Raw genomic sequence first — 144,179 nt, 5'->3', positions numbered from 1 at the left:
CTGGTGGGCTGCCTTCACCCAGGAGTGGTGGATCCAGGTGTTCAGTCCTGCAACCTTAAGAGCTGTGCGGGTGGTTAATATGACTGGATAGGGTCCCTTCCAGATAGGTGTGAGGGGCTCCTTTTTCTAGTCCTTTACCCAAACCTGGTCTCCAGGTTTATAAGGATGTACGACTGTTCCTAGAGAGATGGGTAGTCAGTCAGTAACCCATCTGTGTACCTCAAAGACAGTTTTTCCAAGTCCTTGTAGTTGCTTCTGGATTTCTAAGTTCCCTATTTCTCCCAAATCTCCCTTTGGCTGAATTAAGGGAGGGGTCTGCCATATAGAATTTCAAAGGGAGAGAAACCTACCCTGGTCCTCGGGGCACAGCATACCTGCCGGAGTACAAGAGGCAAGATATCTGTCCAGGGTAAGGTTGTCTCTTGGCATAGCTTAGCCATAGTCTGCTTTAGAGTCCGGTTCATGTGTTCTACTTTCCCTGAACTCTGAGGCCTGTAGGCTGTATGTAGGTTCCATTTAATTCCTAAAGCTTTAGCTACATGTTGTACTATTTCTGCTACAAAGGCTGGGCTATTATCGGACCCTACGGTCAGAGGCATTCCATACCGTGGAATTATATCCTTCAGCAATGCCTTAGTGACTTCTCTCGCCTTTTCGGTGCGAGTGGGATATGCCTCGACCCAGCCTGAAAAGGTACAAACAAAGACTAGTAGGTATTTATTTCCTCTGCTAAGCCCTATTTCAGTAAAATCTACTTCTAAGTACTCAAAGGGAGCTTGCCCACAGCGCTGAACTCCTATCGGTCCCACAGGACCCTGTTTGGCATTGTTCTGTGCACAGAGGAGGCAACGCTGAGAGACTGAGGCACACAAGGAGGGAAGACGGGCAATTAGGTAGTATCTGCCTAACAAAGCTTCTAGGGCAGTCTTCCCTAAATGAGTAAGTTCATGCTGCTGGAGGACTACCTTATGGGCTAACTGTTCTGGGACATAGACTCTATGATCTGGGAGTATCCACCAGCCTTCCTTCATTCTCTTGCCCCCTTCTTTCTGGGCCCATTCCTCCTCCTGAGGAGTGTACTTTGGAGGTTCAGGTAATTCGGGGGCCAACATGATCCGTGAAGGTGCCACTTGTTCTTTAGCAGCCAGCTTGGCTGTGGCATCAGCACGTTGGTTTCATTCTGATACTGAGTCTTTTCCTTTCTGGTGACCTTTGCAATGGATGACTGCTATTTCCTTGGGCTCCCAGACTGCTTCTAGTAACTTTAAAATCTCATTCTGATTTCTGATTCCTTTTCCTCCAGCCGTCAAGAGCCCCCTTTCCTTATACTGTATATGGCCCCATGGATATGCAGGGTTATAACAGCCTCATTAACAGCCCATAGATCCTGTACAGGGTGGTAGTCATTAGTCCCAGGCTTTTTGACAGGCAATAATGGCGTGTTCCATGGATACCTGCATCATTTAACAAGTCCCCACTGAAGCAGCAGGTCTAAGTGGCGGATTTTGACAGGCTGTGCCCCAGGTTTTAAGTCAATCAGCACCGGGGCGTGGTCCTTAGCCAGACCTGGAGAACAGCCCAGACCAGCAGGAATTCTTTCTCTAATTCAGTTTCTAATGGTGAGGCCTTTGACTGGGAGGTATAAAGTCTCCATTCTTCCTCCCTTCGCACTGCTAGGGACAGGATCATTGGGGAGGTCTCACTTAGATGAAGTTGTGCTGAGCCATCTGGAGCAAAAGTGATTTCTGCCCCCATTTTGGCTAAAGGTCTCTACCCATTATAGGCACTGGACAGTCTGGCAAGTATAGGAATTCATGAATTACTTGATGACCACCAAGTTGGCATCGGCGAGGGCGCCAGAATGGTCTACGGGTCTGGTTCCCAGTAGTTCCAATAATGGTGACCTCCTTTCCTGAGAGAGGCACTATTTTCTGTGTGACTACTGAGTGCTCTGCTCCTGTATCAACCATAAAGTCCACAGTCTGGCCCCCAATTTTCATTCTGACCATGGGCTCGTGGGGGCCTAGCTGAAAAAAGCCTGGTCTGTCCTAGTCGGAATCAGCCATTGCTAGCCCAATGAGATCTGCTTCAGGTGGCTCTGGTTGATAGCGACTCGGCGGAAAAGGGGGTTCAGTTTTCTTACTTTGTCATTTGGGACATTCATTCTTTCAGTGTCCTATTTCCTTACAATAGGCACACTGGTCTCATCTCAGGCTCGCTCTTCCTTTTCCCCCTGATCTGTATTCTTGCTTCCCTTTCTGATCTGTCTGGGAGCCTGAGCCTCTAAAAGCCACTGCTATTATATTGGCCCTTCTTTGTATTTTCTTTTCTTCCTCCCTCCTTGCCACACTGTCTCGGTTGATGAAAATCTTGTTGGCTATCTCTAGCAGTTCGGTGGCATTTTTTCCTGGAAACCCTTCCAACTTCTGTAATTTTCTCCTGATATCAGGCTAGGCTTGGCCTACAAAAGCAGCATTTACCATGGTGTGATTTTCCAGGGCCTCAGGGTTAAAGGGAGTATAGATTTGGTATGACTCACATAGTCTCTCATAGAAAGCTGCTGGACTTTCATCAGGCTTCTGGAAAACCTCAGAGATTTTAGCCATATTGGTGGGCTTCTTGGCTCCGGTCCTGATCCCCTGGAGGAAGGCCAGCAGATATCTTTCTAGCCTGGCCCTTCCATCTTCTGAGTTCGGGTTCCAATCAGGTTCCTCATCTGGAAAGGCCTCCCTGGCCCATCGGTCTGTATCTAATATTACTGCCAGGGCCTGGGTCTGGAGCCACTTCCGAGCCTCTGATACTATTCTCATGCGCTCCTCAGTGTTAAAGAACATGAAAAGGAGCTGCTTGCAGTCCACCCAAGTGGGCTCCTGGGTCTGGAAAATCATTTCTAGCAGTTCTATCATGGCCTGAGGTTTTTCAGAATAAGCTGGGGTGTGATGTTTCCAATTCGGGATGTCACTTGTGGTAAAGGGTTGATAATAATAGACTGGCTTTCCCTCCCACAAGGTCCCATCTTCACCAAGCACTTGGGCACCCCGAATCTCCCTGAGAGGCATCTGATGTGCCTGTTGTGGCTTGGGCCCTTGATCAGCTGAACGCAAACGCTGCCCAAAACTGGCTCAGTAGAGCCCAGTTGAGGAGAAACAGAGGGGGTGGTGTTTCCAGACTTTCTGGACCTTAAGGGGGGAGAACTTGGTGCTGCCTGTGGCACATATGGAGGTGGTAAAACTGGCGGGACTTCCTCAGGGGGTCCTGACAGAACAGGGGATTGGGTTCCCTTCTGAGAGACCTGTTTCTTTTCTCCTGCCTGCTTCTCTTCTGCTTGCTCCTGCCCTGCTTTTCCTTAGCCTTCACCTGCCCTGCCTGCCTCTTCACTCCTGCTATTAAAACCTTACTCTGTCCCTTGTTACACACGCAGAACTGGACCCAAGGTGGCAAGGTTTGAGCAATTTCTAACCAGCTGTCTATGTAGAGAAACTTATCTGAGTGTCCAGGATCTTTCATGACTACATTCCAGACTGCCCTGACCAGTCCTTTATCTAAGGAGCCTTCCGAGGGCCAGCCAACCCAGAAGGCTGGCCATTCTAATTCACAGAATTTCCTCAGTGTTTTGAGGTTCATTTTAATACCATAGTCTCCATTGAAACCCTTTTAAAAATTTTTCAACATGCAATTGAGAACAGTGGGTTTACTTTGTCCCGACCCCATGATGATCGGTGGTGAGAGACAGACAAGGGAGGGGGTGACCTGTTTTCACAGATCCTCACTCAGATGACCACCTGGTGGCCATGTCCCTTGGGAGCTTAGATTTGTCTTAGCTAAGGTGCACCCATATAAACCCCTGGCCTGGTCACCTCCACGTGGGGGTGAGTCAGCGTTATGCCATATGACAAATTGCGGAACCGCAGGTTGGGGTCCACTCAGACTCTGTAACCAAGGTCATGGAGCCACACAAAGGATAGGAGAGGGCATGCCCTCTCCCTCCACACTCACACACTTTCACCAGACATTCACTCAGAGTTTAAAAAAAACAGTCCACCTGATTCCTGATTCCTGACCAATTTAACTGATGAAGTCCTATGACTTCAGGGGAGGTGATCAAGCTCCCCATTCCACTCATTTGGAGTGGGCCTGACTGACAGGGGCCCCTAGGTTACCGATTCTGTCGACAGGTCCAGAAGTGTCTGTCCACTTTCTCCAGATGCCGGCCGGGTCCTAGGCTGAGGTCTGGGAGCTCCAGGAGTCTCCCAGTTCAATTCTGCTAAAATCAGCAGGGCGCGCCTTCCGGAGGCCTATCTTGCGCCCCCAGGGCCCAAGCCCTGTCTCCTCACTGGAGGCCAAACAAGCCAAGCGCGGTTGGTTTCCCGGTCAGGGAACCAGTTGTTGCAGAAGACCAAAGAAAACCAAGGATGCTTCAAAGAAAAGGAGGGACACTGTTTAATATGCAGGAGGACTCAGGGAACAGCCTTCCAAATCTGAGTTAAGGAACACGTATGGGGCTTTCCTTTATATCTCCCTCCCTGTGGTCTTTGTCCCGCAAATATGGATTATGCTTCCAGTCCTTTTTGCGGGCCTTGCAAGAAGGCCCCCAGGTGTTTGGGGCTCTCCAGGCCATATTTGATGGTCTGGCCTGGTGCCAGCATTACTAACCCTTCCTCTGGGGCAGTGCACTGTCCACAGCCCCATGGCTGCTCCACCTGTATCTGGGAAGAAGGTAGTGACTTAATTATAGGTTATCAAGAATGTACACTGAGCTTGCTGGCATGGATTCAGATCACTATCCCCCAAATATCAGGGTTACATTGGAATTAGCCCTTTTTAGCCTTCTCATCACTACCCCTTCGGTCTCTATGGCTTCAGAGAAACAGACCACAAAGCACTACTGCACTTTAGAGGCTGAGGGTGAAATTAAGAGCAACTTGCTCTTCATTTATAATTTATGCATAACACACCCCATGCTCCTGAGGAGCTCTCACTAACATCATCTCAAAACCACTCACAGCGACAGGAAAACATGTGTTCAGAGAATCCCTAATGGCACAGGAACTGTCCAACCTAAAATGAGAAGACAGGACACTATCTAACTAATAAAGAGGGAATATGCTAATTGATCATCACTCTGTCACAAAGATGGCTGCACCCACAGCTGAAGCCAAGTTTCCATAAGGAGCCTTAACAAGCAATCAGCAGGGACCTGAGGCTACGCCCTCCCCACCCCCTTAGGGCTTGACAGGGGACTTCAGGCTGCATCCCCCACACCGGCACCAGGCCAGGGGACCTGAGGCTTGACGGGGGACCTCAAGGTGGGCTTCCTGTCCTGGTGCTGGGCTAGGGGATCTCAGATTGCTCCCCCTGCCCCAGCGCCAGGCTGGGGGACCTCAGGCCACGTCCCTCACCAGGTAGGGCTTGACAGGGGACTTCAGGCCATGCCCCCCCACCCTGGCACCAGGTCGGGGGAACCTCAGATGGTACCCCCCACCCAGCGGGGCTTGATGGGGGACCTCAGGCCATGCCCCCTGCCCAGGCACCAGGCCAGGGGACCTGAGTCTGCGCCCCCCTGCCTGGCTGGGCTTGACAGGGGACCTCAGGCCATACCCCCCACCCAGTGGGGCTTGACAGGGGACCTCAAGGTGCACCCCCAGTGCTGGGTCAGGGGAACTCAGGATGTGCCCCCCACCCCAGCACCAGGCTGGGGGACCTCAGGCCATGCCCCCCACCAGGTGGGGCTTGACAGGGGACTTCAGGCCCGGCCCCCTACCCTGGCACTAGGCCGGGGGACCTCAGACTGCACCCCCCACCCCAGCACCAGGCCAGGGGACCTGAGGCTGTGCCCCCCTGCCTGGCAGGGCTTGACAGGGGACCTCAGGCCATGCTCCCCACACAGCGGGGCTTGACGAGGGACCTCAAGGTGCACCCCCAGTGCTGGGTCGGGGGAACTCAGGCCGAGTCCCCAGCCCAGCGGGGCTTGATGGGGGACCTGAGGCTGTGCCTCCCTCCCAGTGCCAGGCCAGGGGACATGAGGCTGCACCCCCCTGCCTGGCAAGGCTTGATGGGGGACCTCAGGCCATGCCCCCTACCCAGCAGGACTTGACAGGGGATCTCAGGCCATGTCCCCCACCTGATGGGGCTTAATGGGGGACCTCAAGGCATGCCCCCCATCCTGGCACCGGGCCAGGGGACCTGAGGCTACATCCCCTGCCTGGTGAGGCTTGACAAGGGTGGGATTGGCCAGGTCTGGATCTAGCCCAATGGGGGCAGGGACTGGCCAGGTCTGGGTCTCACGTGATTTTTGAGGTGCATGTGGGTGGGCGGGGACTGGACTCTGGGTCCCGTGGTGCACCTCAGACTCTGACAGGAGGAAGGTTTTCATATACATTTTACTAATTTTCTTTCATCTCTGACACTTCTATTATAAAGGGCAAATAGCAATATTAAATTATTTCCTCTAATTAATCCCCTTTTAATGTGCATGAATTTCATGCACCAGGCCACTAGTTTACTATAATATTGTCACATAATATAAAGGCAGATCTGGAGGGGAAGGAAGAGCGGGAAAGGGGAGAGGAGGGGGAAGAGAAGGGAACCGAGAGGGGCGCAGAGGGGAGAGGAGGAGTGAATGGAAAAATAAAATGGAACGAAACATTAATCCGGTTATTTCCCTTCTTCAAACTGTAGGGAGAGTTTGTTGTGTTAGGAGCTGCAGGGCTCACCCTGGGGTGCTCTGCTCAAGCCCGAGACCACAGATGAAACTGCCTTGCAGCAACCATGTCTTGTTCTTGTGTGGGTGCCTGTTCCGCTCAGTGCTTCTGAAGGGAGGCCACAGCCGGGCCTGTGGGCACTCTAATTAGTGTTTCTAGTGCCTTTTCGACTTAGGGCTGTCCCCAATACCCAGGTTTGTGGGTGCATGACTTCCCATTGGTTGGGACCTGTCTCTGGGAGACCAACGCAGGGCCGCCTGGTCTGCCTGGAGGGTGGAGAAGCCCCGAGGCATCAGGGATGTCCTGGGACCAGCTCTGGGGCTGGCTGGCTGGCTGGCTGGCTGTCCTGCGGGAGCTGGATGCCTTCTTTGTGTGGGCATTTACTTTTGCATTTGCATTGTTTGTGTGCTTGGAAATGTGCTGCCTCACGTTGGGAAACTCACATCCAGTCCTGAACGCAGCCCTGGCTGGGGCGCAGCTTCAGAATTGGGGAGGAAGAGTTCTGTTGACCTAAAGGCGTGGGTGCTCCTAGAGATTAAGGAACACAAAGGGGTGTGCAGGCTGGGCGTCTGCTGTGGATGGGGGTGCGGGGCCTGTGTCTTCAGTGTAGCCTCTTTGCCTCCTGAGGTGGCAGCATTCACTCCCCACACCTGAGCCTCTCCCTGCACCCTTACCCTGCTTCTCCCGAGGAGGGCACTTTCTGGGGCCCCCGCACCAGCGGAACCCATGGGAATGGGAACGGCACCCACAATTCCCTGAATCACTAGGGGTTCCAGAGCCAGGCCACGCCCCTTCACTGAGGAGGACACAGTGCACCCTGGCTCCTGGGGTAGGGGCTGGGACCCTCAGGGCGGAGCAGAGGTTCGGCTGGGGACTCAGGGCGGCTCCGCTGATGGTGTAAAGCTATGTGCTCGTCTCCATGGGAAGAATGACTGCCTTTATCTATGAGCCGTCTGATAGGACTCCACGCTTCCCTCCCTCTGCAGGATAAGGGACATCACGGCTCCCTCTTCTCAGACTCCATTGCCATAAAGTGGGGCTCTATGAGCCGGCGTGAGCTCAGAAAGTTACCAACGGTGTGGCAATAGGCCAGCCCGAGGAGCAGTGAAAACTGAAGACAACTAAGCTTACCCAATGCGATTTGCTGTCAGAAAGAGCAGCATCCTGCTGTGGTTTGAAAATGCAGCCTGAATCAGCTGCGCTGGACTAGCCCATGGAAGCAGGGCAATCACCCACACTTGTGCACTTGAGTACCAGATGCCAGCAGGGGGGGGTGCTGGCCACGCGGTGGAGGGAGTGGACGTGACTCGGGGAAGAGAGTGGCGTTAGCGAGATTTCAGCGTGGCCTACAGAGTAACGTCCTGGTTCCTGGCCATCATCTGTGGGGTGGGCTTGGGGTCAGTGACTCTCGTGGGTGCACAGCCGCATGGTCCCTGCATCAGAGCCCAGGCCAGCCCGAAGACACGAGACCTCAGTTTCCTTCCCGAGCTGCACCCCTCTCCTCCAAAGCTGGGTTGGCCGGGGTGGGGCAAGTCAGGTGGGGGAGCTTGCTGTGCTTCAGAAGGGAGGCCCGTAGGCCTTCCATGGGCAGCAACTCTTGTGGGTTACACAGACCCACGTGATCTGCTCACCTCAGGGTCGTCCCAGTGCCACGGGCAGTGGGTTTGGGGGACAAAGAGGTTGTGAGTGGGTGGAGCTTCCCCCATATCCTGAATTTTGGAACTTTAACCTCTCACTGCAGCTGTGTAGCGGGCCAGCTGGGGGGTGGTGTCCAACAGGACATCTGATCACAGAGGGCCCTGTGCTGTGTGGCCTGAACAGTGCAGCCCACGTGTTTAACCTCACCCTCCTCCTGTGTGTGAGTGTATGTGTGTGCACACACACACGCACGTGCATTCTCTCACACACATGCACACACATGTGTACACACATACATGCATACTCACACATATGCACACACAAGTGTGTGCATACTCGCACACACGCACACATACTCTCGCACATGCATACTCATACACATGCACATACTCACACACATGCACACACACATACACATGCGCATGCACACACACATGCATGAGTGAGTTTGCCATCTCTGGGGTTTTCTGTGCTGCACCATATCAGGGCCTCCTCTCCTCTCCCCCAGCCAAGATGCTTTACACAGGCAGCTCTTTACTCACCACATGGAAGCATCACTGGGAAGCACAGATGCTGGCAGGATATTGTGTTGAACTGTCCCAGCTGGTATCCCTGCTGTCTGGTACTGCTGTGCTTCATCCACACCCCCACCCCACCGCAGAGCCACTTCCTGCCCAGATCCCACCTGTCCTCCAAAGGCCTGCAGCTCCATAGACCAGGTGGCTCACTATGTGAGTCAGGGAGGTGGTCTCCCTGGCCACCTGGCTCAGTAGGCCCCACCAGTGAGAGTTTTGAGGGCAGGGTCTCGGTCTCCTTGATTTTTCCCTGCTTCTGCCTCCCTCTTATGGCTCATGGCTCCTGTCAGAGTCGTGCTCTCTGTGCTCTCAGGAGCCCCAGAACCTAGGGGACCCCAAGACTCCCAGAAGTCAGGCAGCCAGAGAATCTCACTCCTCTAACTCAAAGACATACTCCAGCCAAGTTCAGAGGAAGCAGTGTGACCCTCGTCCCATTCCTGCACGAGTGAAGATGTAAAATCCCAGGGGCGGAGGGGGACGGTGACTATTAGATGGACAAGGGCCTCGAGGCCTGGGCCATTCTCACTAAATGCAGTTCTTGCTGAATGTTTTATGCAGACCAGCTATGAACAGGATGAGCTTGACAGGAACATAAGCAAATAAATGCAGCCAGCATCACAGGAGAAATCAATGTGCAGTTGACCAAATAGTGTGCATAAGCAATGGTGCAGCCTGCGTTCCGGAGACAGAGCTCTGGGCATGGATCCACTGTCTACCTTTCCACAACCACGTCTTGCTCTTAGTAGAGCATCCCAGGCAACGAAGCCCTGGAGTTCAGTAACAATTGCTAACAGCCCATTTCTTCGAGATGTTGTAAACAAGATCATTTTCAAGGGTGCTAACATCTTTTTAATGTTAATAGTTATGCATTCATAGGTGAAATGAGCATTCCTTAAAAATACAGCAAACACACCTAGACTCGGTGTGCTGTGGGACTCAGTTTACCTCTACAGATACAGCCTCCACCCCCTGCTGCCCGCGCCCTGCACAGGTGGCTCCTTCAGCGCCTGGCTTTTGCTCCATTGGGGCTGATAGGGATCCAGTTAAAAGATGAGAGGGCAGAGGAGAGAGGGGTGCGGTGTTTACCACCCTTCCCCACCCTCCCTGACTTACCCCAGGTCTGGGAGGACCATCTCTCAGCTGCCTGAGGTCCTGTGGGCCAGGCTCCCCCCATTAACACCCCAGCTCCCCCTCTCCCAGTTCCTGATGTCCCACTGTCCTTTGCTGCTGCTCTTAGCCCTGCCCTCAACCCCACAGCAGTCCCTTTAGTAACCACTTGTTAGTGCTTCTCAAAGTTTGAAATGCACAAGAACCACCTGAGGACTGGTCCCCCATGCCCGCTCCCATGGGAGAGTCTGCCTCAGGAGGCTGGTTGGGACCTGGGAGCTTTAACCAGCTCTCAGGAGGTGCCATGTTGCAGTCCTGACCACACTTGCATAGAGGTCCTTCAGTGTGACCCTGTGGTGTTCCCTGCATCCTGAAGGCCCCTGCAGGCCAGGGGGAGGTCACAGTAGCGGCTGCGTGCATGCAGAAGGCCTGTAGTCACCTGCACTCCCCGGTGGGGTGCCCCACATCCTGGGCTCCAGAGACTGGATTTTTATTTTATTGGATTTTAATTAATAAAAATAATTAGTTCTGAGTTAATGAAAGTCAGTTGGCACATTTAGCATTCTACCTAGAAATTCCCTTAACCAGACCGACACGTCCATGAAGCACCATTTCTGTCTCCATGTTATGGCAGGGGCATTTGCTAGTTGTTCAGGCATTTTTTTCTGCCTCCAGTAGCCCTTCCAGCCTCCATTACCAGTCTCCTCAGGGCACCTATGCCCCTGCGCCTGGCTCTAGGCCATCGCCGCAGGCTGTCGGTTTATATCGCATCAGAGCCATGCTCCTAGGTAACCATCTCTCTCAGGTATGTCCTGCTGCATAACACCACCCAAGATGTAGTAACTTCAATCAATACCCATCGTGTTCTCTCCTAACTCTGTGTGTTGACTGGGTTCAGCAGGGTGATTCTTCTGCTCCGTGTGGTGTTGGCTGCGGATAGAGTTGTCTGGGGGTTCAGTGTGATGAAACATCCCAGATCGTCTCTTCACCTGGTCAGCAGCTGGGTCGCTGAATGCTCAGATAGGGCTGTCAGCTAGAATACCTCTATTCCTGTCCATGCAGCTTGGGCTTCTCACAGCATTGCAGCTGGATCCCAAGTGTCAGGATGAGGAAACTGCATAGATGGCAGGACATAGCTTCTGGTGCCTTCCAATGCCCAAAGCCAGTCACAGACCAGCTCAGATTCAGATTCAGGGGATATAAGTACTTCCCGTATCTGAGAGCAATATGTTCCAAGACCCCCAAAGGTGCCTGAGGCCATAGATAGCACTGAACCCTATACACATACACATATGATAAGGTTTAAGTTATAAATGAGGCCAGCCAGTAAGAGATTCACAACAATAACAAATAATGAAACAGGATGACACACTGCAATGGAAGTTGTGTGGCGCTCTCTCTCTCAGTGCCACACTGCCCTGTGCACCCAGTGGGGGTGATGTGAGGGGCCGCCGTGCCCCTACGGCAGGAGTGAGTGAAGGATGCACCCTGTGGCCTAGCGCTGGGCACTGCTGGCCTCCTGACCCCCTGTCAGAGGAGCGCCATGAGCCATGGCCAGGCCTTCTCCATCCTAACTGAGCACGGGTCATGCACTGTGGCAGTAACTTTTTTAGTGTGAGGTGTACAGCAAGACAGCACAATTTTCTTTTCCTGTTTCACAATTCCGTGGACAGAAGATTCAGTCTTACCATAGATCTGAACAAGCTCAGCATGAAAAATTTCCCTTCCTTATTAAGTCAAGAACTTTCACCTTTTCACTTAAAGAAAGACCTTTGCCATCATTACAACTTTTGTGCTTTGGGGCCATTAATAAGTAAATAGGAGTTCCCTGAGCACAAGCATGTGACACTGCTGGTCAGTCTGCAACCTGAGGCGGCTAAGTGAACAGTGGGCAGGGAGACTCTACGGAGAGAACATGCTGGACAAAGGGCTGACCCTTGTCCAAAGGGGCATGTCCCGGGGGATGGAGCAGGACCCTTGAGATTAGTTTGCTGGAATTTTCCATTTAACATTTCAGACCGTGGCGACCATAGGCACTGAGCCAAGGAAAATGAACCCAGCGAAGGGGGCGGCTATAAAGTGACATCACTCCAGCTCACACTTCTGCAGGAACTTCCACTGCCTTTTGGGTCTGAGCATCCAAAATCCTTCCAAAACCCAGCCCTGCCATCCCCTGCCCTACGCCCTGGGCTCCAGCCACACCCAGGGTCCTGCTGCCACCACCACCAGTGCTCAGCTCCCCTTCCTCAGCCATGCAATGGCCCCAATTCCTAGCCTGGCAGGGTGGCCTTCAGCAAGTCCCTTCACCTCTCTGAGGTTCCCCTGACACATCACGACCACGAGGCCATAGGTATGCTGTCCTCACGAGGGAGGACGACGGGGACAATGAGATGTGCGGAGCCCGGAGCAGGGCCTGCCAGCCACTCTGCCTGGCAGAGCCCTCCTTCCAATAGCTCCTTAGTCAGTCATATACTTTCTCAAAGAACTTTCTCACACTGTCCTGTCCCCTATCCAAAGCTCTCCCCCAACCCCCGAAAAACTAACTCTGAATGAGTTACAAGGAATTAAAAAAAAAAAAAAAAGCAGTGTTTTTTTTTTCTCTCCTGTGGCCAAGGGAAAGGAGAGGGAGAGAGAGATAGCCTAAGGCAGTGGTTCTCAACCCTCCTAATGCTGCGACCCTTTAATACAGTCCTCATGTTGTGGTGACCCCCAACCATAAAATTATTTTCATTGCTACTTCATAACTGTAATTTTGCTACTGTTATGAATTGTAATGTAAATATCTGTGTTCTCCAATGGTCTTAGGTGACCCCTGTGAAAGGGTCGTTCAACCCCCAAAGGGGTCGCGACCCACAGGTTGAGAACCGCTGGCCTAAGGAAAAGACAACTTTGCGTTGGTCACTGGAGTTCTAGAGATTCAGACTCAAGCTTGGGGATGGGGGACCAGGGGGTTGATCATGTCTCTTTCTCTTAGAGAGTATGGACAGTCTCATTCGAGAGCATATACAGTGCTTTCGTGGCTAACTATGACCATTTGTCACCCTTTGGGGAAAGCATGAGTAGAAGGGGAAAATATTAAAAAGTATTTTATCCTAAAAGCCCCACAGTCTTTTGGATGAGTTGCCTGCCATTGCCACAGGGAGATTTCAAATGGTTACTTGCCCAAGATTCTCATAAATTCAGCTTCGGCAGTTGGATACTAAATTGAACTCAAGAACATAAACATTAAATACAAAATCTTTCAAGTGTGTCCCCTCATTTCCTGACTGTTTCTTTTTTAAAAAATGTTCTCTCTTTTTTATTTGGCATTGCATGAAGGAGTCAGGGGTCATCAGTTTGATTTCTTACTCACCACATTGGCAGTGGGACTCAGAGAGAGAAGGAGTATTCGGAAAAAAGCAGAATGTGGGATTCAGCAGGCCCTGCTCCATCACGTTCCAGTGACATGTCATCTGGTGAGTGGCTTGTCCTTTCCAAGCCACAGTTTCTCATCTGTAAAGTGGGTATAACCATGCCTACCACCAAGGGTTGCTGTGAAATTTAAGTGGAGGCACATATATAAAAGGCAATATGTAGTGGGCACTCAAAAAATGGTTGTTCTTATTGTTATTATACTTAAAACACTTTACTAGCCACCAATAAGGGTTCTAGGACCTCCATCCACACCTCGACGCTCTTTCATCCCTCCCTGCTTTGTTTTTATTCATAGCACTTATCAATACATGATATAAAATATGTATTCCCTTATTTTTAATTATATTAATTCCTCATGGGAAATGTGTGCTTGAGGACAAAGGTCTTGGTTTTATTGCCAAAATTCCAACAGTTATCACATGCCTGCCACATAGCAGATATTCAATAAATATTTGTTGGATGAATGAATGAATGAATGAATGAATGAATGAGTGAACCTACTGCTACACTCTGGTTTCTAGCTTTCACTCCAGCCATTGAAAAGGCATACCTACCTCCTGTCCTGGTGTGCCCTCTGCAAGTTCAGCGACTGTGAAGGAGGTGAAACCAGGGTATTTGTTCTGGGTATCTTTGCTGTGAAATAAGCCACCCTGAGCTCCGTGATTTAAAACAGCAACCACCTTACTTTGCTCACGATTTTGTAGACAGGAATTCTGGGGTCTCAAGCACCTGCTGCCAGGTGTTGGCTGGGCTGCAATCACCTGAAGGCCCGCCAGGGGCTAGAGGACTCAGTCCCAACGTGCTCACACGTGGTGGCACTGATGCTGGTGTCAGCGGGAGCCCTGCAGGGGTTTCCCCAGGCACACCTACCAGGGCCTCCCCCGTATGACAGTCCTGAGGTGGTGAGATGCCTCACAGGGCTTCCCCAAAGCACACGCCCCAGGGAGACAAGGCCGAAGCTTTGCCTTTATTGGCCTCACCTCGCAATCACGTGGTCAGAGCAGTAGGCAGCCCACCAAGTGTGAGAGGAAGGGACCAGGCCCTCCATCTTGATGGGAGGAGAGCTGAGGCCTTTGAGGCCGGGTCTTAAACCTGCACTGTCTCAGATGCTTCGGGGGTGGCGGGGTGGGGTGGGGTAGGGACAGGTATGAAAGGTAAGGGAAGGGGTTGTGGGCAGTAGTAGAAAGTGATGGGGACTGAGAGAACCTTCGCCCTGTCTAGAGGGGCCATTTATAACTCAGCTCAAGTGAAGTGTGAATTTGCAGAGGAACTTTGCAACTTAACAAACACTGTGTGAGCCGAGGAGAACAGGTCTGCAGGCCCCTGGTTCCTCCGTGGTGACTACCTGAAGCCAGTGCTGTGTGAGGACCGAGCACGGGTCTGCCACCTGTCCTTCCGGGGGCCTGGGGGACGTGGCGAGCACCCTCTCCAACAGGATACAGTAAGAATGGAGTGAAAGGCCCCGTTAGTAAAATGAGTTGGTACCAGTTCTGAGACCTGGAAAGGATGGGATAGGCAGAATGACCTTCCTCTCACAGGAGCGTGAGCTGCCCTAAGTGGCCAGGCCTATGCCGCACTCTCACAGATAGCAAGTGTGGAGCCCAGGCGGGCAGGGCACGGAGCCCACACACACCTCTGCACCAGACTGTGCCCCTGGAGTCACCAGCGTGCGCGGTAATATGGTGGCTCACACAGGCTCAACCAGACCCCAGGTCACTGAGCTGACAAGTAAGGCCTTATGGTACCACGGGGCCTCAAAGTGGGCCAAAGGTTTGCCGTCTGCACTTTGAGAATTCCCTGGTTGTGGTCTTTGTGCCAGAGGAATCTTTCTATGATAATAACAAACTAAAAATACCATTTAGGGAGTGTGCCATCTTCTGTTTATATGGATGGATATAGATATGTGTGTGTGTATATATATATGTGCATTTGTTTGTTTATTTGTTTGTTAAATCTTTAGTCCATTTTATAGCTGAGGAAACTGAGGCAGAGGAGGTTAAATAACTTGCCTGAGGAAGCACAGTAGCAAGTTATAACCCTGTTCTGCTTCAATCAAAGCTTGTGCTCTGGCCCCAGCTGGTGTGGTTCAGTGGATAGAGCATCGGCCTGAGGACTGAAGGGTCCTGGGTTCGATTCCAGTCAAGGGCACTTACCTGGGTTGCAGTTTCCCTGGCCCTGGTCAGTGTGCGTGCAGGAGGCAACCAATCGATGTGTCTCTCTCACATCAATGTTTCTCTCTGTCTTTTCCTCTCTCTTCCTCTTTCTCTAAAATCAATGGAAAATATCCTCAGGTGAGGATTAACCAAAAAAAGTCAAAGTGTGTGCTCTGAAGCCCCGGCTGCCCTGGCTGTTCGCCCTTCCTCGAGGCCCTGTGGACCAGAGAGGCCTGAACGGCTGCATCTGTCAGGATGGGGCATCACCGGGGTTGGGGGGGGAAGGGGGGCTGCCTCCCGCGGCCCTGCAGGTGCCCTCATCCGCGGGCCCTTGTCCCTGAGCGGCACTAGCACAGGTGCTCAGTGCAGTCGTGTGCTCAGGGGCCTGGCCCAGGCTGGCAAAACTCAGACTGCTGAGCGCACAGCAAAGCCTTTGTCACGGTGACAGTTAGGGTGCCAAGAGGACCAGAATGCACACTCACCCCTTGTCCGGAGCCAGACTGCAATCATTTATTCATTAAACAAATACTTACGGAGCATCTGCCCAGCCCAGTAAAAGTGACCGCAAGAGGGCTGTTCGGTGAGCATGTTACCAACAAGCCGACGACGCTGTAGCCTGCGGCAGGTAGGCACAGCGACAAGAGGCCACCCACACAGAGAGCAGTAGTTACAAACATGCAGGCCCCGCACCCCGAGGGCAGGAGTCCTCTTGGTCTTAAGTGGGAGAGGAAGTAAGACAGAAGGACGGAAGCCATGAGATCCTCTTTCTCGAATGAATATGTATTCCACGCAGTCCCTTTCCTCGCAGGCTCCACTAGAGCAGCTGCTCTCCTCACCCCTGCTTCCCGTTCCTCGCAGCCGCCCGCTCCTGGCTGCATGGGAGCCGATGGCTTTACACGGGAGTTTCCTGGCAGACAGCGGAGCTTATCTGAGGCTGCACGGGCATCGGGAGAGGGAGTGGTCTCTAGGAAAGCACCGCGTGGCTAGCTTTATGGCCCCTGTTTACCATAAACGGGGGGACGTGTCCTTCCTTTTAGTTTTGTCCTATGCAGATGTATTATTTATTAAAAAAATAAATGAAACAAGTTAAAATGACATTTGATCATTTTAAATTGTTTTATAAAAGGATATTAGAAGTCTCAAAGAATCTCCAGAAAGTCCAAAGAACTAGATTAAAACGGCAAAATAAGGAGAGGCCAGCTAGCCACATGCAGCCAGAACCGTGCTGCAGCCCACGCCTGGCGAGCTGCCCGGGCCACCACGAGCCGCTCCCAGGGTGCCCACGCTGGCATGGCACCGCCTCACCTCCACGGGCTTTGTTATAGAAATGTACATATATGTACTAGTACACACATCTTTACACATATATAGTATGGTCATCCCTTGTATTCTCCAGGGATGGTTCCCAGACCCCAGGTCCCTCTGGTAAAATGGTGCAGCATTTGCACATCACCTACATATTCTCCCGCTACTGTCGGCCACTTCAGGTCACTCCCCATTCCTAGTGCCGTGTAAGCGCCCGGTGGGCAGCTGCTGTGCCATATTGCTGAGGGTTAAGGACAGGAAGAAGTCTGCACATGCTCAGTACAAGGCAGCCAGGCAGGCCCTCTACATGTGCATCAGCAGCAGCGCTTCCCTTTCTAATGTTCACTCTGCAGTTGGCTGAACCTGCGGAGTCAGAGCCCACAGATGCAAAGGCAGACTGTGTGTGTGTGTTTCCCCAAACTCAGGTTGTGACTGATCCCAGTGACAGCTGCCCCTGGTCTCTTGCCCTCCAAACAGACCTTCCTGGTCCACATGGCCCAGCGTGGCTGCCTGGTGTCCCCTGGCTCCGGGGCTGACAGAACCAGGTCCCAGGAGCTGTGGTCTTGTGGTTCCAACCTGGATCCAGTGCAATCAGGCTTAGCCTAGGGCAGGGTCACGCAATACAATCCTGCCCATAGGGCTGCCCCTGAACACAAAACTCAAGTCTCCAAGGAAGGAGACCAGCCTGAGCCCACACCCCAGGAAGCGTCCTCACTCAGAACCCAAGGAGGACCGGACGATGATTCAAATGTTGTCGGCTTTGGGTTCTGGAAATTCAATGGACCCCTTCCTGCAGGCCCCACTCTACAGAGCTCTGAGGATCCGCACCCCGCCCCCAGGCCTGCGCAGTCCTAGGGGGCCCTTGTCTCAGGGACATTGTGACTGCTCCCCCATCTTCAGCCAACAGCCACATGAGTGAGCACAGAAGCACACCCTCCCCACTGACAGCTGGAGCTGGGGAAGCCCGCGCATCAGGAGAGACCCTGGGCCAGAACCACCCACTAAGCCACGTGGACCAGGGAGGGCTGAATGGCTTCAGTGGGCAGCTCCTGGCCCACGGAAACTATGAAAAAAAAATTTGTTCTTTTCAGCTGCAAAGCTTTGGGGTGACATCACACAGCAATGATACCTAATCCATCCGGGGACTGTTCTCAGCAGTCAGGGTAAGCCCGTCCTGGAGGCTCCTCCACCCTCAGCTCTTTCGTGATGTTTTTCAAAAGGCAGATGACAAAGGGCATATCACTAAGTCCTGGACGCCCTCAGCGCCGCCCTGGGATTGAGCGTGGGTCCTGGAGCAGCCTGGCCAGTTCTGTGACCAGCTCCACCCGCTGGCCTTGGCAACAGTCTCCTCTTCTTTAACATGGAGATGAGGTTAGTGCCCAACTCAGACGGCGCACGTGCAGTTGGATAACAACCAGCACAAGCGTGTAAGAGCCAGCAAAGTCAGTGCCTGCTGACACTGGCTGGTGTGGTGTTAGCGTTACTGTTGGAACTGGCAGTATTAAGGCTGAGGAAGAACTGCAAAAAGAGCATAAGAATATCTGTTACCTAAAATATCTCTTTAGAGATGAAATTCTGGTTTGAAATAAGATAAATAACATCCTGCAAAGGGCACAGAAGAAGATCAATAGTGTAAGTGTGGAAAGTCATCCCAAACAGTGCTTCTGTACCCCCACCTCAGGCACCAGGGGTGCTGACAGGCCCGCTACTGGCAGGTGGCTGCTTCCAGAGGCTGCACTCTGCCTCTGAGCCGGACTCCTCTGGGCATAAAGGAGGAGCCAGGCTTAGTCACTGTGGGCATGTAGCAGAGACCTGGTTATGAGAGAAACTAAACTCAGAGGCAGAGCCTTGTCGCAAAAGACCTCACCACTCCCTCTCTCCCTCGCCCTGGAAACCCCTGGTTGCTCCAGAGCTGCCACATTCCAGGGAGGGCAGCAGAGGGCAGGAAGGCCAAGATGGAATCAATCCTGTGTTTAATGGAATCCCAGCTAAGGGTTCTTTCCAAACTCCAGTGGAATTAGGACCCCCCAGGGTCAAAACAGCTCGGTTCCATCCCCAGTTCAGCCACATACATCTGTGTGCCTTTGGGCACGTCACTTACACATCTGGGACTCAGTTTCCTTGCTGTAAAATGGTGCAATTGATGCCTACTTGGCATGGTTTTGTGAGACTAAGCCAAGATCACATGAGTAAAGCAAAGTATCTAGCACACAGTAGGCCCTCAATAAATGGTAGTTAGACATTTACCAGGGTTTGCTCCTTGGGGATAATAAAACTGCCTTCAAGTTGTTGCTATGAGGACTAAACAAGGTAACAAGTAGAGTATCAGGCACACTCTGTCCATAGTAGGTCTTCAACAAGTTGAAGTCTATTCTTTCTAGCAGTTCCTAAAATCTCTTCTTCAGGGAGTCTCCCCAGACTAACTAGAAGAGGGTTGGTAAATTCCTCTGGAGCTTCTTGACCAAATTTGAAGACCCCTTGGCGTAAGCACTGAGGGAGACACCAGCTGGTTAGCCACCAAGCCTGTTCCCTCTTCTTGGGTGCACTATTGGACCGCACTTCCCAGGCTCTTGTAGCTGTGTGTGGCCTGTGACTGAATTCCAGGCAGAAGGTGCAGACAGAAGTGATGCAGGCCCTTTTGTGTCTGGCCCTTGGAGACACCCCTTACTGCTCCTCTACTTCTCCATGCTCTCTCCTATCCTCTGATGATCAGAAGATTAACAGCCCCAGAGTGGAAAGAGCCACAGGATGGGAAGAACCTGGGCCCAGGACTCATACTGTGAACGACACTCAGCGACCAGGAACACCCATTCAAACTGGTACGTGAGCAAGAAGTCACCTTTTGCAGGGCTAAGACACTGGACTGTAGGTCTGCTCACTTCAGCAGCTGACATCACAGCACCTGGAGAATCCCACTCTAAATCCCCACTTCACAAGGGACCAAATGGATACGTGAACTTGGCAGCTCCAGGGATGAGAGTCAGATATTCCACCTAAATATGAATGCTTTTGACTTCGTGGCCATAAAAGAAACCTCATGAGGAATTAACCCAGGGGGTGCCATTCATAATAATAACCAACATTTCTGAGGGTAGTAGAAATGATGTTGTATTAAGCGTTGTACATGCTTGATCTTATATATTCCTCAAAATAATAATATGCAAGAAATATTGTTAAGCCCACTTTACCATGGAGAGAAGAGAGGGTAAGTGAAATTAGCATTTTTTCACTGTGTAGCAGAGAACTACTCCATGGCATGAGACAATGGCGGGTCCATTTTGTCAGGAGAGGGGCAGAAGCAGCCCTGCCCTGGTTCTCTGGGGGCCACTGGGAGCAGGAGGGCCCTGGGTCCTGAATATGGGCAGAGAGGACACTCCCATTTCTGGGTGGTGGGAAAAGACCAATGTCCAGACTTGGAAGCATTTACCCCCTCAGCCTGCTCAGTGTCAAGTGCTTGATGCAGACATTTCACTTGTCTATGACCAGTGTCCCGCAGAGGCCTGTCCCTGTCTGTGGTCTGGAAGCTTTCCCCTACCAAGTCAGGCCCACCATTAGATGCGCTCTTACCCTTCAAGGGCACTTTATTTGGTTCCCTCACTGTGTGAACACAGGCAAGTCGCCTAACCTCTCTGAACCTCCACGTTCGTGCATGGTCTAGAGATAGTAAGAGCACCAACGTCCTGGGGCTGTTGTGAAGTTTCAACAACACAGTCCGTGTCCAGTGTCTGCCATACAGCGACTGCTCAATCAACTGGGTATATGTGTGTGCGTGTACATATGTTCTGTCCACCTTCCTAACTTCTCAAGATAATATTAACTCCTTTGGTGTCAGAAGAATTTACTAAAATCACACATTTCCAGTCAGCCCAGCACCCAGCACAGAGACAATACTCAGTGAATCTTAGCGGGTGTTGCTGCTGCAGTCCCCCGCCATCTGCACTGGACTGAGACGGAGGCCCTGGTTTGAGTCCTAAATCTCCTGGCTTAGCAGCTATGGCCTCAGTCTTTATGACAATGACATGATGACAATGATGCCCATACAGAGGATTTTTTAAAAAGTACTGAATAATGTATAAAAAAATTTTGTAGATGGTAATAAAACTTTAAAATGTATGTTTAAAATGAGAGCTATTTGGGACATATCCTTTCTACTTGTTGGTGACAGGAAACTGATTTTGCTCCTTCCATCCCCCACAGTGACTGGCGCATAGTAGGTGCTCCATAAGTGCTGAACAATGTCATTTTCAATAACAATCGTGAGAATTCACCAAATCCTTTGTAATAAGCGTAACAACAAAAATATTAAATTTTTTACTTTCAAAATGCCTTTACATTTATTTTATACTTTATTCTGTCAGCCCCCTTATAAAAGCAAGAGTTATTATTTTCACTTTGCAAATGGAAAAAATATTGAGGGCAAGACAGGAAATGTAACTTTTCCAACTGGGACAGCCAATGGAATGCTTAGGAGAAATCTGATTTCATCCATGCTTCCCCTCATCAGGGTATCTTTATTTAGGGATTTTAAAAAGGGCCCAGATGGTTGGCGTCCCTACGAGCTTGTTTTAGACTGGTTATTTGCTCTGCCAGCTAAGTGACATCATCTTTTATACAAATGTCCTGTTTAGAAATTTGGAGATTGTTCCGGGTTCCTCACCATCTCGCATGTCCCCCAGTCCATACCTCACACTCTTGCCCACTCAGGCACATGCATTCACAAGCCAGTCACCAAGTTTTGAACCTTTTTACCTATCTCCACTCCCACAGTAGCCAGGGTCATCATTGTGTCTCAACCAATGATTTCAGTCCTCTGATGAGCCACTCTATCCCACCCCTGCTCCCTCTGACCATCCCCGCAGGCTAAGGGATCTTTTGAACATATGCATTCTATTCCATAGCCTTGGGATAAAATTCCCTCTTCCCCATGACGCACCCCCCCTTTCAGGATCTGCCCTCTGCACTCCTGAGTTCCTCTCTGGCTACCACCCCTCACACTCCTACCTGAGAAGTCCTTGAAATTCCTAGGGCGCTCCCTTCTCTCCCCAGCCCTTCACACAGGTTGCCCTCCTCTGGGAAGAGCTGCCTCCCTCCATATGCTTCTGGTCTTCAAGACTTAGCCTAAACATCCCCTCCAGGGACCTCCCTGTTCTTGCAGTCCCCTATACAGCCTATATCATTCCATAAACTTGGTTATTGTGTGACCCCATTACCAGCTGTAAAAGCTAAATAAGATTTCATTGAGCCATCATTTCCCAGTGAATTCCACTCCTGTTCAAAGTCCTCCCAAAGACCGAGTTCCAGAGCAACAGAGGAACTCACAGCCTCCGCTGGCGGATTATGCTCAATGGGAAACTACTTCTGCTCCAGCTCCCATTCAAAATTACTGTCACCTACAGGGGGCGTTGCTTTGCTTCTCTGCAGTGTTTGGAGGTGCCCAGGGAAGTATCTCAAGGTCTTTGCAGAAGTACATACACAGGCTGCTGTCATTTTGCTGGAACATTCCTTTAGAGATTCCTACCAATCCCCCTCCTTATTCCTGCAAAACAGCTTAGCAAACCCTTAGGGTCTCACTCATTCCCTAAACCAGTGGTTCTCAACCTTCCTAATGCCGCGACCCTTTAATACAGTTCCTCATGTTGTGGTGACCCCCAACCATAAAATTATTTTCGTTGCTACTTCATAACTGTAATTTTGCTACTGTTATGAATCGTAATGTAAATATCTGTGTTTTCCGATGGTCTTAGGCAACCCCTGTGAAAGGGGTCGCGACCCACAGGTTGAGAACCGCTAGCAGGGTCGCCTAAGACCATCAGAAAACACAGATATTTACATTACGATTCGTAACAGTAGCAAAATTACAGTTATGAAGTAGCAACGAAAATAATTTTATGGTTTGGGGTCACCACAACATGAGGAACTGTATTAAAGGGTCGCGGCATTAGGAAGGTTGAGAACCACTGCCCTAAACCAATATGGTGGCTGCCAGCCACAGCTGCTTCTAAGCATGTGGACCTGGGTGGGTCCCAAACACACCCCAAACTTTGAAAACCTTTTATAAAATATCTCATTAATAATTTTAATTTTTTAATATGAAAATATTTTAGATAAAAGTCAAGTAAGTATTTAAAATGTTTTACTTGTTTCATTTTAATGTTTAATATAAAGACTAGAAAATGTTAAATTTCATGTGTAGCTCACATTATATTACCACTTGAGGCCCGATGCATGAAATTCGTGCAAGGGGCTCAGCCCTCGTAGCCGCGGCTGACTCGCTCCCCCTCACCCACTGATCGTTCCGGAAGGTCATTCTGGAAGGTCGTTGTACCGTCCAGTCTAATTAACATATTAGTTCTTTATTATATAGGACTAGAGGCCCAGTGCATGAAAATTCATGCACTGGAGGGGGTGGTCCCTCAGCCCAGCCTGCCCCCTCTCACAGAATGGGAGCCCTCAGGGGCAGGAGGCGACCTGGCGATCAGGGGAAGGCGACGCCCCCATCACACCTCTGCTGCTGCCACTGCCGGCAGCACAAGCCTTGGCCAGCCCTGGTTACCTGAGCCTCGGTCAGCCCTGGGTGGCTGGCAGCCACCTTTTGAGGCTTGCCTGAGCCTCAGGAGGCCCTGGGTGGCTGGGGGTCTGAGGGGACTGGGGGACTCTGGACAGAGGTGTGAGGAGTGGCCGGACCTGCCTGGGAGTGGGCCCGGCCATGCCACGTGCCTGCTGCCCTGGCGGGGCTGAGGGGACTGGGCACTGTCATCTTGTGGCTGTGGGCGCCGCCATCTTTGAGGGCGTGGCAGTCAATTAGCATATTCCCTCCTTATTGGCTGTTGGTGCCGCCATCTTTGTGATGGCATGACAGTCAATTAGCATGTCCCCTCTTTATTAGATAGGATGGGCATTTATTTCAACCACTGAGCTCATCAATGGACATTGTGTCCTCAGGAGAAATTCCAGTGGGAGGTTTCAAGATGTGTAATATTGATGTTCCTCATACACTATTTCCCCAGTGATAAAATGTGCTTAATGAAATGTTTGAACCAAGAGAAACTGCCTGATCACTTCCATCTCTCAAACAAAACTTCTGCTTTCCATTGGGACATCCTAGGATTCCTCCATTGGAGTCAAACGTGAGCAAGTCAGAGTCTTGGAACTTGACAGATGTTTTTCCATAGAAATTCCATGATAAAATGTGTAATATAAGGCCCCAGACTACACCCACATACACATTTATTTAATTGATAATTATAATAACATTTATTCTGTACAAAACCTGCATTTTTAGAAACCATCTTATTTAATTTTCATAATAACTGTGATAATTGGACACTAATAAGTTGGCTTTTCAGATGAGGGAACTGAGGTTCAGACAAGTTTAGCCGTTTCCCTAGTTTATGCAGCTAAAAACTGGCATTTGAACAAAGGTTTGTGCAACAAGGAGGAGGGAGGGCTGGACCTCGTGGAATACTTCATGAGGCTGAGGTAGGACTGGAGACAAAAGCTCTTCTCCCTTTCTCTCCACAGACCCTTCTTTAGACTTTCTTGCCAACTCCCTTGGAAACTGGTCCAAGCCAGAAGGAACCTGAGACAAATTAAATGTTTTTAGTTACAACTTTTAACTCACAAGGGACAGAAAACAGCATACATAGGTGTATGCCAAAGAAAGGCAGGAATGGAACCAAAATTCTTGGCTCAGCAATTTCAAAGTCCAGGGACATTTGGCTTCAGGCATAGCTTGCTGGTGCCCACAAATGTCCTCGGAACCTAGTATTGATCCATCTCTTTGGCATTTTTCTCCTCCTGATGTTGCTCCTCTGTGCTCCTCCTAAACTCCTACAACCTCTCCTTCTTGGCAGCAACACTCTCTTCCTTACGTGGTCACGAAAAGCTCCATAACTGACTCTAATTGTTTTAAATGGGTCACATGACCTTCTGTGAACTAAACACTGTGGCCAGGAGGATGGATCACTTTGGACCTGGGGAATATGGTCAGTCCCACCCAAACCAAAGGCCTGAGGTGAGTGGAGAGTGTTTCCCAAAGAAAACAAAAGAAGCAAAGGGGTGGATGGTGGGCAGGCAAAACCCACAAATATCAACTGCAGCCTATTTTTTTAAATTGAATTTATTGGGATGGCATTGGTTCACAAAACCATATGGGTTTCAAGTGTACAACTTAATAAAACATCACCTGCACCTGGACTGTGCACCCACGCCCCAAGCAAAGTCTCTTTCCATCCGCATTAATTCCCCCTTTGCCCACCTCAGCCTATCCCCACCCCCTTTCACTCTGGCTAGCACCACACTGTTGTCTGTGTCTGTGTTTTATATATGTGTTGGGTTGTTGGGGGTAGGGGGTGCTTAATTCCTCCACCTTCTTTCATCTAGCCCCCGAGCTCCCTTCCCCTCTGACGCTGTCAGTCTGTTCCATGCCTCTGGTTCTAATTTTTTTTTATCAGTTTTTTTTTTCATTAGATTCCTCATATAAGTGAGATCATATGGTATTTGTTTTTCTCTGACTGGCTTATTTCACTTAGCATAATAATATCCAGGTCCATCCATGCTTTCACAAAAGCTAAGATATTTTTCTTTTTTTTACTGCCCAGTAGTATTACATTGTGTAAATGTGCCACAGCTTTTTTATCCACTCATCTACTGATGTGCACTTGGACAATTTCCAGATCTTGGATATTGTAATTAATGCTGCTTATGACCATGGGGAGCATACATTCTTTCTGACTGCTGTTTCAGGATTATGATATTTTCCCAGAAGTGGAATTGCTGGGTCAAATGGCAGTACCATTTTTAATTTTTTTAGGAAACTCCATACTGTTTTCCTTAATGGCTGCACCAGTCTGCATTTCCACCAGCAGTGCATGAGGGTTCCCTTTTCTTCGCATCCTCACCAGCACTTGTTGTTTCCTGATCTATTGATGGTAGCTATTCTGACAGGTGTGAGGTGATATTTCATTGTGGTTTTAATTTGCATCTCTCTGATGATTAGTGACTTTGAGCATCTTTTCATATGTCTCTTGGCCATTTGTATGTCCTTTTCGGAGAAGTGGCTATTTAGGTTCTTTGCCAACTTTTTAACTGGATTGTTTGTCTTCCTGGTGTTGAGTTGTATAAGTTCTTTATATGCAGGGATGAGCAAAAGTAGGCTTACTGTTATGAGTATGTGAAACAGTTTGTTCTTGTATTATTATTTATTTACTAACTAGAGGCCCAATGCATGAAATACGTGCAAGAGTAGGCCTTTTTTCCCCCTCTGCCGGCACCAGCTTCCCTCTGAGAAGGAGGCCCCACCCACTTGCTGCAGCCCACTGGTCGGTGGCCTGGGCCTCCCTCCTTGGGGCGATCTTGGAACCCCCTGATTGATCGCCCTGCCAGCCAGTGGCCTGGGCTTCCCTCTGCAGGGTAATCATGGGGCAATGGCCGGGCCCCCAACGAATCACATTGCACCTGCTTTGGCTGGCCTGGCGCCAGTGGGTGTCATAACGTGGTCCCAGATGGTCATCTGGATGGTCATCCGGATGGTTGTCCTGCTGTTCAGCCGTTTGGTCGATTTTCATATTACGCTTTTATTATATAGGATTAGTGTATGATTTATTTGCCTTCTTATTATTAGTTATTATTTTGTATACTTAGTTATGATTTATCTTTTAGGTAATGATGGCTGATAATTCAAAATACTTCTACCCATACCTGTATTTTGTTAATTAACCCATTATCAGATGTATCATTGGAAAATATATTCTCCCATTCAATGGGTTCCCTTTTCCTTTTGTTGATGATTTGATGGTTTCTTTTGCTGTGCAGAAGCTTTTTAGTTTGATATAGTCCCATTTGTTTTTTTTTCCCCTTTGTTTCTCTGGCCCTAGGAGATGTATCTGTGGTAATACAAGAGATGTCTGAGATTTTACTGCCTATGTTTTCTTCTAGGATTCTTATGGGTTTCATGACTTACATTTAAGTCTTTTATCCATTTTGAGTTTATTCTTATGTATGGTGTAAGTTGGTGGTCTAGTTGTTGTTGTTTTATGTATCTGTCCAATTCCTATTAAAAAACCAATGGCATATCTCACAGGTATAGAACAAATATTTCAAAAATTTATAAGGAACCAGAATAGTGCAGCAATCTTGAGAAGGAAAAACAAAGTTAGAGGTATCACAATGCCTGATATCAAACTATACTACCAGGACATAGCAATCCCAAAAGCCTCGTACTGGCACAAGAACAGGCATATAGATCAATGGAACAGAACAAAGAGCACAGATATAAACCCACACCTGTATGTCAATTAATATTTGACAAAGGAGGCAAAAACATAAAATGGGGTAAAGACAGTCTCTTCAATAAATGGTCTTGGAAAATCAACTGTAGTCTTTATTTCTGGTGGTATGCAGGTAAACTGGCTCTCAGAAAAACAAATGAACTGTTATTTGTAACATTTGAAGATTTCAATAATCCCACCATAGCTAATTTCAAGCTACCAACATTCCAAAATTTCTGAATATGTAACAATTTGTTCTCGTGAGCCATGGTAGCTGGCCTCAGCACAGCACTGCATCCTCCAAACACAGGAGAGGAGAACAGCCCCGCGAGAGGAGGTATAGATAAAAGGGAGAGGCCTGTAAAAGCCTCCTTGTATTTTGGATTTTATTAAATGAAAGTCTAAGTCTCTATAGTCTCAGAAGTCGTCCTTCCTCTTATGCTCAGAAGTCGTCCTTCCTCTTATGCTCAGAAGTCGTCCTTCCTCTTATGCTCAGAAGTTGTCCTTCCTCTTATGCGGGAGAAGCAGGAGATAGCCCAAGTGGCCGCAGAGCAGATAGAATTCTTGACATTCCGAGGAAAGCCCCATCACCCATTTACCAAAAATCTTTCAGGAAAAAACACATGGCCAAACGATAGCTCCTCTTTGTACCTTAGGGTTTATGTTTGATGTTATCATCAAAACACCTATTCCAAGAAAATTCTACCTTCTGTGAACATCTATTGTCATTGATTGGAAGCCACTTAGAACTAACCCATTTTCCATCTTTCGCTATATTAACAGCAAACAGACGCCATGGCCAAAGTCTTCTGAATACCTTGTAGGAAACTGGGATGATTCCTTAAATGCATGTGCCAATGAGGACTCCCCACCAGGAATGCCAGGAAGTGAACTGCATGCTGAATCACAGAGGATGCTGCATTCGTCTGGGTTCTCAGAGAAATAGACCCAATAGGAAACAGATGTAGTTATAGATATGGATACAGATACAGATATTTACTATAAGGAATTGGCTTACCTTATCATGGAGCCTGAAAAGTTCAAGATGGGCCACTGGTAACCTGGAAATCCAGAAGCGTCAATGGTGTTCCATTCAGTCCAAGTGTGAGGGCTGATGGCAGAGGTTTCAGTCAGAGTCCAAGTCGAGGTAGAAGAAGACTGGTGTCCCAGCTCAAAGGCAGCCAAGTAGAGAGAATGAATTCTTTCTTTCAGTTTTTCATTCTATTCTGACCTTCAACTGATTGGATGCAGCCCACCCATGACGAAGAGGGCAATCTGCTTTAGTCAGTCACTAATTTAAAGTTAGTGTCATTCAGAAACACCCACCGACCACCCAGAAATGTTTAACCAAACATCCAACCACCCACAGCCCAGTCTAGTTGACACTTAGAATTAACCATCACAGTGTTCATATTCCACTTTTTGAGAAATGATCTGTTAGCCTAAGACTGTATATTACACATTTTATAAAGGAGTTCCTATAGACAAATATCCTATGAGCTTAACCCCCCTGACTTCCTCATGTTTGAATCCCAAGTATGTGGAGGGTGCTGGGCTGTGGCAGTGGATATCAGAAATTTGATTTCTGGTGAATATTTTCAAGCTAGAAGGGATCATGAAACTCCTCTTTTTTTGAGAAGACACGAGGAGTCTCAGCACTGAGTCTCGGACCATGCTTAGCAAGACGACTTCAGGGGTCTATTTTTAGAGGCAAGTCTGGGCAGGCCCAGGGACCCCTGGAAAGAACATTGTTAAGTGCCCCACAGAGCAGGAGCATGGAGGCCAAGGCTCAGCGAGGATGGAGACCCTGAGGACCAGGGATCGCAGCAGCAAGTAGGACTAAGCCCCATCAACCAAGCAGGTGAGCCTCAGAGAGCAATTTAATTTGTTTAAGAAAAATCTAATAATGTTATATTTCTGAATGTCATTCACAAGGTTCTAAGAGCTTGCTAAGCACTTTCACTCATGTTCTGTGTAGTGAACATAGTCAAGCACTGAATTGTCCACACCATCCTGTGAAGCAGGCTTCATCAATTCCCCTTGACAGAGAAGGAAACTGAGGCTACCAGTGTGGCAACAATGTGTTTTGTGCCTCAGTTACTGAGGGATGAGTAAAGGATATTTATAATGTTAGCATTTTTGGCTAGATATTAATAAAGGGAGGAAGCAAAGGGAACCTGACGTTATTAAGTATAATCAACTGGCCAGCATGAGCCTGCTTGTTTCACCAGGAAATCACAGCTTCACACTCTCCCGGGGAACCCCTGGCCTGTCTCTGAGGATCAGGGGACAAGGGGAGGTATCACATGAGCACAAGAAGTCAAGTGGCACAAGAGGCACGTGAAACAGGAGCCAAATGGGGACCACACAAGGCCTGTCAGTCTAGCTTGGAGAAAGAATGGATTGGCCAGGAGGCGGGCCCCATGTGAGCCCACAGAAGCTTGGGAAATGAATTAATAATTTTTAAAAAGCCCCTAGTCCTTCCTAAGTACAAGATAATATAGCCCCAGGGAACAAAGAGCTCTTTCTTGCTCAAGAAGGCCAATGACATGGATCTCACAGCCAACCGAGACCCTCAGCAGACCCCTGGGTTCCAAAGAGCTAAGCTTAATATGAAACAGAAACTTTAGACAATGGCCTTTGTTTTGGCCTCGATGAAGACAAAATTGGACTTTTTCTACTGTGGGACAAACAGAGATGTGACATTGGAAAACCAGGGGCAGCCTTCTATTTCTACCCAAATGAATCTTGCCGCACCAGTCTCCTATGCGTGGGTCTGTGGAATGCTCTCCACGCAATCCTGTGAAAGAACACAATGTCAACCAGTGGCAATAGCACCAATGACAATATGTGGCATGGAGTAGGTGTTTAATACACATTTGCTGAACTGATGGTTGAATGAACAAAATCGATACCTTCTTAGTAAAGGCCTATTGAAATAGCACAACTGGGTAACAATAGCAGCTGACGAGTACCAAAACTGTTACAGAACTTTCCAATTATCTAATCCCCATTTCAACTGTAAGGTCCCCATTCTACAGATGAACAAAGGCCAAATGATTCAGACATTTCTCCTAATCATATCTCTGGGAAGTCTCAGAGCCAACATTTAACTCAAGATGTCCAGCTCCACAGGCCACATCGGTAAGTGCAGATGGAACACAGGATGGAAGAACAATGCTTGGAACTGGCACTGCAGGGCCTCACTTTTCTCTCTCTAAGATCAGGAAACGGATAACATGAAGGTTAAGAGCGTGAGCACTGGGGACAGACACTTACCCTCAAGTCCCTGCTCCACCACTTCCTAACTCTGTGATTGCAGGCAAGTGACTTAGCCTTTCTGACAGCCAGTTAGATGGAGATGAAAATGATACTGATGATCCCAGTGATGGAGGAGGTGGGGCAGGAGAGGAGGCAGTGTTCAGGAAAAGGGACTTCTAAAATGAGTCTTTAAGACAGGAAGAAACATCTCAGTCAGTGCCAAGAATAATACCCAAATGGGCAGGGGTGTCAGGAAGAATGGCTCATCCAGAGGCACAGACAGTGTGATGTAGAGATGGCATCAGCTGCCCCTCTTTGCCCAGCATGTGTTAGACACTGAGAAGGAGAGGTATATACCCCAGGCAGGTATATAGAAGAGGAACAGAAGGCCCAGCAGCCCATTTTCCAGCAAGTCTAAGATCACAGCCCAGGTGACTTCACTCCAGGACATCAGATGGCACACACCTTCCTCAAATCACCACCATATTGCATTTCCAGCCACAGCCTCCAGACACATCCATTCTGGCAGGGATCCTATTTGCAGGGACCATCAGAACTGCACTTTAAGTGCAATTCCCTAATCAGAATAGCCTCCTCCCAGGGCCCTGGCTGCCAGCAGGCCCGCTGGGGTTTTGCCTGAAGCAGTTGAACAGGAACCCACATCTGGAGAACCATTTGCTGCTCATAAGGAGCCATCACTCAGAAATGCACTGACTGGATTCAAAGAATAAGCCTCTGGCTGTGGCTCTCTCTGCACTGGATGACCTTGAGGAGCAAGGTCTCCAAGATTTGGAGTCTAATGACAATTCTGTTACTCAACAGAGATAATATAGCCCCAGGGAACAAAGGGGCCTAGAAGCCAGAGAAGCATAAATGAGAAGCAAAATATCAAGAGAAAACAGATTGGCCTAGAAGCCAGAGAAGCATAAATGAGAAGCAAAATATCAAGAGAAAACAGATTGAGTCTCCTGCCTCTTCCTCCCTCAACAGGTCTTCCACTTGCTGTGTTCCTTATCACCTTGGCTACTCAAAGCGTGGTCCATGGACCAGAAGTGACGGCACCACATGGAAGCCTGTTAGAAATGCAGAACCTCATGTCCCACCCCAAACTTGCTTAATCAGAATCTGCATTTAGACAAGATTCCCAGGTGATTCCCATGCACATTAAAGTGTGAGAGGGTGTGTTTAAAGGGAAATCACAGACTGAACCCATGTGGTTAGAACCCATCAATCTAAACTTAATTAATGGTAAAGTGGTCAGATGCCCATGAAAGAATCAGGATGGCTGCCCTTTACCAAGGACCGTGGCATGCCACATGCTTTCTCATCCGTGCATCTTCCCACCTTCTAGATGTCAGTGCTGGGATTTGGAGAGAGAAGGCAACTTACACAAGGCCATCCCTGGAGTAAGTGACAGAGCTGGGCCAACTTATGGTTCATCCCTAGAGGCTGAGGATATGGTTCGCCTTCCCAGGGCACTGGCTACAGGGCCTATGACTGAGGAAGAGAGTGTGGTGCCTCTTGGATAGAAGACCAACAGTGCCAGCCTTACCTGGACTGGAAGAGTAGAATTCTTCCACAGAGCCCTGAGGCTCAAAAACTGGAGACAGCTCTCTGAAGAGAGAGTGGCCATTGCCTGGGAGAAGGGAGGATTAAAAGCAGGTAACAAGCTCTCTACTAGTTTCAGGGTACCAAAATATTAGTTCTGCCTATAACTAGTCCTTAAATTAGCACAGGAGAGAAGGGAACCACATGATCTTATTTCTTCCTCAAATAGGTATGCCATTGTTCCCATTATATAGATGAGTAAACTGTGGTTTGTAGAGATAACATCATTTACCCAAAGAAAGCTGGGACTCATATCCAGTCTGCCATGACCACAGAACCCAAGCCCACTTTACAATATGACACACACAATGGTAAAGTCCTGAGCTAAGAGAGTGGCATGAGGAATGAGATAAATGGGGGAGATTCCACAAACGAGAATCTGCCAGCCGGGCTATTGTTGGGTGGGAAGGTAAGGCAATTCCGAAATGTAAAGTTGACCACTGTTAAGTGTAATTAAGACACTCAGGGCCCTCAGCCTATCTAATAAAGAGGGAATATGCTAATTGACCCTCACGCTGTTGCAAAGATGGCGGTGCCCACAGCCAATAAGGAGGGAATATGCGAATTGACTGGCCTGCCCTCAAAGATGGTGGCACCCACAGCCAATAAGGAGGGAATATGCTAATTGACTGTCCTACCCTCAAAGATGGTGGCACCCACAGCCAATAAGGAGGGAATATGCAAATTGACTGCCCTGCCCTCAAAGATGGCGGTGCCCACAGCCAATAAGGAGGGAATATGTGAATTGACTGCCCTGCCCTCAAAGATGGCAGTTCCCACAGCCAATAAGGAGGGAATATGCTAATTGACTGCCACACCCTCAAAGATGGCGGCACTCACAGCCACAAGATGGCAGTGCCCAGTCCCCTCAGCCCCACTGGGGTGGCAGGTGCACAGCAAGGCCAGCCCCCAGGTGGGCCTGGCTGCTCCGTGTGCCTGCCTCCAGAGTCCCCCAGTCCCATCAGCCCCCCAGCCACCCAGGGATGGCCTGAGGTGCAGGCAAGCCTCGGATGGCGGCTGCCAAACCACCCAGGGCTGGCCTGAAGTGAAGGCAATCCTTGGATGGTGGCCGCCCAGCCTCCCAGGGCTGCCCAAGGCTTAGGTAACCAGGGCTGGCCGAGGCTTGCGCTGCCAGCAGTGGCAGCAGCAGAGGTGTGATGGGGGTGTTGCCTTCCCCTGATCACTGGGTCACCTCCTGCCCCTGAGGGCTCCTGGACTGTGAGAGGGGGCAGGCCGGGCTGAGGGACCCCCCCCTCCAGTGCATGAATTTTCATGCACCAGGCCTCTAGTCCTATATAATAAAGAGGTAATATGCAAATTGATCATCATGCCCTAGCACAAGATGACCGCCCCCATGTGGTCACAATATGGCCACCACAAGATGGCTGGCAGGGGAGGGCAGTTGTGGGCAATCAGGCCAGCAGGGGAGGGCAGTTAGGGGTGACCAGGCCTGCAGGGGAGGGCAGTTGGGGGGGACCAGGCCTGTAGGGGAGTGCAGTCGGGGGTGACCAGGCCAGCAGGGGAGGGCAGTTGGGGGTAATTGGGCTGGCAGGGGAGTGGTTAAGAGCAATCAGGCAGGCAGGCAGGCAAGTGGTTGGGAGCCAGCAGTCCCGGATTGTGAGAGGGATGTCCGACTGCCAGGATCAGGCCTAAACCAGCAGTTGGACATCCCCCAAGGGGTCTCAGATTGGAGAGGGTGCAGGCTGGGCTTAGGGACGCCCCCCCCACACACACACACACTCCCCATGCATGAATTTCATGCACCAGGCCTCTAGTCTAATCATAAAATGTTTTGGGGTGAATTCCCAAGAGTTTGAGAAAGATGTTGACTTGCTCAGTCACAGATGGGCTCTTCCCCCTCATCCCTCTGCCTAATGCTCGCATACATTTTCAAAAGTGAAGTAAGTGAGACCAGAGGCAACAACCTGCAAATCAAAGGCCCCCTTGTCCATGGGAAAGGGATGGTGACAGGAGCCTGCAACACCCCATCACTGGACAGGCTGGGATGCCCCCAGATGATGCCGGACAGTCACATACTCCCTTCTCCTCATCTCCCCATCTCCATTTCCAGCCCCTCTCATGGAATTGGCCATCCAGCTTAAGTCAAAAGGGAATGGAGGGTAATTCCTTCCCCCTCAACTCCCCACCTCCTTCAAAGCTGGAGAATTATGTGCCAAATATTTAAATATTAAATAGGGGGCTTTTCCCTAAGCACATGAAAGCGTTGCTAAGCCTAATCCCAACTGGAAATAACTCACAACAAAGGCTAGCATGTGCTCTCAAGTAAGGGACCCTAATCAAGGCTGATGGATCTTCAGAAATCCAGAATCTCCAATGCAAAAACTATGGTGATGGCCTCCTAACTGCTCATTTGGTTCTGTATTGAATGAGGATTCACATCCACTATGCCTCATTCAAGTCTCTCTTCCACACAGCTTTCAGAGTGACATTTTAAAATCCAAATCTGGTTATATCAGTCTCCTGCTTAAAACCTCACAATGGCTTCCCATTGCACTTAGAAGAAAGTGCAAACCCTCACTTGGTGCTGGCTTGGGATGTTCAACATGAGTGGATCCCTGCCTACTTCTTGCACATTCTTTGGTGCCTCTATCTTTCTTAACCCACCCTTAGGTCTGGGATGCCAGGGACCCACACTGGGGCTCCCAACCACATATCATAAACACACAGGAAAATAAATGTATTAAAGAACACTAGGGCAGCTCTTCAGAACACTTGAGATCTGGCATTGAATGCCAGCACAGTGGGACCCATATTCCTAACATCCATGCTCATGACTAACTTGATTCAAGCCCTGTGGAAATGCTTCCCTGTACCCTTTACTCTATCCCTTTAAAACAAAAGGCACTGGCATTCACATGCCAATGAAGGGTTGCTTCTGGGCATCTGCTGACTTTGGAAGCAAATACTGCCTTGGAAGACAGAGATTGCAGCACTGAAAACACTTAAGTAAGAGAAAATTAATTAACTTGTCACATCCTTCCCTTAGATAGCACAAATGCAACATATTCTTACAAAGTGAGGCACTGTTTCATAGTATTTCCAAGCAGCCATTTTCTTGCTTCTCTTCATGTTTCAATTTGTGGGTTCAAGGGTGATAGATCTTCCTTCCCCCATCTGGTGGGTGGAGTATGACATAACCGGCGTCTGCGCTGGGACATCCCTGAGACATTCAACCACCACCAATCAGCATGTGCCGAGTGCCCTGGGCCCTGCCCCTTCCTGTTCCGCCCTGGGCCCAACCTCTTCCTGTTCCTCCCCTCAAAAGGCATGTTCACCACTGCATGTGTTGCTGCTCTCCCAGTCTGTCTTCTCCTCCTTCTCCCCCAATCCTGGTTTTTCTACCCTCCTCCGTAATGAATCTCGCTCATTAGTGTGGAATAAACCTCCTCTTTAACATGCCTTGGTCTCCGACTCCCGTTTCCTGCACCTCGAACCTTACATCTAGTGCTGAAACCTGGGAGGGTGCGAGCATCCCATTTGACCGTTCACAGTCCGGGGTGCACCCCTCTTCTCTCCCCATGGCTCAGGACCCTCAGCCTCCATCCCCTGGCTCGGCAGCATCAGTGGTAAATCCCAGCCCGTGTTAATTCCTGGCAGTTGTTCTCCAGCTTCTCTGTTCATAAACCGCGGCCCGCATCAGAGATTGCCTTCCAGGCATAGCCCTCCGGGCCTCTCCAGGAGGAGTTCCGAACCTGTGGAGGCAGCGAAGATGTTCCTGCCCCCCTTGGTTCTCCAGCCTTTTGGCCTCCTTCCGGATCCCAGGGGGTAAGGGAGACGTCCCCTACTGTCCCTCGGGTTCCCCGTCCTGACCCCAGGTTTTGGTATGGGCACCAATCTGGCTACTTCTGTAACATGGCATGGCCTCAGTATGAATTGGAATGGGTCCAGATGACCCAAAAGCGGGACTTAACATCCTCACTGACCTTAGTAATTTCTGCCGAAGAGCTGGGAAGTGGCCCGAGGTCCCATATGTCCAGGATTTTTTTTATCTGCTCTCCTGTCCCTCCCTCTGCTCCTTCTGTTCCACAGCCCAGGTTCTCCTAGCTCACAAGAAACCCCCTCAAACTGGTCCTCAGCCCCCTCTCTCTGTCTTCTGACTCTTTCGACCCAGTCGATCTTTCATTTCCACCCCTCCCGCTCCTGCTGCCCCGCCTTCTGCTCCCTCTCTTCCTCCTCTTCCTTCTTCACCGTGGCCGCCCCTTTCCTAGCGGGCTGCTGCTGTTGCAGGAGCCACCGTCACTGCCTCAGGCCGCGAGCTGACCAGAAGCCTCCACACAGTGCGAGAGCCGCCCGCCTGTCGTCCTGCCAGCCACTCCAACCAGCTAAGTGAGATTTCTGTTTTGGTTTACTCTTCCCTTGTGTATTGTGAGCAGCTGCTATGTTGGCTGCATGGCCTGCTGTTGCCATGGGGGCTGCCATCTTGACACGGCAAGTCCCACCCCCACTGGCCACATGGCCTGCCGTTCCCATGGGGGTTGTCATCTTGAAATAGCAAGTCCAACCCCTCTCTTTAAATAGTTACTGAGACCTCCCATAGCCCGCCCCTGCAGGCCCGGCCTGGTGTGGCCACCCGCCGCCGTGCTCCTCCTCCTCCTCTGGCCCACAGCCTGCCACCTCCTCCCCTAATGCCTTCTCAGACCCAGGTCTGAGATCCAGTGAATACGGCATTTAAGGTTTTTAATGCCCGTGAGGAGCAGGCAGAATCGGATTGGGAGGCCCACCTTCAACAAAAGGTGAATCTGCAAACCCAAGCCTTGGTAGCAGCTCTGAGGCCGATGGCAGCCATGCATGGTCCAAAGGGGACTGTGTGTGGTGGGGGTGCAACAAGAGGACGAATGCCACCTGGAGATGCTTCAAGTGTGGGAACGAAGGCCACTGGGCAAAGCAGTGCCCCCAGCCCCAGGCTCCAACCAAGCCCTGCCCGGCATGTGGTCAAAACAGCCACTGGAAAAGTGACTGCCCCTGGAAAAGTGACGGGTCCTCTGCGTCTCAGTATAAAGGGGCCGCCCTTCCAGGTCATGACCCACCGCTGGCCATGCTGGGACTGCCCAAAGACTGAAGATGCCTGGACTCGACGACCCCCATCAACCTCGCCGAGCCCAGGGTAATGCTCAAGGTAGCAGGTAAGCAGGTCTCCTTTCTGGTCGATATGGGGGCTACCTTCTCTGTCCTGCCCTCCTTTTTCCAGGCCACTCTTCCCTTCCATGATCTCAGTCATGGGTATTGGTGGCAAATCACCCTTTAATGCTCTGAAATCTGCTCTGGCCTCAGTGCCTTCTCACTCTGCCCTCTCCCACACTCCACCCTTCCTAGAGAACAACTTTCTTGCCGGCACAGGCTTATCAGAAAATTAGATCTTTATCTCTAGGAAAAAGTGGCAGTTTTGAAATTCAAGCAGTTAGAGGCCTGGAAACAGGCTTCAGCGCCTGTTCCCTCCTCCCGCTGCCTTTTCTAAATATTTTAAATAGAATACAATACTGAAACATTAATTGCTAGACATGTTTAGAAATATTTAAGGGAAGGTATGTTGAAAGAAAGAAGTTCTAAAGTTAACTGTTGACAAGAATTTTAAAAGGACCCACTCACCTGGATAGTCCTGCCCCAGGGGTTCAGAGACAGTCCTCATCTGCTTGGCCAGACCTTACCCAGAGACCTCCGACAATGCTCGTTAGAACCCAGCACTCTTCTCCAGCAACCCTTACAGGTCTTCTCCACCCATAGACTACAGGATCTTCTGTCCCACTGATCCTTATCTCCTCTTGCCCCCTCTCGCATGCAGGAACTCCATCTCCTGTTCCTCGAGAATCCTGACATCTCCCTAACTCAGTCCCCAGCCCTGAACCCAGACACTCTCCTTCCCGCTGCCTCCACCCAACCTGTGGCAACGCACTCCTGCCCCGAGGTCATCAGAGGCCCTCACTCAACCTCGGGTGGGACTCTCAGATTTTCCTCTCTCTAATACTGACTTAACTAAACTGCACATACCCTACTGCCCACAATCATCGGGTAAGATCGAGAGGATCAACAGCCTCCTTAAAGACCATCTAACTAAACTCTCTCTAGAAATTCGCAGCTCCTGGCCGGACCTCTTGCCCATGGCCCTGACTGGAATCCGGGCCACACCAAGGAACCCCACCTTCTTAAGCTCATGGAAGATGCTGACAGGATTCTTCCCAGGCCAGAACCAGCTGACCAAGACTCCCGAGGACCAACCCTCCACCCAGGGGACTCAGTCCTCCTTAAGAACCTTACCCCTAGGTTGTATTTCAGCTCCAGGCCCAGAAAAGCAGCAAAACCAGACAAGTGATGCTGTGGCAGCCTCAGGACCAGCTTTTACCTCCCAAGTGACTCAACAGGATCACTGCACCCCTCATCCAGCACAGAAAACACTCCCTGTTTTTCGCTCACTTACCCCATGGCTCCTCCCATCATTAGGCCCACTGGTATCTATTCCTTTAATTTTGCTCTTTGGCCCCTGTCTCATGCACTGTTTAACTAGTTTTTTGCAGAACAGAATGCAGGTGTTCACCAACCAGAAGGTGGGAGAGATCTATCTGGCCTTGAATTCAGAACCTAGAGACACCTATGTCACCAGAATCCTTGAGACCCTGGGTAGATGCCCCTAACGACGCCCCCTCTCAGCAGGAAGTAGCTACGGAAAATGGACCTTCACCCCCTGACCTTGCCCGGACTCTCATTTTTTTTTTAATATCACCAAAAGCCTGGAATGATAGATCCTCCCTTCCCCCAACTGGTGGGTGGAGTGTGACGTAACCAGCATCTGTGCTGGGACATCTCCTGAGACATTCAACCACCAATCAGCACGTGCCGAGTGCCCTGGGCCCCACCCCTTCCCGTTCCGCCCTGAGCCCAACCCCTTCCTGTTCCTCCCCTCAAAAGGTGTGTTCACCGCTGGTCTCCCAGTCTGCGAGTCAGCCCGGCTGGGTCCTTCCTTCTCCTCCCCCTCCTCTAATCCTGTTTTTTCTACCCTCCTCCATAATGAATCTCACTCGTTAGTGCGGAATAAACTTCCTCTTTAACATGCCTTGGTCTCCAACTCCCATTTCCTGCGCCTCGAACTTACAAAGGGGACTGAAAAATTAGCATGGCATTTGCAATGGTTGGATAGGGCAGATGAGAAATTCTTTGTAATATTAAACGGTTTATTATACTCTGGACTTTTTATGTCTGTTGATCTAGATTCCATTCATGACAAGCATGAGCATGGGCTCTGTTCTTGCTGAACTTTGCATGCTAAGATTATTTAATGAGTTTGAATTTAAGTTCTTAAAGCTAAAATACATTTTAGTTTTATTTAAATAATTTAGATTTGGATTTTGATATTTGTTATCATAGATTGGAAGAATTAACATCATTAAAATGTCTTTTATTAATGAAATAAATCTATAGGTTCAATGCAATTCCTACCAAAATAGCAATGGCATATTTCACAGAACTGGAACACACAATCTAAACATTTATATGGAGCCGAAAAGACCCCAAATAGCCTCAGCAATCTTGAGAAAGAATAATAAAGTTAGAGGTAACATGATACCCAGTATCAATCTATACTACAAGGCTATGGTAATGAAAACAGCATGGTGCTGGCGTAAAAACAGACACAGATGAATGGAACAGAGTAGAGAGCCCGGAAATAAACCCAGGCCTGTATGGTCAATTAATACCTGACAAAGGAGGCATTCAATAAATAATATTGAAAGTGGGAAATGGGACAGATACATGCAAAGAAAATGAACTTAGACCACCTTCTTATACCATATACAGGAACAAACTCAAAATGAATTAAAGATTTCAATGTTAGACTTGAAACCTTAAAACTCCTAGAAAAAACATTGGCAGTAAAATCTCTGACTTTTCTCTTAGCAATATTTTTACTGACATATCTACTCAGACAAGGGAAACAAAAGAAAAAAAAGGAACAACTGGGACTATATCAAACTAAAAAGGTTTTGCACAGCAAAGGAAACCATCAACAAAACAAAAAAGACAGCTTACTGAATAGGGGAGAATATTTGCCAATGATGCATCTGATAAGGGGTTAATATCCAAACTTTATAAAGAATGCAAACAACTCAACACCAGAAAAACAAACAATCCAATTTAAAAAAAGGGCAGAGAACCTAAATAGACACTTCTCCAAGAAGGACATACAGATTCTCCACATCACTAATCTTCAGAAAAATGCAAATAAAACCTCAGTGAAATATCACCTCACCTGTCAGAATGGCTGCCATCAATACATCAACAAACAAGTGCTGGTGAGGATGTGGAGAAAAGGGAGCCCTCAGGCACTGTTGGTGGGAAGGCAGCCACTATGGAAAACTGTATGGAGAGTCCTCAAAAAATTAAAAATGGAACTGCCTCATGACCCAGCAATTCTACTTCAGGGAATATACCCTAAGAACCCCGAAGCCAATCAGAAAGAAAATATGCACCCCTGTGTTCATAGCAGCAATAGCTAAGATCTGGAAACAACACAAGTTCCTATCGATAGATGAGTGGGGGGGAGGTGATTGTACTTATACACAATGGAATATTACTCAGCCATCAAGAAGAATGAGATTTTACCATTTGCAACAGCATGGATGGACCTACAGGGTATTATGCTAAGTGAAATAAGCCAGTCAGAGAAAGACAAATACCATATGAATTCACAAGTAAATGAACAAGCAAAATTGAACCAGACTTAGAGACACCAAGAGCAGACTGGTGATTGCCAGAGGGATTGGGGGTTAAGGAACTGGGTGAAGGAGGTGAAGGGATTAAGAAGTACAAATTGGTAGTTACAAAATAGTCATGGGATGTAAAGTACAGCATGGGGAATATAGTCAATAATATTATGATAACTATGTATGGTGGGCACTGGAAATATCGGGGGAACACTTTGTAAAGTATATGGCAGTCTGACTACTATGCTGTACACCTGAAGCCATACAAAGTAATATAGAAAGTAAACTTGCCGGAAGCCAATCATTGTCTCACTAATAGAAAGAGGCTGGTCAACCTTGAAGCTCTGAAAGGTCAGAGCCAACCACTCCCTATCTAATTGAGACGATGGTAACTGAGGCAACTTCCCCATCTTGTAATCATGTAAATCCTTACTGATATGATTACCTGCTTAAGGGCTACGGGTGTTTCCCAAAGCTGCTTAAGGGTAATGGGCGTTTCCCAAAGCTGCTTAAGGGTAATGGGTGTAACCCATAGCCTCAATAAAAGGGATAGCAAGGCCAGAGCCTAGCGGTAATCTTCCCACTAGAGGTTGACTCCCGCCTGGCCCCCCATTTTCCCAAATTAACTCTTTTCTAGTCTCTCTCCATTTTAGTGTGCGGCCTCCTCCAGAAACCGGACCCTGAGTGGGCCCTGAACCACGCTGGTCGTGTTAAGGGATCCCACATAAACTGTAATTGAAAAATGTTTTTTTAAAGTGTGGGGTTTTTAAAACAGACAGACCCACCTTCAATTCTTGGCTCCACCACTTACTTACTAGGTATTTAATCTATAGAATGGGCTCAGTGCTCAGGTAGTCAGGTTGTCATGAGAATTAAATTGGTTAATGCAAATATAGTGTCTAGTATGACACCTGGCACTTAGCAAGCAGGTACTAAAAGGTAGCAAGCATTATTATTATAGTTACCAATATTATCACCAAAATTGTGTGAAAAATTAAAATTAAGCAATTCAGTCAGGGTCTCAGCACCTGTAAATGGTGGGCCAGGTCCTTAAATCAACGTTTGAACATTCAGTATCATTTCACTTTCCTGTGATGACTGGGAGGAGCAGGGGATGGAGATTGATTAGCCAGGATGGTGACTGGCACTTGGCATGGCCTTCCTTAATCTCACCACCACATTGAGAACCAGTCAAAGGTGTCTCCATGGAGAAGTCACTCAAGTTGGCCGTGAGGTGGGTTATCGTTTTGTGATAATTATGAAGTCCTACCACTCATTCTTATGCAATTCTGGTGACTGGGGTGTGGGATAGCAACACAACACTGGCCATGAAGACCTGAGGGTCTCACAGAGTGGGGAGCTTTTAAGAAAGCTTTCCCTCCCTGAAAAATAAAAAAGATGCCCAGGGGAAGAATGGCCCCTCCTTTGTGTAATTTACACACAACAGCTGCCAGCATCTTCAAACATGACAAGGGCAAACTGCAGAGGAAAACTCAGCATCAGAGATAACAGATCAGAGCAGAAGGGAATCTAGTCCTTGATGGTGTCACTTACCAGCCACTCCCTATCTAATTGAGACGATGGCGCTCTGTACTGGGACTTGTTTTCATGTGAGAAATAAAGTATTCTTTTTTTTCATCCTTTGAATCAGGTTTGCTCTTACTTGTAGCCAAATGCATTCTGAGACAATCAGCCACCATTATGATACCCTTACGTCTGATAAGAATAGGATTCATGATAAACTTACTACATTCCAAATATTACACTAAGCTTTTTAGATTTGTTTTATGTTTTATCCGTGCAACACACAAAGTAAATACTATTATGAACCCCATTTTACAAGCATATAATAGAGTGAAGAAAGAACACTAGCATTTGCAGGTTGATGATACACCCACAGCTTCTAGGCACACTGGGGAGAAGGTTCAGAGCACAGACTCCGAGTCAGACAGTCTACACTCAGATCATTTACTGGCCATGTGATCTTGGCCCAAGACGAACAAAGCATTCTTTTTGAGCCTCTGTTTCCTCATCCTTAAAATGAACATAATAGTGACATCCATCTCAAAGTGTCATTAGGATGAAATGAAATTTGTGCAATCAACAAATACTGTATGGGTGACTTGATGCTCCTCATTTTGAAGGTCGGGAAATCCTGCCGCCATTTGTGTAAGTGAGGAAACTGAAGTTTAAAAGAGATTAGATCGGCGGACAGGACACCACCACCTAGAGCCTGACACAGGGGCCTCAACTGAAGGACAGGGCACTGGACATGGGCCTGGAAGGTTTGCTCAGGTGGATGCAGTGGAGCAAGCAGAGCACAGCAAGCTCAGGAGTTAGGGAAGCCAGGGCTATGTGGGTGGTCCCAGGAGATGGGAGCAACAGTGCCCTTAGGTAGCTCCAGCATCGGGGCAGGAAGGAGAGAATTCTGAACTCAGGTAGTGTTATATTGGAAATTCAGTGAGCTAAACAGAAGACGCCATAATCAAAGAGCCGAATTTGGAGTCTTTATTTCAAAAGCCAGCGGCCAAGGGAGGACTTGGGTCTCTCAAATTCTCGAGGCCCCGAATGAACTTAGGGGTTAACTTATAAAGGCAAAAACACAAAAAACAAAAACAAAAAAACAACCATGTACTGGGATGGGGGCAGTGTGCTTAGCAGATATCTTGCAGAAAGCTTGCAGCCTTGAGCACAGCATAGCTCAGATAACCAGAAGACACCTGGCATGGGAGGAACCAAGGACAGACCGGACCCTTATGTCAGCAGAGTGGCTTGCAGGACCAGATAATTAAGAGGCTAACAAGAATGTGCATTAGGTTACTGGCACAGATTCAGATTGCTATCCCCTCCCCAAAAATGTCTTATTTTCCCCATTATTCAAGCAAGCATGCTTACAGAAGCTAGAAATAGCAGAGGTTCTTCTATCAGGGAGGCTCTCTGGTTTAGTTACTTCCTGGAATTAACAGAACAAAGGACCATCTGTGTTTAGTGGAAAATTTTAAATGGCTGTTCTTACAAAATGGAGGTTATGGTGAGAAGGCTAACCCCTATTTTGTAAAGCTAACCCCTAGTTTGAAATTATGTGCTGTTTAGATAGTCCCATATTCTGTAAAGTAAACTCTGCAATTTTTAAACAGCCCCTTATTCTGAAAAAATAACTTTGCTTGCTAGCCTGCTTGAATAATGAGGAAGATAAACTTAGCTGTCTGACCTTGTAGGCCAGAGACAAGATACGCCCTTACTCTCATGCATGCCAGGTGTATTTTTTAATTGGCTAGAACTGTGTTGTTTTCAAGGCCAGCAGCGAGATAAGCACACATAGAGCTGGCTCTTTAAAAAAAAGGGAACTTCTGCTTGTAGCTCTGCTTAGAATTTGAATTCATTTTTCTCTAAGCCCACCGGTGTATATATTAAAAAGTATAATTCCAAACTCTCTAAGCGTTGCTTGGTTTTCTTCTCCAGTCTTCTGCAACATTATTGGTTCCCTGAAACACCGGGAAAAGCAACCGTGCTGGCCTTTTTGGGCCTCCAGTGAGTGGACCGTGTTTGGGGCCTCGGGGCACCAGACAGGCCTCTGGGAGGCGTGCCCTGCTGATCTTAGCAGAATTAAACCGGGGGACTCTGGGTGCTCCCGGACCTCAGCCCAGGACCTGGCTGGCATCTGGAGAGAGTGGACGGAGCCTTCTGGACCTGTTGACGGAATCAGTAAGGTAGAAGCCCCAGGCAGTCAGGCCCACTCTGAGAGAGTGGAGGCGGGAGCTTAATCACCTCCCCGGAAGTCATATGGCTTCCTCAGGAAATCAGTCAGGAATTGTGTGGATTGTTTAAACTCTGAGTGAATGTCTGGTGAAAGTGTGTGAGTGTGGAAGGAAAGGGCCTGCCTTCTCCTCTCCTTTGTGTGGCTCCACGACTTCGGTTACAGAGTCTGAATGGGCCCCAACCTGCGGTTCTGAGATTTGTCATACGGCATAACAGTGACTCACCCCCACTCGGAGGTGACCAGGCCCGGCATTTATATGGGTGCACCTTAGCTAAGACGAATCTAAGCTCCCAAGGGATGCAGTCAGGCGGGCATCTGAGTGAGGATCTGTGAAAACAGGTCACCCTCTCCCTTGTCTGTCTCACGCCAATGATCATCACAGGGTCAGGACAGAGTAAACCCACTGTTCTCAATTGCATGTTGAAAAAATTTTAAAAGGGTTTCAATGGGGATTATGGTCTTAAAATTAATCCTGAAACACTGAGGAAATTCTGTGAAATAGAATGGCCAGTCTTCGGGGTCAGCTGGCCCTCGGAAGGCTCTTTAGATGAAGGACTGGTCAAGGCAGTCTGGAATGTAGTCACAGGAGACCCCGGACAACCAGATCAGTTTCCCTACATAGACAGCTGGTTAGAAATTGCTCAGTCCTTGCCGCCTTGGGTCTGGTTCTGCGTGTGTAATAAGGGACAGAGTAAGGTTTTAGTAGCAGGCCAAGGAGAGGCAGGCAGGGCAGAAGCAGGCAAAGGAGAGGCAAGCAGGGCAGGAGCAGGCAAAGGAGAGGCAGGCAGGGCAGGAATAGGCTAAGGAGAGGCAGGCAGGGCAGGAGCTGGCAAAGGAAAAGCAGGCAGGAGAAAGAAGCAGGTCCCTCAGAAGGAAGTTCAGCCCCCTATTCTACAGGACCCCTTCCGCGCCCCCCCCCCCCCGAGAAAGTCCCACCAGTTTTATCACCTCCATATGGGCCACAGGCAGCACCAAGTGCTCCCCCCGCTGTCCTGAAAGGTCCGGAAAGTCTGGAAACACCGCCCTCCTCCATCTCCCCTCAACTGGGCTCTCCAGAGCCGGTTGAGCCGATCAAGGGCCCAAACCATAACCAGCATGTCAGATGCCTCTCAGGGAGATTCGGGGTGCCCAAGTGCTAGGTGAAGATGGGACCTTACAGGAAGGAAGGCCAGTCTATTATTATCAGCCCTTTACCACAAGTGACATTCTGAATTGGAAGCAACACACCCCAGCATATTCTGAAAAACCTCAGGCCATGGTAGATCTCCTAGAAATGATCTTCCAGACCCAGAAGCCCACCTGGGTAGACTACAAGCAGTAAGAACTTTTAATCCTGCTACCTTTCTACCCATTGCTGAGGGGACCCCTGAGCATGATTGCCTGGAAGCCCTAGAGGAGGTTTACTCTAGCCAGCCAGATCTAACAGATAAACCCCTACAGAATCCGGACTTAGTATTGTTCACAGACGGCAGCAGCTTCTTAGATGAAGGAAAAAGACGAGCTGGGTATGCAGTGGTATCAGACTTTTAGACAATTGAGGCACAGGCCCTGCCTGAAGGATGGTCAGCGCAGAGGGCAGAACTTTGGGCCCTCGCCAGAGCCTTAGAACTCAGTAAGGATAAGCATGCCACACAATATGCCTTCGCTACCCTGCATATTCATGGGGCTATATACAAGGAAAGGGGGCTCCTAATGGTGCGGAGAAAAGAAATAAAAAATCAAAATGAGATTTTAAAGTTAGTAGAAGCAGTTTGGGAGCCCAAAGAAATAGCAGTCATCCATTGCAAAGGTCACAAAAAAGGGAAAGACTCAGTGTCAGAAGGAAACCAGCGTGCTGACACCGTGGCAAAGCAGGCTGCCAAAGAACAAGCAGCACCGGCACGGATCATGTTGGCCCCCGAATTACCTGAACCTCCAAAGTACACTCCTCAGGAAGAGGAATGGGCCCAGCAAAAAGGGGGCAAAGAACAAAAGAAGGTTGGTGGATACTCCCAGATCATAGGGTCTATGTACCAGAACAGTTAGCCCATAAGGTAGTCCTCCGGCAGCATGAACTTACTCATTTAGGGAAGACTGCCCTAGAAGCTTTGTTAGGCAGATACTACCTAATTGCCCAACTTCCCTCCTTGTGTGCCTCAGTCTCTCAGCGTTGCCTCCTCTGTGCACAGAACAACGCCAAACAGGCTGTGGGACCAATAGGAGTTCAGCGCTGAGGACAAACTTTCTTTGAGGACTTAGAAGTAGACTTTACAGAAGTAGGGTCTAGCAGAGGAAATAAATACCTACTAGTCTTTGTTTGCACCTTTTCAGGCTGGGTCGAGGCATATCCCACTCACACGGAAAAGGCAAGAGAAATCACTAAGGCATTGCTGAAGGATATAATTCCACGGTATGGAATGCCTCTGACCATAGGGTCCGAAAATGGTCCAGCCTTTGTAGCAGAAATAGTACAACAGGTAGCTAAGGCTTTAGGAATTAGATGGAACCTACATACAGCTTACAGGCCTCAGAGTTCAGGGAAAGTAGAGCGCATGAACCAGACTCTAAAGCAGGCTATGACTGAGCTATGCCAAGAGACAACCCTACCCTGGACAGATATCTTGCCTCTTGTACTCCTGTGGGTACCTTGTGCCCCGAGGGCCAGGGTAGGTTTCTCTCCCTTTGAAATTCTATATGGTAGACCCCCTCCCTCAATTCGGCCAAAGGGAGATTTGGGGGAAATACTGAACTTAGAAATCCAGAAGCAACTACAAGGACTTGGAAAAACTGTCTTTGAGATCCACAGATGGTTTACTGACCCATCTCTCTAGGAACAGCTCAGCTGTACATCCTTATAAACCTGGAGACCAGGTTTGGGTAAAGGACTAGAAAAAGGAGCCCCTCACGCCTATCTGGAAGGGACCCTATCCAGTCATATTAACCACCTCCATAGCTCTCAAAGTTGCAGGACTGAACACCTGGATCCACCACTCCCGGGTAAAGGCAGCCCACCAGCCGAGTGATGCCCAGCCTGAGTAGAAGGTGACCTCTGACCAGAAACACCCCCTGCGGATCACCCTCAAGGAGACAACGAACTTGGCTATCAACCTGCTCCAAGAAATTCAGAAATACCCTGTTGAATTCTCCCTAACACTAATCTTTCTTTCTTATCTTCTCTTAAAGGTAAAATGCTCTGGTATTTCTGGATAATCATTGTTTTTATCTTTCTAATAATTCTCATTTTGTCTTTTTATGAGTGCTGCTGGAACCCAAGGCTAGTTCCAGGAGGAGAACTCTTCTGCCCTTGCTGGGACACAGAAGCACCATAAAATTACTGCTTCCAACACAGCAAAGGAACAAGATGAAGCTAAGGCTAATTCCTTTACTGTTACTGAACTCTCTTAATCTCGACCACTCTCAGGTCTACACTCTGCCTCTCGAGAGCTTCCTAAGTCCTCACTATCTCTACCAAACGCTTAATCTCACCTTCTCCCTCTTAAATCAGACCAACCCAGCCTTAGCCAGGGAGTGCTGACTCTGCCTTTCCCTCTCTTCTTCAGCATATGTCGCCGTCCCTACACCCATTGAGGGATGGAACAGGCCAAAATCACTTTGGCTTATAAAAAAGAGAAGGGGAATATATTTTCTGAAAGAGCTGACACCCTCTTAGGTGATTATCCTACGGCCCAGGTAAACCAAGCCTCCCTTCTCTTTCGTACCTATGTTCAATCTCTTGCTAAAGTAGCTTCGTCCTCTTTCCCAGTCACAGGCCCTATCACGCTACACACCTCACTACTCGCCCAGGCCCCTTTATGCTTTACAAGATCACAGGGCAATATATCAATGGGTAACCTCCCATTTTCTGCTTGCAACACCTCAGTCAAATTGGAACTGGCAAATACCTATTGGTCCCAACGGATCGACTACCAGGTCTCCCCGGAAGCCAATGGTCATTTTCTACGACCAGTCAGTTTTACTCTTATCCAACAGTCCAGGCCGAGGCTTCAATTGTTCCTTTCCTTCCCTCTCACTTTTTCCTTGGATAACACCTCATACTAGTATTCCTGCCCATTTTCACTGCAAGAGAGTCTCAACCTCTCACCTGTCACTCCTTATCGGAAGTGCATGGCAGCCGCCCTCTTGGTATGGAGCGCAAAATCAGGACAGAGACCCCCATACCCTGCCACTCACCTTTTTTCTCTACATCTTTCAGCTTTTCTCCATAATCAGGGAATCTTCTTCCTCTGTGGACAAAACATGTACATCTGTCTCCCCACAAACTGGACAGGGACTTGCACTCTCATCTACCTCTCACCCAATGTAGATATAGCCCCCAACAATCAGTCCTTGCCCGTCCCCGTAACACACCATATCCCATACAAAAGAGCAGTCCAGCTAATCTCTCTCCTTGTACTGCTCAGCATTTCAGCAGGGGTTAGCACTGGAATGGGGGGCTGGCAACTTCCCTCTCCTACTATCAGAGCCTATCCAAAGACCTTGCTGACAGTTTAGAAGAAATAGCTCAAAGTAGTGTGGCAGTATAGGATCAGATTGACTCACTGGAAGCCGTTACTCTCCAGAATCAAAAAGGACTAGACTTTCTCACAGCGGAGAAGGGGGGCTGTGCCTGTTCCTTGAGGAAGAGTGCTATTTTTATGCCAACCAGTCTGGTATTGTTGGGGATGGGACCAAGAAACTAGCTGATCAAGCTTCAAAAATAAGATAGGAGTTATCCAAGACCTGGGCTGCATGAGGGTGGGGGTGGGGTCTGGAAATGGCTCCTTCCATTGACAGGACCACTGTTAATGCTACTCATAGCCATAACCCTAGGACCATGTCTTCTAAATCTTGCTTTATCTCATCCTGTCTAGATGCCTTTAAACTTCAAATGGTCCTACAAGCCAGAAGAATTCCCTACAAACCTCTCCGAGAGGAAGAAACGGGATGTTAACTCGTTGGTCATCACCCCTGTTCACCGTAACATTCCGTGGTTATTGTACCACAAGGCTAAAAAGCTTGTGGGACAAGGGAGGGGGGTGGGTGGGAATGAGAAGGCTAACCTGTATTTTGTAAAACTACTGTTTGAAATTCTCTGCTGTTTAGATAGTCCCTTATTCTGTAAAGTCAATTCTGCTATTTTTAAACAGCCCCTTATTCTGAAAAAATAACTTTGTTTTCTAGCCTGCTTGAATAATGAAGAAGATAAACTTAGCTGTCTGACCTTGTAGGCCAGAGACTAGATACGCCCATACTCTCATGCCATGCCAGGTGCATTTTTTAATTGGATAGAACTGTGTTGTTTTCAAGGCCACCAGTGAGATAACCACTAAGCACACATAGAGCTAGCTGGCTCTTTAATAAAAAGGGAAGTTCTGCTTGTAGCTCTGCTTAGAATTTGAATTCATTTTTCTCTAAGCCCACCGGTGTATATATTAAAAAGTGTAATTCCAAACTCTCTAAGCGTTGCTTGGTTTTCTTCTCCAGTCTTCTGCAACAATGGGAACAAGATGGAGTGCCTATGGTTCAGATGAAGGGCAAGGGACAGGATGGAGTCAGTCCTTTCAAGGCCCATTGTTCAGTAGTAAATATAGATTTGGAACTGTTAACTGACACACACTAGGTCACTTAATCTCAGGACAATTTGATGAATAAATAACTAGATAGATGATAGATAGATAGATATATAGATAGATAGATAGATAGATAGATAGATAGATAGATGATAGATAGATAGATAGATAGATAGATGATAGCTAGATGATAGATAGATAGATAGATAGATAGATAGATAGATAGATAGATATAGATAGATAGAAAAATGCACTCAGTCTGTGGAAAATCACCAGCCTCTGGGGGGACACTCACTCCTTAAGGATGGCCATGGGCCTTGCCTTGTGCTCTGTGGTTTTGGATTCACACTAAGAAACATCTATTTGGTCTTTGCCCATTTCTGACAGAGAGCTCCTAAAGCCCTTGTGATTGTCTAAGTTTGTCAGTGATAAAGGTGTCTTTTGTTGTGTTAAGGAGGCAACACTTGGTCTATACCTAAGCCTGAGGGCTGGTGCCAGGGGAACCAACCCTGTGATTAGAGGGTTGGCGCTATCAGCACCCCCCTCCCCCAGGAGGAGAGACCTGCAGGCTGAGGTCAGGCACTGATGCCAGTGGTTTAATCAGTGGTGCCTGTCTAATGACATCTCCATGAAACCCCAAAGGGCTCCCAGGTTGTGAGCCAGAGGAGGTGCTGAGCCTGAGAGGGCTGGGAGCTCTGCCCTGGGCCCCATCCCCTTCCACATGTGAAGACACCTGGGAAGGCCCTGGCCACGAGCTAGCAGTCGCACTGAGTCTGTGGGCACCAGGATCTTGGCCTTCCCACTTCCAGGACTGTGAGAAATGAAATTCTGTGATTTAAAAGCCACCCTCTCTGTGGTATTATATAGTAGCAGCCTGGAGCTTTCCTGAGCAGGACAGCTCACTCCTTGGCCCCCACCTATTCAAGCCAAGAGATTGACTACCTGCTGGCCTTCCTACTTGCTCTGTGGCTGTCATCACCTGACTGGCCCAAATAACATTATTTGTGCATCCATGAGTCATTCTTTCTGAAAATGACAGTGTCTTATCCCTGCAGGGAAGATTCTGGTAGGCACCTTTACTCTCGATACTCTAGTACAGTGGTCGGCAAACCACGGCTCACGAGCCACATGCGGCTCTTTGGCCCCTTGAGTGTGGCTCGGCGTTAGAACCACTTCTTCAAAATAGACTCTCCCAGGCCGAAAACCGACTTCTGTGCATGGGCCACGAAGTTTCAATCGCACTGTACATGCGAGTCCACACGTGGTATTTTGTGGAAGAGCCACACTCAAGGGGCCAAAGAGCCGCATGTGACTCGTGAGCCGCAGTTTGCCGACCACTGCTCTAGTACTCCAGGCCTTTCTTTTAGGAGTATTTCTGAGGCTCTTAAAGAAAAGTAAACTTTTCAGCTGTTGGAGTGCAATGGTTGTGGGGGGAAAAAAAAGGCTCAGACCTGGGGGAGGTTTTCATGATTTGCAGGCTAGGAAGACTACGCAAACCTTCCCTCCCCTTCTAGTTTGACAACTTGAATACCTGGAGTGTTCTGGGTGTTATACAGTGTGTGAGAATTCTTGGCCTCTGGAACTATTCAAAACAAAGGAGAGTGACACGGTAACTTTTTATTAGCACAACACAGACGTGATGCAGCTATAACTTACCGCTATTGTCTCCCTGGCATTAGACTTCAAGTTATAAACGCTGCACCTACATTCCAGTCTCATACTAATGAGCATGAACACCTCACTTAGCTTCCCTGTACCTCCATTCCCTCACCTGTAAAATGGGGAAATTGGACCCATCAGCGGGTCTCACAGTTCTCAGAACCGAGGTAACTATGAGCACATTGCTTGCTGTCTCTGGGCCACAATTTTCTCATGTGCAAAGCAAGCTGATTAAACCCTATTCACTTCATATGGGTAACGACGAGGGTGAAAATAGAATGGTCCCCGTGGCTCTCCTGTGTAAAGCCCATGCATTGCCAAGTGTTACTGTAAGGAAACAGTGTCACCAGCGGATCAATGCTTATCCTCGAGTTGCTACTAACAGAACCCTTCTCTGACCAACTTAAATAAAAGGGCATTTTTTTGAGACGTACTCCTTACACCTCTACAGTTTTATCTAGACAGTCTTAATGTTTTTTGAATTGTTTTTTTAAAAATTATAGTGAGAATATTTAACATAAGACTTACCCTTTTAACAAATTTTAAGTGTACAATACAGTATTGTTCACTATGGGCACAGCCTCGAAGATAAGTTCTATGAAACTTATTCATCTTGTGTAACAGACTTCATGCTCCCTGAATAGTGTTTCCCACTCCCATCTCCCTCTCCACCCAGCCCTCCAGCCCTCAGAACCACCCGTCCACCTCCTGCTTCTATGGGTTTGGCTACTTTAGACACTTCATTAAGTGGAATTACACAATATTTGTCCTTCCTATTGTCCTGGCTTACTCCACTCAGCATAATGTCCATGTTGTCACATGTAGCAGGGATTCTCCTCTTTTTCTTTAATTGGATGATTTTATTTATTGTATTTATTTTTTCCCTATTACTATTTACCCCCCTATACCCTCCTTCACCTTTACCCACCCTCCCCCCACAATAACCACACTGTTGTTTGTATCAATGAGTTCTTTCTCTTTTTCTCTTTTTTGCTCAGTCCCTCCACCCCCACAATCCAGCCCCCACACTGCCAGCTGCCAGCTTGCTCTCTATGAGTCTGTCTCTATTTTGCCTATTAGTTCATTTTGTTCATTAGATTCCACATAAAAGTGACATCAAATGGTATTTGTCTTTCTCTGATGCTTATTTCACTTAGGATAATACTCTCCAGGTTGCAAATGATAAGATATCATTCTTTTTATGACTGAGTAATATCCCATTGTGTAAGTTTATCACTGCTGTTTTATCCACTCATCTACTGATGGAGACTTGGGCTGCTTCCAAATCTTGGTTATTATAAACTAGAGGCCCAGTGCATGAACTTGTGTGTGGGTGGGATCCGGCCAGCCTGCCCCAATGGGGGCCCATCTGGCTGGGCTGATGGGGAGGAGGGGCCACAGGTGGTTGGCCAGCCAGCCCTGCCCCTGATCAAGGTGTTAGGGGCCGATCAGGGGTGGGGCCAGCCAGGGGGAGGGGCCATGGGCAACATCCTGATAGGGGGCAGGGCCAGATGGCTATTGGGGTGTTGGGAGCCAATGGGGGTCAGGCCTGCTGCGGGGTAGGGGGGCGATCAGGGCCTGGATCAGGCTGGTTGGCTGCCTCAGTGCACGTCATAGCCACCAGTCGTTCCAGTCATTCTGGTCATTCCACTGTTCCGGTCACTGGGCTTTTATATACATAATGAGAGGCCCGGTGCATGAAATTCGTGCATGGAGGGGGTGTCCCTCAATCCTGCCTGCACCCTCTCTGCTGGGAGCCAGTCCCAGCATGTCATAATTACAAGAGTTTTATCAAAAGGTTGATGAAACTTGGGGGCTCAACAAGGGCTGAGTCACATATGTAATTACCTGTTGGAGTGGCTAGAGGACACTTCCCCCAAACCTGAATAGGATGATTGTTTGCTGCCAGACAGCTCAGGGCATCTTAATCTACATGTTATTGCCTCCTGTTGGCCAAACACCTGAACAGCTGTAGGCTATTCCCCAATCTGACAATGCTTCTGTATACCCTACCCTTTGAAGTGTATTATCTCCACCTTGCCTTAGGACAGATTGTGTTAATAAAAAGCAAGGGGTCCTGAGTCAAGGAGAAATCTTTAGCTCCTTTAGCTGAAGCTCCTCTGACCCCTAATGTCTTTCAAAACTATCTTTCATCCTTGGACTCCTACTTAATCTATGCACAGCCTTTCTCCAAATTGCTGAACCCTTCTTAATGCTGGGACAAGACCTCTCCAATCTGGGATCCCTCTCACAATCCAGGACCACTGGTTCCTAACTGCTTGCTTGCCTGCCAGCCTGATCGCCCCCTAACCGCTCCCCTGCCAGCCTGATCATCCCCAACTTCCCTTCCCTGCTGGCCTGATGGCCCCCAACTGTCCTCCCATGCCGGGGTCTGATTGCCCCAACTTCCCTTCCCTGCTGGGGCCTGTTCGCCCTCAACTGCCCTCCCCTGCCAGCCTGATGGCCCCCAACTGCCCTCCCATGCTCAGGTCTTATTGCCCCCAACTGTCCTCCCCTGCCATCCTCATTGCCCACAACTGCCCTCCCCTGCCACAACCCATCTCCTCCGTCAGGACCCACCTCCTCCATGCAAGGCAGCAGAGACACCAGGACCGGCCTCCTCTGTACCACACAGAGCTGCAGGATCCCCAGGCCTCACCACATGGAGTGGCCACTGGGCCCCCCCTCCACTATGTGCACAGCCATCTTGTGGTGGCCATCTTGTGGTGGCATCATGCAAGGGCATCACGCAAGGGCATGACGCCACCTAGGCTTTTATTATATAGGATAATAAAAGCATAATATGCTAATTAGACCGGACATCCTTCCGGACGACCTTCCAGAGGAAGCCGGGGCTGTGAAGGAAGCCCGGGTCCTGGGTGCCAGAGGGAAGCTGGTGCCAGCAGCCAGGGGAAGGAAGGCCTATTCTTGCACTAATTTCATGCATTGGACCTCTAGTATATATATATATAAGGCTGCAATGAACATATTTCAAAATTCCTTTTGAAATAGTGTTTTGGTTTTCTTTAGATAAACTGCAAGAAGTATAATTGCTGGATAATGAGGCAGATCCATTTTTAGTTTTTTTTAGGAAACTCCATACTGTTTCCACAGTGGCTGCACCAGTCTGCATCCCTACCAACAGTTCATGAGAGTTCCCTTTTCTCCACACTTGTTTGTTGATGGAAGCCATTCTGACAGGTGTGAGGTGATATATCATTGTGTTTTAATTTGCATTTCTCTGTTGATAGTGACATTGAGCATCTTTTCACACGTCTATTGGCCACTGTATGTCCTCTTTGGAGAGATGCCTATTCAGGTGCTTTGCCCATTTTTATTAGATTGTTTATTCTTTTTGTTGTTGAGTTTTATAAGTTCTTTACAGATTTTGGATATTAACCTCTTATCAGGTATATCAGCAAATATGTTCTCCCATTCAGGGGTTGTCTTTTCATTTTGTTGATGGTTTCCTTTACGGTGCAAAATTTATTTTAGTTTGATGTAGCCCCAGTTGTTTATTTTTTCTTTTGTTTTACTTGCCTGAGGAGATATATCAGAAAAAATATTGTCATGGGAAATGTCTAAGATTTTACTGCCTGTGTTGTCTTCTAAGATTTTTATGGTTTCATGACTTACATTTAAGTCTTTTATCCATTTTTTAGTTTATTCTTGTGCATGGTATAAATTGGTGGTCTTGTTTCATTTTTTTGCATGTATCTGTCTAATTTTCCCAACACCATTTATTGAAGAGACTGTCTTTACCCCATTCTATGTTCTTGCCTCCTTTGTTAAATATTAACTATAAAGGCATGGGTTTATTTCTAGGATCTCTATTCTATTCCATTGATCTACATGTCAGTTTTTATACCAGTACCATGCCATTTTCCTTATTATGGCCTTGTAGCATAGTTTCATATCAGGTAGCATGATTCTTCCAACTTTGTTCTTTCTCAAAATCACTGTTGCTATTTGGGATTTTAGTAGTTCCATATAAATTTTTGGAATATTTGTTCTAGTTCAGTAGAATACAACACTGGTATCTTGATAGGATCTGCATTATATCTGTAGGTTGCTTTGGGTACTAGGGACATTTTAATGATGTCCATTATTCTTCCTATGCATGAATGTGGTATATGATTCCACTTATTTGTATCTTCTTCAATTTCTTTTTTTAATGTCTAATAATTTTCAAAGTGCAGGTCTTTTACATCCTTGGTTAAATATATTCTTAGATATTTTATTATTTTTGAAGCAATTATGAATGGGATTGTTCTCTTGGTTTCCCTTTCTGATACTTCATTTTTGGTGTATAAAAATGCAACTGATTTCTGGATATTTATTTTGTATCCTGGTACTTTACTGAATTCATTTATCAGTTCTAGTAGGTTTTTTGGTGTGTGGACTCTTTAGGGTTTTTTATATATAATACTAGAGGCCAAGTGCACAAAATTCATGCACTGGCGTGGGGGGGGGGGTGTCCTTCAGCCCAGCCTGCACCCTCTCCCATCTGGGACCCTCAGGGGATGTCTGACTGACAGGGATCAGGCCTAAACCGGCCGTCAGACATCCCTCTCACAATCTGGGACTGCTGGCTCCTAACTGCTTGCCTGCCTGCCTGATTGCCCCTAACTGCTTCTGCTTGCAAGCCTGATCACCCCCTAACCATTCCCCTGCTGGCCCGATTGCCCCCAACTGCCCTCCCCTGCCAGCCTGATCACCCAACTAGGCTTTTATTAGTATAGATCATGTCATCTATAAATAATGAGAGTTTTAAATCTTTCTTTCCAATTTGGATGTGTTTTATCTCTGTTGCTTGTCTGATCACTGTGGCTAATACTCCCAGTACTATGCTGAATAAGAGTGGTGAAATTGGGCATCCCTTTCTTGTTCCCAATCTTAAGGGAAATGCTTGTAGTTTTTGCATATCAAATATGATACTGGCTGTGGGTTTGTCATATAAGACCTTTATTGGGGGGAGAAAAAAATGGCAGCCAAATAGGCAGACCTATTGTGCACCTTGTCCCAATGCCACAATTGAAATACAACTAAATTGGAGAACATTCACCTGGAATTACCAACTGAGGCCCAGCTGAGAAGGAGACTTACATCAAGGAAAGACAGAATACACCTGGAGACAGGTAGGAAGGGCAAGGTCTCGAGAGGAGCTGAACCAGCTCCCAGGGGTGGAAGGCAGCAGGCTGAGGGAGGAGGCAGCACTGGGCTATGGGAGGGTCTGTTCCCTTAGAACAGCGGTTCTCAACCTGTGAGTCGTGACCCCTTTGGGGGTCAAACGACCCTTTCACAGGGGTCGCCTAAGACCATCGGAAAACACAGATATTTACATTACGATTCATAACAGTAGCAAAATTACAGTTATGAAGTAGCAACGAAAATAATTTTATGGTTGGGGGTCACCACAACATGAGGACTGTATTAAAGGGCCGCGGCATTAGGAAAGTTGAGAACTACTGCCTTAGAAGATAAGAGGTCCAGAGCCTAGGCTGGCTGCACAGCCCAGAGCACCAGAGCTGAGACTCATGGCCCATGGAACATCCAGCAGTGAAAGGCGGCAGGGCTGCTGGCTGCCAGGGAGTCTGGAGCTGGCAAACCAAAGCATGTTGGAGAGAAATCCCCAGTTTTGTTTCTTTTTCTTTTTTAACCCAGAGCACAGGAGTTTTCATTTGCAGCTACTCACCTGAGGCTTTGGAGCAGGGAAAGAGACATGGACTCCAGGTGCCTGAGGAGAAGCTGGGAGGGAAGCACTGTGGGGAGATGTGGAAAAACAGCAGCCAGGAACATTTGGTCATAGGCCCCCAGCAGCCACAGGGCAAGAAAATAAAAAAACAGCCCTAGGTGATACAGCCCACCTCATGCTCAGGAGCCATGCATGCCACACCCTGCATGTTGACCTTTTCAGAGGAAACAAAAACAGAGGCCATGCCTATGGGTTTGAACAGTCTCAAGGAGGATCAGTGACTGGGCTGGGGGAGGGGCCGCCCACTCCACTATCCTGGGAACCAGACTGATAATTTCCCCACACAGGAGAACTGATAAAAACTCCAGGTTTCTAGCCAGCCTCATTGGTCTCCACACAGGATCTCTGTCCAGCCAAGGAAAAAGTAATAATTTGGGCAACTTGTGGAGGAGTGGCTCTGGGACAGGGAAACACACCCACCACATTCCCTGAAAACTAAACAGCACCTCCCCTGCCTAAAGCCCCTTCAGAAACAGACTTTTGAGTGATTAAGATTGACAGATGGATAGCAGGCAAAGATGGGCAGAGGCAGAGCCTGGGGAACCTGCTAACAAACCTGCTTCAGAGGGCAGATTGGCCCTCCTGCTGGCAGCCAAGTCCTGTGCAGACACACAAATTGTGGGTCAATGGAGCTTCAAGCAAGTTGCCTAATGCCAAAGGAGCACAGTCCTTGACAGTGGTCAGCACCTATGTACCTCACAGGAAGCCCAGAATTGGTGGACAGAACAGAAGAGTGGGGTCCATAGCAAGCTCCCATTGGGCACTAAACTTGGCTGAAACAAATGCCACTTCACTTTCTTTTTTCTCTTTTTTTTTCTCCCTATTTTCTTCTCTTTTCTTTTTTTTAATGTTTTCTCTTTTGTCTCTTTTTTCCCTTTTTAAATTTATCTTTTTTATCTATCTGCTTTATTGATTTGTAATTATTCTAGTCTTTGTTGTTTCATTCATATATCTAATTTTCCTCTTCCTTTTTACTACTCAATTTTTTTCTCTTTTGTTTCTTTTCTTTTTCTGCTGCTTTCTCATCTTTTTTATTTTTCTTATTTTAGGTGTTTTAGCTTTATCTTCTATCTTCCTTTGCAAATTTTTCTTGTATTTCCATTCCTTTTCTCTTTTCTTTATTTTAACATGTTAAGTGCCCAGCCGGTTTTGTCTTCCGGACGGAAAGTATAGTGTCAGTCACTGGTGACTGACTGGGTGCTTAACAGGTTAAACCATTTCCTTTTCTTATTCCTCCAATTCTTTATTCTTATTTTCTTTATTTAAGCTCTGCATCTACATTTCTGTCCCCCCTCTTTCTGTTGTTTTTCATTTGTGCTTTTGTTTGTTTACTATGTTTTGTTTTCTTCTTGTATTTTTTCTTATTTCTCTCATTCTTACCCCCTTTTCTCTTCACTAATTTTCTCTTCTCTGGTGGTTGTTTCTGTTGGTGCGGTAGGAGTCTTGTGTATGTTTTTGTTTTCTTTCTTCTATTTCGTGTTTTGTTGTGTTGTATTTTGTTCTGTTCACTCAGCATCTCCACAACTCACACATAGTTGGGGGTGAGCCACATAGTCAGCCAGCCTGAGAGAAGACTCCATCCATGAATGGGACAATAATATTCAAGACACAACTACAACAAGAAAACCCACAAAACTCAAGTAAGGGGCTTTCCTAGAGTTCTAGGAAACTGCACCACTGGGTCCTATAAAACACCTACTACATAAGATCACCCCACAAAATCTGGGAGGCATAGCAGTTTTATCTAATATATAGAAACAAAAACAAAAGGATAGAAAAATGGAGAGACAAAGAAACAACCTCCAAATGAAAAAAATAGGAGGAGTCACCAGAAAAAGATCTAAATAAATTGGATGTAAACAATTTGTCAGACAAAGAATTCAGAGTAATGATAATAAGGGGGTGCAAACAATTCAGTGAGAACTACAAGCAAGTTAATGAGAGTTATAAGGGTATCAATGAGAGCTACACTAACTTGAAAGGAGAGCTTGAAACGATAAATAAGAATCAACTGGAAATGAGGACTTACATAGCTGAAATAAACAACCTGGAAGGATTCAGCAGAAGACTAGAAGAAGCTGAGGACCAAATCAGTGAATTAGAAGACAAGGTAGACAAAAACACCCATTCAGAGCAGCAAATGGAAAAAAATTAAAAAGCAGGAGGGGAATGTAATTGTGTTTTGGGACAACATGAAACATAACAGCATTTGCATTATAGGGATGCCAGAGGGAGCAGAATCTCAGAAAGAAATAGAGAACCTGTTTGAAGAAATAATAACAGAAATTTCCCCTAATCTGGTGAAGGAAAAAGTCACTCAAGTTTAGGAAACACAGAGTCCTAATCAAGATGAACACCAAAAGACTCACGCCTAGGCACATATTAATTAAAATGGCAAAAATTAAAGACAAAGAAATAATCTTAAAGGCTATAAGAGAGAGACAAAAAGTTGCCTACAAAGGAGCTCCCATTAGACTGACTTCTCAATAGAAACATTTCAGGCCAGAAGAGTGTGGCAGAAAGTATACAAAGTAATGAAAACCAAGACACTGACCCCAAGACTACTCTATCTAGCAAGGCTATCATTCAAAATTGAAGGTGAAATAAAGAGTTTCACAGACAACAAAAAAGGCTAAAAGAATTTATTAAGAATTTATTACCACCAAACCAGCACTGCAAGAAATGTTAAAGGGACTGTTGTAAGAAGAAGAAATAGAGAAAAATAGAACACAGACATAAAGAACAAGAATAACAATAAATAAGTACCTATCAATAATAACCTTACATGTAAATGGCTTAAATGCTCCAATCAAAAGACACAGGGTAGCCGGATGGATAAGAAAACATGACCCATATTAATGCTGTCTATAAGAGACCCACTTCAGAACAAAAGGATCACACAGGCAGAAAGGGAAGGGATGGAAATAAATTTTCCAGGCAAATGGAAATTTTAAAAAGCTGGAATAGCAATACTCATAACTAACTAAATAGATTTCAAAATGAATGCCATAATAAAAGATAAGGAAGGCAACCTCATAACACTAAAGAGATCAATACAACAAAAGAATATAACTCTAAGAGACATATGAAGCAAATACAGGAGCATCCAAATATATGAAAAAAAAACTTTTGGAGGATTTTAAGGGAGAGATTGACAATAATCTATATATATAAAAGCCTAAGCAGTGGTTCTCAACCTTCCTAATGCCACGACCCTTTAATACAGTTTGTCATGTTATGGTGACCCCCAACCATAAAATTATTTTCGTTGCTACTTCATAACTGTAATTTTGCTACTGTTATGAATCGTAATGTAAATATCTGTGTTTTCCGATGGTCTTAGGCAACGCCTGTGAAAAGGTCGTTTGACCCCCAAAGGGGTTGCAACCCAAAGGTTGAGAACCACTGGCCTAAATGACCATTATGACCAGACGACTGGATAACTGGATAACTGGCCAGTAGCTATGATGCGCATTGACCATCAGGAGGCAGATGCTCAAAACAGGAGCTGCCCCTGGTCATCAGTGCACTCCCACAGCCAACCTCCAGCCACCAGCCAACCTCCTGTGGCCCCTCCCCCAGCCGGCCCCAATTGGGACTGGGTGAGATGACCCTGATCAGCCAGGAGGAAGCCCACCCATGCACAAATTCGTGCACCGGGCCTCTAGTATAATCATAATATGGGACTTTAACACCACACTGACATCACTGGATAGGTCTTCTAGACAAAAAAAAAAATCAATAAAGAAACATGGGACATTTTCAAAGATAGACCACATATTAGGACACAAACTATGTCTCTACAAGTTCAATAGGATTGAAATTATATCAAGCATCTTCTCAGATCACAATGGCATGAAATCAGAAATCAACTACAATAAAAACACTAAAAAATATTCAAACACATGGTAACTATATAACATGCAAATAAACAATGAATGGGTTAAATGAGATCAAAGAAGAAATAAATAGCATCCAAAAACAAATGAAAATGAACACACAACATCTCAAAATCTATGGGACAGAGCGAACACAGTCCTGAGAGAAAAGTTCATAGCATTACAGGCCTACCTCAAAAAACAAAAAACAATTTTTAACAAGTTATCTAACTCTACAACTTAAAGAATTAGAAAGAGAACAACAGAAAAGCCAAAAGTAAGTAGAAGGAAGGAAATAATAAAGATCAGAGCAGAAATAAATGACGTAGAGACTAAAAATCAATACAAAAGATCAACAAAACCAAGAGCTGATTGTCTGAAAAGATAAACAAGATTGAAGAACCTCTAGCCAGACTCATCAAGAAACAAAGAGAGAGAACCCATATAAACAAAATCAGAAACAAAAAAGTTGAAGTAACTGACACATGGAAGTACAAAGCATTGTAAAAAACATACTATGAAAGACTGTATTTCAACAAACTGGACAACCTGAATGAAATGGACATATTCCTAGAAAAATATAATCTTCCAAAACTCAATCAGGAAGAATCAGAAAACCCGAATAGCCCAATAACTACTGATGAAATTGAAGCAGTAATTTAAAAAAATTCCCAGCAAACAAAAGTCCTGTTACCAAACATTCAAATAATTAACACCTATTTTCCTCACACTATTTCAAAAAATTGAAGAGAAAGGAAGACTTCCAAACTCTTTCTATGAGGCCAGGATTACCCTAATTCTCAAACAAGTTAAAGACACTACGAAGAAAGAAAATGATAGAGCAATATCCCTGATGAACATAGATGCTAAAATCCTCAAAAAAAATATTAGGAAATTGTATCCAGCAATACATTAAAAAGATCATACACCATAACCAAGGGGGATTTATTCTGGGGATGTAAGGATGGTATAATATCAAATCAATAAACAGATTGCAAGACAAAAATCGCATGATCATATCAATTATAGCAGAAAAGGCATTTGACAAAATCCAGCACCCATTTTTAATAAAAACCTTAGCAAAGTGAGAATAGAAGCATCATACCTCAACATAATAAAGGCCATATATACATCCAACATCATACTCAATGGGAAAAAACTAAAACCATTTCCCCTAAGAACAAGAACAAGACAGGGATGTCTGCTTTCACCACTATTATTCAATATAGTACTTGAAATCCTAGCCTTAGCGACTGGATAAGAAGAAAAAATAAAAGGCATCCAAACAGGAAAGGAGGAAGTAAAACTGTCATTATTCACAAATGACATGATATTTTATGTATAGTAGAAAACCCTAAAGAATCCATCAGAGCCAAAACCGGTTTGGCTCAATGGATAGAGCGTTGGCCTGCGGACTGAGGGGTCCCGGGTTCGATTCCGGTCAAGGGCACGAAACTTGGTTGCGGGCACATCCCCAGTAGGAGGTGTGCAAGAGGCAGCTGATCGATGTTTCTCTCTCATCGATGTTTCTAACTCTCTATCCCTCTTCCTTCCTCTCTGTAAAAAATTAATAAAATATATTTTAAAAAAAAGAATCCATCAGAAAACTTCTAGGTTTAATAAATGAATTTGGCAACATGTCAAGATACAAAATTAACACCCAAAAATTGATGGCATTCTTATATACCAATAATGAACTCTCAGAAAGAAAAATTAAAAAAAAACAACAATACCATTTACCACTGTAACAAAAAAACAAAAAAAATGAGATACTTAGCAATAAATTTAACAAAGAAGATAAAAGACCTATACTCGGAAAACTATGGGAAGTTGAAAAAAGACATAGAGGAAGATATAAACAAGTGGAAGAAAATACCATGTTTGTGGATTGGTAGAGTCAACATAATAAAAATGTCCATATGACCCTAAGCTATCTATAAATTCAGTGCAATCCCTAGTAAAATACCAAAGGCATATTTCACAGATCTAGAACAAACTCTCAAAAATATATATGGAACCAAAATGATTCCAAATAATCAGAGCAATCTTGAGAAAGAACAAGTTGGAGGGATCACCATACCAGATATTAAGTTATAATACAAAGCCACCATAATCAAAACAGCCTGGTACTGGCACAAGCACGGGCATATAGATCAATGAAACAGAACAGAGACCCCAGAAATCGACCCAAGCCATTATGCTCAATTAATAGTTGACAAAGGAGGCAAGAGCATGGAGTAAGGATAGTCTCTTCAATAAATGGTGTTGGGAAAACTGGCCAGGTACAAGAATATAAATGAAACTAGAACACCAACTTACACCACACACAAGAATAAACTCAAAATGGATAAAAGACTTAAATGTAACTCATGAAACTATAAAAAATATTAGAAGAAATCATAGGCAGCAAAATCTCAGACATCTCTCACGGATACATCTCCTAGGGCAAAGGAAACGAAGGAGAAAATAAACAAATGAGACTACATCAAAATAAAAAGCTTCTGCCCAGCAAAAGAAACCATCAACAAATGAAAAGGGAGCCCACTGTAAGAAAACATATATGGCAATTGTTGAAAGCTACCCATTGTCTGCACTATCAAAGAAGTGTAAACAAGGAGCCCAGAATGCTGGTGAACCTTGAGCCCTGGCAAGGGCCAGAGCTATGCACCAATTGTTTAGTCAAGACAATGGTAGCTCAAGCAATTTCCTGACCAAATAGTCTCAAATTAAATCTTTACTATTATTTACTGAGCTTTAAGATAGTCTGTCCATTACCGGAATTGCCTGCCTGACTAAGGTCAATATGTGTATCCAAAATTGAATAAAAGGTTGGCAAGGCCTGGGCACCAGGGAAGTCCTTCCTCTTGTGTTGGACTCTCTGCCTGACCCCCCAATTTCCAAATTATTATTTCTTGTCTCGTCTCTGTCATTTGCGCACGGCCCTTCTCCAGATCCCGAGCCCTAAGCCATGTGGGACATGGTTCACACAGGCAATGATATATCCAATAAGGGGTTAATTTCCAAAATATATAGGGAACTCATACAACTTAACAAAAGGAAGACAAACAATCCAATTAAAAAATGGACAAAGAACCTTTATAGACACTTCTCCAAAATGGACATAGAGATGGCCAAAAGACATATGAAAAATGCTCAAAGTCACTAATCTTCCGAGAGATGCAAATTAAAACGACAATGAAGTATCACCTGTCAGAATGGCTACCACTAACAAATGACAAATGACAAGCACTGGAGAGTATGTTTAGAAAAGGGAACCCTAGTACACTGCTGGTGGGAATGCAGACTGGTGCAGCCACTGTGGAAAACAGTATGGTGTTTTCTCAAAACATTAAAAATGGAACTCCCATTTGACTCAGTGATCCACTTCTAGGAATAGATCCTAAGAAACCTGAAACACCAATCAGAAAGGATATAGGCACCCCTATGTTCATAGCAGCGCAATTTACAATAACTAAGATCTGGAAACAGCCTAAATGCCCATTAGCAGATGAGTGAATAAAAAAGCTGTGCTACATTTATACAATGGAATACAAAGCAGCTATTTAAAAAAAGAAAGAATTCTTACCAGTTGCAACAGCATGAATGGACCTGGAGAATATTATGCTAAACAAAATAAGCCAGTCAGAGCCAAACAAGTATCACATGATCTCACTCATATTTGGAATCTAATGAACAAAATAAACTGATGAATAAAATAGAAACATAGATGCAGGGAACAAACTGATGAATTTCAGAGGGAAGGCTAGGGTGGGGGGTTGGGAGAGGAGTGATTAACCAGGGAACTTACATGCAAATATGCATAGCCCATGGACACAGATATTAGAGTGGTGAAGGCCTGAGAGGGACAAGTATTGGGTAGAGGGAGGTCAATGGAGAAAAACACAAACAAACAAAGTGGAATAGTTTCAACAATAAAGATAAATTTTAAGATAATAATAAATTTTAAAAATAAGATCTTTATTCAGTTGAGCTATGGTCCCTCTATTCCTACAGAAAGTTTTTTTTTCATAAATGGCTGCTGGGTTTTATCAAATGCATTTTCTGCATCTATTGTTATGATCATGTAGTTTGTGTCCTTCATTTTGTTTATGTGGTGAATCACGTTTATTGATTTGTGGATATTGTACCAACCTTGCATCCCCAGAATAAATCCCACCAGATCATCATCTATGATCATTTTAATGTATTGCTGGATTTGGTTTGCTAATATTTTGTTAAGGATTTTAGCATATATGTTCATCAGGGATATTGGCCTGTAATATTTTTCTTTGTAGTGTCTTTATCTGGTTTTGGAATTAGGATGTTGCTGGGCTCATTAAAATGAGCTTAGGAGTCTTTGATCCTCTTGAATTTTTTGGAGTAGTTTGATAAGGATACATGTTAGCTCTTCTTTCAATAATTTGGTAAAATTCACCTGTGATGCCATCCAGTCCAGAACTTTTGTTTGTTGGTAGTTTTGTGATTACTGGTTCAATTTCATTAATTGTAATCTGTTTATTCAGATTCTCTGATTATTCCTGATTTGGTTTTCAAAGATTGTATTTGCTAGGAATGTATCTTTTTCATCCAGATTGTTCAATTTGTTGGCACATAATTAATTGTTCATAAAGTAGTCCTTGCTTTTCATCACTTTGGATATTTAATGCCACTCCCTTTTGGCCTAAAATGTTTCTGTTGAGAAATCAGCTGACAGTCTTATGAGAGCTTCCTTGTGGGTAATTGTCTTTCTCTTGCAGCTCTTAGCATCCTCTCTTTGTCTTTATCCTTTGCCATTTTACTTATGATGTGTCTTGTGGGCCTCTTTGGGTCCATCCTGCTTAAAACTCTCTGTACTCCCTGGACTTGTGTGTCTTCTTCACCAGGTTAGGGAAGTTTTCAGTCAGTATTTTTTAAACTAGGTTCTTGATACCTTGCTCTCTCTCTTCTCCTTCTGATACCCTAAGATGAAGATGTTGTTATGCTTCATGTTGTCCCACAGGTCCCTTAAACTCTCTTCATTTTGTAATACTCTTTTTTTTCTCTGATTGGGTGGTTTTTTTCTACTTTGTCTTTTAAATCTCTGACTTGATCCTCTGCTTCATTCAGCCTATTGTTTATTCCTTCCAGTGTATTCTTTTTTAAAAATATTGTTTTATTGATTTCAGAGAGGAAAGGAGAGAGAGATATATAAACATCAATGATGAGAGAGAATCATTGATTGGCTGCCTCCTGCATGCCCCTCACTAGGGATTGAGCCCACAACCCAGGCATGTGCCCTGACCAGGAATCAAACTGTGACCTCCTGGTTCAGAGGCCAATGCTCAACCACTGAGCCATGCTGGTCAGACCTTCCAGTGTATTCTTTATTTCAGATATGCCATTCTTCATTTCTGACTGGTTGTTTTCATGGTTCTATGTTTTTGTTTTTGTTTTTTTTCATGCTTTTGAAGATCCTTATAATCATTACTTTGAACTCTATATCTGATAAATTGCTTACCTCCATTTCATTTAGCTCTTCTTCTGGAGAATTTTGTTCTTTCATTTGGGGACTGTTTCTTTGTCTCTCCATTTTTGCTGCATCTTTGTGTTTGTTCCTATGTATTTGGTAGATCTGCTATGATTCCCAGACTTGGTAGAGTGGTTGTATGTAGTAATGGGACCCAGTGGTGCATTCTCCTTGATCACTCGTGCTGGGTGCTCTAGGAATGTCCCCTGTGTGGCTTATGTGGGTCCTCTTGTTGTAGTTGAGTCTTAATTGCTATTGGCCCCTTTGTGCATGGGATCAACCCTCACAGTGACTGACAGTGAGGCTCACCCCCCAGCACAATGTGTGAGCTGCTGTGCAAAGAGCAGAATTCACCCAACAGGGCTTGGTGTCTGCCAAGATCGCCCTTTGGATTTTCTCCTGTGAAGCTTATTGGACCCTGCTCTGTAGTTGTCTGAAGGTGGCCACTGGGTGTATTGATTCTGGGCCTCTTGGAATGGATTCTGGTGCAGGCCAGTGTCAAATGCTGCCTGTGACTGGCCCTGGCAACCTTTTTGGAGCTATCGGCAATCCAATGTTTGTGGCTGTCTATGCTGGGTCTGGGTGCATGTGGAAAGGAACAAGCTGTGCACCAAGGCTGGCTTTTACCAGCACCCAGACTGGGGGCAGGTCAGCAGATGTCCCAAAGATCCCAGAGATCATCCTCCATTGCCAGCTGCCTGTTAGGCTCAGTTCCTGAAGCAGCCCCTGGCAGTACATGCTCTGCAGAGTAGGGCAAGAGGTATTCCAGAGTGTGGGACTGTTGCTCTTTCCCAGACTGATGCCCCAAGAGGGGAGTACTCCACACAAGAAAGGTGGTGTCTGCATTATGAAGCAACTAGGGGCCTGGTGCATGAAAATTCATGCACTGGAAAGGGGGGGTCCCTCAGCCCAGCCTGCCTCCTCTCACAGTCCGGGAGCCCTCAGGGGCAGGAGACGACCCAGCGATCAGGGGAAGGCAACGCCCCTATCACACCTCTGCTGCTGCCACTGCCGGCAGCGCAAGCCTTGGCCGGCCCTGGTTACCTGAGCCTCAGGTGGCCCTGGGTGGCTGGGCTGCTGCCATCCGAGGCGTGCCTGCACATTGGGCCAGCCCTGGGTGGCTGGGTGGCTGAGGGGACTGGGGGACTCTGGAGGCAGGCGCACGGAGCGGCCAGACCAGCCTGGGGGCGGGCCCAGTCATGCCGTGTGCCTGTCACCCCAGCAGGGCTGATGGGACAGGGCGCCGCCATCTTGTGGCTGTATGCATCGCCATCTTTGAGGGTGTGGCAGTCAATTAGCATATTCCCTCCTTATTGGCTGTAGGCGCCCCATCTTTGTGAGGGTGTGGTGGTCAATTAGCATATTCCCTCTTTATTATATAGGATGACTCAGCACAGGGATCCTGGTAGCTGACCTCTCAGCTCTCTCCCCAGAGCCACCAACCCCAGACTCTCCTCACACACCTCTAGTCCACTCTTCCCTCCCTCTACTGGAGCCCAGGATGAGTGGCTATGAATGGAATTTTATGAGTTGGCCCTTTAAGAGGACACCTGTGTCTCTCCCTGGTGTACAGAAAGCCCGCTGCTGTTCACAGCCAGATGTTATGTGGGCACCTTCTCCTGGCTTGGGTGCACTGGGCTGGGGAGCCCAGCCTAAGCTTGAGACTCCACAGTCCTCAGGGGAAACCCTGCAGCTGAGCTATCCCTCTGTCACTCAGCATTCACCATTGGGTTCAGGGCCAGCCCTCTGCACCTCAACCCTGCCTACCAGTGTCGATGTGCTCCTATCCTTGGTTATAAGGCTTCTCTCCAGCGAGTCTACAGTGGTTATTCAGGATAATTTTTCTATACTTTAGTTGTAATCCCAGTTTTGTCCTGGGAGGAGGCAAGTGTAGCTTCCACCTACCCTCCCTCCTTCTTGGACTCTCCAACCTGGGCACGTGGGAATGTATCCTGCTGCCTGCTGAGATGCCATGGCTGCGCTTTCATGAGCAGCTCCAGGACCTCAGGCTCAGGCCCTGCTCCAACCTCTCGTGAATGTCAGTCTTGACCAGACCACTGGCCCTGAATCTGCTGTCCAGGACAGATGAATATAGCCAGCCTTAGGGACCAGGTGTCTGACAGGTACCCCCCTCTCAGCAGTAGCAGCTACTCAGCCTCTGCTACCACCTCTCACCAGGCTCATGGCCCAGACTCCTCTGTGGGAAATACCTCTTTCTTTCTTTTTTTAAAATTCTCACCCAAGGATATGTTTTTTTTATTGATTTTAGAGATAGAGGAAGAGAGAAGGAGAGAGAGAGAAAAAAAATAGATGTGAAAGAGAAACATCAATTGGTTGCATCCCAACTGGGGATTGAATCTGCAACCTGGGTATATGCCCTGACTGGGAGTCGAACCCACACACTCTTGGTGTATGGTATGATGCTCCAACCAACTGAGCCACACTGGCCAGGGCTACCTCTTTCTTTTTTTAAAGCTGAATAATATTCCATTGTATGTATATACTACTACTACATTTTCCTTATTCACCCATCAAAGGACATTCAGTTTGTGACTACATCTGGTGACTGTGAATAATGCTGCTATGAACATGGGGGTGAGGGGTGGGGGGTGGAGTCTCACAGGGAAACAGGAAGCCACGCATCTGGGAGGAGCAGGCAGCAAGAACAAAGCTGTGGCCCCAGAGAGGACGACGGGTCCTGTCGGTGGTCCCCACAGAGATGAAGGAAATTCAAACTCTCCTCCCACCCTTGTTTCACTCACTCAAGACTCTACACCCTAGAAGAAATAATCTAAGTGGCCATGTGTAGGGCACCTGCCCACCACCCACCCTGCTGTCCTGGATCAAGGGCTCTGTCCTCTTCTCTACCATAAGGAGCGGCAGGTGCCCGACGCCGCCCTTGCCCTGTGAGCACAGTGGCGGGGAGCATCGCTCTTTGAGAGAATGTCGGCATCTGCTGGGAAGGGAATAGGTTCTGGGCAGCCCCCAGATGTGAAGTAACTGCTGCCTAGAGATTCCTCAAATGCTTAATCACAATGTGTAACCCTAATATGTGGCTTTATTTTTACTTTTTTCTTTTCTGTTTTCCCACCTGGTAGAAAATTTGGAAAGGCAGACTGGTTTTATTTGTTTCCTCCATCTCCCTTCTCTCCTATTCTCCCTTCTCTTCTTTCCTCCCCTCCTCTCTCTGTCCCTCTCCTCTTCCTTTCTCTCCCCCGTCCCACTCATTCCTGTTAGATCAGGGGACAGGAGCAAAGTGAGTCTTAATGGTTACTCAGGGGTGCCCTGGGTCTCTCTGACCCAGAAAGAAAAGACTGTGTACCTTATGCTTCAACATCTGGTCAATTATGCCCTCCCTCAACCTACCACTCACATGTACATGCTTGTGAACACATACACATACATGTATACACATGTACATGCATGTTCACATATAAATAAAGACACATACACATGCACATACGTACACACACACTTCCCTCACCCTTGCCTCCCTCTTTATCCCAGGCAAAGGCCCATGTCCTTCAATTTGTCCACCTTCTTCTTTGCCTCCAGATGGAATGGACCTGAGTGAAACTGGGACCAACCTCCACCGCCCCCTTCCCAGGCTGTAAGGGAGAGAAAAATGCAGCTCTCCTCCTGCTTGTGCAGCCCCTGCCCACCTGACAGGTCAGTGACAAGAAGCAAAGACTTTATCCAAATCCTGTGAGCACTGCCGTGACCTCAGAAGGCTGGGGTAAGTGGAATCTAGCAGTTGGTGTAGAAAAGGAGTGTCTGTGTCAGGGAGGTGCAGGTTACAGGGAGCGGGGACGAGCCCTCAGCAGCTCACCAAACGCCCTCTGCCACAGGCCAGGCATGTGGAGTACAACAAACAGCGGAGACTCAGCGCTGCAGTTCTTACGGGAAGGCAAAAAAGAGCGTCCAGGTAAGACGGCCTGATGAAGCTCCAGCAGCACTGGCCAAGGTCACGGAGACCAGAGCACCGGGGAGGATGCCAGGGCCACTCCGCCAGCCTCTAGCAGGGCAGGACTGTGCCGCACCGCTCCCAGGCTGGGTTCCTGAGGAACCACACCCTGTGAGGAGGGCTTGGCTTCGACAATGCATGCAGTAACCTACACGTCAGAGCCACATGACATAAGATGTTCTTTCCTGTATCTACCATGAGAATTTTCAAAGATATGTGAATGGGAAGAATTTTATAGTGAAAACTCATATGCCCAATACCTAGATTCTGCTATTAATGTCTCCTGGCTTAAACATACATCTAGCCATTCTTCTAGTTACCCATCAGCCTGTGTAATCTTTGACACACTTCATAGTGCATGCAATCAGACCCTCATCCTGGCCCCTCCTCCTGATGTCACCAACAAGAGGCCAGCATTTGTTTATGGTTCATACACACGGAGCTCAGAGGAGTCTTAGGGCAATGAAAGTTCTCTTTATGAGGCTACAATGGAGAATCGGTGTCTTTGTACACTTACCCAAACCTGGAGCCTGTACAGCATCAAGAGGTGAGCTGTGCCCTGTAGGTGGCAGACTGTGTCAGTAGGTCCATCGGCTGTGGGAGTGTCCCTCTGTCTGGGTGCTGATGCCCGGGGCTGAGCGTGTAAGGGGCAGAGGGAACCGGAGAGGCCTCTGAACCTTCACAGCTCAGTTTTGCTGTGAACCTAACCTGCTCTAAAGAATAAACTTTATTTTTTAAAGTAAATCAGTCATTAAAGTGACATAAACTATGTGACAGAGCTCTCACCGCGCACTAGTAAACACCTCCGGTGGCCTGGACTCAGCCTGCAGACACTATCCCATCCCTCCCGTTACCAAGCCCCAGGCTTCCTCGGGCAATGTCCGCCTCCTCTCAGACTTCCTGTGGTCTAAGCATCTCTGACTGCTTCTCGTGACCCCATCACTGGGCCCAGGAGCCCGCTAGGCCATTGAGCATACTCTGGGTCAGCTACCGCAACCCGTGGCTTTGGTTGAGATGGAACGGGAGTCGGTGGCCTGCGGAGAGCCTGCCCTGCCCGGACCGCTGCAGAAACTCACTGAGCGGACGGTGCGTCTCTGTGAGAACCTGCTTATGATGCGGCGAATCCCACGCACAGCAGAGCCCATGGATGGAGAGGGACGGCGACCTTTGCCCCTGGATCCAGAGGACCTAAATAAAGTCCAGCAAACTTAGGTACTTTTCAGCCATGGACGTCAACCTGTTCCTTAGTGCCAGCGAAGAGGCCTTGGGAAGATGGTAATGGGGCTGAGCCTGGATCCTGTGCTCATCGGTTCTCGGGCTCACTACAGACCCTGCCAGTGGGCCCTGTTCTGATGAGGCCAAGAGCAAGAACACTACCTGCCTGTAAGTGCTCCACTCCAGGAAGGGCAGTGACACATGCGGGAAGGGTGTAGAAAGGGGCACCTGTGTCCGGGGTGCGGGACAGGCAGGTGGGGAAGGCCTACCTGGCAGGAGGTGGCCTTTAGAGGAGGATAGAAAGTGAGGAGAAGCCACAGGAGACAAGTGACACTCCAGAGAGGTGGAGCCACAGGGGGGGCAGAGAGGTCCCAGGGTGCTCCACGCTCCCTCCCCAGCCCACCCGCCCGCCCACTGGTTCAGAGCAACTCTGAACCTGAGTCCTCCATCCTCACCCACCTGTCTGTCCAATCCCCTCTGTCCACTATCCCTCTACATCCCTGTCTCTTTGTCTCTCTCTTTTTTCTGTTCCACTCAGTTTCTCTCCCCACTCTCTCTCTCTCCCCTCTCTCTCTCTCCCTCCCCCTCCCTCTCTCTCCTCCTCCTCTCTCTCCCCCCTCTCTCCCCCTCCCGCTCCCTCTCTCTCTCTCCTCCTTCTCTCCCTCTCTCTCTCCCCCCCTCCCCTCTCTCCCTCTCTTTCTTTCTCTCCCCCTCTCTCCCTCTCTCTCTCTCCTTCTCTTTCCCTCTCCCTCTCTCTCTCCCCTCTCTCTCCTTCTCCCTCTCTCTCTCCCCCTCTCTCTCTCCCTCTCACTCTCTCTCTCCCTCTCCCTCTCTCCTTCTCTTTCCCTCTCTCTCCCTCTCTTTCCCTCTCTCTCTCCCTCTCCCTCCTCTCTCCCCCCTCCCTCTATGCACACTCTCTCCTAACTTCTGGAGTACAGCCCACTCCATCGCTAGTTCCACCCTAGCCCAAGCCACTGTCACTTCTCATGTGTCCAACTCAAGAGCCTCATCGCTTGTCTTCCCGCCTCCATTCTTGCCTCCCCCATCAATCCTCCGCCTCCCACAAAGCAAATGTGTTCAACTGAACATCGACTCGTGGTGCTTCCCTGCTTAAACCAGGGGTCAAATCACAACTCCACAACCTGTGGGAGCCTCCCTTCTCTCCTGCTGCCTCCAGCTCCATGTGCTCGCCCACTCGCCGCACTCAGCCTGCCTGGCCGGCTGGTTCTTCCAGGAATCCTTTCCCTCCCACCCCAGGACCTCAGGACCTTTGCACTTGCTCTTTTCTCTTCCTGGGATGCTGCCCTCACCCCCAGTCGTACATACATTCACTTCATTAACCTTTATCATTCTCTGTCTCTTCTCTTCAGTTCAAATATCACTTCCTCAGAAAAGCCTCCCCTGATTGCCAGACCACATTAGCGCTCACTGTGCATGACTGCTGCTCTCCTGGTCGCAGTGTCCTGGGCTAAAGCCTTGGGCTGGTCAGAGGGGAGTGTGCTTCGGTACTCACAGGAGCCTGCACCCAGGGTGGCTGGCATCCCGGTGATGGTGGGACCATAGCCGAGGCAGCAGGTCCCTGGCGGGGTGGCTGTAGAGTCCCAGGTGTTCTCTGAGGGCACCCTGGGTAGAGGTGAGGCTGGGCTTCCAGTCACAGCATCTCTCCCCTTCAAAAAGGCGAGGCCTCTGAGGAAGAGCCAGCCGCTCCAGGACTGTTTGCAACGGTAGCAGAGGCTGCCTAGTTAGGGGAGCCTGGTTAGCCTGCCCCCGAAGGTCCTGCAGGATCTAACTGTGCCTCACTCACACACACACACCCCACACAACCACACACTCCTCTTTTGCTCCCTCACTCACTCACGCTCTCTCCCTCACTGCCACCTTCTGCCTGCCTCTGTAGTTGGGTCTGGAGTGTTATTGACCCTTTCGTGGATGGAGTATCTTCTTTGGGTGTCTGGTTATGTGGCTCACTCTCTAGCACATTGCCCAAACAGGATAAAATTAACCTCAGCAAGACACGACATAAAGGGAACAAAACATGAATGTACTCACAACACCAATAACCCCACTATAAGTGACCACCAGAGAAAATAGAATTAGGGGAGAGAAAAGAGAGCACAAATGATATCGAAGAGAGAAAAAAAATGGTTGAGAGAAAAGGAAAAGAAGAAAAAGGAAAAAAAAATTATATATATATGGAAAAACATCAGAGAACAAACAGATAAACCAAAACATACAAACACCAAATACCCAGTAAAGAGGGTGGGGGCAGAATCTTATATACAGAAAATAAGGTTAAGAATTGAATGAATATGGGGAGGACCTCAGTTCAGAATAGAGAAAGTAGAAAGAGGATGAGTGGATAAGAAGAAAGAGAAAGAGAAGAAAATAATAATAATATTTTTTAAAAAAATTGATTTAAAAATTAGGATAAAAAATAAAATAAATTGGAATGATAGGAAAATAATGAGAAAAGAAATAGAAAAAAAAGAATAAATGAAAAGAGGAAAATAAAGAAAAAAGAGATAACAAAATAATCCTATCTAATAAAAGAGAAACATGCAAATTGACCGTACCTCTGCTACGCCCACAAGCCACGCCCACCAGCCAATCAGGAGTGAATTAACCCAACCAAGATGGTGGTTAATTTGCATATCCAGGCACAGAGCGAAGACTGAAGACAGCATAGAAGGAAGCCAAGCGCTGCAGAAGGGATCAAAGCTGTGGAGAAGCAAGCAAGCGGGGAGGCGGAGAAGGGAGGGAAGCAGGCAGGGCGGGGGAGAGGGAGGGAAGCAAGCAGGGCAGTGGAGACAGCTGCAGGAAGCCCTATTACAGGAATCTTCCTGCAACGGGCCTCTAGTAATATAATAAAATAAAATAAAATGAAAATGAAAAAGTGAAGTGTTGTTCCTTTGGCTGGCTTAAGATCCCAATCTTCTGTATTGTCTGCGGTTTCTTAGTTTCCTGTTGCTGGGACTGAAGGCCTCTCTTTAGGCCAGTCCCTGTGGGCTCTCAGGGACTATTCAGATTTTTTTTTAATCCTTTGTACCATTCAGGGTGTATTCTGGGTTTGGCTGTATTGGTTGCCTGGAGACTGGAGGGCGGGGCTATCGCTTCAGGAGAAAATGGCTGCCCAGGTCCTGGGCTCAGGTATGACTCAGCGCCAGACTCACCTTCGCTTCTCCTGGGCCCTCTCCTCACCCAGCCTCTCCCCAGCCTCCACAAGTCCGCACCTTCTCCTGCACCTCAGCCACGGGTGAGTGTCCGTATCCAAAAGGTCCTATGAACTAGGTTCAGTGAAGAAAAGCACAGGCCACAGAGATGGGAAAGACTGTGCCTCTGCGAGCTCCTCTCCTGCCTGCACTGTGCAGTCTGGTCAGCCCTTCAGGCTGCCCCCTCTGGGCTCAGTCTTTCGTGACTGTGGACCCAGATCTAGAATCCCCTGCCACCAGCAGTCCTGCAGACCTCCTTTGCACCATCAGATGCTGTGCCTGTCCCAGGGGATGTGGCTCGGTGCTGTGCGTTTTCCCTCTGACCCCCTGGGCTCAGAGGCCTCGCAGTTCTCTCCAGCCCAGATCCTTGATTTTACCTTTCTCCTGGGGTCCTCTGCCCTTCCGGGCTGCAAATTGTCTCACCAGCTGTGTCTCCTTTGCCAATTCGGGGTGGATGTTATTCAATTCAGCTGCTCATTCTATCTGCTCCAGGACAAGGCTTGGGACACGTGTGTCTACTCCGCTGCCATTTTGTCCTCAGTATGGATATTTTAATCATGTTAATTCTTCCAATCTATGGCATAGTATATGCTTCCATTTATTGTATCTTCTTCAATTTCTCTCTTCAGTGTGTTATAATTTCCTGAAACAGGTCCTTTATCTCCTTGGTTAAATGTATTCCTAGGTGTGGTTTCTATGCAATTGTAAATGGGAGAGAGCATATCCTATATAATAAAAGCCCAGCGACCGAAATGATGGAACCACTAGAGACCAGAACCACCACGGCCCCTTGCCCAGACTGGCCCCGCCCCTCAGCAAGTGGTTAGGGGTACTGAAGCAGGCGGGCAAGTGGTTAGGGGTGATCAGGCAGGCAGGTGAGTGGTTAGGGGTGATCAGGCAGGCAGGCAAGTAGTTAGGGGCAATCAGGCAGACAGGTGAGTGGTTAGGGGTGATGAGGCAGGCAGGCAGAGCCCCATGATCAAAATTGCCTCAAAGAGGGAGACTCAGGCCACCCGCCACGGACTGCAGAAGGGACACTTGGCAGCTGCAACGGGAGGCTCTGGCAGTGGTGGACACTGCAGGGTGGGGCTGGTGCCACCATGGCTCCTGAGTGGGCAAGGCTCCTGCAGCCTGGCCCAGGCCCGGGGTGGCCACCTCTGCCTGTGGCTTCTGCAGGGCTGGATTGCCACTCCTCCTGCTATGATGCCAGGGCAGATCTCGGACCCTTCCATGACTGCAGGCTCTCTGCCAGGGCTCGGCCCCCTGACCGGACTCCCCAGCTCCGCCCGGACTGCAGAGGAGCTGAAATACGCTAACATCCACAACATTGGGGCCATAATCGCCCCTTTGCACTTCCTGGAGGTGAAACTGGGCAAGAGGCCTCAACCTGTGAAAAGTGAGCTAGACAAGGAAGAGGAGAGGAGGAAAAGGCTCTGGGAAAAGAACAAAGTGGCCTGATGCCGGAACAAGAAGAAGGAGCAGAAAGAGTTTCTGCAGCGGGAATCTGAGTGGCTGGAGCTCATGAATGCAGAGCTGAAAACCCAGATGGAGGAGCTGAAGCAGGAGTGGCAGCAACTCATCCTGATGCTCAGCCGGCATTGCCCCACTTGCATTGTCAGGACTGACAGCGTTAAGACCCCCAACTCAGAAGGCAACCAACTGCTGGAGCAGCTGGAGAAGAAGTGACCATGGACTGGGAGGAAGAAGAGGAGGAAGAGGAGGAGATGAGGAGAGGGAGGAGGAGAAGGGTCCCAGAGGGCTCTTCCTTGCTGCATGAAAAACTCTTCAATGAGGCTCAGCACAGCCAGCATTGGCCAGGCTTTTTTTTGTGTGAAACTCAGATCAGCCACACCAGGGGAAGAAACCCAGGCTGATGAAACCCAGGACCAAGTACTGAGACCAAAGCAGTCCTGAGGGGGGGCCTGTTCTGCCTGGGGCCAGGCTTGCAGGAGGCAGGACAGAGGATCTGGGCCAGAAAGACACTCAACCAGGCAGCTGTGGGCACTTCTCTGGCCTCTCCACCAGGGCACTCACCCAAAGGACCTCTGAGCAGCCAGGAAAAGCCATGAGTTGCAACCAAAATTAGGCTGAGTATGGGACCCAGAGTGAAACTGCAATCTGCCTGCCCCTAGCCCTGACCCTGACCCTGAACCTGATCCTGATGGAAGGCTGGAGAAGGGCACAGTGCCAGGCCCTGCTGTACCCACCCACCATGGTCCAGCTCAGTCCTGCCCAGAGTGGCAGCCAGGGCTACCCTCACTGGCTGTGCTGGAGTTGCTGTGGGCATGAGGCACGGGTGCCCTTCCAAAGCACATACTCACTGAATGTTTACAGACTGGCTGTCCTGGAAGGGCTTTCAACTGCACGTTTTTTTTATACTTTCTTTTTTTAAATATATTTTACAAAAAATATTTTATACAAGCAATATATAAATGGATTTCTATGATCACTCATGATGTGATACAGTATAAATATGCTATGGTTTGTTTGCTACGAACAGATATTCAGCAGTTATGGCCATTGCGTGTAACTTCTAAGTACTGTAGTCTCTGTGTGTTGGGGGTGGCAGGGGCAAGGGTGCGGTGCATTTCCATCCTGGTAAACCCTTCATTGTACTCAGTTCTGTATCATTCAGTAAACATTACTCTTACTTTAAAAAAAAAAAAAAAAAAAAGAGGGAGGCCCAGGCTACTTGGCCGGTAGCACTGCAGCAGGTGGGCAGGGCCTCCCTCTGTGGGGTAATTGATCTGGGAGCCCTGCCATCAATCACCCGGCAGAGAGAGGCCCAGGCCAGCCAAGTGATCACACCCCATGCCTGTCACCTGCAGAGCGAGGCAACCAGTGGTGGGGGGTGTGAAAAAGGCAGCGCTGGAGATGGCAAGCAAGTGGTAGTGGTGTGGGTGGGGCCAGCTGCCAGCAGCCAGGGGAAGGATAGGCCCTGATCTCAGGCCAGGCCTAGGGACTCTACCTGAGGGGTGCCAGGTTGCGAGAGGGTGCAGGCTGGGCTAAGGGATGCCTCCTCCCCCCCTCCCCACCCCACCCATCGAGTGCATAAAAATTTTCATGCACCGGGCCTCTAGTTTCTTTATAAAAGAAAAGGATGTACATTAATGCTGCCATAGGCATGCTAATTGCTGCCTCAGCTTATAGACATTTGAGTTTGCAATCCCCTCCCCTAAAAGTCTTTGTATATTCCTATTATATTTATGTGTTTATTTATTTAAGATTTATTTCTGGACAGTGTCCTGGCACTGCTCTGGGCAGGGGGGACACAGTGCTAAGGAAGAACGTCCTTGCCCTTGTGTCACATGGACCCACAGTATATCTTGTGACAGTTTTGGGTTGTAGGTTTGTCCTTCCACTGGACAGAGCTCCCCTAGTAGTAAGAGTGCAGGCTCTGAAGCCCTACTGCCATGGACCTAATTCCAGCTGGGCGGCCTTCGCAAGATTGTCCAACGTCTCTGTGACTTGCTTTCCTTACCTGTAAAATGGGACTAGTAACTGTCCTTTCCTTCCAGTGTAAGCATGAGGTAAGATGAGTTAAGACATAGCTTCTCCTAATAAACCCTAATAAAGGTGAGCTCTTCTTACCCACCTGTGTCCCTGAAGCAGGACCGGCTCCATAGTGCGTGGCCTGGGTAGTCACACAGGGCCCCACACTTAACAGGGCTCAGTGCTTAGTGTAAAGCTCTGCTATTCCTGGAATTCTTAATTTTTGAATATTTTTATTTTTGCACCAAGCCCTGCAATTATGTGTCTAATCCTGATAAACACACATTAAATATCCAGTAAAAGTCTTTTGAAAGAATGAATGGGTGGGGAAGCTTAGCCATCCACCGTTGTCTGTGCAAGTACCCATTGTCCCAAAGAGCCAGTCAGGTGGCAAAACCCACCCTTGATGTTGACTCATCTGCCCTTTCCCTAGGACCAAAGGTCTGTCCTAGGCCTTACAGTTCTCCACCCGATGGAGAGCCTCTCCATTTCCCAGGGAACTGGCTGCCAAACAGAGGCCGCAGGCCCGTCCCCATTCTCCACACTGCAGCCTGAACGTGCCCCTGCCCCTCTCCTGGCTCAGCGTCCTTCATCCCCAGTCTATACATGGGGAAATGGAGGCTCAGACACAATAAAGCTCATTAGGAGTCCCTGCAGCCCAGTAACTCTGCCTGGCCATGTTTCTAGTTTTATAAAAGGAGTCTAGCTGCAGCACAGAAGCCACACAAATCATCATAGAGTGGCTGGTCATATCGGGTTGTACGTGCTGAGTCTGAGATTGTGCCCCATCCCAAACCTAGTGGCATCCACGCTGTGACCTGTGGCTGAAACAAGCAAAGAGAAACGCACCTTCCTGTGCCCTGCATGCCCCAGCCAGTGAGCGTTACAGTGGCCTTTCATTATTCAGTGTTTCCTGAAAGTCTGCAACATGCAGGATCTCTGTAAAAGCCAGTGATGTCACCATAAGCAAAACATGCCAAAGGGCCTGCCCCCTAGAGGGAAAGATAAGAAACTACGTTGATAAATAGTATATGGTGGGCCAGAGTGGGGGCCGGTGAGGAGCAGTAAGCCAGCGAGAGGCAGAGGAACTGAGCACTGCGGAGTGGGAGTTCAATTCAATGGGATTTTTAGGGCTAGCCTCCATGAGAAGGGGACAATAGGTAAGACCTGAAGAAAGGGGTGAAGCAGCAGGTGAATGTGGCTTTCTAGACAAAGAGCATTCCAGGCAAAGGAAGCAAACAGGGCTACAGCCTGCAGCACTGCTATGGTTACGGGGGGGGGGGGGGGGGTGTCTGATGGATGGGGAGCTTTGTCAAGTCCATCTCCTCTCCTCCTCAGCCCCAGTGTTCGTCTCTGACTAGCTGACTGCAGACCAATCCAGTGTATAGGGTTTTGAACAATTATTTATTGAGCCTCTACAAGTGGCATTGCTTTATTATCATCACGGTGGGTTTTGTTTTAGTTTGGGGTTATTTACATTTAAATAACAGAATTCACAACCAAATTTCAGTACCTACCTCGGCCTGAGATGCCAGCCCTGCACTCTCTGGGCCCAAGGACTCTTAGTAACAATCTGTCCCTTTGGGCCCACAGCCTCCCTGTTCAACAGGGGTGCAGCGGGCACATCGGATCCCACTGCTTTCCTCTCCTGACCTGAGGGGTGGGGATCCCCTCCACCTTGGGAGCCCGGGAGGAGGTGGGGAAAGGGCAGCCAGTTCCCTCTGCCCAGACATGGCTGTCCTAGGGGCTGTGAGGTGTCTGTGGCTCCTCTGTGGCACCACAGCCCCCTCTGCCCTGGTGGCGAAGCTTTGACTCACGTCCTGTCCTGAGCCCCAGGCAGCTCCTCTCTCCTCAGTTCTGCTGGGGCCTGGGAAAGCTGCCTGGGGGGCTCTCCCTCTGCCTGCCTGAGAAGGACTTGGCTGTGCACCCCAACTCTCCAGGGAACCAGACCCACTGCTTCCCTCTCCTGACCTTCCAGGCCTCCACACACTACACTAGACCACACCCCATGGCTCCTGTGAGTGTGTATGCTGGGATGTGTGTGAGTGTGGCCCGTGTGTGCCGTGGTGGGGATGCCCTGGTTTTCACGTGTCTGAGTGGAATGAGGGGGCCTCTGCATGCCCCTGTGAGTGGGTGTGTGTGTCTGTGTGAGTGGGTGTGTGTGTGAATGGGTGTGTGTGTCTGTGTGAGTGGGTGTGTGAGTGTGTGTGAGTGTGTGTGAGTGTGTGTGAGTGGGTGTGGTGTGAATGGGTGTATGTGTGTCTGTGTGAGTGTGTGTGTGTGTCTGTGTGAGTGGGGGTGTGTGTCTGTGTGAGTGTGTGTGTGTGTCTGTGTGAGTGGGGGTGTGTGTGTGAGTGGGTGTGTGTGTGAGTGGGTGTGGTGTGAATGGGTGTATGTGTGTCTGTGTGAGTGTGTGTGTGTCTGTGTGAGTGTGTGTGTGCGCGTGTGTGTGAGTGTGTGTGTGTGTGTGTGAGTGGGTGTGTGTGTGTGAGTGGGTGTGGTGTGAATGGGTGTATGTGTGTCTGTGTGAGTGGGTGTGTGTGTGTGAGTGGGTGTGTGTGTCTGTGTGAGTGGGTGTGTGCTTCTGAGAGGCTGCACTAGCCTTGGTCCTGACAGGAGGCTTCCCTGAGCCAGCCCGCACCCTCTCAGAGGCTCCTGCTCTGGAACCAGTCACAGGCGCACAGACACACACACACACACACACACACGCATGCACACAGAGACACACATGCAGACACAAACACAGACACATTCCCTCGGGCTCAGCCTCTGGCAGGGAGCTGACCATCAGAGCATCCTCGCTCAGGCTGCCTCCCTCCTGGCGCCTGGGTGGAAAGTCGTCGGTGGAGACTGGCTGGGGGAACAGGGCTGGAGGAGGAGGCAGACTGAGGACACGCGCGGTGGGGGGGGGGGAGGACGGGCCGCAGGAGGAAAGGGTACACCCCCACCGCCCCTCCCACAGCGGGGGAAGCGGGGCGCCCGCTCCCCTCTCGCCTCCCTCGGGGGGTTCCAGTGGAACTCCTTATCCTCTCCTAACCCTGGAGCCCAGGGAGGCAGTAGGGAGCCCCTCCTCTGAGCATCCCCCACCTCCTCCCCCCACACCCCCCACACCCATCCAGGCGGGTGGTGATTGGCTCTGGGGAGCGCGCCCCGTCCCCAGCCCCGCCCTAGGCTCCGACTAGAGGCGGGAGCCAGCGGTACACAGGCTGGAGCCCCCCTGAGGCTGCGGGCTTCTTGGTGGCGGCAGAGGGTGCAGGTGCAGAGGGAGCAGGGACCACGGAGGAAGCGGAGGTGGCACGGCCAAGGGAGGCGCAGGTCTCGCGTGGAGGAGGCACCACTCCCCATGGAGCACACGCACGTCCACCTCGCTGCCAACAGCTCCTCCTGGTCCCCTGGCTCGGCCTGCGGCCTGGGCCTCGTGCCCGTGGTCTACTACAGCCTCCTGCTGTGCCTCGGCTTACCAGGTGAGGGGGGGTACCAGGTGAGGGGGTACCAGATGATGGGTTACCAGGTGAGGGGGGTACCAGATGAGGGGGGGTACCAGGTGAGGAGGGTGAGGGGGGTACCAGGTGAGGGTGATACCAGTTGAGGGGAGGTTACCAGGTGAGGGGGGGTTACCAGGTGAGGGGGTTACCAGGTGAGGGGGGGTTACCAGATGAGGGGGTTACCAGGTGAGGGGGGCGGAGCCCTAAGAGCGCTCGCCCTGCCTGGGACCCAGGCCGTCCACCTCCTCCGCGCGGTCCGTGGGTTCCTCTGAGAAAGTTTCAGCCTAAAGGGCAACTGCAGACCTTGTTGTTGTTGTTGTTGCTATTGTTGTTGTTGTTGTTGTTGTTGTTTGGGGGGGGTCGTGTGTGCATTCCACCCGTGTGCGCGGCGGCAGCGTGGTTGTGGGTTGGAGGGTGCTGGTGAGTGTGTGCGCGTCTGACGGGACTGTTGTCCTCAAGGGGTCAGGGAGGGCGGCGTGTGCCTGACTGCACATCTGGACAGATGCTCCGTGGGCCTCATTCTGCCTCCTGATGCTGGTCAGTCTCCGCTGGGAAAGGGAGGCGCTGGCAGGAAGGACTGCGCACCCCCTAAGCAGGACCGTCCCCAGCCAGCTTGGGGAGGAGGGGGGTTCTGGGATCTTGCTCCGCCAGAGCAGGGGTGCAGAGACACGGGCGCTGCCAAGGTGCCACCTGGGGTCACAGTCTCCTTGAGGACCAGTCACACCGCTAGCTGTGCCACCTGGTCCACCAGGCAGCTCTGTAGGCAAACACCCACATCCTAGCATCTGGGGCTTTGCTGAATTCCTCAGAGAGCTGAGCTGGGAGGGTGCCTCTGAGGGTGGGGGTGGGGGTAGGGGTTCCTGGGCTCTGAGAGATGGCCCCACCTCCAGATGGCTGAGTGCAGAAAGGCTCCCAGTGAGCACTTGCAGGAGATGGGCGAGGAACATCCCTGTGCAGACTGGATGCTAGCACCGCCCCCCCCCCCCCCCCCGGGATCCTAGCACCCCCCTAGATCCTAGCACCCCCCAGGGATTCTAGCACCCCCCCCAAGGATCCTAGCACACACCCCCAATCCTAGCACCCCCCCCCCCAGGAATCCTAGCATCACCCCCAGGCCTCCAGCTTGAGACCCAGGCTTGGAAGCTGTGTTTCTGAGAGCCCGTCTGAGGTTTCCATTCCAAACCTTCACCTGGGTAGCCAGGGCCCAGATGAGGTAGTTTAAATAACCCCCTGCCAAATTATGCAGGTGCCAGAAACCATAACTTTACTAAGGCTGCCTCCCCACTGCTCCCCCTGCCCAGCCAGCGATGAGGCTTTTATTACTAACTGATGGCCCGACCCCTGGGAACGCGGCTCAGCCTCTGAGCCACCAGCCCTGCAGCCTCAGGCACTGCCCTGGTCCTGTAGCAACCTGGAGGGGGGTGGACGTAGGCCAGCTTGCACATCCTGGTCTGCTCTGTCCTCCTGGCCCTCCCGAAGCTCTCTTTGGGGAGTGGGTTTCTCAGGAGGTCACTGACCTGGAGATGTGGTGGGTCCCTCTCCCCTGAGCCCTCACATGGGAGAGTGTCTCCCCAGCCCTCCCTGCTGACTGAGGCAGCCACTCTCTCTGGCTTTTCTTCTGAAAAGCCAATCAGGGACAGAGACACAGGGACAGGGAGAGGCTGACCCAGAGCAGGGGCATGCGGGTAGGGAGAACAGAGCGAGGGGAAGCTCAGACCTTTAAACACCCCACACCTCACAGCGTAAACCCTATGTCAGCTGGGCCTTTCCATATTGGCACCTACTTATGCCAGGCATGGACTCAACAAGGCTGGGCCAGGGCGTGGAGACTTTACGAGTGGGGGAAGGGAGGAGGGCCTTGGACTGAGATTAGAGAGTGAAGGACAGTTATGTGTTTAAACACCCAACTAAGTGTTAGGATCACCTACTGTGTGCCAAAGGGACTCAGGGAGCCCTGGGCAACTCCTGGGTTCACAAGTGTCCACTTATAGTTCTAGAGGCAGCGGTGGGTGTGGGGCCCGGCATTTTAGAGATGATTGACAGGCCGTTCGCATAAAGGTCATGGGCTGATGATGGTTGTTTGTTAACTGTATGCAAGGTGGTTCAAGGTGAAATCCTTGTTACTCTCTTAAAACCAAGGGCAGGCGAGTCTGCCTGGTGAGGAAGATGCAGTGTGTAGGATGAAGCAGAACTGGTGTTGATGTGTGGCCTTTCGTGTCCGGTGCCTCTGTCTCCACATCTGAGAACAGGCTTTCTGAGGCAGCCAGCCCGGAACTGCAGTGAGAAGGAGCCAGGTGGGCCAGGGAGGTGGCAGGAGCTGGGCACTGGGCTCAGGCCTGGCACCCTCCATTGCTGATGCCATGCTGGTGATCAGGATGCTGTTGGTTGTGAGGAGGAGGCAGCAGGTGGCCTGCAGTGAGCAGAGAAGGGCCTGGGAGGCCCCGGAGAGGAGCCCTGGCTCAGCACCTACTCCCAGTGCTGCGCTTGCTGCAGCCTCCGCTCCCTCCCCATCCCCCAGCACCAGCAGTAAGCAAACTCTTCCTCCCCACCCCTGACGCCCCCCCATCCGGCTCTGCTGGGTGTGAGGTAACGACCACGTGGGGCTTGGGAATATTGTTGAAAACTGATATTTTAATTGAATCCCTTTTCCTGGCAGAGGACTCAGCCCAACTGAGTTCTCATCATGGTGGCCAGAGGTGTGGATGGGAACGGATGTGGGGGTGGGGAACGAAAGGCTGTGTGGCTGTGGGGAGGTAGTGACTAAGAGGAGGGGCCCACTTTTCCTGCCACCTTCCTTCTCTCGATGAAGAGGAGGAGTTTGAGAAGGGTCATGTGGTCCAGTACCCTGCCTCTAGGAACTGCCCAGGCAGGTGCATTTAACAGGCTGATGTGGGTGCATGGGGCTCTGATGTTGAAGTATGGACTGAGCTCTGCCACTTGAGAATTCCCAACTACTCTGTACCCCGATTTCCTCCTCCTGGAAAATCAGGAACAGCCGTACCTGCCACCCACACAGGTAGTTGGTGTTAATGAGGTCACCTGTGGAAGCCGTTGCATCCCAGCGCCTTCACTGCCAGGAAATTCTCTGCACTAACTCAGACCTTAAGGCTGCGTGCTCAGTGTGAAGATTGCTGGCTTCGCTGCTCCTTAAACTCCATCCCTTTCCTCCTCCTTGTTAAGCCAGACCAGACGTTTCTAACCGTGAAATACACATAGCAGAGCCCACCAGGAGCTGGGGACACTAGCTGGGCTGAGACATGCACAGCAGGAGGCAGTGCGGGTGGGAGGGGGTGCAGAGAGGCAGAGGGGCAGGGGGAGGCGAGCCTGAGTGTCTGGGGAGGGGGGCAGTGAGCCCACATGGAGGAAAGGAGCAGAACCACATTAAACCGACTCAGAGGTAGTCTTTACCTCAAAGGGCACCACGGATGTGAAGGGGGGCAAGGTGAGGAAGAAGTGGCCACCAAGCAGGTGTGAGTGTTTCCCCACTGCCCACTGAGGGTGTAGTGCCTGCCTCTGAGGCTGTGAGTTGGAGGAGGTGACTGCCTGTAGCCTGGGAGGCAGTCAGTGCTTTGGCACAGGGTAGTCAGTCATTGTTGTTGTCAACCAGAGGTGGAAGAAGGTGACTGGAAAGCCGGACCGAGCCCTCCAGGTGTGCTCTCTTCCTCTCAGAAACATCTTCAGAGAAAATGAGGTAAACGGGGTAAGAGTTTAGGCCAGAGTTGGACCTGAGTGTGAGTCCTGGCTCTGCGGCTTATAAGTGTGTGACCTTAGACAAGTGGCTTTACCTGGTGCCTCAGTGTCCTCACCTGCAAAGTGCAGATAAGTATCTAGACACTTCATAGGGCTCCTGGGAGGGCCCAATGGGCTAAGCATGTCACACCTGTCTGGCACACAGCACGCACTCCCTACGCCGTTTTTTATCATTTAAAAATGATTTCCTAGGCCCTGGCCCAGTGCTTAGTTCGTCTGAGTATTGTCCTGAACACCAAAAGGTTGCAGGTTTGATACCCGGTGTGGGTGCAAATGGGAGGTAGCCGATCAATGTTTCTCACAACGATGTTTCTCCCTCTCTCTCTCTTTCTTTCTCCCTTCATCTCTCTCTAAACTCATTTAAAAAGACACACACATATCCTTGGGTGAGAATTAAAAAAGTACATTTCAGGGAAAATTGACAGCTTGTTTTATGACATCAGCTTACCCTAATATCAAATCCAGACAAAAATATTATAAAAAACTACAGACCAATATTCCTCATGAGCATAGACATAAAATTCCTCAACAGGGTGTCAGCAAATTCAATCCAGGAATGTGCAAGGTGGGTAATCATCAAGATGAAGCGGGCTTCATCCCAGGCATGCAAGGCTGGTTCAGCGTTGAAAAGTCATTCAGTGTGAGTCACCATATTAACAACTGAAAGAGGGAGTCCACATGATCATCTCAATAGATGCAGAAAAAGTATTTGGCAACATTCAACCTCCATTTATAATAAAACCTTATCAAATTAGGGACAGAGATAGAACTTCTCTATTCGCAGATGATATAATTGGCTGGAGCTGAGGAAAAGGCTGCTTTCTAATGCAGCTGTGTGTGTGATTGTGTGTGTGTTCACTAAATAGGTAATGACATTCATATTATTTAAAAAAAAACTAAAACTATAAATAGGCACACATTGTAATTTTAACTCTCCCATTTTTTTACTCTCTGCAAAATGAGTATATTCTACACACAGTCCTACATATTGCTATTTCACTTATATATTAACTATGAATTCATGCACCAGTGGGGTCCCTCGGCCTGGCCTGCGGGATCAGGCTGAAACCAGCTCTCTGACATCCCCCAAAGGGTCCCAGATTGCGAGAGGGTGCAGGCCAGGCCGAGGGACTCCACCAGTGCACGATCGGGGCCCAGGAGAGACGCAGGAGGTTGACCAGCCAGGAAGCGACTGTGGGAGGGCTCCAGGGTGTGGGAGGGCTCCAGGGCATGTTCAGCCCATCTTGCTCAGTCCCAGCTGAACCCCAGCAGCAAGCTCACCTACCGGTCAGAGTGTCTTCCCCCCGGTGGTCAGTGCACGTCATAGCGATTGGTTGACAGGTCAACTGTCTGCTCCCTGGTGGTCATTGCACATCATAGGGAGCGGTTGAGCAGCCTTAGCATATCATTAGCATATTACGCTTTGATTGGTTGAACTGCTGACCAGTCAACTGGACACTTAGCATACTAGGCTTTTATTATATAGGATTATATAAGATCATCCATACCAGTATCTATTAAGCTTTCTCATTTTTTATAATGCTGCATAGCATTCCATTGTATATTTGCACCCTAATTTATTTAATAGCTGCCCCTTTCAAAAGCACATATGCATTCCAATTTGTGAACCAGTCCCTACACGGAGCACCTCATACTCCTGTGTAACTGGCCTGGCCCTCTGTGCACATTTGGCCTTCAGGTTACTGTTATAACAGGTGAGAAGGAGCGCTGCATGAGCAGCCCTAGATTCTAGGCATGGCTCAGGCACTAACTCCCTGGGCAGCCTGGAACAAGCCGTTCTCGGTGCGTCTGTCCAGGCATAGGGGAGCCAGGCTGTGCTGTGCTGTGCAGCCCAGTGGGAGACATGGCCCATGGATGGGACGCAGCATGTGCCAGTAAAATAGCTACACTGGAGGCTGTCTGGGCTGCCTTGAGCCGGGGTCCAGAATACTCGTTTTGTAATCCTTGTCCCTGCACTTTCTAGAATGGCCCTGTATCAGTTCTGCTCTGTGAAACTGAATGTAAAATGCACTGCCGTGGAACTGGACAAACACAGATTTGAATCCTAAATCTTCCATTTGCTGTGTGATGGCAGATGTGATACCCCACCTCTCTGAGAACCAGTTTTCATGTGCAAGAAAGTGGGCAGGCCAGTTCGGCAGCTAAGCAAGTGGTCTCTGGCTGGTGTCAGACTGCCTGGGGTCGAACACTGGCTCCTCTGCCTGCTAGTCTGTGACCTCAGGAAATTGCTCACCCTCTCTGGGCCTCGGCCTCCTCATCAATGAATAAGGGATAACAATAATACCTATCTCGCAGGGCTCTTTTGAGGTTAAATGAAGTTTTAAACATGCTTATCACCATTCTTGGCCAGTGTTTGCTCTCCTATAGAGTAAGAGTTCAATGAATGCCATCCACCTCTGTGCATCGCATTGCTGCTGTGCTGATTGTGTCCTGTGCACATTGTAGGAGCTCACAGATAGTAGCTGCCATTGTGTTTACTGTCTAATATGTCAGCGTGCTCAGACCCTGCTAGTGCCCTGGAGTGATGCACTGCTTTATGCAGGGTCTTTTCCTTAAATGCAGAATTCCACCCCGAGGGCACCTCCTGCTGGGGTGGAAGATGCGGAGAGAATGACCTGGTGGAGTAAGCAGTCATTTCCATGATGAGCCCAGGGAACGTGTGGCCCTGAGAAAAACCCGCTTAGATCACATCAGCCAGAACGTGAACATCTCCAGCTGGAGCTGCTGGGCAGTGACAAGCTCCATCTGCAGGACCCTCTGCACTGTAGCCGGGCAGGGGCAGAGAGCGAGTGGGAGGGAGTACAGGTCTGCCCTGGAACCTCCTGGGGAGCTGAGGCTTGTGGGTGCTGCTGGCGGGGATGCTCGCCCTGCAGAAGCACAGGAAATGCTGGGTGTGGGGCATGGGGGGGGGGGGCGCCTTGAATGCCAACGGCAGTCAGATAGCGTAAATGAGCCAAGTGGCCCAGTTTTAGGAAATGTTTTGCCTTCCTAGAGAATCACGCTTCCCTCCTGTTTTTTTAAAATCATGGGGCTCCTTTGCTCTCTCTCATTTTTTCCAGTGTTAGAGACACATGTACTAAAACACTGCACTTTCCTCTTAATAATCGCCAGCACTGCCCTGACTGGTTTGGCTCACTGGATAGAGCATCGGCCTGCAGACTGAAGGGTCCTGGGTTTGATTCCGGTCAAGAGCATGTGCCTTGGTTGTGGGCACATCCTCAGTAGGTGGTGTGCAGGAGGCAGCTCATCGATGTTTCTCTCTCATCGATGTTTCTAGTTCTCTATCCCTCTCCCTTCCTCTCTGTAAAAAAGCAATAAAATATATATTTTAAAAATAAATAAATAAATAATCGCCAGCACTTATGTAGTTCTTCCTAGATATTAGGGAGTCTTCAAAGCACTTTACATAATTCACTCATGTAACTCTCATGACAACCCTTTGGGGCATGTGTAATTGTTATGCCCATTTTTTCTGATGAAAACATTGAAACTCTTACCCAAAGTCACACAGCTAAGAAAACAACAGAGCAGCCTTCCACCTGCCTTATAAGAAAGCTAGAGGCCCAGTGCACAAAATTCGTGCACTTGGGGAGGGTACCCCAGCCTGCATCCTTTTGCAGTCTGTGAGCCCTTGGGGGATGTCCCGGGGGCCTGAGCTGTCAGTCGGACATCCTTAGCACTGCCGTGGAGGCGGGAGAGGCTCCCACCACTGCTGCTGCTCTCACCAGCCATGAGCCCGGCTTCTGGCTGAGCAGCGCTCCCCCGTGAGAGCACACTGACCAACAGGGGGCAGCTCCTGCATTGAGTGTCTGTCCCCTGGTGATCAGTGTGTGTCATTGTGACCGGTTGTTCTGCCATTTGGTCAATTTGCATATTTGCCTATTATTATATAGGATGGCAGCAATGACAGCTAACAACTGGCACTCAGGCTGGGTGGAGAGGGAGCAGTGGAGACAATAGGGAGAGTGGGTACCACTAGGCCTTCCAGCCAATGGCCCAGTGTTGCCAAATTGTTCAGGAGAATTTAGAAATCTAGATTTTTATATGAAACTAGAGGCTCGGTACATGAAATTTGTGCACTCGGGGGGAGTGGGGGCCCTCAGTCCAGCCTGTGTCCTCTCACAGTCCAGAAGCTCTCAGGGGAGTGGGCCTAAGTGCAGCAGTGGAGGTGGGGGAGGCTCCCGCCACCGCTGCTGTGCTCGCCAGCTGTGAGCCTGGCTTCTGGCTGAGCGGCGCTCCCCCTGTGGGAGTACACTGACCACGAGGGGGCAGCTCCTGCATTGAGCATCTGTCCCCTGGTTTTCAGTGCGCATCATAGTGACTGGTTGTCCCACCGTTCAGTCGATTTGCATATTAGCCTTTTATTATATAGGATATTCCAATATTTTGATGTTAGCAACTAATTTAAAAGTTTAAAAAACACTAAGCAAGCCAGCACTGCGTGAGCCAAATCAAACATATTTGCAGGCTTGACATGGTCCAGTAGGTCAGCAATTTCACACTCCAGAGTGGGTGAGGCTCCAAGAAGCACCAAGAGCCCTGGCCGGGGTGGCTCAGTGGGTAGAGCGTCAGCCAGAGTACTGAAGGGTCCCAGGTTTGATTCCAATCAAGGACATGTACCTTGGCTGCAGGCTCGATCCCTGGCCCCCTGTCAGGGTGTGTGCAGGAAGCAACCAATCGATGTGTCTCTCTCACATCAATGTTTCTCTCTATCTCTCCCTCTCCCTTCCACTCTCTCTAAAACCAATAGAAAAATGTCCTCAGGTGAGGATTACCAAAAAAAAAACAAAAACAAAAACAAAGAAGAAGCACCAAGAATCACCCAGGAGATCTCAGTAGGAGAAGAATAAAAACAAAAATCCAGAGGGAGGAAAATATAATAGATGGAAACCCAGAGAAATACACGGCTGTCTAGGAGATGCATGCCTATGCAGGAAACCAGGGATCTGGCATAAACTGGAAGGAAAACTCCAAGAAATACCATGGTTTGCATGCTGACATGCTTTGGAACACACACCTATCATTTTTTTTAAATTTTTAACCTACCATGTTTTGTGCTGAGAGGAGCCCTTGGAATCTGGCAGGATGGTGGATTAGGATGTGTGCTGAGCAGTGCCTTGTGGCTTCCTGTCGGTGGGGCTCTGGCAAGTTGCTTGAGCTACTCTGAGCCTCAGTAGTCCTCTCTGGAAAATGGGTATGACAGTGCCTTCCTCACAGTATTTATGGTGGACAAAATGACATGGTCTGTGTCTGGTACAGGGTCTCTCCTGCCACTCCATAGCTGCTGCTTTCTGATGAGTCTAAATACCCCCTTTTTACAAAAGGAACCCAACCTCACCCAGAGTCACAGAGCTCGGGATGCAGAGTCAGAACCAACTATGGCTTAGTTTGCTTTTCACAAATCCCCACTGCTAGTGGCCTCTAAGAGGAAGCGAAGTGATAGGAACACAAGAGAAATAACTGGAATGTTAGTGCTCAGAGATCCTCTCCAGCCGGGATTGTTGTTTCATTGCTGGGTTATTTCAGGCATATGGTGTTGCAGTATTAAGTCCCTTTCCAGTGTTCTCAGTCCTGCTGATTTCCCTCACAGGAGTCTCGGCTTGGGGCTAGTGTGCTTTAACACCTTTCATATGTGCTAACTTTTCCTTCTGAATGGACACAGAGCAGGACCAGGCCTGGTGCCTTGGCAGGCAGCAGATCTAGCTGGAATTTAGTGTCACTGATGTCTTGTCAGGGTACTTATTTTTAAGATGCCTCTGTTTATAGTAGGGAGGTGGGGGAGCCATGCTTCCACGCTGCGCGATATAGTAATGCCAGCCACATGGCCGTGGAGCGTGTGACAGTTGGTGCAAGGATGGAACCTGGGCTCACTTCATTTTACTGTAATCAGTTTACAATTAAAATCTGATATTCAGTTCAGTTCCGATACTGGAAAATCACTGTATCCTTGGGATAACTTGGATATATGAATCTACTCAATGTACTCAATCTAAATGTATTCACTATATGTTTATGACATCTGGACAGAGATCAGGGATTTCCAGGGAAAATTCAGCATCTATAGAGAGATATGCTGAAGTGTAAAATACCTATCAGATTTTAGACATTTAGTAAGAATAAGTTAAATATCTCATTAATATTAAATTTTCTTTGATTACATTTTAGATGAACATGGTTAAATAAAATATATCATTAAAATTTATTTCACCTGTGGTGTGTTTTGTTTTTTTTAATGTGGCTGCAAGAAAAATGAAAATTTTTTTGTGTGTGGCTTACATTACTTTTAGATTGGGCAGCAATATGACACAAATTATAAATTCAAGAATAAAAGGCCAATCACTTTAGAACAAAATGTAAGTAAATAATAGTATAGGGGACTCAAGAATATAGCAAAAATCATATGTTGGTGGTCCAATCTCTAAAATCTGGGGAACACTGCTCTAGTACAATGCTCTTGATAAAGAAACTGAGGACCCGAGAGGACGAAGAAGTTCCCCAAGGTTACAGAGCCAGGGGTGACCTTGACCCTAAATCTTCCAGTTCCAAATTCAGTGTGCTTTGGACATTGCAGCAGGAATAACCCTGGCAACCCACTCCTAAGAGAAATATAAAGAAGGTATGGGTGGATATGACAAGGACATGGCACCTTGGTCCCAGTGGGATTGAAAGGCAGGGAACTCTTTTGCTTTTCTATGAAATGGAAACAGAAAAAATGAATTTGACTTCTCTTAAGTAAAGGTGAGGACCAACTAAACAACAATGAGAGAACACAAGGACTTTTAACCAAAATATATGTTTTAATTTTGCTCCATAGTAACCAAGATGAAAGGAGAACCCAAGGAACACAATTAGACTTCATCTGCATTCATTGATTCACTTATTCATCTATCCATTTATCCTCTACCCGCCCATCCACTCACTCATCCACCATCCATCTACCCATCCATCCACCCATCCTCCCACCCATCCACCATCCATCCATCCATCCACCATCCATCCACCCACCCATCCATGCATCCATTCATCCACCCACCCATCCACCCATCCATCTATCCACCCATCCACCCACCCACCCATCCACCCACTCATCCATCCACCCATCCATCCATCCACCCATCCATCCACTCATCCATCCATTAATCCACCCATCCACCTATCCATCTATCCATCCACCCACTCATCACCATCCATCCATCCACCCATCCACCCATCCATCCACCAATCCATCCATCCATCCATCCATGCATCCACCCATGCATCCATACATGCATCCATTCATCCACCCATCCATCCATCCACCCACTCATCCATCCATTCATCCACCCATCCACCCATCTATCCAACTACCCACTCATCACCATCCATCCATCCATGCACCCATCCATCCACCCGTGTTCAGAGGAACATTCAGTTGTCCTCTGAACAACTGAAACCTGAATGCTGAGGAAGGAGTCATGAAGGAAGAGGGCAAAGGGAGTATACTGTGCAATGGTCCTGAGAAGGGGGTCTGTTGCACACATATCAGGACAGAAAGAAGGCTGGAGTCTGGAGTGCCAAAGGTGGGGTGGGGCATAGGCAGAACATGGTGTGAGATGCAAGAAGAGAGAAATAGAAAGCCAGAACTTAATAGAAACCACACAAATGGACCCTGACCTGGGACCACACATGCTGCAGTGAGAGGACTGATGTGTCCACCAGTCACCTCTTTTCTTTTCCTTCTCGTTGGCCAGCATGTTTGGCAGTCAGTTCAGCTGGGGGCTTTGCTTTTCTGCCACAGGCTTTTATCATTTTCAGCTTAAATGCAGACCAAACTAGCAGTCACATTGGAGGGCCTCTACACAGACACACACAGAGACATGCACACATACACACACACAGAGACATGCATGCACACACACACATACACGCAGAGACGCACACACGCACCTCCCATGTGAAAGGCATAACATGGCCTGGTTATTTTGTGCTGGCTGCAGCCCTTTTCTTTTAGCATTCCTGGCCTCACTCAGAGCTGCTGACAAGAACCATCATCTGCCTCTTGAAGAACAATCAGCGGCTTCCCTGGAAGGTGGCAGAATGGAGCAGCGATTGGAGAGAGGACTCAGGAGGAGCTGGTGCCATGAGCGGGTGGGGTGGGCCCACAATCCTAACCCTACAGAGTGGAGTACCCAACCTTGTCCACCCTCCCCACTCAGGACCCTTCCAGACCACAGACACTACTTCTCCCAGCTGGAGGGCACCAGGGGAGTAACACTGGTTTAGGAAGTGGGCTCACCTGCCCTGGACTTGAATCCCAGGACTGCAGCTGTGCTCTCTGTGAGGTCTGAAACAAGTGCTTTTCCTTTCTGTGAGCCTCAGTTTTCTTATCTGGAGATGTGGGTGAGAATGTCAACTTCATTCACTTAGCACACATACCATAGTTCCTTGTTATCAACAGCTTTACTTTCTACCATTTCTGTTACCAAAGTTAACTACAGCCTGAAATATTAAATAGAAAGTTCCAAAACTAAACAACAAGCTTTACATTTCAGCTGTCTGAGTAGTGTGGTGCAATCCTGTGCGGCCCCACTCCTTCCCCCCGGAAGCGACTCATCCCTTTGCTCCGAGTCCCATGCTGTGGACACACTCTGTCCATCAGTCACTTAGATGCTATCACAGTATCACAGTACTTGTTCAAGTCACCTTTATTTTCCTTAATAATGCCACAGTCACATAACTTTTATTAGAATGCATTGTTGCAATTTTTCTATTTTATTATTGTTATTCATCTCTTCCCTTGCCTAACATAGATTAAACTCTACCATAGGTATGCATGTACAGGAAGAACACCGTCTACCTGAGGTGCAGTACCACCCACAGCCTCAGGAGCCCACTGGGTCCTGGAACGTCTCCCCTGTGGACAAGGGGCCACTGTGTGGAACTCATACCCTATGCGAGCCTGTTTTAGGCACCAGAAGAGCAAAGGAGAAGGCAAAAGGCCCCGCTCAGGCATACATCCCCCCAGGGAGATCAGTGTAGCAGTAAACAAATGCACACACACCTTTGTAGACCCTTAAATGTGCCATGGGGGTGAGGAAACTGGTGAGGCAGGAGGGAGCTGCCTTAGACAGGTGGTCAGAAAAGGCTGGTGTGGGAGCGGAGAAGGGGACAGTGTGAAGGAGCCAGCCTTGGGAACCACGGGGAAAGGCGGGCCAGGCTGGGGGACCAGCAAGGGGAAAGCCAGGAGGGGGACAAGTGGCACAAAGGGGGGCCAGTGAGGCTGGGATGCATGGACCAGAGGGAGCATGATGGGAGGGGAGAGGGGAGAGGCTGGCTGGAGTGTGGGGTCCTTTGGTCCCTGGTGAGGAACCTGGAATTTACAGTCAGCCTCCCTATCTGCGGGTTCCCTGTCTGCAGATTCAACCAACCACAGATGAAAAATACTTGAAAAGAGAAATCCAGACAAGTGATTCCCTAAACAATCCGGTATAACAGCTATTGACATTGTATTGGGCAGTAAATAATCTAGAGATGATTTAAAGTGCTCAGAGGCTGTGTAGGTCATATGCAAATGCTACATTTTTTTCCTAGAAGGGATTTGAGCACCGGGATATTGGTATCGGGGGTCCTGGAGCCCATCCCCTGAGGATATTGAGGGACACAGCACTCTGCATGTTGCATAGGACACAGGAGCCCTTTGAGCAGATGGCACGATCTAATTTGAGTTTTCAGAGGTCTCCTGGCTGTGGTGGAAGGAATAGGTGAGTGAGAGGGAGGCAGCAGGAAGGGAAGGCAGTGGCTGCAGTGGGAGCTCTGGGCTCTGGCGGGAGAGAGCGAACAATGCCTCGAGGATGCCCAACACAGTGGCACACAGTGGGAGTGCGGGTCAAGGTCATGGCCACAGCCGCTAGCACCCTGTTCCTACCCCATCCAGTACAGCCTCAGTCTCCAAGTAAAACAGATAGCAAGAGAAGTGAACAAACTAGTGATGGTGGTGCCTGACTTGCCAGGGCCGTGGAGTGCGTCGAGGGGAGCCCTCATCTTGGAGGGGGTGGTGGGCAGGCCCTGCTCCAGCCCAGCTGAGCATGCAAGCGCCCTGGACAGAGAGAAAGCTAGTGCCCGGCAGGGAGGAGCGCAGGCCCTTCAGCAGGTCGTTTGGCGCATGAGTGGGACTGTGTCCTCGCCATGTGTGGAGGGGCGCGGTCACTGTGATGTGTTCAGTCCGGGGACCCAGAGCCCAGCAGGAAGAGGGGGAAGGCCCGGGACTGAGGTGGAGACTCTCAGGGAATCCTGCAAACCTGGATCTCCTCAGAGTACATCTCTGGCCGAAGAGGGTGGCTCTGGGAAATGAGAGAACCTTTTTTTTCTTAATCGCTGTCGTTGTCACTGAATGACTCCCTGGAAGTGCTGGTCAGAGGCATGCTGGTTCACATCCTGCTCAGCACCCACATCTGACTTCCTGAAGAGGCCTGGGCGGGGGTCAGAGCCAGCCAGCAGCCACCCGCAAGCTCGCCTTCAGAACGCGAGCAAAGCCTGCTTACGGTCTCCTTAAAAGCAGCGCCTCTCCTGTTAGCACTCAGAGGCAAGCTCATACAAAGCCAGAGGACTGGGAAACCCTGAAGGCTGTACAGCAGCCCTCCCTGGCCAGCTGTGTGCCGCCCCGGTCACCAGTCCCCTCCTCTCCCCCTGGGTCCCCACCACAAAGACTTTGCCTTATACCCTGCCTGCTTTTCTCACTTGTGTCCCTACCTTGCCCTTATAAAATGTTGACTTTACTGTGTTAATGCCTTTTCAGATTTGACTGTGTGCACAACACACACACACACACATACACACATGCACACACACACGCACACATGCACATTTCCACGAACACTTTTGGCTTCATCTCCTCTTTTCAGTCACTCTAAACACTCTCTTGCAAGAAGGGAAATTAGCAAGACCTTGATTTGGGCTCCACCTGGACTTGCTAGCTGTTTATAATTAACTTCTCGAACTTCCATTTCCATATCTGTACTGAGGACAAGGGTGAAGGGAATACATAGACAGTGCCCACAAAATGCATGTGCTCAGAAGCTTTGTTCTTAGGACTGACAAAGACAAGGACAAGAAACTCCTAGCAGGTCCCCGCCTGGGCTTTCTAGGCTCACTAAGGACAAGGTCCGTGTCCTGAGGCCCCGTGTTGTGCTGGGTTCTAGGGGATAGCCTGGGGAAAAGACAAAGGTGCCCAGGAAACGGTCCTTGCCCTTACAGCACTCATACTCTAGCTAGTTTCTTGCACACAGAAGATATATGGGTCATGTGTTCTTATTCATTCAGTACTCTATGTCTTTTGATTGGAACATTTAATCCATTTACATTTAAGGTTATTATTGATAGGTACTTGTTTGTTGCCATATTTATTCTTTATGCCTAGGTTCTTCTCTTTCTATTTCTTCTTTTTACAACAGTCCCTTTAGCATTTTTTGCAGTGCTGGTTTGGTGGCAATAAATTATTTTAGCCTGTTTTTTTGTCTGCGAAGCTCTTGATTTCACCTTTGATTTTGAATGATAGCTTGCTAGATAGAGTAGTCTTGGGTTTGGTTCCTTTAGCTAGACTCATCAGGAAACAAAGAGAGAGGACCCAAATAAGCAAAATCAGAAACAAAAGAGGTGAAGTGAAATACAAAGGACTGTAAAAATAAAATACAGTAATCAAAACATTCCCAGGAAACAAAAGCCCTGGTCAATGCATTCACAGGAGAGTTTTACCAAATTCAAAGAAGAACTAACACCTATCATCCCCAAACTATTCCAAAAACTCCAAGAGGAAGGCATACTTCCAAGCTCTTCTTATGAGGCCAGCATTAACCTAATTCCAAAACCAGGTAAAGACACTACAAAGAGAGAACTACAGGTCATAGATGTGCCACGCCAGCACAGCCAAGGGTTTGGCGAACCTGAGGGAGGGTTGGCGAAGGATGAAGAAAAGACAGACAAAGAGAATAACCTGGGTCTAGGTGGATCTTCTGTGCCTGGCTGAGACCACAGAACAGATCCAGACAGCAAGTGATGCTTTATTTTATAGTCAGAGGTAAACAAGGTAGTGGCCATCATAGTTACAATGTTCTTGTGAGTTTCACTTGTTTTGGCAGCACTTGCTGCACCTCCCACAGCCCATTAGCAGCTACCCAGGAAGGATCTAGGAAGCGTCATAAGGTCAAGCTTAATTATGCTAAGAGGGCTGTGCCCTCTAAGCTGGGACTTGTTTGCGGCTTTGCCAGCAGGTCAGTCCAAGATTTAACCCTATAACCACTTCCTACATCTCGCCCTTCTTTTATTTTTAAGCTACTATAATGAAAGTAAAACTTAAACATCAAGAACAAAGTTCTGACCATTAAAATATTAACAAAACAATGCCAATGCAAAACCCAGTAACAAAACAATGCCAATGCAAAACCCAGACATGGCTATTAATAAAACAATGCCAATGCAACACATAATAGAGAAATCAAACTACAGTAACATTTTTCTACTAAATGAAAGTTTCTTTTGCTGATTTACTCAGAGTCCTCGGACTTGGCTGCGCAAGAGTTTGCAGAAGACTGGCAGCTAACCAATGCTAGCATAGCCAGAAACATGATTGAAGGAGTAGCTCCCACATCTTGCTTTTCTACCATCTGCTGGGCCTCAGTTGTTAACTTCTTCAGCTGACCCCATGTTGGCACCTCAGTCTCTTGTGTAGCCTTCATCATCTTCCTTTTCCACTTTGCTGTCATGGGGGCAATTCTCAGTCTTTTGAACGATGGGACAAGGAGCTTCTCTGGGTCCATTGTGGTGATGCACGTAAAGCTCTGGCACCCAAATAGGCTGCACTGCTCCTTCTGAAAAGATACAAACACAGCCTCTTCCCCACATCATTACTGGATCTGGTCCAAACCATTGTCTAGTTTGTGCATCCTTCCATTGGGCTAACCCCATGGAGGCTATTGTACAGGAGGCCCGATGCCTTTCGGCTGCTGTACGACCCTCTGCATTACAATTCAAAAAATTTAAAGTATAAAGAACATGACTGAGTTTGTATTGAGGTGACACATAACATCTGTCTCCCCCTTTCTGTTTTAGTAATTGAATTTTAAGAGTATGATTGGCTCTTTCCACTATCGCTTGACCTTGAGGGTTGTAAGGGATACCAATTTTATGACAAATTTGATATTGCTGACAAAAATTCTGAAAAGCAGAACTAGTGTATGTGGGTCCATTGTCTGTCTTTAGCTCAAAGGGAGGACCGAGTACCACAAAGGCAGCTAGGCAATGATTAATTAAATGCTTGGCACTCTCTCCCGTTTGGGGAGTTGCAAAGATAAAGCGGGAGCAGGTATCTACATTAACATGTACCCATCTATGCTTACCAAATTCCAGTATGTGGGTGACATCCATTTGCCAAATCTGATTAGGTTTAAGACCCCTAGGATTAACCCCCAACGATTGCACATCGATGGATCTTCCCATCGAAGGAGTTGCACAGTCTGCAAGGGTTGAGTAACATGCCCCACTCCTTACAATTCATAAGCCATGGGGTTTAAAGCCCAGGCCTGTAGCCAGTGTCTGAAAACAATGACTGACACATCAGCTCCAGTATCTATAACCCCTCTAAAAGGTTTCCCATTAACCCTTAGTTCTAACTCAGGCCAGCCCTGCTTAACTAATCTTGCCCAGTATACCGCGTCGCTGGACCCAAAGCCTGATGCACCACGGGGCCGACCGGTTAAAGGCTGCCCTTCTGTATAGTAGGGCAGAAGGAAAATTTGTGCTATTTTTGTTTCTGGTAACCTGAATTATAGTATTAATTGTTTGTGTCATTACTTTAATTTCTCCAGTATAGTCCTGATCTATCACCCGGCAGAACTTTCAATGTTAAACTACTCCTCCCTAAAATTAGTCCCATCATGCCTGGGGGAAGGGGACCATACACTCCCATGGCAATGGCCTGAGGCCCCATCTCTGGAGTTAGTACATATTGGTTTTGGGACTGAGCCGGCTGGAAAGACTGCAGTGGGGTTAAAGATAAGGCCCCTACTGTTTGGTGGGGCTGGGACTGCCCCCGCTTGAAGTTTCCCTGCTAGGGGTTATTAAATTACCATCAACATCAGTCTTGGAGCGGCATTCACTTAGCTAATGCTTTCCTCTCCTGCATCTTGGACATAGTCCGGACTGCTTGTTTCCACTCCCTGTAGCCCTTTGACTTCTATTTGTAGCATTACAGTCTTTAGCAAAATGCCCTGGTCTGCCACAGTTAAAGCAGCCCCCTTTCCTTTTCTGATGACCAGCAAACATCTCCTTTAATGTGGCAGCTAATACTGCTCCTTGAACATAGGCTGGTCCAATGTCAGCACAAACACGGATGAAATCATGTACAGTACCATTCGTCCTGTAGGAACAAAAGCCTCTTGACATACTCCATTTGCATTTTCAACGGCTAATTGTTTCACTAGTATCATTCCAGCCTCAGGGTCGGCCACAACCCTGCCTACTGCTTGGAACAAGCGAGCCACAAAATCCTGATATGGCTCCTCAGGGCCTTGCCTAATTTTGCTTATGTCTAAAGACTTTTTCCCTTTTGTTGGCAGCTGCCTCCAGGCTTTGGTGGCACATACATTTATTTGCTGATAAGCATGCATGGGGTATGCTAACTGAGCCTGCAAAGCCCCATGAGGTCCAGTGGCCATGAGCATATTAATTGTAATGGGCACCCCATGAGCTTGGTTTCTGTTAGTCTGCTCCGCACTAAGCTCTGCCCAATTAGATTTCCATTAATAAGTAATCTCCAGGTGAGAGACAAGCCTTCGAGTCAGTATTCCAATCACTAGGAGCCATAGCTTCCTCAGATATTATATCTAGTAACCCCAGCACAAAGGGGGAAGTTGGTCCATACATAGAACAAGAAGTTTTCAACTCCTTCAAAGTTTTAAAAGGTATAGACTGATGACCATGGAGCATCTGACCGGAATTCTGAGGATCAGGCTGCTCAAATATAGGATATAAACTGAATCCTGATGTATCTTCCCCAGCCTGCCTGGCCTCATGCAGTGTCTGCTGGAGTAAAGACAAAGGCACCATTCTTTTTTCTGCTTGACTAGGGGGTAAAACGAGAGGCTTATGAGCAACAGTAAGCTCTCCAAATGTTTGTATCAGACCCTCATCATCCCAGATCCGCTGGTGCTGTTCCCTTGCTTCCTCCAATCCTCGCTCATATTTGGGAGGAAGCACATCGTCCGGAGGGCTCTCTCCCACAGGAGCTGCAGCCCCAGGGACTGGAGGAGGCAGTGGAGGCGCAGATGGTGGAGTCAGAAGCCTCTGGCAACCTTCCCCCATCTGTCTTGATTCCTCTGACACATTCATCCACTCCCTTTCTGGAGTGGGCTCTAGGCAGTTCTGAACAGGGACCACAGACTGAAAGTAGAGGCAGGCATTTCCTCTGGACCTTCAGCTATATAATGATCTCGAAGTTGTTTTCCTACCTTCTCCCATGCCTCTATATTTATCTTTCCTTCCCCAGAAAACCATGGACAGGTTTTACTCACAAAATCCAAAAAATCGAAAAGCTGTTCATACCTCACAGAACTGAGCCGGCTGGAAAGACTGCAGTGGGGTTAAAGATAAGGCCCCTACTGTTTGGTGGGGCTGGGACTGTTTGGAGCATAGCCTTAAGCATGGATACGTATAAATTCTTTTCCTGTGATCCTGAATTTCCCATGTTTTACAACAGCTATTACTAAACTGTGCTCCTTTCCTTCCTTTTTGCTTTCTGCACCTGCTTCACTGGAGCGTCCTTTCACCTGACAATTGCAGTTCCCTCACATTCAGGTCCGCATTGAGTGCCACTTGGGCAGAACTCAGCCCCGGGTTGAGTGCCACTTGTGCTGTGCCAGCACAGCCAAGGGTTCGGGGAGCCTGAGGGAGGGCCAGCAAAGGATGAAGAAAAGACAAAGAGAATAAGCTGGGTCTAGGTGAATCTTCTGTGCCTGGCTGAGACCACAGAACAGATCCAGAGGTAAACAAGGTAGTGGTCACCATAGTTACAATGTTCTTGTGAGTTTTACTTGTTTTGGCAGCACTTGCTGCACCTCCCACAGCCCATTAGCTACCCAGGAAGGATCTAGGAAGTGTCATAAGGTCAAGCTTAATTATGCTAATAGGGCTGTGCCCTCTAAGCTGGGACTTGTTTGTAGCTTTGCCAGCAGGTCAGTCCAAGGCTTAACCCTATAACTGCTCCATACACATAGATGCTAAAATCTTCAACAAAATATTAGCAAATCGGATCCAGCAATATATTAAAAAGATCAAACACCGTGACCAAGTGGGATTTATTCTGGGGATGCAAGGATGACACAATATTCCCAGATTAATAAATGTGATATATTACATAAACAAGTTGGAAGACAAAAATCGCATGATCATATCAATTGATGCAGAAAAAGCATCAAAATCCAATAGCCTTTTTGATAAAAACTCTTAACAAAGTGGGAATAGAGGGATAATACTGCAACATAATAAAGGCCATATATGACAAACCTACAGCCAACATCATACTCAATGGGAAAAAACTAAAACCAATTCTCTTAAGACCAGGAACAACACAGGGATGTCCATTTCACCACTCTTACTCAACATAGCACTGGAAGTATTATCCTCAGTGATAAGACAAGAAGAAAAAAATAAAAGGCATCCAAATTGGAAAACAGGAAGTAAAACCATCACTATTTTGCAGGTGGCATGATATTATACATAGAAAACCCTAAAGACTCCAACAAAAACCGACTAGATTTAATAAATGAATTTGGCAACATAGCAGGATACAAAATCAACACCAAGAAATCTATGGCATTTTTATGAACTATCAGAAAGAGAGACTGAATGATGAACTATCAGAAAGAGAAACTGAAAAAACAATCCCAATGACCATTGCAACAAAAATATTAAGATATTTAGGAATAACATTAACCCAGCAGTTAAAAGATCTGTACTCTGAAAACTACAGGATGTTTAAAAAACAGATAGAGAAAGATATAAACAAGTGAAAGAAAATACCATGTTCATGGATTGGTAGAATCAACATCATTAAAATGTCCATACTATCCAAGGCAACCTACAGATTCAATGCAATCCCCATTAAAATACCAACAGCATATTTCACAGACCTAGAACAAACTCTCCAAAAATTTATATGGAACCAAAAAAGACCCGAATAGCCACAGCAATCCTGAGAAAGAAGAACAAAGTTGGAGGGATTACAATACCAGATTTCAAGTTATACTACAGACACTATAATCGAAGCAGCCTGGTACTGGCACAAGCACCGGCATATAGATCAATGGAATAGAACAGGGACCTCAGAAATGAATCCAAGCCATTATGCTCAATTAATATTTGACAAAGGAGGCAAGAGCATACAATGGAGTAAAGACAGTCTCTTCAATAAATGGTGTTGGGATATCATCAATTTACATCACACACCAGAATAAACTCAAAATGGATAAAAGACTTAAATGTAAGTCATGAGCCATAAAAATCTTAGAAGAAACGATAGGCAGCAAAATCTCAGACATCTCTCATAGCAATATGTTTACTGATACAGCTCCCAGGGCAAAGGAAACTAAGGAGGAAATAAACAAATGGAACTACCTCAAAATAAAAAGCTTCTGCACAGCAAAAGAAACCATCAACAAAACAACAAGAAAGCCCCAGCATGGGAGAACATATTTGCCAATGTTACCTCTGATAAGAGTTTTATCTCCAACATTTACAGGGAACTCATACAACTTAACAAAAGGAAGATAAACAATTCAATTAAAAATGGACAAAGGACCTAAATAGACACTTCTCTAAAGTAGACATACAGAAGGCCAAGAGACATGAAAAAATGCTCAAAATCACTAATCATCAGAGAGATGCAAACTAAAATGACAATGAGGGATCACCTCACACCTGTCAGAATGGCTACCACTAACAAAGGACAAGTGCGATGATGTGGAGAAAAGGGAACCCTAGTACAATGCTGGTGGGATTGCAGACTGGTGCAGCCATTATGGAAAACAGTATGAAGTTTCCTCAAATAATTAAATATGGAACTGTCATTTGACCCAGTGATCCCACTTCTAGGAATATATCCTAAGAAACCTGAAACACCAATCAGAAAGAATGTATGCACCCCTATGTTCACAGCAGCACAATTTACAATAGCTAAGATTTGGAAACAGCCTAAGTGCCTATCAGCAGATGAGTGGATATAAAAGCCATGGTACATTTACACCAAAAAATACTATGTAACATAAAAAAGACAGATCTCTTACCCTTTGAGACAACATGGAGGGACCTGGAGAGTATTATGTTAAGGGAAATAAGCCAGTCAGAGAAAGACAAAGTATCACATGATCTCACATGTGGAATATAATGAACAAATAAACTGACAAATAAAATAGATCCAGAGATATAGAACCATGAACAGACTGAAGAATTTCAGAGAGAAGGCGTGGATGGGGGTGAGAAGGGGAGAGATCAACCTGGGAACGTATATGCATATATGTATAGCCCATGGACACAAGACTTGGGATGGGCGGGTGCAAGGAGGAGTGGGTCAGTGTGTGTGTGTGGGGGGGGGGGGGCGCATATGTAATACTTTCTACAATAAAGAGAATCTTTTTAAAGAACAACATTGAAATATTTTATTTTTAAGCGAGGATAGGCAGGTAAATTCCCTCCCCTCCTCACACCTCACTTACAAAATAAAAATTGAGTTGCCTCTTTTTTTAAGTAGCATTTTGTGATGAAACAATTCCCCTGAAAATATCTGTCATTTTCCAAGGTTCCCTTTTCAGCCATAACTTGGCTCCATTTAATCCAAGTACTCAGAATGCGGTTTAGATAGTGAATGTTTACTGACCACCTATTACATGCCAGGCTCTATTCCTAATGCTCTATAGGCATCATCATTAATAGACATTAATATTAATCTAATGCTGGCCAATATGCAAAGTGAATTACAATGTCCAAAGAGCTGTCTCATCCATCATGAAACTACCGCCTGGCTGGGTTAGATAGCTTTCCCAAGTTACTGCTGGTTGGCAGGGCTGAAAACCCAAACCCAGGGCTTAGGGTTGCACTGAATATACAAAGCTGTCAAAGCATGCATGACCCCACAATGGAGCCACCCTCTGAATCCTGCTGGGACTTTGAATCATACATTCACTTGCAAATTGTGTGCTAGCTACTGACAAAGACAAATAGATCCAGGGTCCTGCCCTCAGGGGGGACAGAGTCTAGCTGGAGAAATGAAGTTTCAAACTGCTTTGATGTGAAGATCAGTGTGAGGTGTTCTGGGAGGAAGCCCCAACCATGGGACAAGGAGAAAGGCATGGGTCTCAGCCCTGGCCTGGAGGCAGGACTGTGGGTGCAGTGAGAGCCATCAGATTGGACTTTGTGCCTCACTGTCTGGAACTCACCTTCCTCCTTCTGGGAGCTGATATGCAGTGTGCTCAGACCACATGTCCGTTTCTCCATCATACGCACTCACTGAGCATCTCCTGAGCATAGGACCTTGGCCAAGGACCGGGGACAAAGGGGTGAATACCTGTGCTTCGACATATATACTGTCCAGTGGGAAAAGCAAGTAAATTGAAAAGTATTATTTGTACCATGTGAAATTGTCAATAGTTGGCCACTTCTTACCTTTTAAATGTCCATTTATGTGGTTCAATCTTGTACCCTATAGTGTAATAATTTGCTGTCCTGAAGAAAAGCTTGGGGTGACATAGAAGCCCCAAAGCAGGGGCCCAATGTGGAATCCACACCTCCACACCCCATCCTGCACGCAGCAGTATCCCTGACTGAAAGGTGGATAGCACGATTGCTGGTAGAAACTAATGGTCATTTACCAAAATTATAACTAATTCCTTGAGTGCTTGCACCCTGTTGGGCACTGTTTTAAGCACTTTTCATAAATTAACTAATTTAATCCTTCTAACCCCACCAAATGGGTGCTGCTATTACCCCATTCCACAGATAAGGACATTGAGGAACATGGTTAAGTGGTCACGCAGCTCAAGGTCAGGCTTCTGACCCCGACATCAGCCTGTGCTCCCATCTGCTCAGGACACTGGTTTCAAGTCCACCCAGGCGAGCGTTTTTATGAAAACCTGGCCTCTGGCTGTGAAGTGGAGATGGGTGAAACAGCCACCAGCACCTCAGGGGATGGAATCACAAAGGCTGCCCACGAGGAGCCAGAAGCTCATCTTCACACACCAGGTAGAGAGGAGGGCGGCATCTGATCCCATCGGGCGGCCTGGGCCAGAGCTGGCTGTTCGCACTGGTAAGAGATAGAGCTGACAGAAGAACTTTGTGGGAGACTCTGGGGGACTGTGAGCAGAGCTTCCTGGAGAGCTAGTGTCCGTGTAGTCCACAGTTGGGAAGGAGGCCACTCCCTACCTGTGATCAGGGAGTAGCCCTGGGTGGGCGTTGTGTGTGGAATCCTTTCCCACCCCATTGTCGAGCCAGCGCTGTGTTGCATTGGGCTTGGGTCCCCCTGAAGGCTCTTGCTGGTTCCAGTAACACTTCAGCAAATGCTCTTGAGTTTTCTAAGCATATTATTACGTTACCAGTAGCCCTGCGCACGAATCTGTGTGCCAGTAGCTTGCCAGTAGCTCGCTGCAGCCCTCCAGTAGCTCTCCACCTGCTGCCTCACCCTCCTGTAGATCCCCCGCACCCCCTCCCCCTGTCTCCCCTCATAGCTTGCTGGCCTGCCCCCCCCCCCCCGTAGCTCTCCATAGCCCACTTGTAGCCAGTAGCTCACTGCCACCCTCCTGTAGCTCCCTCTGTCCCCCCCCCCCCGCCCTCCTCCCCTCATAGCTTGCTGCCCTGCTCCCTCCTATAGCTCTCCACCACCTGCTTGTAGCTCGCTGCCTCACCCTCCTGCTGATCCATTATCCAGTCTTACGCAGTCAGTCATTACGCTTCACGGCATAACGACCATTTGCATATTACATCTTTATTATATAGGATGTGCACATAATAATAATTATTATGCCTACTTCCATAGTTACAGTTCTCATTTTAGCTTCCCACCTTAGCATTTTGGCTAACCTATAGGTTTGGGTTCTTCATTGGTAGCATTAGTGTTTAATATTAGTTAAATTCATTTACCATAGCATTTTATTAAACTGGGGGAGATGGACTGAGTTTTGAGCAAATGCAGGCAGTTGGGCGCCAAGGGGCCATGGCAGGAGCAAGCAGCCTGCAGGAGCTCAGGTGGAATATGGCGACCGCTAGGCTCCGATGTTGCGCCAAACAGTTGTCAAGCACCTACTCTGTGCTGGGCATGGTGCTGGCCATTAAGGACGTGGCCCCAAACACAGCAGACACAGAGCTGCCCGTCCAGAGCCCCCATGTCAGGATGACCCCAGAGCTCCCGTGCCAGGATGACCGAGGAGAGAGAGGACAGAATGCATCTGAGAGGCATTTCCATAGAGAATCTGCTGCACGTGGCCTTGCAGGGAGGCAACAAAACTTACTGCGAATCTCCGGGGTGGGGGGCTATCATTGGTAACGACCAAGATATGACTGTATAAGCTTCTGAAATGTGTGACAATCTCTTCATCTAGAAAAAGGAGATGAGAGCAATGAGATTAGAACTTTTAAAAATTTATGAATGCTTTGAGAATATGGGTTGCAAAGAAATTAGCAGATATTTTAATTGTCTGCTCTCTCACTGCTGATACCAATCAGGTGACCTCTGAACTGTCTCATGATGACTAACATTTGCCTAAATAAGCACTTTCCCAGTTTGCAAAGCTGCTCACCCAGCCCCCATTGTCCCCTTAAGTCCCCACAACCTCCTCAGGGGGTTGCAAAGCAATTTCCCTGAGGTTAGCACACTGGGTTCTCAGGTCCCTTTTCCCCACGACCCACACACCAGCCATGCCTGTCGCTTACATGCAGCGTGCTTCCCAGCATCCTTGACTTTGCGTGGCAGTTCCCTCTGCCCAGAGAGAAGCCCATCCCTCCGTATTCCACCATGGAACCCCTGCTCACTCCAGGGACCCTGGCGAGGCGGGGAAAGGCCTTTGCGCCCTGGTTAGCATGAAGGTGCAGAAGGCCTGGGCAGCCTGGAGTCGGAGCAGCCAACAGCATGCACATCAGGGTGGCAGCAGGCCACAGGCGCACGTCCTGCTCCACAGCTGACTCGGGTGTCACCGGCAGCAATGCACAGGTGGGCCTGCGTGTAGCTCAGGCCTTTGTGACTTCCTAGCTGTTACTCTTGTGGGTCTGTCAGCCTCGTCCTAAATGCCCACCTCTAGGAAAGGACCCAATAACATCCACCTTCAAAGTAAAGCAAGCAGCAGTGGCTACTAAGCATAAAACACGTATCCAGGCTTCGGGCATAGAATACAGATCGTTAAATAGAAGCTATTATTTTTATGATTAAGACCACTTGATTGGAGAAACCAAGATGGCGGCATAGGTAAACACCTAAACTGATGCCTTGCACAATTTCAAAACTACAACTAAAAGACAAAACGGACATCATCCAGAAACACAGGAAGGCTGGCTGAGTGGAAATTCTACAACTAGAAGGAAAGAGAAAAGAACACTGAGACTCAGAGGAGCTGCAGGAAGCAGAGGTACTGAGACACGCGTGCAGAGGGGACTGGCAACTGAGGGAGTGGCTGGCTTTCTCAAGCGGGAGGGGGATGGAAGCCCCCGACTGTGCTGAACTCCAGTTCCGGGTGAGACTCTGGGAACCCAGACTCATTAGGGGAGAAACTGGACTGTCTGGCAGTAAGCGAAACTCGAGGGCGGCTTTCTCTCAAAGGTGCCTGCAGTGATTACTGCGGGACACTGAGACCCAGGGGCCTCTTAGGGCAGGGCTGATGGGAAACCAATGCTGTCTGCTCCACCCTGAGACTCTGCCCCATCCAAGCTGAGCACAGAGGCTTTTGCAAGTCTTGTCTCATAAGGATGTCTCCATCACAGAAGTTCTCCCAGTGTAGACACAGCTGATCCTCACAGCCAACTGGCCTGCAGATCAATTCCTCCCAGTGATACCAACAACAATCAAGGCTTAACTACAACAAGACTGTGCACACAGCCCACAAAGGGGTGCACCAAGAGTGTTCACCTCAGGTAACTGGGGAGGCTGAGCTACTGGGCCCTATAGGACACCTAGCACTCAAAGCCACTCTATCAACTCAGGGAAGCAGCCAAAATGCGGAGACAAAGAAACAGATAACAAATGAAAGAAATGGAGGAAAGCAAACGACTGGATATAGAGTTCAAAACCATGGTTATAAGGTTTTTCAAGAGTTTTCTAAAAAAGGCTGATAAATTTAGTGAGACCCTCGAGGATATGAAAAAGAACCAACTAGAAATTAAGCATACATTGACTGAAATAAAAATAATATACAGAGATCTAACAGCAGACTAGAGGATCACAAGAATCAAGTCAAAGATTTGAAATACAAAGAAGCAAAAAACACTCAACTGGAAAAGCAAAAAGAAAAAAGAATCCAAAAATATGAACATAGTGTAAGGAGCCTCTGGGACAACTTCAAGAGTACCAACATCCAAATTACGGGGGTGCCAGAAGAAGAGAGAGAACAAGATACTAAAAACCTATTTGAAGAAATAATGACAGAAAACTTCCCCCACCTGGTGAAAGAAATAGACTTACAAGTCCAGGAAGTGCACAGAACCCCAAACAAAAGGAATCCAAAGAGGACCACACCAAGACACATCATAATTAAAATGCCAAGAGCAAAAGACAAAGAGAGAATATTAAAAGCAGCAAGAGAAAAACAGTTAGTTACCTACAAGGGAGCACCATATGATTGTCAGCTGATTTCTCAACAGAAACTATGCAGGCCAGACGGGAGTGGCAAGAAATATTCAAAGTGGTGAATAGCAAGAACCTACAACCAAGATTACTCTACCCAGCAAAGCTATCATTCAGAATTGAAGGTCAGAGAAAGAGCTTCACAGATAAGAAAAAGCTAAAGGAGTTCATCACCACCAAACAGTATTATATGAAATGCTGAAAGGTATTCTTTAAGAAGAGAAAGAAGAAGAAAAAGGTAAAGATAAAAATTATGAACAACAAACACATATTTATCAACAAGTGAATCAGGGGCATAGAAAGGGAGTGGACTGACAATTCTCAGGGGGAAAGGGGTATGGGGGGTGTGGGAAGAGATTGGACAAAAATCATACCCCTATGGATAAGGACAGTGCAGGGGGGGGGGGGAGTAAGGGCAGAGGGTGGGGTGGGAACCGGGTGGAGGGGAGCTATGGGGGGGAAAAAAAGAGGAACAATTATAATAATCTGAACAATAAAGATTTATTAAATTTAAAAAAATGATTAAGACCACTTACCTCATGGCAGGAGAACATATAGAACCCGTTATCATCTTCATCACTGTTGCTGCTACTGCTGCCATGATTATCTACATCCTCATTTATTTCTAACTAGAGGCCTGATGCACGGAGATTCATGCAAGAATGGGCCTTCCTTCCCCTGGCCACCTTTGCTCCGGCCGGAGCCATCTTTTTGCTCCTGCCCAGAACTGCCTTTCCACTTTCCCATGCTGTCCAGAGGCCTGGAGCAGCTGGGGTGGTGCAGAATGCATGCGTCTCATCCCACCCCCAGCCGCTCATGCCTGTGTATGCAAATTAACCTTCCATCTTTGTTGGGTTAATTTGCATACTCACTCCTGATTGGCTGGTGGGCATCACAAAGGTACAGTCAATTTGCACCTTACTCTTTTATTAGTGTAGAAGGGAAATGCCCACCTGCTTTTCCCACTAACGCGGCCCCTATCCTCCCTTGAAAATGATGTGGGAGGAGTCTGTTTTGTCATAGGCAGGAGGACAGCAAAGTGGTGGAGTCATCAATCTCTCTTCACCAGGGCAGGACAAGCTGGGTCCTGGAGGCTGGACAGAGTGGATGCGGAAGTATAGGAAGGGGAACTGAGTAGGCAAAGGCCCAGAGGCAGGGAGAGTGGGGCTTAGCCAGGACAGAGGGTCGGCAGGAGTGAAATGGGGTGCAGAGGGGAGCAGAGGCCACAGTTGGTGTCTTCTATGCAGCCCCTACTCTCCTAAGCCCTTTGTGTGCATTTACCTACCTACCTGTTACACACCCACTAGGGCAGAGTGGATGCTGACCTGGCTAGGGCGGAGTGGATGCTGACCCGGCTAGGGCGGAGTGGATGCTGACCCGGCTAGGGCGGAGTGGATGCTGACCCGGCTAGGGCGGAGTGGATGCTGACCCGGCTAAGGCGGAGTGGACACTGACCCCGCTAGGGCCGAATGGACGCTGACCCGGCTAGGGCAGAGTGGACGCTGACCCAGCTAGGATGGAGTGGATGCTGACCCGGCTAGGGTGGAGTGGACGCTGACCTGGCTAGGGCAGAATGGATGCTGACCCACTAGGGCAGAGTAGATGCTGACCCACTAGAGTGGAGTGGATGCTGCACTCTCTCTGCCCCTCCAAATGTGCACAGGTGGGTTTTTAGAAGTTTCCAAACATAAAACCATTTCCGTATAATTAAGCCTCCTTAACCTACATGTTACTGGGCTGTGTGCATTAGCTGACGGCACAAAAACCACTTTTTCCAACCAGAGCAAGTGCTTCCTGAGGTGCTCAGGCAATCAGACATTGTGTTCTGGGCATGGCCTGTCCCTACCCATCCACACCTCCTGGCACAGGTGCTGCCACGTCAGCGTCACCTGTGCTGGGAGAACACAGGGCCCCTGGGGGACAATGTCCACCAGGACAGCAGCCTGAGAGGGCATGCAGTCGACGATGGACACCAGAGAGCTTCCAGTATTCTTTTATTTTGTTTTGTTTATTAAATTTATTGGGGTAACATTGGTTAATATGATCATAGAGGTTTCAATATTACAAGATCTGTACAGCACACTGTGTGCTCACCGCCCAAATCTTCTCCCATCACCATATGTTGGGACCCCTTCACTTCCCACTCCCTTCCCTCTGTGTCCACCAGTTTCAGTTTTCTTGTTTCAGTCTTGTATTTAGGTCTTTGATCCATTTTGAATTAATATTTGTACATGAGGACAAACTGTAATCCTGTGTCATTCTTTTGCATGACAAATATCTCTGATGACTATAGATGCAAAAATCCTAAACAAAATACTAGCAAATCAAATGCAACAGTGCACCAAAAATAATAATACATCATAACCTATAATGATAAAAGCCTAGGTGGCCCTCGCGTCATCACATGACGCCCTCGCGTCATCACAAGATGGCCACCCCCACGTCGTCACAAGATGGCTGCCACAAGATGACCAGCAGGGGAGGGCAGTTGGGGGCGATCAGGCTGGCAGGGGAGCAGTTAGGCATCAATCAGGCTGGCAGGGGAGCGGTTAGGGGGCAATCAGGCAGGCAGGCAGGTGAGCAGTTAGGAGCCAGTCCTGGATTGTGAGAGGGATGTCCGACTGCCTGAGGGATTGGGCCTAAATCAGCAGTCGGACATCCCCCGAGGGGTCCCAGATTGGAGAGGGTGCAAGCTGGGCTGAGGGACACCACCCCCCTTCCAGGTGTACAAATTTCATGCACCAGGCCTCTAGTAATACATAATAATAAACCATCATTCAAGGGTCACAAGAATGGCTCAACACACTCAAATCAATAAATATAATACACCACATCAACAAAAGGAAGGATAAAATATATGATCTTATCAAGAGATGTAGAAAAAGCATTTGATAAGTTACAACATCCATTATGATTAAAACACTCAATAAAATAGGAGTAGAAGACAAGTACCTTAACATAATAAAGGCCATATATGACAAACCCTCAGCTAGTATACTCAATGGTGAAAGCTTTTCCTCTAAGATCAGGAACAAGACAAGGATGCCCACTCTCACCTTTCTTATTCAGTATAGTGCTGGAAGGCCTAGCCAGAGCAATGAGGCAAGAGAAGGAAATAAAAGGATCCAAATAGGGAAGGAAGAAGCCAAACTGTCACTTTTTGCAGATGACATGATTCTGTTTATAGAAAACCCTAAGACTCCACATAAAAAACTATTAGAAACAATAAACAAATACAGTCAGGTTGTGGGATATGAAATCAATGTGCAAAATCCATTGCCTTGCTGTATACTAACAACAAAACTTCAGAAATGAAAAAATAATTCCTTTTGCAGTTGCAACCAAAAGAATAAAATACCTAGGAATGAACTTAACAAAGAATGTGAAAGACCTATATACTGAAAATTACAAAGCATTATTGAAAAAGGCACAACAAAATGGAAAAATATCCTGTGTTCATGGATTGGAAGAATCAACATAGATACAATGGCTATATTACCCAAAGCAATATACAGACTTAATGCAATCCCTATCAAAATCCCAATGTCATTTTTTAAAGAAATAGAACGAGAAACCATCAGATTTGTAGGGAGCCACAAAAGACCCTGAATAGCAATCCTGAGAAAAAAGAACAAAGCTAGAGGTATCAGCTACCTGATGCAAGTAACGCCTCTCCCAAGTGACCCACAATGGTAAATGCTCAGTCAAGGGAACTGTGGTTAATAAATGTACCAGTTGCTGTTAAGTGTGCTCAGCTCGTGTGTAACAGGTGTGATAACTGGGTAACTGATTCCTTTGTGTCCAACCTCAGTCATCTTCTCACCCCTCCTGAACCTCAGCCTTTCTCATGGACACCCAGGGAGTGGACATGATACACACGCTATTAGTGAGGCGTTAACCTGGATAGTTAATATTAGATAACAGTTCATGAAGATGTGAGCTCAGGCCGGATGTGGGGTACGCCTGGGACAGCCTCCAGCGGCTCTGAAGGACCAGAGGCCGTCTCTTTCACACTCTGCCTTTGCACATGCTGTTCGCTCCTGAAGAACCTTGTGGCCCATCTGCCCCTTAGACTCTCACCTTCACCGGACGTGAGGTGTGATCCTGTCATTATTATTATGGCTGTACTATCAACTGGACCCTTTTTTGCAGAGCTGGGAACAGAAGCCCTGGGAGGAGGGCTGGTCCCTGGGGACATGGGGTCCATGTCAGATCCCAGTCTCACCTGAGGTGGGTCCCCTGCCTGTCCCCCACTCACCCACCACAGCCAGTTCCGTGGCCCTGGTAACCAGCTGCAGAAAAGACACCCGTGTCCCAAGTGTCTGCCTTGGGCAAGTGGGTGATAGAAACAGGGAGGGCACTGGACTGCGGCAGTGGCTGAAGCTGGAACCCCACGGTGGAAAGTGGGAGGTGGGAGGTGGGACCACTGTCCCTGGAAACTTCCTGCTCTGCCCCGGGGAGCTGCAGACAGAGCCTCCTGAGGACCCCGCTGTCTCAGCGGCGCAAAGGCCAAGTGCCAAGTCCTGCCAGCACCGCCTTTCATTTCCCTTTCCTTCCAGCTGTGAGGGAGGTGCCGACTTCCGAGGGGCAGTGTCCCCCCCCCCCCCCATGCAGTTCAGTCTCCTGTTCCCACCTGGTCTGCACAAGGGCCACCCCTAGAGCAGCTGAAAGAACACTGGGACTGCTCGTGGTGTCAGGGTCTGTCTGCATGTGTCTGCAAGTCCTGGGGGCTGATTCTTCTGGTGCAAACGAGCAGAAGACAAGCCACTGGAGGAGGAAGGATGCACTTAACTCATGGGGGTGGGGGGGGGAGGGTTGAAAGGGGCGGATGGCTCTCCTTTGGGAAATTCACATGGACATAACTTAGAGGGCAGAGACGGAGGGTTTGCAGAATGTAGTCCCGGGAGTTTACTCGCTGAGATAAGCAAGTCCCTGTCCTTTTCTGAAGGCCTGCATGGACCAGGAAACCAGATGTCAGGGCTGCTCTTGTCCGTGTGCCTGCCATTGCAGTGAGGAAGTTCTTCTTGGTATCTGACCTAAAACTCTTGTAGCTTGGGCCCGAGCTCTTTGCTTACAAATCCTCTTAGCTGCCTTTAGGAAGGAAGGGGGGAGGAGGGAGAAATAGTGTGTTACCCTTTAAACAAGCATTTTTACTTTGGGGAGTTTATTTGACAGAAATATATAAAGGTCTGCAGAGGGAGCACCCCAAAGGCAAGTATTCAAAGAACCAATGGTGACCCTGGAACGCGCTGTCACTCCAGCCAGAGTCTATTGGTCAAAGTTCAGTCACAGAACCAGCTCCAACTCAGGAAGAGGAGCCTGCGCACGGCGGGAGCTGGGGCCTCAGAGGCTGCGCACCGCGTCAGCTCGGAACAGAGGGCTCCGCAGACCTGCACTTTCTCAGGCATCACCCAGGAGAGGAAGGCCGGCTGCTGTGCTGGCTCACCTGCCCCGCGGTGTGACTCAGTCACTGGGCCACTCGGGCGCTGAGGCTCTCAGATGCCAGCGCCCGCTCCCAGCCTGGCCGCCAAGAGGAGCGAGACAGTGTGCCAGCTGCTTAACCGCGCCCTGTCCACAGTGAGCGCTCCATAGAAGTCAGCTGCTAATGGTGTTACACACTGCCACGCCTAACTTTTTACAAGTGTGTTTTCCGTTTGTAATTGAAAAAAATAGTTTCCAAAGACGGAAAAGAAAAAGAAACCTCGCAGCACTAAGAGATATAAACTCGGAATTCGCAGCCCCTGTCAGGAAATGCCCTGGAGACCTGGCCCCGCTCTGGGCCGGTCCTGGTGGGGTCTGGCGGCCTCCTGGGTGCTCCCTCAGCCACTCCCCTAACCCTCTGGCGCTTCGGCACAGGAAGCTGCTGAGGGCGGGAAGTCAGTCCCCAGAATATGACCAAGAGGCTCTGCCATCACCAAGCCTGGGCTTTGTATCCCCAGCAGTTCACACCTGCTGTTGACGCCACTGACAGAGGGTCCTCCTTCCAGAAGCGCTGAGGACCCTGGGCGCCCAGGGCACTGGCGGGGTGGCTGCTTTCCTGGAGCCTTAGAGTCTTGGATTAGTTGGAGAGAGAAGCTGAAGCAGGACTGCAGGCTGTGAGACCAGGGCTTCTGCTCCCCACAGACACAATGCTCGGCCCACACCACCCCCTGTGTCTAGGGAAAAGCGTGCCTCTGGGAAGGAGAACGTTTTTGATGCGGGGAATTACAGCAAATGACACTCCTTACAAGTTAAACCTCAACCTTCTCATTTCGAGAAAATCAATCCACAAGCGGCGCTCCTCGCCCTGCGGGCCTCTGGTGTGCGCGTCTGTTTCATGCAAGGATCTCCCAGGTGGCGGTGGAGGGGCCCCGGGCATCTACCTGCACAGAACGCAGGGTCTGCGGCTTAGTTTCCCAAGAGAGGCAGTGAGCAGAGACTTAGGCAAGGTCCGCTGTGAATACCGAGCGGTTGTGAGGTTGCATGATGGAGGCATTCATTAGATGGGACGGAGACATTTGAAAGCGTTTGATGGAGAGGTTTGGCAGCACCCATCAAGCAGAGTTCAACTGGGGCTGAGAGACAGTGGTGAATACATATAACATTCTTTTCTGGGGAGACCCCAGCATATATTTATTCCTGCCTCTTTAGGGGTGGGGTGTGAGAGAACGTGGGCATGGCTCGATGGATAGAAAAAATAGGTTGAGAAATGAGGTGCTTTTCTAAGTCAGGGGGACAGGAATCCCTTTCCTCCAGCTAATAACCTTTCCTATGACCCAAATCAGCAGAGCAGAGTTGGGCATGCCTTAGAGTCAGGCGAGCTAGAGTTGCCTGCTCCCTCCCACCTAAAAATCCAAGCCTTAGTTTCCTCATCTGTAAAATGGGGATGTGGGAGTGATAAGAGACCTTCTTTCTCTTCCATGATTATCAAGCTCATTCCCACCTCAGGGGCTTTGCACTTACCATTCCCACTGCCTGGAATGCTTTTCCCAAATATATGTATGTATAATGTGTGTGCATATATAAGCACATATTGACATGTTTGTGTATCTGTTTGCATGTCTATATGTGTATATATAAACAGATCTAGACATATATAGATGTGTGTATATCTACTTGCAGAGATATGTCTACACAGTATAGGTATGTATATGAATAAACAAATTGCAGCACATTTACACACAGGAATGCCATAGAGCTGTTAAAAGGAGTGAAAGAGATCTGCAAATATCCAAAAACACACAGGCCTCAAGAACTAGCATTGAGTGAAAAAAGCAGCTGGATATGGCCTCACTAAAAGGAAATAAGAGCAGACAGCATGGCCCTGAGACTCGGCACTGTGGCTGCCCCTAAGGGAGCAAGAGGAGGCAGGAAAGGATGGGGAAGAGGAGGGAGGGAAAGGGTGGGACTGCAGGGCCCCAGCCGGTGTGGCTCAGTGGATAGAGCGTCAGCCTGTGGACTGAAGGGTCCTGGGTTCAGATCAAGGGCACATACCTCGGTTTCAGGCTCCTGGGCCCTCATCAGGGCTCGTGCAGGAGGCAACCAATCAATGTCTCTCTCACATTAGTGTTTCTTTCTGTCTCTCCATCTCCCTTCCACTCTCTCTAAAAATCAATGCAGAAAATATCCTTGGATGAGGATTAAAAAAATAAAATTAAAAATATATTTAAAAATACACAATTGGACTTCAGGGAGAAAAGGGAGGAGGGAGAGAATGGCCTGTGGGAATCTAAGAGGACTTCAGCTGTGTGGATAGAGTCATTTCTTAAAAAAAAAAAAAAAAAAAAAAAAGAACTGAAGCAAATAAGACAAAATGTTACAGTTTTTTTAACTTCTGTGCCCTGGGGTATGTATATTTCAAGACATATTTTACATGCAAACTATTGCTTAATATTTTAAAGGGAGGGAGAGAAAGGAAAAGAGATTCCAGCCCCTATTCCAGCTTTGCCACTGGACGTCAGACAGAGGACATGGGTTCTCTGAGGCGGGGTCTCACAAAGGATGGGTAACACTCAGAGTTCGGGCTGCCCCGCAAGCTGCGGAGCTGAGGCGGCTGAGTGGCGTCCAGGGCGCCATGCCCTGTGGTGGCAGAGTGCATCTCCAGCGCCTTTCCAGAGGCACCCTATTCAGAGAGACATTTGTTTTCAAAACTGACCAGCAATCATGTGGATGCAGCTTCAAACAAATCTGACCCCAAGAGAAATAATATGGTGCTGCTGTCCAAGCAAAAGCTCTGTGCGCCACATTGCATGGACATAGGTAAGCATAGGGCATGTGCTAACGGTGATTGTCCGGGCAGAGGAGTACATGGGTGGTTGGAGGGAAATTTTACTTTCCTCTGTTGTTATTTTAAATTATGTGCCATGTGTGTAGATTACCTACTCAAAAAACAAACATCACCTATTTATTTATTAACAGTATTATTATTTTTAAATTAATTTAAAGGCCAGGATCTTCTCCACTCCTTCCATTCTAAACCCACTAAAAAGGAGAGGCCCTGAGTCCAATTTCCAAAAGGCTCTTAGGCGGGTGTATAGTCGGTCTCCTACCTGAACACACCCAGCCCCATATTGCCTTGAGGTCGGACAAAGAGAGAGAGGGTGGGGGCTTGGTGCTGAGGTGATTCCCTGTGACGTTACTCACTGACTGGGAGGCTGGGCAGGTTCCTTCAGCTCCCTGGGCCCCGGGGCAGCCCCGCCTGCTCTATGAGAGGAAAAAGTAAATTGCAACATGAGCATCAAACTGTCAAAGCAGCACCGGCACATCCACAGAAGGTGTGCTTTGCAGGGCAAAGGTGATCTCGCCAAAGCCTTGGCTCTGACCCTTCCACTCCCTCAGGAGGGCCGGTCGCCTGTACCCAGGCCCCACTGCGGCCAGTTAGACCTTCTCTCTTCCGAGATAAAGCAGGTCCTCCTCTCCCCGCAGCGAACATCCTGACGGTGATCATCCTGTCCCGGCTGGTGGCGCGGAGGCAGAAGTCCTCCTACAACTACCTCCTGGCGCTGGCCGCTGCCGACATCCTGGTCCTCTTCTTCATCGTGTTCGTGGACTTCCTGCTGGAGGACTTCATCCTGCGCGCCCAGATGCCCGTGGTGCCCAACCAGGTGGTGGGCGTGCTGGAGTTCTCCGCCATCCACACCTCCACCTGGATCACCGTGCCGCTCACGGTGGACCGCTACATCGCCGTCTGCCACCCGCTGCGCTACCACGCCGTGTCCTACCCCGCGCGCGCCCGCAGGGTCATTGCGGGCGTGTATGCCGCCTGCCTACTCACCAGCGTCCCCTACTACTGGTGGCCCAACCTCTGGGCAGAGGGCCACTCCAGCTCCGCCGCGCACCACGCGCTCGTCTGGGCGCACTGCGTCACCGTCTACCTGGTGCCCTGCTCCATCTTCTTCGCCCTGAACTCGGCCATCGTGCGCCGGCTGCGGCGGAGGAGCGCGCTCCGCCTGCGCGGCTGCCCCGCGGGCCGCACCACCGCCATCCTGCTCGCCGTCACCTCGGCCTTTGCCGCGCTCTGGGCGCCGCGCATCGCCGTGATCCTCTACCGTCTGTACGGCGCGCCCCTGAGGAACCGCGGGCTGGCCCACGTGGTAGCGGACGTGGCCAACATGCTGGCGCTGCTGAACACGGCCGTCAACTTCTTCCTCTACTGCTTCATCAGCAGGCGCTTCCGCGCGCTGGCGGCCGCCACTCTCAGGGCGCTGTTCACCTGCCGCAAGCAGCCCGCGCAGTTTTCCGCCAGCCACAACTTCTCCATCACCAGCAGCCCCTGGATCTCTCCCGCCAACTCGCACTGCATCAAGATGCTGGTGTACCAGTACGACAGGGACGGGCAGCCTGCCAGAGCATCCCCGTGACCCGGCTGATCCATTCCCAGGTAGGAGGGCGGCGACCAGAGACTGCCTGCCTCCAGGGGCTGCGCAGCTCAGACTGTGGGTGAGAAAAGATAGAGAAGAGCGAAGGCCATGCGTCTCGTTTCCACTTGTGCCATTATTTTCACAAAGGCACGGTGACAGCTAAAGTCCCTACCAGTTCGAAGGTCGTGTCATCATCCTGTGGCCAGCAAGGACGGGAGTAGAGAAATGTGTGAAATAGTCTGTGACTTGGCCTTGGTGCTGGCCACACTCATTCGCAACTGTATGTGGCGCATGAGCCGCAGTACCCCCCAGCGGAGCCACTCTTCAAGAGCTGAGGTCACCCGCCGCTTCCCCGTGCTCTTCCCAGCAGCCAGCAGTGCTGACCAATTTGGGATTTTTCTGGGGTGCCCTTTGTCCTGGAGAAGCTGTGGTTTTGGAGTGGCCCTAGCACCACTCGCTGCAAAACGATTCTGTGAGAACGGTGGTATGAACCCCAACCAGACCCTGGCCAGAGCTTCTTTGGAAAGACTCCGAACCAACATCAGTCTACCCTCAGACTTTGAGGTCCGAGGTGCAGTCTTTCTATTCACTCTGATGTGGACATTTTATACATCTCCTTAAAAGCAGAGACCCTGCCTGGTGCATGGCGGGAGAGGGCGATTTCTTGAGCCCAGAAAAACAAAGCCCACTTTTGCTATTGTTTCAGCTCATCCGTGTGAGCTGTGTGCAGTCCTGTTAGACAGCTTCCAGCTGCAGCTTGCCGACGCTTCCCGGAGAAGCCTTTTGCATAGAGAGCTGTCCCCCCGCCTCCTTGCTTGCTGAAGCCCTCACCACGTCCTTTTATTTGAAGTGACTTCTGAGCTGGATTTGATTTTCGAGGGCCAAGAGCTGTAGCTCTCCAGGTGTGAAGACGGGATTCTCTGCTTTGCCCACAGGACAGCTGGCTTTGCCATCCAGCCACACATGCAGGCACACACACATGCAGACACACAAACACACAAACACACACACAGAGACACACACGTGCAGGCACACACACAAATGCAGACACACGCGTGCAGACACACACAAACACACACATGCAGGCGCACACACAAGTAGACACACACGCAGACACACACACGCACGTGTACACATATGCAGACACAGTTGACATGGTGGCCATGTTGTCCACTTGTGTGCCCTTTGATACACATGGCGCAGGATAGTGGTGAAGCTATTTAACCCAGATCCTTTGCAAAATGATCAAATATAAATTTATTTATTTATTCTCCCCTTGCCTGTCCAAGGCAAGAACAGTACACGGTGGTAATTAATAGCAGTTTCCCTGGAAATTACCACTCATGTGTGCGTGCGCGCACACACACACACACACACACACACACACTCACGGTTGACTATATTAGCTTCTATGTAGCTAGTGATGTGTTTGAAAGGAAAAGCCACACTGGAGCTCCTCTTATTTCGCCTTTTCTTCTCTCTCAGATTCCCTGTTCTGGAGGAAATCTCCCCGAACAACTTTGGAATTGCGTAATAGTCTTGGTGACCAAACAAACAGCAGATGGTCCACCTGAACCCTTGGTTCCTCGGCATTTTTGTTTCTAAATGAGAAGAAATGTCCCCCTTTTCCAGGGAATTGGACCCATGAGTGCAGTAGTGAGCACCCAGAGCCACAGAAGCCCTGAACATCAGCCGGTGCCCTCAGTATTGACTCCATATAATTTTAGGTCATGTTAGTCCTGATGATCCTAATTCCCGCTCCTTTTTACTAGTTGCAGTAGAATATCATCTTACCCAAAGATTCAATTCGAAAGTCAGTGCAAAAAACAAAAACCAGCAGAGCTGAAGCCGCCAGGCAGCACGCGCTGCAGGGAACCCTGTTGGGGCCATGTTCTATCCCTTAGAACAGTGGTCGGCAAACTCATTAGTCAACAGAGCCAAATATCAACAGTACAATGATTGAAATTTCTTTTGAGGGCCAAATTTTTTAAACTTAAACTATATAGGTAGGTACATTGTTATTAACTTAATTAGGGTACTCCTAAGCTGGCCTTTGCTAAAAACTCAAGGGGCCAAAGAGCCGCATGTGGCTCACGAGCCGCAGTTTGCCAACCACTGCCTTAGACCAATTGGACACAGCAAGTCTTGCTCCAGCAACGGAACAGGTGCTGTTCTTCAGTTTGAGGACAAGACACAGCTGGCTTGTGTTTAGGGACACAAGGTCTGACTCTAAAGTATGTGAGAATGTTAGGGTCAGCGACAGGCTCCCATTAGCAGAGGCTCATAGAGCCAAGAGACTGGGGAGCAAGCAGGTTCCTGCCACCCAGGCCACTCTCCCCATGGCACCTGCGCCCCGAGTGGCATGGCGGGCAGTCTTCCACACCCTTGAAGTTGCATTTCTCTGTTTTTTTTTTTTTTTGCTGAGCGTGTGTAGCCAAATGTGTGTTCATTTAACATGTGTATGAGGAGATTCCACCACACCCCCTATGAATAAACATTGACCAATGACCACCTACACGTACATGCATAGTAAGCCCGTCATTCTGAAAATGCCCATTTGAGCACATGTGAACGAGCCGCAGTGCGATGTCCATGAAGGTTAGGCAGCAGTTCCCTTTTCAGAATATATGTAAGATGGGAGAGGTACATGTGCGCGCAGTGCTCTCCGGTCTATGGTTTTAGTTACACATGAAAGGTCATTGCTGATGTTTAAAAGTAAAAGCTGGGCGCGCATGTGAGGTGCTTTCTTGTTCACACGCTTGTCACTTCTGTTAACAGTAGAGATTGCACCAAGTAGCACTGTGGCCCTTCCTCTGACAGTGTTTTGATAAAATGATAGTTAAAAGTGGTCTAGTTTTTAATTTTTCTTTTTGAATTGTTTATTTTTATTTTTCAATTACAGTTTGCTTTCAGTATTATTTTGTATCAGTTTCAGGGTTAGACAATCACATACTTTTGAAAGTGTCTGCTGCTATTCACAGTACACCCCTGGCACCATATATAGTTATCACAATATTATTGACGTTGCAAACTTTATTTTTTTAATTTTTTTTAATTTAATAAATCTTCATTGTTCAGATTATTACAATTGTTTCTCCTTTTTCCCCCATAGCTCCCCTCCACCCGGTTCCCACCCCACCCTTTGCCCTTACCTCCCCCCACACTGTCCTCATCCATAGGTGTACGATTTTTGTCCAGTCTCTTCCTGTACCCCCCATACCCCATTCCCCCTGAGAATTATCAGTCCACTCCCTTTCTATGCTCCTGATTCTATTATATTCACCAGTTTATTCTGTTCCTCAGATTTTTAATTCACTTGATTTTTAGGTTCACTTGTTGATAGATATGTATTTGTTGTTCATAATTTTTCTCTTTACTTTTTTCTTCTTCCTCTTCTTAAAGAATACCTTTCAGCATTTCATATAATACTGTTTGGTGGTGATGAACTCCTTTAGCTTTTTCTTATCTGTGAAGCTCTTTATCTGACCTTCCATTCTGAATAATAGCTTTGCTGGGTAGAGTAATCTTGGTTGTAGATTCTTGCTATTCATCACTTTGAATATTTCTTGCCACTCCCGTCTGGCCTGCATAGTTTCTGTTGAGAAATCAGCTGACAATCGTATGGGTGCTCCCTTGTAGGTAATTAACTGTTTTTCTCTTGCTGCTTTTAATATTCTCTCTTTGTCTTTTGCTCTTGGCATTTTAATTATGATGTGTCTTGGTGTGGTCCTCTTTGGATTCCTTTTGTTTGGGGTTCTGTGCGCTTCCTGGACTTGTAAGTCTATTTCTTTCACCAGGTGGGGGAAGTTTTCTGTCATTATTTCTTCCAATAGGTTTTCAGTATCTTGCTCTCTCTCTTCTTCTGGCACCCCCATAATTCTGATGTTGGTACTCTTGAAGTTGTCCCAGAGGCTTCTTACACTATCTTCAACTTTTTGGATTCTTTTTTCTTTTTTTTTTGCTTTTCCAGTTGAGTGTTTTTTGCTTCTTTGTATTTCAAATCTTTGACTTGATTCTTGTGATCCTCTAGTCTGCTGTTGGATCTCTGTATAATATTTTTTATTTCAGTCAGTGTATGTTTAATTTCTAGTTGGTCCTTTTTCATGTCTTCGAGGGTCTCGTTATATTTATCGGCCTTTTCTAGGATATTCTTGAAAAGCCTTATAACCGTGGTTTTGAATTCTATGTCCAGTCATTTGTTTTCCTCCATTTCTTTCGTTTGTGATCTGTTTCTTCTTCTCCCCATTTTTCACTGCTTCCCTGAGTTGGTAGAGTAGCTTTGTGTGCTAGGTTTCCTATATGGCCCAGTGGGTCAGCCTCCCCAGTTAACCTGAGGTGGACACTCTTGGTGCACCCCTTTGTGAACTGTGTGTACAGCCTTGTTGTAGTTAAGTCTTGATTGTTGTTGGTATCACTGGGAGGAATTGACCTGCAGGCCAGTTGGCTATGAGGATCAGCTGTGTCTACACTGGGAGATTTTCGGTGCTGGAGACAGCCTTATAGGATTAGCCTTGCCAGATTGCAAAAGCCTCTGTGCTCAGCTTGGAAGGGGTGGAGTCTCAGGGCGGGGCAGACAGTCTTGGCTTCCTGTCAGCCCTGCCCTTGTGTGCAAGTCTCCAGACCTCTGCCTTCTGCGGTTCCCCAGTTTCCGCCTTACAGTACAGATTTCCCCCGTAAGAACGTGGGTCCCTAGGGGCTCGCCCGGAACTGTGGTTCAGTGCAGTCGGAACTGGGGCTCAGTGCAGTCAGGAGCTTCTGACTCCCTTCCGCTAGGGATAGCCTGTGGTAACCTCCACAGTCAGTCTTTGTGCGCACTCGCGCCTCCAGACCCCTGCCGCCACGGCTTCCCTGAGTCTCCAAGTCTCCGTGTACCTTTCTCTCTACCTGACAGTCCAAACTCCCCCTGTATGAGCCTGGGTCCACAGGGTTTCACCCGGAACTGAGGTTCAGTGCAGTCGGAACTGGGGTTCAGTGCAGTTGGTGGCTTCTTTTTCCCTCCCGCCAGAGAAAGCCAGCCAGGCACTCCGCCGCCCTTCCTCTCTGCGGGCGGGTGTCTCCGAACCTCAGCTCTTTGCCGTTCCTTCTCCGTGAGCTTTCCTCTTTCCTTCTAGTTGTAGAATTTCCAGCTTTCCTGTGGTTCTGGATGGTGTCCATTCTGTCTATTAGTTGTAGTTTTGAAATTGTTGTGCGGGGCAGCAGTTTAGGTGCTTACCTATGCCGCCATCTTGGTTTCTCCTGATGCTGCAAACTTTAAAGTGCAAAATGCTGTCCTTCACATCCCGTGGCTATTTCATTACTACCCACTGGTACTTCTTAATCCTTTACAGAAGGTCTGATTCTCATAGGCACTCTGAGAGACTGTCTTTTGAGTAAAATGCATATGAACACCTGTTGGGTTAGGTTGATACATGTCTCCTAAATTTCATTATGCATTTCAGATTATCTATGGACTTCTAATTTATTGTTATTTTTAATTTATTACTATGTACAGTAATAATTGTGGGCAATCGTGAAAATGGTTTTTTTAATTTTGTCTCTTCTTCAGGCCAGTTTGGAAACAAAGCCTTGCATTTTGGAGCTGCCGTGTAAGCAGCTGTTGCAGACAGCACGAGGCAGCTGCCTTCCCAGGTCTCTGTGCCTCCTCAAAGTTGCCTGCTTGCTGCCTCTTGTTCTTCGTGTCTGTCCTTCTGGACACGCAGTGATGCTCCAGACACACGCACTGTGTCTTCTGGGTGAACAATGTGAGGGCTGACGTGTCTCGTGGGGAAGGAAATGAGGAGGATGAGAGACAAACCATAAAAGCCAGATCATGAGAGGCACACACTTCATTCTGCAAACACTGCAATTGGAGAAGATTACTCTGCACTGTTGTACCTCCTGGTCCAACGGGGAGGCCTATCTGAAGTGAATATAAGACACTAATGTTCGATAGTCCAGCTCAAATAACGGGATAGAATGTTATAATAGAAAACTAGGAAATGTTCATATTTTCTTAATTAGAAAATACATTGTATTTGGACTTGTCTGTATTATAATAAATTCTAATATGGTGCACACGTGGTGTTTGGTATTTGTACATATGTTCAAGCCCTTGTAGAACTCTGATTCAAATTGTTTAAATGAGCATCTTGCTTATACTTTGTTCTGGTGCTAGAATGAGACCTGATCCAGCCTGCATCCTGGTGAATCAGATATATTTCAGAATTTAAGGCCACTGAACTCAGATTCCAACGGTCCTGAATTAGGTAGCTTGCTGGGTATAAATCTGAATGCTCTTATGACCACATCTTCTATGTGTCTTCCAGACAGTGAGAGCCAATTTTAGGTAGAAATCTAGCATAATGGCTAAGAGCTTAGACTTAGAAGTCAGACAATCATGGGTTTATGGTCCAGCTCCACCATTGACTAGATGTATGGCCTTGAGCAAAGCCCTGAGATCTCTGAAAGACCATCCTCAGGCAGAAAAATGGTGCACAAGTTAATTTTTTCCCAGTTGCCTGCAAGGTAAGTAGGAGCTCTTGTGTTCAATAAGCCAAGGTCTGAGTCCATTATTGTGAGCTATAACTTTGCCAGCTCTGCCACTTCCTAACTGCATGGCCTTGGGTAATGTTCTCAATCTTTCTGGGTCTCCATTTCCTCCCCTAAAACAGGGGTAACAATAATCCAGGACATACCTCACAGGGCAATTATTAGCAGTAGAACTAAAAAGAGCCGCCAAGTGTACATCCTTTCCCAGGGGAGGATGCGGGGCCTAAAGAGGTTAATGATTTTGTCCAGAGTAGAAGGCAGGTCACCTAACACTATCCTTCCCACTCTGCTCATCGCTTCCATGATTCTGACTCATTGCTCCAAAAGGTCACATTATTTTTTTGCCCTTTTTAGACTTGGGTATACTGCATAGTTTTCCAACCCTTCAAACATAGGACATCCAAGCAGGAGATCTATTATAAAAGTATCATCATTAAAATATTTGGTTTGACCTTCCCCTGTGAGGGAAATATTTTAAATTGACTGCATAGCTCTCATACTTGCTATGCATTTTCCTCACAACCACCATTGATTCTGACAGCCACCCACAAACTGTTGTCACAATCCACCTTTGCATCAACTTGGAGAATGAAAGTAACTTACAAGCAGTGAGAGGGAAATATAGGAAAGCAAAGACTTTGCTAAGAAGGTCACACACAGATGCTGTTAGGCATGGCCATGGTGTCCTCATTAATTTTGCTCACCATGCAAGGAGGTGGGACAAGAGTGAAGTGATGGCAGCTGAACTGTGTAATAATAAGCCTCTGATGGGTGTGCTCAGCTAAGCCTCTGTGGAGGCATGCAATGAATCCACATACTTGCTAGGCACCACAAAAAGAAGAAGCTCGTGTCAATTGGGATAAATAGACACCATGAGTTTCCTGGTTTATTGAGAGAATGTGTCATGGTCATGCCAGAAAAATAAAACTTTTCTGATTAAAAACAAACAAACAACAAACAAACAAACAAAAAAAAAAACAACAGAAAATAAACCAGGGCCACTGGGAAGAGGATGCTTTCTCATCAACTCTGAGGGAGGAGTCACAGGTCTCAGGCGCTTTGTTGCCTGTGAGTGTCAGGAGCACATTTTCTCTCCACCGGAGACAGGACAGGAGGGTGAGGCTTAGACGCAGCGTGAAGCATCCAGATCAAACTCCAAGAAGAAATCTCCATGTGATGCTACTAACTTCGCAAACAGCCTTTGCAGGCGTCCATAGGACCTATTTTCCCGGACATGTTTCCACATGGACTGTCAGTCTTGGAGGGAAGCAACTTTCATTCAGAGAGTTTCAATGAAAAGCCTTTCCTCAAGAAGACTGTTAAAAGTGGTCTGAGCAAGAATAAGGGAACCAACAGGAGCCGTTGAAGCACCGAGGAACTAGAAGTAATAGAAGCCTTCCCTCCCAAGGCCATGGGTGACAGCAAGGACCGCCCCTGCAGCCCAGCAAGGCTGTGCTGTGGAGGGGGCCATTATGCCAAACAGGAGGGTGGTGCCCGACCTCATTCTCCCTTCCCTGATATCATCTGATGCCTCCCCTGGCCGAGCTCAAACAGAAGTCAGCCGGGAAGAGAGAGCAAGTGGTGCAGTCCACAGGGACCAGACCCCTAGATGCAAAACAGTAAAAAACAGGTCCAGGGTGAAGTGAGACAAAAAGCCATTGAAGAATACGCAGCAAAGGTTAGAGTCTTAGTTCTCTATCATTGGACCCTGGCGGGACCTTAGAGAGCATGTCACTAAAATATCAAAGGAATCTAAGACCTAAGAGATCCCCTGACCCAAAGTCACACAATCTTGATGTTGGTAGGTCCTCTTTCCAACCATTTTCTAGCACATTCCCAAAAACATATTATAGACCATCATGTACTTGTTTTCTAACTGATATGGTTAGACATTTCTCTTATCGATGCTTAGCATTTCTAATGATCAGACTGTCAACTTGAACATGTTTAGGAATAAAATGGAGAAGGTCGCCCTGGCTGGTTTTGCTCAGTGGCTAGAGCATCGGCCTGAGGACTGAAGGGTCCCAGTTTGATTCCAGTCAAGGGCACATGCCTGGGTTGTGGGCTTGATCCCCAGTAGGGGACATGCAGGAGGCAGCTGATCAATGATTCTTTCTCATCATTGATGTTTCTATCTCTCTTTCCCTCTACCTTCCTCTTCGAAATCAAAATAAAGATATATTTTTAAAATAAAAAATAATTAAAATGGAGAAGGTCAAGAGGGTGGGCACTCATTTCATAACCACATGTCCTAGGTACTCTGTGGTCATTCATTTACTTGACCAATATGAGTTGAAACGACTATGTGACAGGATCTATTACAGAAGTAGTGACTCACCAGCGAAGAAGACAGGTGGGACCCTGCCCTGGGGACACTTACATTCTAGTGGCAGAGACAACACACAAAGAAGTAAGAAAATTCCAGGCAGTGATCAGTGCTGGTAAATAAATAACTGTGAGCAGCTGGGGTCAGGCAGAACAGATGAGGTAAGTTAGGCAGAGAAAGTCTTTTCAAGAAGGTGGCAACAGAACTCGGTCCCAAACACAAGGAGGCAGCCATACAGCGAGCATCCAGCTCAGGCACCAGCAAGGGCAAGGGCCTTGGAATGGAAATGACCGGAGTGCCCCTGGGGGAGTGGTGTGGAACAAGGCAGGGAGGGGGAGGCAGGAGCAAAATCATGGAGAGATGTGTGGGCCCTGGTGAGGAACAGTGGGAAGCCATGTGGGAATATTAAGTCAGAAACTGATGTTGTCTTCTTACCTCTCTTAATCATCACAACAACTCATGAAGGGGATATTATTACTTCCATTTTTCAGAAGAGAAATCTGAGTCTCAAGGCAATTAAATTAAACTTTCTCAAGGTCACAGTGAGTAGCTTATGAGTTTGTTTTCAAGCCTAGTCCTATCTGGTCCCATGAGCCACTTCACTAGGACATTTTTCATTGTCATCCATACCCTCTCTTCTGAATTAGCAGCTCGTTCCTATCAGCCTTTTCATCATGCAAGGTTGATATTTAGGCTAAAGACATCCTGTAGTTTCATTACTGAGGAGTCAGAAATGATCAGGTCATAATATCATATGGTTCTGTTTCATGACCCAATTCATGTGTCTGATAAAACCTGACAGAGTTTCAGCCCCACAAGATTGCAGATGAAATAATATAGGCTCTACTGGTGGTTGAGGCATTAAAAAGGTATATACTTTTTAAACTTTCCTGCATTGTCATTGTTATGCAAATACTGTTATACATAAATTACAACTCTTGGTCCTTCTCAAGCATAGGTGCTGGCACTTTAAAACAATGGCCTGTGCTCCTGTCATGGTGCTGAAATCATTTGGGAACAACTTTGGTTTGAGCAAAACAGACAATATATAGTCAGAAAAATTTATGGAGGGAGATCCAAAATAGCAGCTGAGTGGGTGGAAGCTACACTCACCTCCTCCCAGGATCAAATAGAAATCACAATTAAATTATAACTATCAACCTGAATAACTAACTAAGGACTAGCTGAACAGAAACCTCACAACCAAGGATTTACAAAGGAGCCATCTCATGACTAGTAAAAAGGATGGTGATGCAAAACAGGCTGTTCCCACACCCACATGTGGCAATTGTGAACCAGGAGGGATATCTCAGCTACATGGGTTCCACCTGAGGAACATGGGCTCTCAGCCACATTCTGAGCTCCCCAGCCCAAAGCACCAGGCCAGGAAGAGGAGACCACATAGCATCTGGCTGTGAAAATCAGCAGAGATTCTGTCTGCAGACACACAGGCCCCCTCTCACAGGCCAACACACAGCCTCATGCATGGACATGCACCCTGGACTCAGGCAGAGGATGGTAGCTCAAACAGGACTGGAGTTATGCAGGGAGAGCTGGGTGGTGTGGCTCCAGGGAAAGTGCTGGAAGGACCACTGCCCGTGTCTTTTGCTGAGTTCCTCTCCTGTACTGCCTATCAGTGCCATCTTTCCTGGGCCAGTCATGCCTCTCTATAAGGCATCAACCTGGAACACTGCACTAGCCCCACCCACCCCAAATCCTGGGGGCTGCACCTGCTGAGCCTCTGCCTATAGAGAGATTAGGGCTGTGTCTAAGCAGGGCCTGTGGTCAGTCTTTCTTAGAAGGCTCTCAGAAAGTCCAGGCAGACTTGGGAGGTGTCAGTGTCACACAGGGTAAGGCTGACCTGTGTGGTTCTATAGCAAAGCCATTGTCCCAGGCACCCCAACCAGCGCCACCATTCCTGTGCACAACCCTCCCATTCCACACATCCAAAACTTAACCTGTTTTACCCTGATGAACATGATTGGCCTCATCCTGATGATTCCCTGAGACCCTGCCCCACTGTAAAGATCTCCAGGCCTCAGATGGTGGCTGGCCTTAGAGGAGCCCAACACTTTCCTTAAGTGGCCTCAGACCCAGCACTGGCACCAAGTTTGAATCTTTATCAACCTGGTGAACACAACTCACCTCTACCTGATGACTTACTGAGAACCTACCTCATGCAACACCAGAGGAGCCTAACAGATAGTCAGGAGGTGGGTCACCTGGAGGTGGGTCTCTTTGTGCCTTGGACCCTCAGCTGACCTGCCCCCAGCTCATAGAGGTGGAAGCTGGCCTTGATATGCAGCTTGGCCCCTCTCAAACACACCTGGGCCCAGCAGAGTTAGCTACCAACCAAGGGCCACTTTGTAGCTACCAGCAGGTAGCCCAGCGTGGATCACAGGCAGTGTCTGACATTGACCTACACTGGAGTCCATCCCACGAGGCTCCAGAAGCAACACACCTGGTGACATGTTTCAGACCATATCAGAGTAGAAACCAACTAGACCCACAAGCTGCACATTCACAGGGAAACCTTGGCAGGCACCAGACCCTGCTGAGGTGAATTCCACCTCATGGAGTCAGCTCCCATCCAGCAGCTCATACCCTGCAGTTGGATAACTGCATAAGAAGCTAGCCTGAGGGTCAACAGCAATCAAGATTCGACTACCATAGGAGAGCTCATATAACCCACAGGAGGGACATTCCTGGAGCCCTTTGCTCAGGTGCCATTGAATGTGCCACTGAGCCCCACCGGAGACCTACAACATATGGCCATGCTACCAAACTGGGAGATATAGCAGATCTACTTAATACACAAAAGCAAGTAAAAATAGATAGCTAAATGGAGAGACAAAGAAACATGCTTCTAATTAAAGAACAGGATAAATCCCCAGAAAAAGAACTAAATGAAATGGAGGCAAGCAATCTGCCAGATCAAAAGTTCAAAACAATGGTTATAAGGATGCTCAAGGAACTTAGGGAAAGAATGAATTAACTCAGTAAGAACTTAAGCAAAGAGATAAGAAGCATATGACATGGAAACCATTAAGAAAAAAAAGAGTCAAAAATGAAGAATACAATATCTGAAATGTAGAATACATTATAAGGAATAAACAACAGATTAGATGAAGCAGAGGATCGAGTCAGCAATTTGAAAGACAAGGTAGCATAAACAGCCAACTAGAGCACCAAAAAAGAGAGCTTTTAAAAAAGGAGGATAGTTTCAGGGACCTCTGGGACAACATCATGTGTAACACATCCACATCATAGGGTACAGAAAGGAGAAGAGAAAGAGCAAGGCATTGGGAACCTATTTGAAGAAATAATGACTGAAAACTTCCCTAACCTGGTAAGGAAAAAACACAAAAGTCCCAGAAGCACAGAGAGTCCCAGACAAGATGAACCAAAAGAGCCCCACACCAGGACACATCATAATTAAAATGACAAAGGTTAAAGACAAAGAGAGAATCATAGAAAGTTTCAAGAGACAGTTAGTTATCCAAAAGACTGTCAGCTGATTATCAACAGAAACATTTCAGGCCAGAAGAAATTGGCATAAAATATTCAAAGTGATGAAAAGCGAGACCTACAACCAAGACTATTCTACCCAGCAAGGCTATCATTTAAAATTAAAGGAGCCCTAATGGTATTGGCTCAGTGGATAGAGCATCAGCCTGTGGACTGAAGGGTCCCAGGTTCGATTCTGTTCAAGGGCGTGTACCTTGGTTGTGGGCACATCCCTAGTAGGGGGTGTGCAGGAGGCAGCTGATTAATGTTTCTATCTCATCGATGTTTCTAACTCTCTATCCTTCTCCCTTCCTCTCTGTAAAAAAAAATCAATAAAATATATTTAAAAAAAATAAATACTCATTTCTATAACAAAAAAAAAAAAAAAGAAATAAAGAAGAAGTTAAAGGAGTCTGTTACCACCAAACCAGTATTATAAGAAATGTTAAAGGGCCTTTCAAAACAAAACAGAGGAACATAGTTAATAGAATAAAATGGCAATAAATACATGCCTATCAGTAATCAATTAAAATGTAAACAGATTAAATGCTCCAACAAAAAAAACCCAGAGCTCATACCCTGGGGGTAGGCAAATGGATAAGAAAGCATTACTATATATATGCATGCTATCTACAAGAGACCCACATCATAATGAAAGATACATGCAGACTAAAAGTAAAGGGATGGAAAAGATATTTCATACAAAGGGAAAGAAAAAAAAGCTGGGGTAGTAATACTTATATCTGACAATATAGACTTTAAAACAAAAGCTATACCAAGTGATGAAGAGGGACAGTACATAATGATAAATGGAGCAATCCAACAAAAGGGTATAACCCTTCAAAACATTTATGTACCCAACACAGAAGCACCTAAATAAGTAAAGCAAAACTTGATGGACATAAAGGGAGAGATCAACAGCAATACAGTCATCGCAGGGGATTTTAACACCCCATTGATATTCAATGGATAGACCTTCCAGACAGAAAGTCAACAAGACAACAGCAACCTTAAACATCACATTAGACCAGGTGGATGTAATTGATATCTTAAGAACATTTCATGCTAAAGCAGCAGAATATACATTTTTTTCAAGTGCAAATGCAACATTTTCTAGGATAGATCATATGCTATGACACAAAATGTCACAATAAATTAAAAAAAAAGAAATCACATCAAGCATCTTCTCTGACCATCTATGATAATAAAAGGATAATATGCTAATTAGACCGCATGTCCTTCTGGACAAAGCCAGGGCCAGAGGGAAGCCCGGATCCTGGGTGCCTGCTGGTGGCCAGATGGAAGCCTGGGTCCCAGGTGCCAGAGGAAAGCCAATGCGGGAAGCCAGGGAAAGGAAGGCCTACTCTTGCACGAATTTTGTTCATCGGGCCTCTAGTAATGGTATAAAACTAGAAATTAATCACAAGAAAAAAAAAAAACTAAAACACACAAAGACATGGAAGGCTCAAAAACATGTTACTGAGTAATGAATAAGTTAACAATAAGATCATGAAAGAAATTAAAAGATATCTTGAACAAATGAAAATGAGAACACAAGAACCCAAAATTTATGGGACACAGGAAAAGCTTTCTCAGAGGATAATTCATAGTATTACAGGCCTACCTATCTCAAGAAACAAGAAAAATCTCAAGTAAACAATCTAATTTTATACTTAAAGGAACTTGAAAAGAACAACAAACAAAGCCCTAAGTGAGCAGAAGAAAGGAAATAATAAAGATCAGAGCTGAAATATACAAAATAGAGTCTACAGAAGATCAATCAAACCAAGAGCTGGTCTAGTGTGATGTTTAAGGTTGCTGTTGTCTTGTTGACTTTCTGTCTGGAAGGTCTATCCATTGAATATCAATGGGGTGTTAAAATCCCCTGCGATGACTGTATTGCTGTTGATCTCTCCCTTTATGTCCAAGATTGCTTTACTTATTTAGGTGCTTCTATGTTGGGTGCACAAATGTTTTTGAACATTTGAATTGCTCCCTTTATCATTATATAGTGTCCCTCTTTGTCACTTGGCATAGCTTTTGTTTGAAAAGATAAACAAAATTGATGAACCTTTTGCCAGACTCATCAAGAAACAAAGAGAACCCAAATAAATAAAATCAGAAATGAAAGAGGTGAAATAACTGACACCACAGAAATATAAAGGATTGTAAGAAAATACTATAAACAACTATATGCCAACACACTGGAAAACCTGGACAAAATCCTAGAAAAATACAATCTTCCAAATCTGAATCAGGAAGAATTAGAACACTTGAATAAGACAATAACAACTGATGAAATAGAAGCAGTAATCAAAAACCTCCCAGCAAATAAAAGCCCTGGTTTGAAGGGCTTCACAGGGGAGTTTTACCAAGTAGTCAAAGAAGAACTAACACTTATCTTCCTCAACTTTTCAAAAAAAATCCAAGAGGAAGGAACACTTCCAACCTCTTTTTATGAGGCCAGCATTATCCTAATTCCAAAACCAGATAAAGACACTACAAAGAAAGAGAATTACAGGCCAATATCCCTGATGAACATAGATGCTAAAATTCTCAACAAAATGTTAGCAAATCTGATCCAGCTCTATATTGAAAAGATCATACACCATGACCAAGTGGGATTTATTTCAGGGATGCAAGGCTGGTAAAAGATTCACAAATCAATAAACAGGATACACCACACAAAACAAAATTAAGGATAAAAAATCACATGATCATATCAATAGATGCATAAAAAGCATTTGATAAATTTTAGCACCCATTTATTATAAATACTCTCAGCAAAGTAGGAATAGAGGGATCATACCTCAGCATAGTAAAAGCCATAGATGACAAACCCACAGCCAACATCATATTCATATGAACATTTCCCTTAAGATAGGGAACAAGACAAGGATGTCCATTTTCACCACCCTTATTCAATGTACCACTGGAAGTTCTAGCCACAGCAACCAGGCGAGAAGAAGAAATAAAAAGCATCCAAATTACAAAGGAAGAAGTAAAACTGTTATTATTTGCAGATGACATGATACTGTATATAGAAAACCCTAAAGATTCCACCAAAAAAAAAATACTAGAACTGATAAATGAATTCAGTAAATTGGAAGCCTGGGTCCCAGGTGCCAGAGGAAAGCCAATGCGGGAAGCCAGGGAAAGGAAGGCCTACTCTTGCACGAATTTTGTTCATCGGGCCTGTGTAGCAGGATACACAATAAGTATCCAGGTATCAGTTGCATTTTTATTTGTTAATAATGAGCTATCAGAAAGAGAAACCAAGAGAACAATCCCATTTACAATTGCATAAAAAAATACCTAGGGATAAATTTAATCAAGGATGTAAAAGAACTGTACTTGGAAAATTATAACACACTGAAAACAGAAATTGAAAAAAATATAAATAAATGGAAGAATATACCATGCTCATGGAAAGGAAGAATTAAGATTATTAAAATATCTGTACTATCTAAGCCAGTGGTCGGCAAACTCATTAGTCAACAGAGCCAAATATCAACAGTACAACGATTGAAATTTCTTTTGAGAGCCAAATTTTTTAAACTTAAACTATATAGGTAGGTACATTGTTATTAACTTAATTAGGGTACTCCCAAGCTGGCCTTTGCTAAAAACTCAAGGGGCCAAAGAGCCACATGTGGCTTGCGAGCCACAGTTTGCAGACCACTGATCTAAGCAATCTATAGCTCAATACAATTCCCATCAAAATACCAATGCTGTATTTCACAGAACTAGAACAAAAAAAAAATTCAAAAAAATTTAAATGGAACCACAAAAGACCCCAAATTGTCACAGCAATCTTGAGGGGGGTCAAAATAAAGTTGGGGGTATCATTCTACTGCATATCAAACTATACTACAAGGCTATTATAATCAAAACAGCATGGTACTGGCATTAAAAAGAGACTCGTAGCCCTGAATGGGTGGCTCAGTTGGTTGGAGCATTGTCCTATGCACCAAGAGGTTGTGGCATACACCTAGGTTGTGGGTTCAACCCCAGTTGGGGCAGGTTAGGGAGGCAACTGATCAATGTATCTCACATCAATATTTCTCTCATTCTCTCTCTCTCTCTCTCTCTCTCTCTCTCTCTCTCTCTCTCTCTCTCTCTTTCTAAAAATCAATAAAATATATCCTTGCACTAGCCAGTTTTTCTCACTGGTTAGTATGTTGGCCCTCAGACTGAAGTGTCATGGGTTTATTCTAGTCAAGGGTACATACCTCGGTTGCAGGCTCCATCCCTGGCACCAGTTGGGGCATGTGCGGGAGGCAACCAATGTGTCTCTCTCACATGGATATTTCTCTCTCTCTGTCTCTCCCCCTCCCATCCAATCTCTCTAAAAATCAATGGAAAACATATCCTCAGGTGAGGATTAACAACAACAACAACAACAATATATATATCCTCAAGTAAGGATTAAAAAAGAGAGAGAGCCCAGCTAGCATGGCTCAGTGGTTGAGTGTCGATCTATGAACCAGGAGGTCACGGTTCGATTCCTGGTCAGGGCACATGCTGGGTTGCGGGCTCAATCCCCAGTGTGCAGTGTGCAGGAGGCAGCCGATCAATGATTCTCTCTCATCATTGATGTTTCTATCTCTCTCTTCCTCTCTGAAATCAATAAAAATACTGAGAGAGAGAGAGAGAGAGAGAGAGAGAGAGAGAGAGAGAGAGAGAGGCAGACAGACATAGAGCAATGGAGCTAAATAGAGAGCCTAGAAATAAATCCACACCTATATTGCCAATTAGCATTTGACAAATGCAAGAATATGCAAGGGTAAAGATAGTCTACTTAACAAAAGGTGTTGGGACATTGGACAGATACATGCCAGAAAATGAAACTTGACCGACTTCTTCACCACATACAAGAATAAACTCAGAAAAAAAAAAAAGAATAAAATAAAAACAGATTAAAGACTTAAATGTAAGACTCAAAACTATAAAACTCCTAGAAAAAGAACATAGTAAAATTTCTGACATGTCTCTTACTAATATTTTTTTCTAATATACCTCCTTCAGCTACAGAAACAAAATAAAATATAAACAAATGGGACTACAGCAAACTAAAAAGATTTTGCACAGCAAAGTAAACCATCAACAAAACAAAAAGACAACCTACTGAATGGGAGAGCATATTCACCAATGATACATCTAATACTTAATATCCAAAATTTATAAAGAACTCATACTACTCAACACCACAAAAACAAATAATCCAATGACAAAAATAGGCAAAGGACCTGAACAGACACTTCTCCAAAGAGGACATACAGAGGGCCAAGAGACACATAAAAGATGCTCAATGCCACTGATCATCAGAGAAATTATCATTAAAACCACGATGAGGTATTACCACAAACCTGTCAGAATGACTACCATCAATAAAGCAACAATCGTTGGAGAGGATGTGGAGAAGAGGGAACCCTCGTGCACTGTTCATGGGAATGCAGACTGGTGCAGCCACTGTGGGAACAGTGTGGGGGTTCCTAAAAATAAATAAAAATAAAACTGCCTTATGACCAAGAGATTTCACTTCTGGGGAAATATTTGAAGAAACACAAAACACTAATGTGAAAGAATATATGCTGCATTATTTATAATAGGCAAGATATGGAAGCAACCCAAGTGCCCATCAGTAGATGAGTAGATGAAAGAAGTTTTGGCACATTTACACAACAGAATATTACTTGTGTGTCTCTCTCACATGGATTTTTCTCTCTCTCTGTCTCTCCCCTTCCCATCCAATCTCTCTAAAAATCAATGGAAAAAATATCCTCAGGTGAGGATTAACAAAAAAAAAAAAAATTCTTACCATTTGTGACAGCATGAATGGACCTAGAGGGTAATATGCTAAGTAAAATAAGTCAAACAGAGAAGGGCAAGTATCATATGATTTCACTTATATGTGTAATCTGAAGAATAAAATAAACAAACAAAATAGAAACAGACTCATAGACACAGAGCACAGACTGATGGTTGCCAGAGGGGAGGGGACTTGGAGGCTGGGTGAAAAGGTGGAGGGGTAAGAAGTGCAAATGGGCAGCTACAGAATAGCCATGGGATGTGAGTACACGCAGGGAATATGGTCAATATTGTAATAACGATGGATGGTGCCAGGTGGGGATGTGAACTATCAAGGGGATCACTTGGTAAATTATATAATTTTCTAACCACTATGCTATGCTCCTGCAGCTAGTACAAATAAGATTAAATGTAAACTGTAATTAAACATTAAATTTAAATTTAAAAAGAAAAATTTATGTATGATGATACAAATTTGCCCCGACACCCACCCACCCATAAAAAAGGAATTGGTGTAGCTTTATCTACACAACAAAATTAAAGATAGGATTCCTACAGAGCTAGTTCCACTGGTACCTTGCTCCTCAAACCATGGCCCACCTGCCAGAGCGGCCTCACCTGGGCGACCCTGGGTCTTGCGAGGATGCAGAATCCCAGGCCCTAGAGCAGGATCTGAGCCTTAAGCCGAGCCCAGGAAATCCCCCACACACCCAGTTAGCATGCACTGCTTTCCCCATGGTGGCTTTGCCACCCTGGGAAGCTTATCAAAATCCCACACCTGAGGTGAGATCCAGGCAGCATATGTTCTAAATTCCTGATGCTTCCAGCCTGCAGCCAAGGGGGATAACCATGGATTGTTTTTGGAAGAAAATCTAATATCAGTACCATAAATGGAAAACCAGTATCACCTGCCATAAACAGGAATCAATAAAGAAAACAATGATCAATAATTCTTACCACGTGTGGTTGTCTAAAACTAATATTTACATTTTCCCCCTTATCCATGCTTTTGTTTCCCACTGTCTCAGTTATAGCCAACTGCAGTCCAAAAACACTAAATGGAAAATTCCAGAATAAACCCTGTGTAAGTTTGAATTGTGTGCTGTCTGAGCAGTGTGACAGAGTCTCACATTGCCCTGCTCTGTCCTCCCCAGGACATGGATCATCCCTCCCCCAGGATCTCCATGGTGTAGACGCTCCCCCAGCCATAGTCAGGCATCAGCTATCTTGGTTATCAGGTCAAAGTTCACGACAGTGCCCGCTGGTGCTCCAGTCACCTTAACTTACTTAGCATCGGCCCCAGAGTGCACCAGTGCGATGCTGCAGTTCTGAGTGCCAGAGGGAAGCCATGAAGGGCCTCCTTCAGGGAAGAGGGTGTGGGGGCGTAGGAAAAATCACAGCACACTCGGGGTTCAGTGCTACCCGAGTTTCAGGCATCCACCCGGGGTCTTGGACCATCTCCCCAGTGGATGCAGAGGGACTATGTATTCTCCTTTGTTAGAAAAACAGCAGCAAAAGCCAAGTGTCAAGGACCTCCTACCAAGACATGGAGACTTCCTCTTTAACCTGATCACACAGCTTGGTGGCAATTAGCAAGGCAAGGCTTTCCCACAATGTGCGCCAGTTCCTGAAGCCCAGCCCTGCCTTCCAGCCCACACACACCCTTGACATCACAAAGGCTAGACTTGGGAGACGTTGGTCATAACGTTTGCAGAGTCACCCATGGTCAGCACGGGTCATGGTCAACATGGGTGCTCAGCGGCTTCTTCATTTCGTTATTCCCCTCCTTTGCTGCTCTTGAGACTCACCTGAAGGTTTTTGTAAACCCATGCCCAGATTCTAACCCTGGATAAATTAAGTCAGAAACTCTGGGGATGGTGTAGGCATCAGAATAGTCTAAAGCATCCCCAGGTGAACCTGATACACAGCCGGGACAGAGAACACTGTCTATGCGGGAGCAGCTAGTTGGCTGTAAGACTGGGACATTGTAACACTGCTTCCCAAAGAGCCTGTCACGGGGCCACTTCACTGAATCAAACATCACATACTTGGTTGGGTGTCACAGTGTGCGTTCTCTCACTGTTGAGGATGAAGGGGTGAGAGATCACACCCATATATCTCCTCCTGGGTTTGGAACCAGCTGGAAAATACACTGGAAATGGGTGCGTGGAGATCCATGTTCAGCTCTATTATGGGAGGGAGGGGAGCCCTGGTGGAACCAGGGTGAGGGGCTTGCCCCAGACAGTGTGGATCTTGACTCCAGAACCGAGTCAGCCTGGAGCTGCGTGGAAGAAGGACCGGGAGCTGCAGCGGGATGTCTGCCCTGGAGCAGAGCCGTGAGTGCAGACATCGGAGGCGACCTCCTGAGCAGCCAGCTGGGCTTCCCGCATGGAAGGGAGCTCCTCCGGGAGAGGGGGAGAGCCTTAGGAATGGAGGGGAGAGGAGCTGGTTCACAGGGTCTGTGTTCCTCCTCCCAGTCTCAGGAACCAGACTGCCTTCCTGCTCCGCTGAGGAGGAAGTGGGAACGGGGAAGAAGTTTCCTTCCAAGACGACTGGCACTTCAAGTCCCTAAATGATGGGCTAATAAAAATAGTAAGCATGCCACCCAGCCGGCATGGCTCAGTGGTTGAACCTTGACCTATGAACCAGGAGGTCATGATTTGATTTCCTGTCAAGTGCACATGCCTGGGATGCAGGCTTGATCCCCAGTGTGGGCCATGCAGGAGGCAGCTGATCAATGATTCTCTCTCATCATTGTGGTTTCTATCTCTATCTCCCTCTCCCTTCCTCTCTGAAATCAATATAAGTATATATTAAAAATATAGTAAGCATGCCCTTGGTCACTAAAAATTAGGAATGTGAACATTAAAACATCAGCAATGTTTACCCCTATCAGAGTGATAGTAATTAAAAGAATTTTATGTGTTTGGCAGATATGGACAGGACAAGACCTTGGTGAGAATAAGAATGGGTATAGACACTTTGAAGATACACTGGGCAACATATAGAAAAATTGGTGGTACATTACCTTACAACCAAACAGCTCTATTTCCAGGTATATCCTTTAGGACAAATAAATGAGCACACTTTCACTCTGTGGTTTATTCACCCTCTACTCTCTTCAGCTTCTAAATAATCTTTAGCCTTCTGCTTGAGTCTGGAACCTGGGGATGGATAAATCTAGAGGATCCAATTTGGGACCCACCAAAGTCCTCTCAAAAGAATCTAACACCTCACTTTAAAATATATGGATCCTTTGCCCCAATTTCCCTCAGCTTTGGGGACTCACAAAAAGCTAGGAAACATGAAGACTGTAGCTTGATCAGCGATTGCATCTCACTTTGGCTCATCACAGTACCCGAATGCATGAGGACCAGTTTGTGGTTTGAGAGTGTGTGTCTCCTCCAGGTAAGAAGCATGAGCACATGAATGTGTCAGGGAGGGGACAGTGTGCTCAGGCGTGAACAGACGGTGTTAAGGCGTTGGGTTTGCACTTGGACACTGTACCACGTGGCTCTGCTGTGATCATCATGCTGAATAGAGAGACACTGTTATGAACTATCGCCATGGTCACCCAGCGCTGCTCGTCAGAACTTGCACTGGTCTGAGAAGACAGGGCCCAGTTCACCAAGATTCTTTAACACAGGCAGAAATCTAGGAGTTGCAGGAGTCAAATTTGCCTCATCCAGTGTATACTACAGACCTGAATCAAGCTGTGGTTCGTGCTGGCCCATGGCCACATTTCTATTTGGGTGGTAGTTCTAAACAGGACAAATTTGAAACAGTCAATTATCAATTCTTCACTTTGCAATATACATTGGTTTTCCTCTAGCATGCAGGTCAGCAAACTTGTTCTGCAAATAATTTTGATTTTAGGACTATACCACCTCTGTCACAATTACTCAGCTCTGCCATAGCAGTGTAAGAGCAGTCATAGACAATTCATAAGTGAATGGGAGTGGCTGTGTTCCAATAAAACTTTATTTACAAAAACAAGTAGAGCCACATTTGGGTCATGGGCTGTAGTTTACCAAACCCCTCCTCTAGCAGATTGAACTATTTGTCAAAGATAGAATCACCTTCAAAAAACATAGGAGATATTTTGCCAGAGAATCTTGTTTCTTCAGAGTCTTATTTATTGCCCAGTAAATTGTATATTTATTGGAAACAACTTTTGAGACATTCTAGTAAAGGTTGGTGGGAGGGAGTCAATACAGTAGAGATGTTAAAAATGCTGGAAATACTAGAGATAAGTGATAGAGCAAAGACCATGAGAACACGGGAAGGGTGATTCCAGAGAACAGGTAAGATGCCTCTTGGACCATAAGAAAGGGAGCGAGGAGAGGCCTGGGTTGGAAAGAGGACCTCACTTTTGACTGGTGGCTCCATGACCATCTGGTAAGAGGATGGCAGATGGTGGGAAGCATGAGGAGGAGAAGGCTTGACATTTTCACTATAGACAATGGACATGAAAGCTAAGCAAGAACATGGAGGACCTGGAGACAACCACATAAAGGCCCCAATTCACTCATTTTAAAAATGAAACAATGCCACCTGCCTCCCCACATAGTGATAAGGGTTAACACGGCTAGTTCATCCAGGTATTCAAGAATCCTGAAGTGTCTGAGCAAGAGGGACCTTGGGAACCCCAGATGCGTCCCAAAATGATGGTGCCCATCACTGAGAGTGGAGATTGGTTTTATGTGGTGCTCAGACATGATGTCAGACCATTTTAATTCACATAGTGGGACAGTGCTTTTCTCCTCTGTGCTCTGTCTACCTTCTAATCACCTCACCTAGAAAGTCTTCATCTGGTGCTGGCATGTCTATACCACCCTCTTAAATAAGCCATGGCGGGTCCCAGACTCGAAGCTTCAACACTATCTGAGTAGAACTTAATTTTGTGGGTTTCTTTTCCTTTTATTTCCATGGCTATTTCCTATTTATGGCAATTGATCAATAATTGTTTTTTTTATTTATGATATAAACATATAAGTATTAAGTAAATTTTCTTTTTACAGTATATGTAAGGTGAGTCATTTTTAAATTAAATGTATTGGGGTGACACTGGTTAATAAGACTATATAGGTTTCAAGTGTCCATCTCTATGGTATGATCTGCATACTGCACTGTGTGCCCGCCACCCTAAGTCACATCTCTTCCCTTACTACATCTGTGTCCCTTTACCCTTTACTACCCCCTCCACCTTCCTCTGGTAGCCGCCATGCTGTTGTCTCTGTCTATGAGTTTTTGTTTGTTTTTCTTGTTTGTTCATTTGTTGCTTTCAGTTTTGTATCCCACATCTGAGTGAAATCATATGGTTCTTGACTTTTTCTGTCTGACTTGTTTCGCTTAGCATGATATTCTCAAGATCCATCCATGTTGTCATAATGGCAGTACTCCATCTTTTCGTACAGCTGAGTAGTATTCCATTGTGTGTAGGTACCACATCTTCTATGTAATCAGCTATCAAAGGACACTTTGGTTGTTTCCGTGTCTTAGTCACTGTAATCCTGCAATGAACATGGGGGTGCATATATCTTTGCAAATTCTTGTTTTCAAATTTTTCAGGTAGATACCTAGAAGAGCAGTTGCTGGGTCATATAGTAACTCTACTCCTTTTTTCTGCTGTGTGTGTGTTTTTTTTTTTCAATGTATCTTTATTGTTGAAAGTATTACAGTTATCCCCTTCTTCCCCCATTTACCCCTCCTCCCAGTTCCCACCCCTCCCCAGGCCTTCACTGAACTTCTGTCTGTGTCCATGGGTTATGCATACATGCATATAAGTTCTTTGGTTGATCTCTTCTTGCTGCTCCCCTCTGAGAATCATCAGTCTGTTGCATACTTCCATGTCTCTGGATCTGTTTTGTTTGTCAGTTTGTTTTGGGTAACTCTATTCTTCATTTTTGAGGAACCTTCATACTGTTTTCCATAGTGGTTGTACCAGTTCACATTCCCACCAGCACAAATGAGGGTTCCTTTCTCTCCACAACCTCTCCAACACTTATACTTGCCTTGTTGATAATAACTATTCTAACTGGTGTGAGGTGGTGTCTCATTGTAGTTTTTATTTGCATTTCCTTAAAAGCTAGTGAAGTTCAGCAACTCTTCACATACCTGTTGGCTATTTGTATGTCATCTTGGGAAAAGTGTCCATTCAGGTCCTCTGCCCATTTTTTAATTAGATTGTTTGTTTGGTTTTGAGTTGTATGAGTTCTTTCTATAGTCTTTCTATATTTTGGATATTAACCCCTTGTTGCAGCTGTTGTTTGAAAATGGAAGGTGAGTCATTTTAAAGAAAAAAATTAAGGAACTAAGTTTCCAGGTAGCACACAGATA

General features: G+C 47.5%; 1 protein-coding gene and 1 pseudogene across 2 annotated transcripts; both read left to right on the top strand.

Annotated features, from left to right (window-relative positions):
- Window positions 1-76,409: 76,409 nt before the first annotated feature.
- Window positions 76,410-76,922, top strand: LOC308254755 (jun dimerization protein 2-like; annotated as a pseudogene). Its single transcript has one exon. The product of its transcript is annotated as a jun dimerization protein 2-like (transcript).
- Window positions 76,923-82,071: 5,149 nt separating this feature from the next.
- Window positions 82,072-119,668, top strand: GPR139 (G protein-coupled receptor 139; the record flags this gene model as incomplete). The annotated part of the gene is made up of 2 exons (XM_080677412.1): window positions 82,072-82,192; window positions 118,734-119,668. The coding sequence occupies 2 exons, from the start codon at window positions 82,072-82,074 to the stop codon at window positions 119,666-119,668; spliced, it is 1,056 nt and encodes a 351-aa protein (XP_080533538.1).
- Between the last annotated feature and the right edge of the window lie 24,511 nt (window positions 119,669-144,179).

Source organism: Plecotus auritus, assembly GCF_963455305.1.
Source record: "Plecotus auritus genome assembly, chromosome: 7".
NCBI lineage: Eukaryota > Metazoa > Chordata > Mammalia > Chiroptera > Vespertilionidae > Plecotus > Plecotus auritus.
The sequence above is the reverse complement of the archived record's forward strand: the minus strand, read 5'-3'. Positions and strand labels throughout refer to the sequence as shown.